This window comes from Triticum aestivum, chromosome 4D, assembly GCF_018294505.1.
Source record: "Triticum aestivum cultivar Chinese Spring chromosome 4D, IWGSC CS RefSeq v2.1, whole genome shotgun sequence".
NCBI classification, from domain to species: domain Eukaryota; kingdom Viridiplantae; phylum Streptophyta; class Magnoliopsida; order Poales; family Poaceae; genus Triticum; species Triticum aestivum.
The window spans coordinates 489,836,743-489,960,124 of record NC_057805.1 but is presented as its reverse complement, the minus strand read 5'-3'; the positions used below and the strand labels follow the sequence as shown (position 1 = coordinate 489,960,124).

At 46.4% G+C, this 123,382-nt stretch overlaps 1 long non-coding RNA gene and 1 pseudogene across 1 annotated transcript; both read left to right on the top strand.

The window, feature by feature from the left end:
* The first annotated feature begins 7,878 nt into the window (after positions 1-7,878).
* LOC123097131 (uncharacterized) lies at positions 7,879-96,208 on the top strand (annotated as a pseudogene).
* A 15-nt stretch (positions 96,209-96,223) lies between these two features.
* LOC123100524 (uncharacterized) lies at positions 96,224-96,886 on the top strand. The gene is made up of 2 exons (XR_006448419.1): positions 96,224-96,453; positions 96,573-96,886. It is a non-coding gene; the product is annotated as an uncharacterized lncRNA (long non-coding RNA).
* Positions 96,887-123,382: the final 26,496 nt, after the last annotated feature.

Genomic DNA, 123,382 nt, shown 5'->3' with positions numbered 1-123,382 from the left:
TGTTCATCCAATCGATCGGCTTCAGTTAGCAGCAGTAGCGAAGGAATCGCTCAATCGGGTTCAGTTAACAGCCATCGATCGATCGCTCGGGTTTAGTAACGCGTAGCCTGCAGTGCAAGCGCTTGGGTTCAGTTAGAGCCCAACGCCTCGCTCGGGTTCAGTTAGAGCCAACGCCTCGCACACACGCGCGTACGTGTACGAGAGAAACGCGCATCGCTCGGCCCCGACCTCCCACCGTAACCGGGAACTCCCCGAAATTTTCCTCCCCCTCGCTTCTACCACGGTTTTTTCCGTCATGGACGACCCAAAGAATGTCATGTAGCTGCGTCTCCGGCCCGCGCAGGACGAAAAGCCCATTTTCTGTCATGATTTTTTGTCATAGAAGTAGGAGCCCACCACATCTATGATGATACCGGGTTTTGTCACAATTATCGTCATAGAAGTGTCATATGTATGACAGAATTTTTTTTCGTTCGGCCCAAAATGTCACGGATGTGTCTTTTTTTTGTAGTGCAGCTTTCGACTGGGAAGGCTGAATTGACTCTACTATTCGGGCTGCTGCAGTGAGATTTTGAATTGGAGTGCGGTATACCTGAGGTTGGGGCGGAAAAAGCTGTCGTCGACTGGATACAGGGATCCGCTGCCGAGCACGCTCGTCGAGTGCGCGCTGGAGGTTATCCAGTCGAGTGCGCTCAGCCAGGTTGGCCAGGCGCGCCTCCTCCAAGGCCTGGGCCTCGGGGGTTTCACCAACGATGGGGGTGTGCAGTGCATCCATATTGCGGCGACGAAGCTCTTCCCTCTGCTGCGAAGAAAGGGGCTCGGGGCGGTACTCCTCGTGAACGCGTGACGGATCGCTGCCACCATCACCGCCGTCGTCGCGGGGGAAGCCAGGGGGACTGCGTGGTCCGTTGACCATCAAGACTTCAGCCGCGGGGTCGCTGCTATCGCACTCGGATGCGGTCTCGACGGAGCCAGTCGACAGGTCGAACATGCCGTAGAGAGTTTCGTCGGGCTCGATTGCCGCGACTTGTGGGGTGACTGTAGGGGAACGTAGTAATTTCAAAAAAAATCCTACGCACACGCAAGATCATGGTGATGCATAGCAACGAGAGGGGAGAGTGTGTCCACGTACCCTCGTAGACCGAAAGCAGAAGCGTTATGACAACGCGGTTGATGTAGTTGTACGTCTTCACGATCCGACCGATCCAAGTACCGAACGTACGGCACCTCTGAGTTCAGCACACGTTCAGCTCGATGACGTCCCACGAACTCTAATCTAGCAGAGCTTTGCGGGAGAGTTCCGTCAGCACGACGGCGTGATGACGGTGTTGATGATGCTGCCATGCAGGGCTTCGCCTAAGCACCGCTACGATATTACCGAGGTGGAATATGGTGGAGGGGGCACCGCACACGGCTAAGAGATCAATGATCAATTGTTGTATCTCCAAGGGGTGCCCTTCTCCCCGTATATAAAGGAGTGGAGGAGGGGGAGGGTCGGCCCTCTCTATGGCGCGCCCTAGGGGAGTCCTACTCCCACCGGGAGTAGGATTCGCCTTTTCCTAGTAGAACTAGGAGCCCTTCCAAGTAGTAGGAGTAGGAGAGAAGGAAAGGCAAAAGAGAAGAGAAGGAAGGAGGGGGCGCCACCTGGACTAAGCCTTGGGGGGGGGGGCGCAGCCTCCCCTCTCTCTTTCCCCTAAAGCCCAATAAGGCCCATATACTCCCCGGTGAATTCCCGTAACTCTCCGGTACTCCAAAAAATACCCGAATCACTCGAAACCTTTCCGAAGACCGAATATAGTCGTCCAATATATCGATCTTTACGTCTCGACCATTTCGAGACTCCTCGTCGTGTCCCCGATCTCATCTAGGACTCCGAACTACCTTCGGTACATCAAAACACATAAACTCATAATACCGATCATCACTGAACTTTAAGCGTGCGGACCCTACGGGTTCGAGAACTATGTAGACATGACCGAGACACGTCTCCGGTCAATAACCAATAGCGGAACCTGGATGCTCATATTGGCTCCTACATATTCTACGAAGATCTTTATCGGTCAAACCGCATAACAACATACGTTGTTCCCTTTGTCATCGGTATGTTACTTGCTCGAGATTCGATCGTCGTTATCTCAATACCTAGTTCAAGCTCGTTACTGGCAAGTCTCTTTACTCGTTACATAATGCATCATCCCGCAACTAACTCATTAGTCACATTGCTTGCAAGGCTTATAGTGATGTGCATTACCGAGAGGGCCCAGAGATACCTCTCCGACAATCAGAGTGACAAATCCTAATCTCGAAATACGCCAACTCAACAAGTACCTTCGGAGACACCTGTAGAGCACCTTTATAATCACCCAGTTACGTTGTGACGTTTGGTAGCACACAAAGTGTTCCTCCGGTATTCGGGAGTTGCATAATCTCATAGTCATAGGAACATATATAAGTCATGAAGAAAGCAATAGCAACATACTAAACGATCAAGTGCTAAGCTAACGGAATGGGTCAAGTCAATCACATCATTCTCTAATGATGTGATCCTGTTAATCAAATGACAACTCATGTCTATGGCTAGGAAACTTAACCATCTTTGATTAAACGAGCTAATCAAGTAGAGGCATACTAGTGACACTCTGTTTTGTCTATGTATTCACACATGTATCAAGTTTCCGGTTAATACAATTCTAGCATGAATAATAAACATCTATCATGAAATAAGGAAATAAATAATAACTTTACTATTGCCTCTAGGGCATATTTCCTTCAGTGACAGACTGACGGGCCACCGCGTGTCTCACCCACCGCTGAAGCCGCGACCGACCGGATCGCTTGCGTCGGCGAACAGCGGGGAGCGCGGACATCATAGGAGCCGACCGATACTGGGTCGACGGTTGCTGGAGAAGGACGGTGCGGACGCACACGCGAAAGTGCGTCGCCCCGCGGACGGGGAGCGCCTCGACGTCGAGTGGAGGCTCTTGAAGCCAGGCGGAGTCGTCGGCGACGAAGACGAGTGCGCCGAGACGGATCTCGTGGCCCCCAGCCAATCCACCGCCGGAAACCATGATGATGGGAATCGGAAAAATCGCAACTTCACCAGAAAGTCGCTAAGACACCTGCCCCACGGTGGGCGCCAACTGTCGTGGTTCTAAGTCTGACAGTAGAATGGAGGGTAGGTATGAGGAGGCAAGATCCTAGCTATGGTGGAGTTGTACACACAAGATTTACGAGTTCAGGCCCTTCACGGTGGAAGTAATAGCCCTACATTTCGGTGCCCGGAGGCGGTCGACTGGATTATATGTGTGTTGAGTTACAGGGGGTGCGAACCCTTGTCCCTGAGGAGGGGGTGGCTTATATAGAGTTCGCCAGACCCCTCCGGCCCTCAGTTACACAGGGTTTAAGGTACATAAAGACAGGGCGTTATTGGTAACACTAATAATAAAGTGACATAAATGATCATTAAGTCTATGGAGCAAACGCCCGACCGTTGCTGTGCAGAGTGACTATAGACCTTCTGTCTGTCGAGTGGTTTCTGTTACGGTCGAGTGACATTGAATCTTCCGAGTAGAACACAACAGGTCGAGTGGATTATGCTATCCTTTGAATGTTTCTGACTTTAGGGTGATGTCCTAGGAGAGGGTGTCTGGGTCAGGTCCATGACCCTACCCTAGTTACATAGCTTCGTCAGTTCCCGCGGCGGAATCAATGCCAAAACTGCCGCGCGCTGCCGCGCCGGTTAGCCCCCTCCATTGATGCCTCACGGGCGCCGCAGTGAAGACGGGACGACGCGCGTCCCACGCCCGCCACGCGTACACACGGCGGCCACGCGTACGCGCGGCGCCTCCGCCTATATAAGCCGCCCCAGACTCTCCACCGCCGACGCCCTCGTTCCTCGACACCCCCGTTCCTCCCTCTTTTCTCGCTGTTTCCAGTTCAACCATGGCCGAGCGCTTTCCAGGCGATGGTGCGGCGGCGAACGGCTTCGGCCGCCGCCACCTTCACGAGGACAAAGCTCGGCTCCTCTATGAGGCTGAGTAGCCGATCCCGCCGGACATGCGGGTGCCCGGGGCGTGGGGGATAAGCGCCGGCGGGTCCCGGTGCCACTACCGCCCACCGGGGCGGCGTGGCGTGCGGAGATCGCGCGTATCCATGCCTCTCTGCCGCAGACGGCGAGGGAAGGTCCGCGGTACGTCCCCGACAGCCCGCTGTGGGAGCCCTACTTCCGTCGCCGCCACGCCGAGCAGCTCGAGGCCACCAACGGCGTCGTGCCCTCCGGAAGGCTCAACTCCGAAGGCCGCCGCCGATGGCGGGGCGTGCCCGGCCGCACGCTGGAGGCCGTCCTCGAGTACATCGAGGGCGGCAACACGCCCAGGCTGGAGTACCCCGCTCCCCCGTCCTTCTCTCGCCGGCGTGGGAGCTCGTGGCCGCCGAGGCGCATGGACCCGGGGGCGTCCCCCTCCTCGTCCGGCTCTCCCTGCCTCCGCCCCGTCAAGCCGGAGCCCCAGGACACGCTGGTCAGCCAGCGCACCCGCAACTCCGGCGTCCGCATCGCCGACTCCTCCCCCACCCCTGGCCGCCTCGTCCTCGTCAGGCCGAAGGCGGAGCCCGGCCTCCCAGCGGAGTACGAGGCCATAGTCCGGCGCGGCTTCTCCGACGAGGACGCCCTAAAGTGGGCGCGGGACGACTACCTCCGCGACGAGATGGTCCGGCAGCGCCGAGCCCTGGAGGAGATAGCCGCCCGCAAGCGTGGGCGTGAGGACGAGAACGGCGTCGTGATCCTCGACAGCGACGAGGACGAGGACGCCACCGGACCATCCAACCCGCCGTGCCAACCTGGGGAGGGGTGCAGCAAGGACGGCGGCTGCGGAGGAGACGACGACGGCGGCGGCGACTACACGCAGTTCTACAGGTTCCTTGTCATGTAGAGCTTCAAGGGCGGCGGGCGGCGAGGAATGGCGAGGGCGACGGCGGGCCTAGTAGCGTTTTTTTTCTTTTATAAAATATTTTAAATATGTATGAACTCGCCGAAGTTTGGTTGAATTTGCGCCTTATTTGTGCCGGATTTTAAGTTTTCAAAAAAAATCGTGGGCGCCGTGACTGGGGCATCACGTCCCCAGCATGCGATTTGCGCCGGGGCGTCCCAAGGTTGTGATTTTTAGCGCTTCCTGGGGGCCAACGCCTGGAGATGCTCTAAGTCGTAGACGGAGCCCAGGATCGTGGGGAGCAAGAAAACAGATCAACAAGACTTGAAGCAGTGTTCTGGCTGCGCATAACCGAACCCCTCGTAGGCGCCCCGGTTTGAATTCTACGATACGACACGGACCCGATCGACTCCACCGGCCGTGACTGGCTGCACTCCGGGGCGGACAGGCTTGCCATGCGCACGCACGCTTGTCTCAGAGAGCCTGATCTCTGCCAAATGAGGATCATGGCCATGTGAGCGTGCACCTACTAATTAGCTCCGCCCCACAAAATGTTGGCCGGTGGCTCTCAAACCTCCACCGATAGGAGGTTGCAATCATGAACGGATCATGCGCGACGAGTGCCCTGGCCATGATACGCAAGCAGTAGCATCAGAGTGCATCGCCAGGTGAAAAAAAAAGAACAAGCCGATGCTACAAACAGTGCTGTAAATGGATCGTGTAGCAGTAGAATTGAACCTCTGGCTGTCCGGCATCAACACCCCGATTTGAAGTGCGCGATACGATCATACGGCACCACGCCTGCGGAACCTGTAGCTTTTCGGCTACGCGCAGCAGCGGCCAGAAATTACGTAAGATGACTGTGCGCGCTGCACGCAGCCGCAGGCATGTCATCGTCGGGCCGCCGGTACAACCGCAAATTATTAACACTACAACACGTACCATGCACGTAGTACGTACGTAGGTTGAATTGGCGTCCTCCCCTACCTGCGGACAGACAGCGCGCAGGGCCGTGGATCCGGCCGGCCAGGCCCCCTCCGGTTTGCACGGACCGACGGTGCCGGCGGCCGTGCCGCGCGTGCGTGGGATCATATCTGTTGGCCCCGCGGTAGCTCCAGTGCTCGACAATGAACGCCCGGGGCCGGGGGCATCCTGCTCCGTGTTGCTTTTTTCTCAGCCGGGCATCCCTGGTTCCATTTAATTGCTCAAATGGAAACATTGCATTGTTGTCGGTGCAGGCAGGCGATGCTAGGCGGCGCGCGCGCTCTCCGGCCGGTCACTCGATTGTACTGCTTCTACCACTCGGCACTAGTACTCGATTATAGTAGTACGCGAGACTTTACCTGATACGGTACGCGGTGTTACTCTGCCACAGTGTGTTTTGAGTGGACCGGCAGGTTTTCTCAGGACGTCCGGGTCGGAAGCATCAATGCCATCATCCAAACAACGTACATATACCTCTTTTTTTACTACTTTTCTCTAGAGACAGTCTATTTGTTTACAGGAGTGAAAGGTGTTCATTAGTATTATATCACGATTCTCTTGCTTTGCTTTGGGGTTAGCGCAAACAATTAAGATTTTTGGTTAAAAATGGTTTTTCTTTTTATGTCTGAGTTGATCCTGTTCCGGCCGATGACCCCATGTTAAAATTCGGACATCGACAGAGAAAGCAAGGTTAGAATCAGCATTCTCGATTATTGTACTTTTTTCAAGTCTACTTGTTTTATCTGAAGTCTCCGTCGACGCTATTACCTTGGACCCAACGCTTTTTGGGCTCCAAGAATTAAAGATGCATCTGTTCTGCAATAGATGGACACAATACTGCATCGTGGTGAGCATATTTCAAAATCATTTCTAGACTTTGAAAATACGTTCGATGGCAGAGCTTGTGCGATGATCTGAATCTTCATCATTTATCCGAGGGTGCGAATAGAAGGCTAGGCTGCCGGCAAAGACTAAAAAGTTCTTCAGCGAGCGGCAAGAAACCGAATCCCTGGTGGGGATCAAGTCTAAGGCTCAATTCTTTTGGCCGAATCTCTAGTGGGGACCAAGTCTAAGGCTCAATTCTTTACAATCCTAACCGTTTACATCCTAACTAGCTAGGATTTAAAAAAAAAGGGTTTAAGATTCTGCGAGAAGCTGGGTGGAAGGTCGATTCTTAAGATTATGAGAAAATCGGCCAAAAAAACTGGCGACGGCAAATGCGCTTGTTGTGGCGATGTTGAAACTTGCGATCAGTTTCTGTTCAGATGCATCAACGCCCGATTCGCTTGGAGCGCGACCAGGGACACCAAAATCCTCATGAAGCTTTTCACCAAAGCCCATCTCTTTCCTTGTCTTGTTCGAAATCAATGGTCGCCAAGTATTACTGTGTTCTCTCCGCTTCCAGCTCCACTGCAGGTTGGTAGGAGGCGACGGAGGAGGAGGAGGAGGAGGAGGAGGAAGGTGGCCTCGCACGCATCAGCTTCGTCCTTCCCATACCAGACTCGCCCACGTTCTGTTGCTGTTGTTGATCCAACGCCCCGGTGCACACAAGGTGTTTGAGGTAATGCCCCTGAATTTTTCTACTTCATTTTACTTTCCTTTTGTGTTTGTGCTAGATGTTCTCTATGAACAATCATTTTGGCACGACATTGTGCAGTTTGACTATTGTTGGAGAAGCATTGAACTGATCAATACATGTAAATTAGTACTATATATAACACTAATTACTGGCACTTGCACCATAAGCTAGCTGTACTCCCAGAAGTAGTGTGCAACAACGACAAGGAACAACCGAAAGTTGATGTGGTATTTTTGCTAGTTAAACTGACACTGCTTCTAGAAATTCCTCTTTGCTTCTGCTCACATTCAAATATTTATTATAGAATTTTTATGTGGCCTCTGCTTTAGTATGTTACATAACTTCTTCTAAGCACCTCATGTTGTAGAACTTGGTTTTGTTCAGTTGAGAATGGATAAGAGTTGGATGCGAGCAACAAGGTCTTCCGCCGAGTATTCTGAAGGAACTAGCAACTTCATAAAATTTGCTTTTCGTACGTCAGCAAAAAAAAAAGGATTCTGTGCCCTTGCAAGATATGTGTAAACTCTCATTGGTTAGGTGAACTTCAAGTCTATGATCATTTGATTTATGATGGATTCATGGCTGGATATACCACATGGATTCATCATGGAGAAAGTATGCGGCCCTCCGAAACAACTTCAGGTCCTAGTTCACAGTTTGAAGAATATGCTGATAGTGATGAGATGGATGAGATGCTACTGGAAGGATTTGGGATGTACGATACTTGTACTTTAGGAGAGGAGCAAGAGTCTGAAGATGACTTGGACGATGATGTTGAAGCATACTATAGATTAGTTAATGATGGACGCCAAGAGATGTACCCAGGTTGCAAAAGATTCTCGAAGCTTCAATTTTTGGTGAGGTTGCTTCACATCAAGAATATGAGGGGAATGAGCAATGTCTGCTTTGATGAGGTATTCACAATAATTAAGGAGGCACTTCCAGAAGGTGAGGCCTTGCCCAAAAATTTTCATGGGGACAAAAAGTTTGTGAGAGCGATTGGTATTGGATATGATAGTATAGATGCATGCAAAAACGATTGCTTTCTATTTAGGAAGGAGCATGCTGATGCCATATCATGTCCAGTATGTGGCACAAGTAGATGGAAGAGCGTAAATACTGGAGTTGATGGAAGGCGTGTCCACAAGGTGCCTCAAAAGGTGGTTCGTCATTTCCCGCTAAAGAAGAGACTCCAAATGTTGTTCGCTTCTACAAAGATGACATCAGATATGAGGTGGCACAGCGAAGGCCGAACAAAGGACGGCTTGATACGACACCCACCTGATTCACCTGCATGGAAACACTTTTATGCTATTCACAAAGACTTCAGTTCAGAAGTTTGCAACGTTAGATTTGGATTGGGAGCTGATGGTTTCAACCCTTTTGGATATATGAATCTCTCATATAACATATGGCCATCTTGATCCCCTACTGACGATGACATGTACCTAGGGTATGGTCATAGGCGACCTAGACGCCCTACCCAAGGACACAGCCCTAGAGTCAAAGACATTTGAAGTACAACATAAGATACCGACTGAAATCACCTTGGAGTGCAATCCACTCGACCATCTATTCCACTCGGATACTCCAATTCCACTCGACCAAGAAAGAGTCACTCGAACATACGAAGAATCACTCGGAGAGATCTAAAGCCACTCCAGGATGGCAACAGACATGCGTTCACTCTGTAGTCTTAAAGGCCATTAATAGTCATTTATAGAGGGCGTTACTAGTAACGCCCCTGTCTTAACTAACATTGAACCCTGTGTAACCGAGGGCTAGAGGGGTCTGGCACACTCTATATAAGCCACCCCCCTCCTCAGGCACAAGGGTTCCAAACCCTGTAACTCGCGTGTACAATCTCACCGTAGCTAGGACCTTGCCTCCTCTTACGTACCCCTATTCTTACTGACAGATTTAGTACCACGACAGTTGGCGCCCACCTTGGGGCAGGCGTCTTAGCGACTTCCGGTGATTTTGCAGTTTTTCCGATCTCCATCAACATGGTTTCCGGCGGTGGTTTGGCCATGGGCCACGAGATCCGTCTTGGCGCACTCGTCTTCGTCGCGGACGACTCCGCCTGGCTCCAAGAGGCCCCCCTCGATGTCGAGGCCCTTCCGGGCCGTGGGGCAGCGCACTTCTGCACGAGTGCCTGCGGCGTCCTCCTACGTCAGCCGTCGACCCAGTATCGGTCGGCTCCCGTGTCATATGCTCCTCCCGCTGTACGCTGATACGTCTCCAACGTATCTATAATTTTTGATTGTTCCATGCTGTTTTATTATCAATCTTGGATGTTTTATAATCATTTTATATTATTTTTTGGTACTAACCTATTGACATAGTGCCAAGTGCCAGTTGCTGTTTTTTCCATGTTTTTTACATCGCAGGAAATCAATATCAAACGGAGTCCAAATGCCACGAAACTTTACGGAGATTTTGTATGGACCAGAAGGAAGATATTGGGCCCTGGTTGCACCTGGGGGAGTCCCAAGGAGGGGACAACCCACCAGGGCGCGCCAGGAGGCCCAGGCGCGCCCTGGTGGTTGTGCCCACCTCGGGTGCCCCCGGACCGCCTCTTTGCTCTATAAATACTCCAAAATTCCCGAAACCCGAGGGGAGTCGACGAAATATTCATCCAGCCGCCGTAGAGCCAGAACCACTAGATCCAGTCTCGACACCATCACGGAGGGGTTCACCACTTCCATTGGTGCCTCTCCGGTGATGCGTGAGTAGTTCTTTGTAGACCTTCGGGTCCGTAGTTAGTAGCTAGATGACTTCCTCTCTCTCGCTGAATTCTCAATACAATGGTCTCTTGGAGATCCATATGATGTAACTCTTTTTGCGGTGTGTTTGTTGGGATCTGATGAACTTCGAGTTTATGATCAGTTATATCTTTTTATATCCCTGAAAGTTATTTGAGTTTCTTTGATCTCTTATATCCATGATCTCTCATAGCCTCGTATTTCTTCTCCGATATTTGGGTTTTGTTTGGCCAATTTGATCTATTTATCTTGCAATGGGAAGATGTGCCCGGTAGTGGGTTCGATCTTACGGTGCTTGATCCCAGTGACAGAAAGGGAACCGACACGTATGTATCGTTGCTATTAAGGATAAAAAGATGGGATCTATATCTACGCAATAGATAAACGGATCTTGTCTACATCATGTCATCGTTCTTATTGCATTACTCCGTTTTTCCATGAACTTAATACACTAGATGCATGCTGGATAGCGGTCGATGTGTGGAGTAATAGTAGTAGATGCAGGCAGGAGTCGGTCTACTAATCTTGGACGTGATGCCTATGTAATGATCATTGCCAGGACATCGTCATAATTATTTGAAGTTCTATCAATTTCCCAACAGTAATTTGTCTACCCATCGTTTGCTATCTTTCTCGAGAGGAACCACTAGTGAAACCTACGGCCCCCGTGTCTTCTTTCTCATATATTTGCCTTGCGATCTACTTTTTCCTTGCGTTTATTTTCGGATCTATTAAACCAAAAAATACAGAAATAACTTGCTGCAATTTATTCTTATTTATTTTATTTGGCGTTCGATCTATCAATCTACTACAAATTTACCTCACGTCCTTTGCCTATCTTGAGGCGCCGTACCCCGAGAGGGATTGACAACCCCTTTAACACGTCGGGTTGCGAGGTGTTGTTATTTGTGTGCATGGGCTGTTTACATTGTGTTGCTTGGTTCTCCTACTGGTTCGATAACCTTGGTTTCATATCTGATGGAAATACCTACCGCCGCTGTGCTGCATCATCCCTTCCTCTTTGGGGAAATACCGACGTAGCTTCAAGCGACATCAAAAGGAATTTCTGGCACCATTGCCGGGGAGGATTTTCAACATAACCAGGTTCTTAATCACAAATCTCATCTCCTCGCAATTTACATTATTTGCCATTTGCCTCTCGTTTTCCTCTCCCCCACTTCACAAAATTTGCCGTTTTATTCGCCTCCGTTCGCCGTTTTCTTGTCAGATATATTCTCTGCTTGCAATCATGAGTGATTTCGGTATGGCACCAACGGATGATGGCCCGACTCCTAAGATTGGACGTACAGGCAATCTGGATGCTAAATTTTTTATCTTGGGGCAAGGGAATGTTATGGGAAAGGAACGTATCCAAGAATTCTTCAACTGTGTTGGAAATCTGAGTCTTGATGATGCTCCTATACTTAAAACTACTAGATCTTATGCGGATGCTATTTCAGCACTAGTTTTGAAACTTGAAAGTATATTTATTCGAACGCATCCTACTTTGCAAAGATTGTTTTTTGAGCTCCCCGATATAAAGAATCCTAGGGCTAAAAATTTAGCCACTCTCGTCCTTATGAATGAGTTTCACTACATAATAAGGGAAGCTAGGGAAATCTTTGATTTTTATGGTATGAATCATGAAAAGCCCGTGATTGATGAAATTGTTTACAATAGTGACTATGCACTAAGGCATTTGATTGGGGATAATAAAATCTTTGATGAGAATCTTAAAAAGGAAGTCCCTGTTCTAGATATAATCCAACAAGTTTTCAACAATGTCAATCAACATTATTCTTGGATTGTTGCGGGAAATCAAAGGGGTTATGATGAAATCCAACTAAGGGTTGCTAAAGTTTCCATGGATAATATGTTTTATGTTGTGTTTACAAGACCCCATGATGAAAATACCTCTAAGAAAACTAAGAAGAAGAAGGATGAAAAAACTTAGATCCTTGCCTTACGCCTAGCTAAGGGCGAAAAACTATAGCGCTTGTTGGGAGGCAACCCAATGAATAAAATTTATTTTTGCTTTTTACTTTCTGTTTTTGTGTGTTCACACAATTATGCCTCTGGTATGATTGTGTTTTTGTGTTTTAATTAGTGTTTGTGCCAAGTAAAGCCTTTAGGATCTTCTTGGGTGATAGTTGTTTGATCTTGCTGAAAAAGACAAAAACTTTGCGCTCATGAAAATAATTTTCATAAAGCGTAGGAAAGAGCTTCTGCCCTGATTCTTTTTGGAGAAGATTAATATACAAATTTCCCTGGTCGTACTAATTTTTCAGAATTTTTGGAGTTCCAGAAGTATTCGGAAGTTCCAGATTACTACAGACTGTTCTGTTTTGGCAGATTCTATTTTCTTTGTGTTGTGTGCTTATTTTGATGGCTCTATGGTTTTCTTTGATGAGTTTTTGCCATAGAAAAGTTCAAATACAGTAGATATAATACAAAAACAAAATATGATTAGGTTTGATACAACACTTATAGTAGTGGTTTGCTTTCTTTTACTAACGGATCTCACAAAGGTTTTGTTGAGTTTTGTGTGATTGAAGTTTTCAAGTTTTGGGTTATCTTACGATGGATGAAAGAAGGATAGAAGAGCCTAAGCTTGGGGATGCCCCGGCATCCCAAGCTATTATCCAAGAATGAGCAACCAACTAAGCTTGGGGATGCCCCCGAGTGGCATCCCCTCTTTCTTCTAACGACCATCGGTATTTTACTCGAGGCTATATTTTTATTTGTCACATGATATGTGTTTTGCTTGGAGCGTCTTGTATAGTATGTGTCTTTGCTTGTTTTATTTTGTGTTTTAAGTCATCAATCCTTGATGGACACACCTATTTGAGAGAGCCAAAATTATATCATGACTTGTTAGAATTGCTCTATGTGCTTCACTTAAATCTTTTATTAGCTAGGACTTGCTCTAGTGCTTCACTTATATCTTTTTGAGCACGGTGTGCTTAGTATTTTTTTAAAGAAATGCTCTCTTGCTTCACTTAGATTTATTTGAGAGTTAGTAAAATTTTACAGAAATTCTCTCTTGCTTCACTTAAATTATTTTGAGAGAAAGAAAATTTGTTATGCTCATGATCTTCACTTATATTTGTTTGAGCTTATGAAAAGCAACACATGAAAATTAGTCCCAAAGTGACGGATATCCAAGAAGGATAAAGTAAAGAAAAATGTCATGAAGATCATTGGACAAAATAAACTTGATTCTTAGTAATAGTTTTGAGATATGATGATGTGATATGTGAGTTATATTGATGAGTAATCTTCTGCAGTGGTCGGGTATTGAGTCTTACTCAACTTCACACCTTGTAACACATGCAAGAACCCTTTCTTTGCTGGATCCATTTTGAACTTCTTCAAAACTTTGTCAAGGTATGTGCTTTGTGAACGTCCAATTAAGCGTCTTGATCTATCTCTATAGATCTTGATGCCCAATATATACGCAGCTTCACCGAGGTCTTTCATTGAAAAACTCTTATTCAAGTATCCCTTTATGCTATTCGGAAATTCTATATCATTTCCAATCAGCAATATGTCATCCACATATAATATTAGAAATGCTACACAGCTCCCACTCACTTTCTTGTAAATACAGGCTTCTCCAAAAGTCTGTACAAGACCAAATCCTTTGATCACACTATCAAAGCGTTTATTCCAACTCCGAGAGGCTTGCACCAGTCCATAAATGGATCGCTGGAGCTTGCACACTTTGTTAGCTCCCTTTGGATCGACAAAACCTTCCGGTTGCATCATATACAACTCTTCTTCCAGAAATCCATTCAGGAATGCAGTTTTGACATCCATTTGCCAAATTTCATAATCATAAAATGCGGCAATTGCTAACATGATTCGGATAGACTTAAGCATCGCTACGGGTGAGAAGGTCTCATCGTAGTCAATCCCTTGAACTTGTCGAAAACCTTTTGCAACAAGTCGAGCTTTATAGACAGTAACATTACCGTCAGCGTCAGTATTCTACTTGAAGATCCATTTATTCTCAATGGCTTGCCGATCATCGGGCAAGTCAACCAAAGTCCACACTTTGTTCTCATACATGGATCCCATCTCAGATTTCATGGCCTCAAGCCATTTTGTGGAATCTGGGCTCACCATCACTTCTTCATAGTTCGTAGGTTCGTCATGGTCTAGTAACATAACCTCCAGAACATGATTACCGTACCACTCTGGTGCGGATCTTACTCTGGTTGGCCTACGAGGTTCAGTAACAACTTGATCTGAAGTTCCATGATCATCATCATTAACTTCCTCACTAATTGGTGTAGGCATCGCAGAAACTGGTTTCTGCGACGAACTACTTTCCAATAAGGGAGCAGGTACAATTACCTCATCAAGTTCTACTTTCCTCCCACTTACTTCTTTCGAGAGAAACTCCTTCTCCAGAAAGATTCCGAATTTAGCAACAAAAGTCTTGCCTTCGGATTTGTGATAGAAGGTGTACCCAATAGTCTCCTTTGGGTATCCTATGAAGACACATTTCTCCGATTTGGGTTCGAGCTTATTAGGTTGAAGTTTTTTCACATAAGCATCACAGCCCCAAACTTTAAGAAACGACAACTTTGGTTTCTTGCCAAACCACAGTTCATAAGGCGTCGTCTCAACGGATTTTGATGGTGCCCTATTTAACGTGAATGCGGCCGTCTCTAAAGCATAACCCCAAAACGATAGCGGTAAATCAGTAAGAGACATCATAGATCACACCATATCTAGTAGAGTACGATTACGACGTTCGGACACACCATTACGCTGTGGTGTTCCGGGTGGCATGAGTTGTGAAACTATTCCGCATTGTTTCAAATGAACACCAAACTCATAACTCAAATATTCTCCTCCACGATCAGATCGTAGAAACTTTATTTTCTTGTTACGATGATTTTCAACTTCACTCTGAAATTCTTTGAACTTTTCAAATGTTTCAGACTTATGTTTCATTAAGTAGATATACCCATATCTGCTTAAATCATCTGTGAAGGTGAGAAAATAACGATATCCGCCACGAGCCTCAACATTCATCGGACCACATACATCTGTATGTATGATTTCCAACAAATCTGTTGCTCTCTCCATAGTTCCGGAGAACGGCGTTTTAGTCATCTTGCCCATGAGGCACGGTTCGCAAGTACCAAGTGATTCATAATCAAGTGGTTCCAAAAGTCTATCAGTATGGAGTTTCTTCATGCGCTTTACACCGATATGACCTAAACGGCAGTGCCACAAATAAGTTGCACTATCATTATCAACTCCGCATCTTTTGGCTTCAATACTATGAATATGTGTATCACTACTTTCGAGATTCAACAAAAATAGACCACTCTTCAAGGGTGCATGACCATAAAAGATATTATTCATATAAATAGAACAACCATTATTCTCTGATTTAAATGAATAACCGTCTCGCATCAAACAAGATCCAGATATAATGTTCATGCTTAACGCTGGCACCAAATAACAATTATTTAGGTCTAAAACTAATCCCGAAGGGAGATGTAGAGGTAGCGTGCCGACCGCGATTACTTCGACTTTGGAACCATTTCCCACGCGCATCGTCACCTCGTCCTTAGCCAATCTTCGCTTAATCCGTAGCCCCTGTTTCGAGTTGCAAATATTAGCAACAGAACCAGTATCAAATACCCAGTTGCTACTGCGAGCATTAGTAAGGTACACATCAATAACATGTATATCACATATACCTTTGTTCACCTTGCCATCCTTCTTATCCGCCAAATACTTGGGGCAGTTCCGCTTCCTGTGACCAGTCTGCTTGCAGTAGAAGCACTCAGTCTCAGGCTTAGGTCCAGACTTGGGTTTCTTCTCCTGAACAGCAACTTGCTTGCTGTTCTTCTTGAAGTTCCCCTTCTTCTTCCCTTTGCCCTTTTTCTTGAAACTGGTGGTCTTATTGACCATCAACATTTCATGCTCCTTTTTTATTTCTACCTCCGCAGCCTTTAGAATTGCGAAGAGCTCGGGAATTGTCTTATCCATCCCTTTCATGTTATAGTTCATCACGAAGCTCTTGTAGCTTGGTGGCAGTGATTGGAGAATTCTGTCAATGACGCTATCATCCGGAAGATTAACTCCCAGTTGAATCAAGTGCTTATTATACCTAGACGTTTTGAGTATATGCTCACTGACAGAACTATTCTCCTCCATCTTGCAGCTGTAGAACTTATTGGAGACTTCATATCTCTCAATTCGGGCATTTGCTTAAAATATTAACTTCAACTCCTGGAACATATCATATGCTCCATGTCGTTAAAAACATCGTTGAAGTCCCGGTTCTAAGCCGTAAGGCATGGCACATTGAACTATCGAGTAGTCATCAGCTTTGCTCTGCCAGACATTCTTAACGTCGTCAGTTGCATCGGCAGCAGGCCTGGCACCCAGCGGTGCTTCCAGGACGCAATTCTTCTGTGCAGCAATGAGGATAATCCTCAAGTTATGGACCCAGTCTGTGTAATTGCTACCATCATCTTTCAACTTTGCTTTCTCAAGGAACACATTAAAATTCAACGGAACAACAGCACGGGCCATCTATCTACAATCAACATAGACAAGCAAGATACTATCAGGTACTAAGTTCATGATAAATTTAAGTTCAATTAATCATATTACTTAAGAACTCCCACTTAGATAGACATCCCTCTAATCCTCTAAGTGATCACATGATCCATATCAACTAAACCATGTCCGATCATCACGTGAGATGGAGTAGTTTCAACGGTGAACATATCTACTATATGATTCATGCTCGACCTTTCGGTCTCCGTGTTCCGAGGCCATATCTGTTATATGCTAGGCTCGTCAAGCTTAACCTGAGTATTCCGCGTGTGCAACTGTTTTGCACCCGTTGTATTTGAACGTAGAGCCTATCACACCCGATCATCACGTGGTGTCTCAGCACGAAGAACTTTCACAACGGTGCATACTCAGGGAGAACACTTATACTTTGATAATTTAGTGAGGGATCATCTTAAAATGCTACCGTCAATGAAAGCAAGATAAGATGCATAAAAGATAAATATCACATGCAATCAATATAAGTGATATGATATGGCCATCATCATCTTGTGCTTGTGATCTCCATCTCCGAAGCACCGTCATGATCACCATCGTCACCGGCGCGACACCTTGATCTTCACCGTAGCATCGTTGTCGTCTCGCCAATCTTATGCTTCTATGACTATCTCTACCGCTTAGTGATAAAGTAAAGCATTACAGGGCCATTGCATTGCATACAATAAAGCGACAACCATATGGCTCCTTCCAGTTGCCGATAACTCAGTTACAAAACATGATCATCTCATACAATAAAATTTAGCATCATGTCTTGACCATATCACATCACAATATGCCCTGCAAAAACAAGTTAGATGTCCTCTACTTTGTTCTTGCAAATTTTACATGGTTGCTACGGGCTTAGTAAGAACCGTTCTTACCTACGCATCAAAACCACAACGATAGTTTGTCAAGTTGGTGCTGTTTTAACCTTCGCAAGGACCGGGCGTAGCCACACTCGGTTCAACTAAAGTTGGAGAAACTGACACCCGCCAGCCACCTGTGTGCAAAGCACGTCGGTAGAACTAGTCTCGCATAAGCGTACGCGTAATGTCGGTCCGGGCCTCTTCATCCAACAATACCGCCGAACCAAAGTATGACATACTGGTAAGCAGTATGACTTATATCGCCCACAACTCACTTATGTTCTACTCGTGCATATAACATCAACGCATAAAACCTGGCTCTGATACCACTGTTGGGGAACGTAGTAATTTCAAAAAAATTCCTACGCACACGCAAGATCATGGTGATGCATAGCAACGAGAGGGGAGAGTGTTGTGCACGTACCCTCATAGACCGAAAGCGGAAGCGTTAGCACAACGCGGTTGATGTAGTCGTACGTCTTCACGATCCGACCGATCAAGTACCGAACGCACGGCACCTCCGAGTTCAGCACACGTTCAGCCCGATGACGTCCCTCGATCTCCGATCCAGCCGAGTGTTGAGGGAGAGTTTCGTCAGCACAACGGCATGGTGACGATGATGATGTTCTACCGACGCAGAGCTTCGCCTAAGCACCGCTACAGTATTATCGAGGTGGACTATGGTGGAGGGGGGCACCGCACACGGCCAAAAGATCAAAAGATCAATTGTTGTATAAAGGGGCAAGGGGGGAGGTGCGGCCGGCCAGGAGGAGGTGCGCCAGGAGGAGTCCTACTCCCACCGGGAGTAGGACTCCCTCCCTTCCTTGTTGGACTAGGAGAGGAGAGAGGGGGAAAGGAAAGGGGGGGCGCCGCCCCCCACCTTGTCCAATTCGGACTTGGGGGGGGGGAGGGACGCGTGGCTGCCCCTTGGCCGCCTCTCATCTTCCACCAATTGGGCCCATGAGGCCCAATAGCCTCCGAGGGGGAGGGTTCCGGTAACCCCCCGGTACTCCAGTATATATCCGATAACCCCCGGAACCATTCCGGTGTCCGAATATAGTCATCCAATATATCAATCTTCATGTCTCGACCATTTTGAGACTCCTCGTCATGTCCGTGATCACATTCGGGACTCTGAACAACCTTCGGTACATCAAAACATATAAACTCATAATATAACTGTCATCGAAACGTTAAGCATGCGGACCCTACGGGTTCGGGAACTATGTAGACATGACCGAGACACGTCTCCGGTCAATAACCAATAGCGGAACCTGGATGCTCATATTGGCTCCCACATATTCTACGAAGATCTTTATCGGTCAGACCGCATAACAACATACGTTATTCCCTTTGTCATCGGTATGTTACTTGCCCGAGATTCGATCGTCGGTATCTCAATACCTAGTTCAATCTCGTTACCGGCAAGTCTCTTTACTCGTTCCGTAATACATCATCCCACAACTAACTCATTAGTTGCAATGCTTGCAAGGCTTAAGTGATGTGCATTACCGAGAGGGCCCAGAGATACCTCTCCGACAATCGGAGTGACAAATCCTAATCTCGAAATACGCCAACCCAACAAGTACCTTTGGAGACACCTGTAGAGCACCTTTATAATCACCCAGTTACGTTGTGACGTTTGGTAGCACACAAAGTGTTCCTCCGGTAAACGGGAGTTGCATAATCTCATAGTCATAGGAACATGTATAAGTCATGAAGAAAGCAATAGCAACATACTAAACGATCGAGTGCTAAGCTAACGGAATGGGTCAAGTTAATCACATCATTCTCCTAATGATGTGATCCCGTTAATCAAATGACAACTCATGTCTATGGCTAGGAAACATAACCATCTTTGATCAACGAGCTAGTCAAGTAGAGGCATACTAGTGACACTCTATTTGTCTATGTATTCACACAAGTATTATGTTTCCGGTTAAGACAATTCTATCATGAATAATAAACATTTATTATGATATAAGGAAATAAATAATAACTTTATTATTGCCTCTAGGGCTTATTTCCTTCACCACCAACCTATTTCTTCAGCCTATATATACTCTTATACCCTAAAAACCTCAGGGAGAGCTACGAAACCACTTTTCCACCACCGCAACCTTCTGTTCCCGTGAGATCCCATCTTGGGGCCTTTTCCGGCGCTCCGCCGGAGGGGGAATCGATCACAGAGGGCTTCTACATCAACACCATATCCTCTCTGATAATGTGTGAGTAGTTTACCACAGACCTTCGGGTCCATAGTTATTAGCTAGATGGCTTCTTCTCTCTCTTTGATTCTTAATACAAAGTTCTCCTCGATGTTCTTGGAGATCTATTCGATGTAATACTTTTTGTGGTCTGTTTGCCGAGATCCGATGAATTGTGGATTTATTATCAAGTTTATCTATGAATAATATTTGGTTCTTCTCTGAATTCTTATAAGCATGATTCGAATTATCGGTTTAGTTTGGCCTACTAGATTGATCTTTCTTGCAATAGGAGAAGTGCTTAGCTTTGGGTTCAATCTTGCGGTGTCCTTTCCCAGTGACAGCAGGGGCAGCAAGGCACGTATTGTATTGTTGCCATCGAGGATAAAAAGATGGGGTTTATATCATATTGCTTGAGTTTATCCCTCTACATCATGTCATCTTGCTTAATGTGTTACTCTGTTCTTATGAACTTAATACTCTAGATGCATGTTGGATAGCGGTTGATGTGTGGAGTAATAGTAGTAGATGCAGAATCGTTTCGGTCTACTTGACACGGACGTGATGCCTATGTTCATGATCATTGCCTAGATATTCTCATAACTATGCGCTTTTCTATCAATTGATCGGCAGTAATTTGTTCACCCACTGTAATGCATGTTATCTTGAGAGAAGCCACTAGTGAAACCTATGGCCCCCGGGTCTATTTTTCATCATACAATCTTCTATTTTTACATCATATTAGTTTCCCGTCAACTTGCCAATTTCTGTCGCCGTTCTTTTATTTTGCAATCTTTACTTTCCAATCTATACAACAAAAATACCAAAAATATTTATCTTATTATCTTTATTAGATCTCACTTTTGTGAGTGGCCGCGAAGGGATTGACAACCCCTTTATCGCATTGGTTGCAAGGTTCTTGATTGTTTGTGCAGGTACTAGGTGATTTGCGTGTTATCTCCTACTGGATTGATACCTTGGTTCTCAAAAACTGAGGGAAATACTTACGCTACTTTGCTGCATCACCCTTTCCTCTTCAAGGGAAAACCAACGCATGCTCAAGAGGTAGCACCATGGAAATTGAAAGTATGGTGGAAAAAGGAATAAACTTTATTTTCTGTTTGGGAACCGCCTATGGCATAATTAGCATGGAAAGTGTTCAGAACTCTAAGTTGTTTTCGTTGGTGGGATGGATACACCTCCCAAAATGTTTTTATCTCTAATTTTTCACTCTGAGCTCTAGCACCTCTACAAATCCCTACTTCCCTCTGTGAAGGGCCTGTCTTTTACTTTATGCAATTTTTATTTTTGAAATTGAGTCTCCATCCTCTCTTATAAAAGCACCAACTAAGAGGTAATATGATCGTACGTAAGTATTGGGTATAGCTAATATTCGAGTGTGTTTCATGAATGGATCAATGTTTGAGCATGATGGGCTAGGGATAACTTGTTTTAGCATTGATATTTTGAAAGACATGGTTGCTTGTTGACATGCTTGAGTATCTAAATTATTATGTCAAGACTAGACTATTGCTTTGAATCACATAAAAGTCCAAATGTCCATGCAATAAAGAAAAGAATATGATATGACATGATAAACAACAATCCACATCAAAAATTCTGTTTTTGTCACTTACCTACTCGAGGACGAGCAGGAGTTAAGCTTGGGGATGCTGATACATCTCCAATGTATCTATCATTTTTGATTGTTCCATGCTGTTTTATTATCAATCTTGGATGTTTTATAATAATTTTATAGTCATTTTATATTATTTTTTGGTACTAACCTATTGACATAGTGCCAAGTGTGAGTTGCTATTTTTTCCATTTTTTTACATCGCAGGAAATCAATATCAAACGGAGTCCAAATGCCACGAAACCTTACGAGATTTTTTATGGACCAGAAGGAAGATATTGGGCCCTGGTTGCACCTGGGGGGAGTCCCGAGGAGGGGACAACCCACCAGGGCGCGTCAGGAGGCCCAGGCACGCCCTGGTGGGTTGTGCCCACCTCGGGTGCCCCTCGGACCGCCTCTTTGCTCTATAAATACCCCAGAAATCCAGAAACCCAAGGGGAGTTGACGAAATATTCATCTAGCCGCCGCAGAGTCCAGAACCACCAGATCCAATCTAGACACCATCACGGAAGGGTTCCCCACTTCCATTGGTGCCTCTCCGATGATGTGTGAGTAGTTCTTTGTGGACCTTCGGGTCCGTAGTTAGTAGCTAGATGGCTTCCTCTCTCTCGCTGCATTCTCAATACAATGGTCTCTTGGAGATCCATATGATGTAACTCTTTTTGCGGTGTGTTTGTTGGGATCTGATGAACTTCGGGTTTATGATCAGCTATATCTTTTTATATCCATGAAAGTTATTTGAGTTTCTTTGATCTCTTATATGCATGATCTCTTATAGCCTCGTATTTCTTCTCCGATATTTGGGTTTTGTTTGGCCAACTTGATCTATTTATCTTGCAATGGGAAGAGGTGCCCGGTAGTGGGTTCGATCTTACGGTGCTTGATCCTAGTGACAGAAAGGGAACCGACACGTATGTATCGTTGCTATTAAGGATAAAAAGATGGGATCTATATCTACGCAATAGATAAACGGATCTTGTCCTCTTTGGGGAAATACCAACGTAGCTTCAAGCGACATCATACGCCGCCGCAAGTGATCCGGGCGGTCGCAGCTTCAGCGGTGGGTGAAGCATGCGGTGGCTCGCCAGTCGGCCACTCCTCAAGTTGCGGCTGTCGAGCCAAACGAATCTCCCTACGGACCATTCGATCTGTCGACTGCTTCCGTGGACACTCTTTCCGAGTGAGGGAGCTGCGACCCTACGGCGGAAGTCCTCATGGTCGACTCGCCTCGCAGCCCGCCTGGGTTCCATCGCGGCGGTGGCGGCGATGGCGGCGGCGGCCCATCGCATGGTCACGACGAATATCATCCCCAAGCCCTCACTTTTGAGCAGAGGGAACAGCTGCATCGTCGCAACGTGGAGGCGCTCCATACCCCCATCATAGGGGAGACCTCCGAGGCTCGGGCCCTGGAGGCTGCGCGCCTAGCCACCTTGGCTGAATGCGTGCGTCTGGAAAATCTCCAACATTCACTCGACGAACGGGCTCGTCGGCAGATCCCCGAATCCAGTCGACGGCCACGACCATTGTTTCCTAATGAACCTCAGGTATACCGCACCCCGGTCCAAAATCTTGTAGCTGCAGCACGCATAGCAGAATCTTTTTAGCTGTCTCGTTCAGAAGCTGGCAGAGGTTTGATGCAGATCCGTGCGTTGCTCCGAGCAGCGGGTGAGCAAAACTCGGCTGTTTCTCAGTCGCGCAACAGAATCCATAGTAGGTCTGTGGTTGCTGACACAGTTCAGTCGACACATAGCCCAAGATCACCTCCCCGGCGTGAAGATCATTGTCACTGCAAGGATTAGTACCTGGGTCGAGGCCACGGGCAGTATGATCCTCGATATCCCCGTGATGACCACCGTCGAGTGCCTACGCCCCCTCCAAGGGGCGGGTCGTACGCGCCCCGGCGATACGATGATAGGCGCCCGTATGGTGACAAGCGGATAGCTCCGGTCGACCCAAGAGAGCCTGGGTTCGATGCGAGGTCGCTACTTGTACAAGGTTTGGCCTACACAGGCCGGGCACATAGAGAAGGATAAGACAGAGACCGTCCGAATGGAAGCAAAGCATTTGTTTCTGGCCCTGAGTGTTTCAGTACAGCCATTCGAGCTGCTGAGATTCCTCCCAACTTCAGGGCGGCGATGGGCGTGAGTAACTTCACCGGTGAGCCGAAGCCCGACACATGGCTAGAAGACTACCGAGTGGCTGTACAGATTGGTGGAGGCAATGATGATGTAGCCCTGAAGCACCTCCCCCTGATGCTTGAGGGTTCGGCCAGGACCTGGTTGAATCAGTTGGCCCCTGGAAGTATTTTCTGTTGCGAAGAGTTAGCCCGAGTGTTTGTCAAAACATTTGAGGGCACCTGGAAGCGACCTGCCGGACTGGCTGAGTTGCAGCACTGCGTTCAGAAGCAGAATGAGACTTTGAGAGACTTTATTCAGAGATGGACTACCCTTCATCATACTGTAGAAAATGTGTCGGAGCACCAGGCAGTGTGCGCCTTCAAAGAGGGTGTTCGTTACAAAGAACTCAGCTTGAAATTCGGTCAGACCGGAGGTATGTCTCTGGCCCGAATGATGGAAATAGACACTCGGTATGCTAATGGTGAAGAAGAAGACCGACTCCGTAGTGGCAAAGGAAAACCAGTCGTCCAGGATACCGGAGGTGGAAATTCCAGTCGGAAAGAGAAGCGTAAAGCCGAACCTACAGGTCCAGCCGAGGCCGCGGTTCTGAATCAAGGAAAATTCAAAGGAAAACCTAAGTGGTCGTGGGTGCCCAAAAAGGTAAAGGATCAGTCCGGCAATGATGTTCTGGATTTACCGTGTCACATACACACGAAGAAAGATGAGGAGGGTAACTTGATTCTGCCCAAGCATACCATTCAACAATGTTGGCTCCTGTTTCAACAGTTCCGAGAGGGTCAGCCCCCAGAGAAGGACTCTGATAAGGAGGAAGAAAAAGAGGAGGATGATGGTTACCCCAATGTGAATGCTACTTTGGTGATTTTTGCTGACTTAGAGAGCAAAAGTTGACTGAAGGTTATTAACAGAGAAGTGAACATGGTTGCTCCGGCAACTACGACGTGTTTGAAGTTGTCGAAAACTCCCATTACATTCGACTAGTCCGATCACCCAGCGCACGTTGCTACCCCCGAGCGGCAAGCGTTGGTGGTCGACCCAGTCGTTGGGGGCACCCGACTGACCAAGGTTCTCATGGATGGTGGCAGTGGATTGAACATTCTGTATCCTGAGACCCTCTGAGGGATGGGCATTCCGATGTCCAAGCTCAGTGAGAGCAACATGCAATTCCACGGAGTCATCCCAGGAAAGAAAGCAGATTCACTCAGTCAGATCACTCTTGACGTGGTTTTCGGTGATTCAAAGAATTACCGCAAGGAAAAGTTGACATTTGAGGTGGTGGATTTTCACAGTGCCTACCGTGCTATTCTGGGCAGGCTCGCATATGCTCGTTTCATGGCTCGACCATGTTACATATACCTCAAGTTGAAGATGCCTGGTCCCAGAGGCGTGATCACAGTCATAGGGAATCAACAAAGAGTGGAAGAGTGCCTCCAGAAGGGCTCAAAGATTGCCGACGAACAAATGGCAGCAATAGAGATGGAAGAATATCAGAAGAATGCAGATCCGAGTGATTTGTTGTGAGATAAGAAGCCTGCTTCACAGTCTGCGTTTAAGTCGGCTGGAGAGACAAAGCCTATACATATTCATCTGACTGATCCCAATACTGCTCCGGACCACATCTCAACAACACTCGACAGCAAATAGAAAGAAGCGCACATCCAGTTCCTCCATGAGAACTGGGACATCTTTGCATGGAATCCATCTGACATGCCGGGTGTACCCAGGGGACTGGCTAATGACCGTTTGCGCGTCGACCCAAAAGCAAAACCTGTCAAGGAACTGAAGGAAATATGCCCTAGAGGCAATAATAAAGTTGTTATTTATATTTCCTTATATCATGATAAATATCTATTATTCATGCTAGAATTGTATTAACCGAAACTTGATACATGTGTGGATACATAGACAAAATAGTGTCCCTAGTAAGCCTCTACTAGACCAGCTCGTTAATCAAAGATGGTTAAGTTTCCTGACCATTGACATGTGTTGTCATTTGATGAACAGATCACATCATTAGGAGAATGATTTGATGGACAAGACCCATCCGTTAGCTTAGCATAATGATCGTTAAGTTTTATTGCAACTTCTTTCTTCATGACTTATACATATTCCTTTGACTATGAAATTATGCAACTCCCAGATACCAGAGGAATACCTTGTGTGCTATCAAACGTCACAACGTAAATGGGTGATTATAAATATGATCTACAGGTGTCTCCGAAGGTGTTTGTTGGGTTGGCATAGATCAAGATTAGGATTTGTCACTCCGACTATCAGAGAGGTATCTCTGGGCCCTCTCGGTAATGCACATCACTATAAGCCTTGCAAGCAATGTGACAAATGAGTTAGTTACGGGATGATGCATTACGGAACAAGTAAAGAGACTTGCCAGTAACGAGATTGAACTAGGTATCATGATACCAACGACCAAATCTCGGGCAAGTTACATACCGATGACAAAGGGAATAACGTATGATGTTATTGCGGTTTGATCGATAAAGATCTTCGTAGAATATGTAGGAGCCAATATGAGCATCCAGGTTCTGCTATTGGTTATTGACCGGAGATGTGTCTCGGTCATGTCTACATAGTTCTCGAACCCGTAGGGTCCGCACGCTTAACGTTCGATGACGATTTGTATTATGAGTTATGTGATTTGATGACCGAAGTTTGTTCGGAGTCCCAGATAAGATCACGGACATGACGAGGAGTCTCGAAATGGTCGAGAGGTAAAGATCGATTTATTGGAAGGTTATATTCGGACACAGGAATGGTTCCGAAGTGTTTCGGGTATTTTCCGGAGTACTTGGAGGTTACCGGAACCCCCCCCCCCCCGAGAGTTATGGGCCTTAATGGGATTTAGGGGAAAGGAGAGAAGGGCCTCAAGGGGTGGCCGCGCGCCCCCCCATGGGCTGGTCCGAATTGGACTAGGAGGGTGCGGCGCCCCCCTCCTTCCTTCTCCCCTCTTCCTCCTTCCCTCCTTCTCCTAGTTGGAATAGGAAAGGGGGGGCCGAATCCTACTTGGACCGGGAGTCCAAGTAGGACTCCCCCCTTGGCGCGCCCCCTCTAGGGCCGGCCTCCTCTTCCCCCCTCCTTTACATACATGGGAGGGTGCTACCTCTTGAGCATTGCGTTGGTTTTCCCTTGAAGAGGAAAGGGTGATGCAGTAAAGTAGCGTAAGTATTTCCCTCAGTTTTGAGAACCAAGGTATCAATCGAGTAGGAGACCACGCGCGAGTCCCACGCACCTACACAAACAAACAAGAACCTCGCAACCAACGCGATAAAGGGGTTGTCAATCCCTTCACGGTCACTTACGAGAGTGAGATCTGATAGATATGATAGGATAATATTTTTGGTATTTTTATGATAAAGATGCAAAGTAAAATAAACGGAAATAGAAATAGCAAAGTGTTGGAAGGTTAATATGATGGAAAATAGACCCGGGGGCCATAGGTTTCACTAGTGGCTTCTCTCAAGATAGCATAAGTATTGCGATGGGTAAACAACTTACTGTCGAGCAATTGATAGAATTGAGCATAGTTATGAGAATATCTAGGTATGATCATGTATATAGGCATCACGTCCGTGATAAGTAGACCGACTCCTGCCTGCATCTACTACTATTACTCCACACATCGACCGCTATCCAGCATGCATCTAGAGTATTAAGTTCATAAGAACGGAGTAACGCTTTAAGAAAGATGACATGATGTAGAGGGATAAACTCATGCAATATGATATAAACCCCATCTTTTTATCCTCGATGGCAACAATACAATACGTGCCTTGCTACCCCTGCTGTCTCTGGGAAAGGGCACCGCAAGATTGAACCAAAGCTAAGCACTTCTCCTATTGCAAGAAAGATAAATCTAGTAGGCCAAACCAAACTGATAATTCGAAGAGACTTGCAAAGATAACCAATCATACATAAAAGAATTCAGAGGAGATTCAAATATTGTTCATAGATAATCTTGATCATAAACCCACAATTCATCGGATCTCGACAAACACACCGCAAAAGAAGATTACATCGAATAGATCTCCAAGAGAAACAAGGAGAACTTTGTATTGAGATCCAAAGAGAGAGAAGAAGCCATCTAGCTAATAACTATGGACCCGAAGGTCTGAGGTAAACTATTCACACATCATCGGAGAGGCTATGGTGTTGATGTAGAAGCCCTCCGTGATCAATGCCCCTCCGGCGGAGCGCCGGAAAAGGCCCCAAGATGGGATCTCACGGGTACAGAAGGTTGCGGCAGTGGAAATATGGTTTTGGCTCTGTCTTTGATGTTTTCCGGGTATATGGGTATATATAGGTGGAAGAAGTACGTCGGTGGAGCAACGAAGGCCCCACAAAGGTGGAGGGCGCGCCCCCTACCTCATGCCTTCCGCGTTGATTGCTTTAAGTAGACTCCAAGTCCTCTGGATCATGTTTGTTCCAAAAATCACGTTCCCGGAGGTTTCATTCCGTTTGGACTCCGTTTGATATTCTTTTTCTGCGAAACACTGAAATAGGCAAAAAAACAGCAATCTGGGCTGGGCCTCCGGTTAATAGGTTAGTCCCAAAATAATATAAAAGTGTATAATAAAGCCCAATAAACATCCAAAACAGAATATAATATAGCATGGAACAATCAAAAATTATAGATACGTTGGAGATGTATCAAGCATCCCCAAGCTTAATTCCTGTTCGTCCTCGAGTTGGTAAATGATAAAACAGAATTTTTGATGTGGAATGCTACTTAGCATAATTTTCAATGTAATTTTCTTATTTGTGGTATGAATATTCAGATCCGAAAGATTCAAGATAAAAGTTTAATATTGACATAAAAATAATAATACTTCAAGCATACTAACTAAGCAATCATGTCTTCTCAAAATAACATGGCTAAAGAAAGTTATCCCTACAAAATCATATAGTCTGGCTATGCTCTATCTTCATCACACAAAATATTTAGATCATGCACAACCCCGGTTTCAGCCAAGAAATTGTTTCATACTTTAGAATTTTTCAAACTTTTTCAACTTTCACGCAATACATGAACGTGAGCCATGGACATAGCACTATATGTGGAATAGAATATGGTGGTTGTGGAGAAGACAAAAAGGAGAAGATAGTCTCACATCAACTAGGCGTATCAACGGGTTATGGAGATGCCCATTAATAGATATCAATGTGAGAGAGTAGGGATTGCCATGCAACGGATGCACTAGATCTATAAGTGTATGAAAGCTCAACAAAAGAAACTAAGTGGGTGTGCGTCCAACTTGCTTGCTCACGAAGACCTAGGGCAATTTGAGGAAGCCCATCATTGGAATATACAAGCCAAGTTCTATAATGAAAACTTCCCACTAGTAAATGAAAGTGACAACATAGGAGACTCTCTATCAAGTAGATCATGGTGCTACTTTGAAGCACAAGTGTGGTAAAAGGATAGTAGCATTGTCCCTTCTCTCTTTTTCTCTCATATTTTTTCTCTTTTTTTTCTTGGGCCTTTTTCTCTTTTTTTTCTTTCTTTGGCCTCTTTTTTTAGTCCGGAATCTCATACCGACTTGTGGGGGAATCATAGTTTCCATCATCCTTTCCTCACATGGGACAATGCTCTAATAATGATGAACATCACACTTTTATTACTTACAACTCAAGAATTACAACTCAATACTTAGAACAAAATATGACTCTATGTGTATGCCTCCGACGGTGTACCGGGATATGCAATGAATCAAGAGTGACATGTATGAAAATAATGAACGGTGGCTTTGCCACAAATACGATGTCAACTACATGATCATGCAAAACAATATGACAATGATGGAGTGTGTCATAATAAACGAAACGGTGGAAAGTTGCATGGCAATATATCTCGTAATGGCTATGGAAATGCTATAATAGGTAGGTATGGTGGCTGTTTTGAGGGAGGTATATGATGGGTGTAATGCACCGGCGAAAGTTACGCGGTACTAGAGAGGCTAGCAATGGTGGAAGGGAGAGAGTGCGTATAATCCATGGACTCAACATTAGTCATAAAGAACTCACATACTTATTGCAAAAATATACAAGTCATCAAAACAAAGTACTACACGCATGCTCCTAGGGGAAGGGTTGGTAGGAGTTAACCATCGTGTGATCCCGACCTCCACACATAAGGTAGACAATCAATAAATATATCATGCTCCAACTTCATCACATAACGGTTCACCATACGTGCATGCTACGGGAATCACAAACTTCAACACAAGTATTTCACAAATTCATAATTTCTCAACTAGCATGACTCTAATATTACCATCCTCATATCTCAAAACAATCATCAAACATCAAACTTCTCATAGTATTCAACACACTCATAATTTTGTTACTAATCTTGGATGCCTATTATATTAGGACTAATTTTCATGATTAAAGCAAATTACCATGCTGTTTTGTAGGACTCTCAAAATAGTATAAGTGAAGCATGAGAGAATAAAAGTTTCTATAAAACAAATCCACCACCGCGCTCTAAAATATTTAAGTGAAGCACTAGAGCAAAAACTATATAGCTCAAAAGATATAAGTGAAGCACATAGAGTATTCTAATAAATTCCGAATCATGTGTGTCTCTCTCAAAAGGTGTGTACAGCAAGGATGATTGTGGTAAACTAAAAAGCAAAGACTCAAATCATACAAGACGCTCCAAGCAAAACACATATCATGTGGTGAATAAAAATATAGCTCCAAGTAAAGTTACCGATAGACGAAGACAAAAGAGGGGATGCCTTCCGGGGCATCCCCAAGCTTAGGCTTTTGGTTGTCCTTGAATTTTACCTTGGGGTGCCATGGGCATCCCCAAGCTTAGGCTCTTGCCACTCTTTGTTCCATAATCCATCAAATCTTTACCCAAAATTTGAAAACTTCACAACACAAAACTCAACAGAAAATCTCATAAGCTCCGTTAGCGAAATAAAACAAACCACCACTTTAAGGTACTGTAATGAACTCATTCTTTATTTATATTGGTGTTAAACCTACTGTATTCCAACTTCTCTATGGTTTATAAACTATTTTACTAGCCATAGATTCATCAAAATAAGCAAACAACACATGAAAAACATAATCTGTCAAAAACAGAACAGTCTGTAGTAATCTGTATCTAACGCAAACTTCTGGAACGTAAAAAATTCCACCAAATTAGGAAGTTCTAGATAATTTGTTTATTGATCTACTGCAAAAAGAATCAACTGAAAATCACGTTCCTGTGATTTATGAAAACTAATCTCGTGCGCACCAAGTTTCTGTTTTCTGCAGCAGAATCAAATAACTATCACCGTAGGTTATCCTAACGGTTTTACTTGGCACAAACACTAATTAAAACACAAAAACGAATCTAACCAGAGGCTAGACAAATTATTTATTCCTAAAGAGAAGCAAAAAGCAAAAAACTAAAATAAAATTGGGTTGCCTCCCAACAAGCGTTATCGTTTAACGCCCCTAGCTAGGCATAAAAGCAAGGATAGATCTAAGTATTGCCATCTTTGGTGAGCAATTCTTCAATAAGACACCTATAACCCCTAGTAGTTTCTTTCTTTTGATTAATTATCAAACTCCTAGGCACCAAATCAAGAAAATCATTTGTAGCAAATGGTTCCTTAATGATAGCAAAAAGATTGGGATAAACACTTAATGATAGCAAAACTGTCTGCCCCCCCCCCAACATATACCTGTTGTGTGGGGGGGGGGAGATACAAACTTGTAACATGGGTAACACCCCTTGATAGTTGAATATATACAAAAACAGTAGGAGCCCCTCCTACTGTCTTCCCCCTAAAAAAACACATTGATTTGAAATCCGCAGTTTCCATACTAGAGGATTCACCCTTATTTTTAGGAACATAAACAAGCTTAGCAATTTTGGTAGAAGGATTTGGAGTATTTTTAACGCAAGAAAAAGCGGACCCTAAGTTGGTAATAATTCCCTCTAGTTTATCGATTCTAGTGGAATCTTGATCTATTCTTTCATTAACTATGGGTTCTTTTTCCTTAAAACTTTTCAGAGTAACTCCCACCTTAGATACATATTGGGTAATTTGGTTGTGGATCTTTTTATCCAAATTCTCAATCAACTCCACAGTAGCAACTTTATTTTCAATAATTTCAAGCCTTTGCATCACATGTTCTAAAGTTAATATAGTTCCATTGAACAAAAGAGGTGGTGAGCCAAACAAATCTATCATAGCATTATAAGAATCAAAAGTATGGCTACCCAAGAAATTCCCTCCGGCAATGGTATCAAGAATATATCTATACCAAGGAGTAGTGCCTACATAAAAATTGCGGAGAAGAACGGAAGTAGATTGCTTCCTGGTAGATCTATTTTGAGGATGGCAAATTCTATACCAAGCGTCTTTTAAATTTTCTCCCTCCCTTTGCTTAAAATTAAGAACTTCATTCTCAGGAGACAAAGGAGTAGATAAAGGACTAGCCATAATGACAAGGCAAGCAAGAAAGCGATGAATGGAAAAGAGAGGGCGAATAAAATGGCAAGGGTGAAGTGGGGGAGAGGAAAACGAGAGGCAAATGGCAAATAATATAATGCGAGGGAGATGAGTTTGTGATGGGTACTTGGTATGTCTTGACTTGTGCGTAGACTCCCCGGCAACGGCGCCAGAAATCCTTCTTGCTACCTCTTGAGCACTGTGTTGGTTTTCCCTTGAAGAGGAAAGGGTGATGCAGTAAAGTAGCGTAAGTATTTCCCTCAGTTTTGAGAACCAAGGTATCAATCCAGTAGGAGACCACGCGCGTGTCCCACGCACCTACACAAACAAACAAGAACCTCGCAACCAACGCGATAAAGGGGTTGTCAATCCCTTCACGGTCACTTACGAGAGTGAGATCTGATAGATATGATAGGATAATATTTTTGGCATTTTTATGATACAGATGAAAAGTAAAATAAACGGAAATAGAAATAGCAAAGTGTTGGAAGATTAATATGATGGAAAATAGACCCGGGGGGGCATAGGATTCACTTGTGGCTTCTCTCAAGATAACATGCATCTAGAGTATTAAGTTCATAAGAACGGAGTAACGCTCTAAGAAAGATGACATGATGTAGAGGGATAAACTCATGCAATATGATATAAACCCCATCTTTTTATCCTCGATGGCAACAATACAATACGTGCCTTGCAGCCCCTGCTGTCACTGGGAAAGGACACCGCCAGATTGAACCCAAAGCTAAGCACTTCTCCTATTGCAAGAAAGATAAATTTAGTAGGCCAAACAAAACTGATATTTCGAAGAGACTTGCAAAGATAACCAATCATACATAAAAGAATTCAGAGGAGATTCAAATATTGTTCATAGATAATCTTGATTATAAACCCACAATTCATCGGACCTCGACAAACACACCGCAAAAGAAGATTACATCGAATAGATCTCGAAGAGAAACAAGGAGAACTTTGTATTGAGATCCAAAGAGAGAGAAGAAGCCATCTAGCTAATAACTATGGACCCGAAGGTCTGAGGTAAACTATTCACACATCATCGGAGAGGCTATGGTGTTGATGTAGAAGCCCTTCGTGACCAATGCCCCCTCCGGCGGAGCGCCGGAAAAGGCCCGAAGATGGCATCTCACGGGTACAGAAGGTTGCGGCGGTGGAAATAGGGTTTTGGCTCTGTCTCTGATGTTTTTCGGGGTCCGTAGGTATATATAGGAGGAAGAAGTACGTCGGTGGAGCAACGAGGGCCCCACGAGGGTGGAGGGCGCGCCTAGGGGGGTAGGCGCGCCCCCCTACCTCGTGCCTTCCTCATTGATTGCTTTACGTAGACTCCAAGTCCTCTGGATCACGTTTGTTCCGAAAATCACGTTCCCGGAGGTTTCATTCAGTTTGGACTCCGTTTGATATTCTTTTTCTGCGAAACACTGAAATAGGCAAAAAAAATAGCAATCTGGGCTGGGCCTCCGGTTAATAGGTTAGTCCCAAAAATAATATAGAAGTGTATAATAAAGCCCAATAAACATCCAAAACAGAATATAATATAGCATGGAACAATAAAAAATTATAGATACGTTGGAGACGTATCAGAGGGGGCACCCCAAAGACACACAAGTTTTCTCTTAGCCGTGTGCGGTGCCTCCTCCACAGTTTACCACCTCGGTCATATCGTCGTAGTTCTTAGGCGAAGCCCTGCGCCGATAACTTCATCATCACCGTCGCCACGCCGTCGTGCTGGCGGAACTCTCCCTCGCCCTCAACTGGATGAAGAGTTTGAGGGACGTCATCGTGCTGAACGTGTGCAGAACACGGAGGTGCCGTACGTTCGGTGCTTGGATCGGTTGGATCGTGAAGACGTTCGACTACATCAACCGCGTTACTAAACGCTTCCGCTTTCGGTCTACGAGGGTACGTGGACACACTCTTCCCACTCGTTGCTATGCTTCTCCTAGATAGATCTTGCGTGATCGTAGGAATTTTTTAATTTACTACGTTCCCCAACAGTGGCATCAGAGCCAGGTCTATGCGTAGATGTTATATGCACGAGTAGAACACAAAGAGTTGTGGGCGATAATAGTCATACTGCTTCCCAGCAACGTCTTACTTTGATTCGACGGTATAGTTGGATGAAGCGGCCCGAACCGACACATGACCGCGTTCATGAGACTGGTTCTACCGACGTGCTTCGCACACAGGTGGCTAGCGGGTGTCAGTTTCTCCAACTTTAGTTGAATCAAGTTTGACTACGCCCAATCCTTGTTGAAGGTTAAAACATCACACTTGACGAAAAATCGTTGTGGTTTTGATGCGTAGGTAAGAACAGTTCTTGCTAGAAGCCTATAGAAACCACGTAAAACTTGCAACAACAATGTAGAGGACGTCTAACTTGTTTTTGCAGCGCATGTTGTGATGTGATGTGGTCAAGACGTGATGAGATATAAATTGTTGTATGAGATGATCATGTTTTATAACCGTTATCGGCAACTGGCAGGAGCCTTATGGTTGTCGCTTTATTGTATGAAATGCAATCGCCATGTAATTGATTTACTTTAGCCTAAGCAGTAGCGATAGTCGTAGAAGCAATAGTTGGCGAGACGACAACGATGCTATGATGGAGATCAAGCACTACAAAAAAAACACTTCTGTGATGATACATGTTTGTCACAGTAGGTCACGTTTTCTATCATGCATGTACATCCATGATGATTTTATGACAGAATCAAGATAGTCCTACTTGTGCTGTCGTAGAAGTGTTCCATGACATTACCAAAATTATCATCACAGAAGTGTCCACTTCCATGACGATAAATCACGCGTCATAGAAGTGCTTTCGTCAAGGGTGACCGACACGTGGCATCCATCGTAACGGAACGCCGTTAAGCTATCGGGTTCGGTTTTGGATCCGATAACCCGTTAACAACCCGGACCAATGGGGATTTTCCACGTGTAAAATACTCATTGGCCGCAGGAAACACGTGTTTGCTCACCGTTAGACAGATGTCATCCACTCATTGGACTGGAGGCGCCTATGATACATCGACATGTGGCACGGCCCAACAGAGGCCCATTCCGGTGAAAAGGCCGGCCCAGCTAAAGGCCCACCATGTTTTTTCAGGCACTACTGGGCTGGCCCGTTAACAGCCTGCGATGTTTTGGGGCAAATTGAGGCCCATACCAGATCAGGCCCGTTCACAGCTTGCCGTGTTTTGGGCCAAATTACGCCCATGTCGGATTTGGCCCGTTAACAGGCCACTGTTCTTTTGGGCCCATTCGAAGATAGGTTTGTATTTCAGCCTGTTAAATGCCCGTTTACCAGTTCGGCCCGATAATAATTTTGGCCTGTTAGCGGCCTGTGGTGCATCTGGGACGTTGTCGGCCCGGTTTAACTTTAGGCCATTTAACGGCCCATGCAGACACTGGGCAATTTCTTGTCCGAAGTAACTTTAGGCCTCTTAATGGCCCGTAGTCTTCATGGATAAATTTCAGCCCAACTGGCCTACCGGCGTGTTAATGGCCCGTTTAACAGTTGGGCCTAATTACAGCTCGCGTTGAATACGGCCTGCTTACAGCCCATCTGATAATGACCCATGACATTTTTAGGCCTATGGCCCGCGTAGATACCGGCCTGCTTAAAGCCCATAATTTTATTGGGCCAAACGGGCCCGGGATATATTTTGGCCTGTTAACTGCTCGTCCTATTTGGGCCAAACATGGGCCTTAGGCAGTTTCGGCCTGTATTGGCCCGTGAATTTTTCGGCTCAACGCTAGCCCAATCTAGGTTTTAGCCTGTTAAAACCCCATTGTATTCTCTGGCCCAGCTGGCCAGAACTTTACTCGGCCTGTTAAAGGCGGGAAACAACCATAAGGTTTGGACCTGCTAATGGCCCAAGATGATTATAGGCCCACGTTTTGGCCCATATGAGTAACAGGCCGCCCTGAAGACCGACAACACTGAGATCCATTGAACCTTCCGACCTAAATTACACCGACCAAGAATAAACCTAGACTATACAACAAAGAAATTACAGCATATTACATCCCCTCGGCATCAAAGTTAGCCGCTAGTGATAATAAAGGGCAACCAGACATCAGATTACATAAACTGTGCAAGTCGCTACCAGTGGAAGTTAACAGGCGGACAAAATAATAGATAGAACCGACAGCACTTCAACACAGTTCAAGAAAGGTTATCCCGGCCCAGCAGCTGCAGCGCAAGCAGCTTAGCAACCTGATGAGACTGCGCTTCTTTGGCGCTCATATCCACCAACTTAAGCTGCATAGCATCAATAAACGTCTTGTACTTACGGTTAATCTTGCATAGAGATTGGAGTTCCCGTCGTATTTGAGCGGAAGCATGTATTTCTGCTTGAATTTCAGACTAAAGAAGTCGAACAGATTCAGGTGGCGACTTCATCGAGCTTGTGTCACTGAGTAAGTTTGACACTACATCAAGATGTGACTTCGTGGTTGTATCCCTACCCTCAATATGTTTTGCCTTCTCCTCTGGAATATGTGTTAAGAGGGACAAACAATGGGTTCGTCTCACTATCATTGTGGCAGTTCTTCCTAGCAGCAGTGTTGTCACCCTGAAAGAGAAACAAGTAGGTAGATAACAGGTTTTGCATGTATAAGCATCAACACTGTCAATTCATCTCATTTCTTTGTCGGAAATAAAGAGACACGGTTTAAAATAGCATTAACATAATAGGCATTGTTCATAGTTAAGACGGCAGGAAATGGCATTGTGCAGGAGCGGCCAGCTTCACCAGACCACTGGATTACAGATCAAGAACACAAGCATATGTATAAGCATGAATGGTGACTGTACTGTTAATTTATACCATTTCAGGTTGGTAAATAAAGAGACACGGTTTAAATAACATTAATATAATATGGCATTGTTCATAGTTGAGACATAGCAGGATATGACATTGTGCTGTTGTTGGTAGTCTCACCACACCACTGGATTATAGATCAACAACACAAGCATACACATAGTGCTAAAGAAGATAACTTGCTATGTTTAGTTTAATTTACATGGTACGAATAAGGAACTAGATTGTACAACTAAAGACTGAAATTGAGAACGACAAACTTATGTTTATGTACTTCTACTTTATAAACTTTGAACAAGCAATTTGATGCAGACGACAAAAATAAATAGCATTTGCACTCATAGCTATCCAAATATAAACAACAAAGTATGAAGGCTCGAGGAGAACAAACTTACACTAGTAGTGAAGACAGACTCTATAAAGGCCTTGTCTATATTGATGGGGGGCAATTCAAAAAGTGTACCTCACACTCTTCTTCAAGAGTATTGCCTTTATTCTACATTTTGTTAAGAGTAAATATAGATGTGAAAATATAGGAACAAATGGCGATTATTCAACTTAAGATGCAGAGTACAAATGTAAATACAGCATACAGGCAGAAGGCACTGACAAGAGCAATGCAGAGCTATACTTCTTCAGTAACATTGGTTTTATTCAATATTTTGGCAAGAGTAAATGTAGATCTGATGTGTAGAAAAATGGAGGACAAGGGAAAATAAGCTGCAAAGTGTACATGAAGAAATAGCTGACAAATATAAGGACAACAGGTACTTGCAAGAACAATGCAGAACTAAATTTCTTCATAGGCATTGGGTTTATTGTACATTAATTTAAGCATTAATATAGATCTGATAATTTGGAGCGAACAGTGGATAAGCAAGCTATAATGCACAATGATGTCACATAATCCACCAGGTATGAATTTAAGGACACGATAGGACAACAGGTACTCACAAGAGCAAAGCAGCGACCAGCATAGTTGCCATATCCTAGGTTTTGCGGTGCTGGTTCTATCGCCAATATACGTCGGGTGCTATGTGATTTCTCCGGTAGCACCACCTTTTCAAGGACTTTGCTTGTACTCCTTCAGGTTCTGCAATCACCCTCTTCCTTTTGGATGTCTGAAACACAAGAACAGCATTTGAATGGAAAAACATGGTATGACGACAAATGGAATAGGTGTTGATAATGGATGGGCATGGCATCTTCACATATATCATGAGTAAACTAAGCAGATGGCGGTGCAACGAAGCAAAAGAAATGTAAGACACCTTATGCAAGATATGTGCAACCAATAAAACCTTGCCAAATTAGAACAGGCACCTTATTGGGTGAACAGGATAGGCCATCTGCCTTTGACTCCTTGAGCTCAAAATAGTCATTAGGATCATATTTTGAATACGAATCTATATGCCGGGAGCATGTGGGTTTCATTGCATCCACAATGGACCTCAATCCCTTGATGCCAAGTTTGTTACCCATTGAACTGTTCCGCAATATTCTTATGATGTGCGCATTCTTATATTCATTGTGATTACGTACAATATCTGTAAAGCATGAAAATACAAATAGTAGTGAGATTATCTTTGTAATGCAGAGGATATTGTAATATAATAGAGGCTCCCTGTAAAACTTGTGTGCTATCACTAGATTCTGATGAGAGAGCCCATGTGTGCTGTAATATGGTGAGTAGATTAATATAATCTGGCACAACTACAAAAAAAAGGCTCCCTGTTGGGGGCCCCAGATGTAAGGATAGTTGGCAGATGATAGGTTCATAATATACCGTATAGAAAGTTTATTGCCAAACCATGATAACGAGAGCGCAGAGCGAGTAGGCAGATCGTAGTGTAGATAATAGGGGTACACCATAACCACCATAAATAAATCGGGAAAGCAGAACTGGTTGGAAAACATAGGGTTTTGCCACTACTAATATGCAGCCTATCGATCACCTACAGGCCAGCTCTATTCATCTGAAGGCGCACAGCTGTTACTATCAGTTTAGTCTATCAAAGACCATGCTGCTCCCACCATTTCCGGGGTATTATGGCAGACCAACTCGAAGTGCGATATCATTTAGCAGAACCGGCCCAATAGAGGTGTCGACTGCAGATGTCCCTGCTCCCCTTCCTGACAAGGAACATACTGTGCTTCCCATATAGAACACCGCACGGGCCGCCGGCCGAACCACCGGCCCCCACCGCTTGTGTTCCTCTGCCACCCCACCCCCGTCCCCACCCACATCGAGTTTTCTTTGTTCAGCGAGGCCCCACCACCGCCCCCACAACCACCGTCCCCACCCGAGCCCCTTCCTTCGCACCGGTGAACTCCGGCGAGCTCTCAAAAATCGACTGACCCAATTTTTAAATTTAGTCTATTCTCATTTAACTAGTGTGGAATGTAAAAGGGAAAAACCATAAGCATTGTGAGTATAGTGTTGAGCGTGCCATGGCGGATCTGAAGGTGCAAACCGGACAAAGGCTACTTCGCAACCAATGTTTGCTTTCAACTAACAAGTGATGGACAAGAAATCAGAGTAAAGCAGTGGCGATCTATTTTCTTGCTGCGATAAATAAGTTGAGCAGATACGAAAGAGTACCGCCTCTGGTGCGGCGCCATGTATGCATCTGCTGAGAATTTGACGGTGCTGCGGTAGCGATGGCTGTCGGCGGCATGGAAGCAGATCTAGGAGGGTAGACGGTGGCGGCGGGGCGCGGTGGAGGAGACGGTCGTGGGAGCGGCACTGACAAGGTGGACGACTGCGGGGATGAAGCGAGAGGACGGGATGCAAGGATCCCTGTCCGAAGCCGTGGATGAGAGAGGTCGATCTCTTGTAATGGCCGGCGACGTCGGGGTATCAGCTCCGGCATGGTGGAGGAGGACGGCGGTGGATGGGGTGGCGGACAGAGGAGGCTAGGGTGGAGAGGGTGTTTTGGCGCCCACGGAGTATGAATGGGGAAATGGAGGGAGAGAGGAAGGGGGAACCATGTCTTTAGGGCGCGCTTGTCTCAAATGCGAGGAAATTTACAAACTTGGCCCCCGTTTAAAATTTCCTACATCACAGCAATGTTAGTCGGTTGGGGATAGGACGGTAATCTCGCATACACCAAATATTTGCCGACGAGAGTTTGTTTTTGGCGCCCACCGTGTATGAATCGGGGAGGGAGTCGATTTCAGCCGAGGAGACACTGTGTTTTGGCGCCCATCATGTATGAATCCGGGTGAGAGGCGGCTATGTCACGTTTGAGTGAAATTACAAACCTACCCCTATCAAAACCTATAGAAATCGAGCCGATAGGCTTTGCATGGCAGGGATAGGCCGTAATTTCCATCTCACAGATTTTGGTTTCGGGCGGTCACTGCGACTTTCCCCGCTTCGTTCAAATTTTTGCAGAGCAAGAGTGCACGTTTACCGTGCAACTCAATTCGAATCCAGTTTGTATTCTATTTTTGTTCGGGCAGGATCCATTTTCGATTGGAATAAAATTCTATATACATCATTTTATATATATATACTTTCAAAAGCACAACAACCTTTATACATAAATATGGTTTACAAATGGCGTGATCTCAGATTCATAAGGCTGTATCCATCTTAATTTGGATTTTCAAATATTTGAAACCACTTTATGTTGAAATCCAATGTATGCATTCCTCGCTAACTGTCTCCAATTATGTGTGTTTCATGCAGGTTTTTACTTTTTTTACTTCTCAAACATGTATAATGTGTTTCACACACGCAACATATAGTGTAATCTCGTTTAGACATTAATTGCATATAAACCATGCATTGTCTCTAATTAAAGAATCTATGGATCACTAATATTGATAAACTATATAACATTACACGTGTCCCCAAATTCAAATGAATATGCATGTTTGATACACCATTTTGCGTTATGATATTATCGATGTCGTGATCTCCAGTTTAAATATTTGAATCCCCTTTAATCCAGATATTCGTCTCATATAGCTATCACTCATGCTTATATAGGAGTATCTCTCTAGACCTATACACGTTCATCGTCTCTCGGGTATCTCTCGTGCTACCTGTATGTCGACAATGATCTTTTTTCTTTGTAACACACTGACGGTACTCTCTCCCTCGACCTCCATCACTCTATCTCTCTCTAAGTATATCTCGCTCCCTGCTATGTGTCTCTAACTATGATTCTCCATGTGAAATCTCTTTCTCTCACACAAACACAAACTTCGTCTCCCGGGGTCTCATTTCTCTCTACTATTCCCCTGTGTGCCACTCGCACACACCCTCTCACACAGAGATGTCTTTCGCTCCTTAGGTATGAGAAGCTACGACTCTTCCTCTTAAATATCTCTTTCTCACACACAAACACAAAGTCTGTCTCCCAGGGTTATCTCTCCACCATTCTCTTGTATGTTGCTCACACACACTCTCTCTCCCTAGAGATATCTTGCGTTCCCTCATATGTCTCTCTAGCTATCACTCTCGTTGTGAAATATCTTTCTCTCTCGCACACACAAAACTCCGTCTCCCGGGATCTCATTTCTCTCTGATATTTGTTTGTATGTGAATCACATGCACCCTTTCTCCATCTCTCTCACACCCACACACATAACTCAGCCTTCTGATCCACTCGACTCCTATCTCTAACACACACTAGATAGCATCTTTATCTTTCTATTTATCTGTTTCTCCATCAACCTTCTTTCTCGCCCTCACTCTTGCTTCCTATCACGCACACTATGTATGTTTCTCTCTACATGCAGTCAAGTGTCCTCTTTTTATCTTTCTCTCACACACACATAACTTCACCCTCTGAACCACCCGACGGTCATCTCCAACACTCAAACTAGCCGATGTCCCTCTAGCTAGCATTTCCATCTCTGTATCTATTTGTAGTTTCTCCGTCAACATTTCTTTCTCGCACGCACTCTTGCTTCCTATCACCCACACTATATATGCCTCTCCATACATGCATTTATAGGTTGATCTCTTTTGCACAATCGTTGTGTTTCACTCCCTCTGCTCGCCATAGATGCATGCTCCAGCCCACGCCACTATCTCTTAAAGACAAAAACACATGCTCAATTGTCGGGCCTTCTTCCATGCACTCTCACATGCATGCATATTGTCATACCGATCCGTCTCTCCCATGTCGTTGATCTTATGACTTATGTCTTCTTTATTTTATCTCGATCATGCGCGTGCTCACACACACACACATCCACGTATACATGTATACCTCTCGCACATGCACGTTCAAGGTCTCCATACATAGTTAATTACCCACAACCCTAACGCCACATCAAATCGTTCTCTTCTTGTGTGCACATAACTTCCGTCTGGATGGGTAAAACACACACTCACACTTAACAATCTCCTTCTAGCTACCCCCCTCTCACTCTTCCCCTATATCCCCGAAACTAATAAGGCCATCCCTTCGTTTAATTCCCGCCTACATGCACCATCGATATATAGTAGTCTTCCTCGGTGTCTCTCGAACAAACACGTTCTCTCGATATGGACTCCTCTCACGCGCACACACCTTCTCTTCCCTCTCTACGGGCCTTTTCTCTCTCACACCCCATCGTTGGTGGCCTCTGCCATACACATCACCTCTCTATGATGAAGCCACACACACTTAAATTACATGCGCCACCGAGGACCCCGCGTCACACACACACACGCGCACGCACCCACCCACCCCCCCACACACACTAAGACTCCATCTCACACACACACACGCACCCACCCACCCACCCCCCCCAGACACACACGCACACACTAAGACTCCATCTCACACACACATGCTCTACCCGTATGATAAACAATCACCTTAATTTACTTGTATAACATGGACAAATTCCACTTTACTTTAGTAGTTAGCAAACTTATCATCTCTACTCTTATAAAAAAACCGAGTTGGTGATGATGGTGTGCCTGCCATCCTGTAATATAGACCGTCCGATCTATATCTGACGGATAGAAAGCAAACTATGATAATTTTACAAAAGATACCCGCACCTCTCTCCACATCCTTATCTCCCACAACCTCATTGCTGAGCAATTAAAAAATGAAGTCTCTGGAAAAAGCTAGCATGGTGGCCGCTGCCTCCTGCCGGCGCCGTCCATACCCATGCCTCCACCCAGTCCGACCACCAATCACCACCACGCTCCACTCCTCCACACCTGATCTCTCGTCTTTCATTTTTTCGATGAAATTCTCGAGATACCAGTTTGTCGATAAAATTCTCGAGATATCATTAGTTTATACACATGGGATTACTCCTGCATGGGTCAATCACAACATGTGTTTTGTAAAAAAACGCACATTGATGTTGCGTGCAATGCACGAGCATCTTGCTTGTAATTATATAACGCAAATCACGAGCAGGAAGTGACATTTTTTTACACAACCACGTTAACATGGCCACATAAATCACTAGCTAAAGTGTAATACCATTATACTTATATCCTGATGCAAAAGGTTGAGTACATGTCCGAAGAGTAGAGTCGCACACACGCACTTTCTCTCTCGAAATCTCACACACACACCAGTTACGTGACACCCACTTAAGCAGACACGTATGTTACAATTTGTGCACCCGCGGGTACATGTGATGGTGCGCATTTATTTAAGCCGGACGGCGAACCCAAACAGTAGCTGCATTCATTCCCCTCCCACCGCCTCTTCTCTGGTCGCCGTCGCCCAGTAGCCATGGCCCAGCCGAAGGTAATGACATACGCCATACTCCCGCCGGAGCGACGCTTTAATCTGGAAATTTTAGTGGTCATGCATGCATCTTTTTGTGCTAGCACTCCTATATAAGGGTTGACCGGTCGCTTCCCGCGGACGTGCGCGGGCGGTGGAAGAGGAAGGAGAAGGGAAGCGGGCTATGGAGTAACGTCTTTTACCACAATTTCTTACTTCCTCTCTTCCTAAATATTTGTCTTTTTAGAGATTTCAACAAGTGACTACATACGAAACAAAACGAATGAATCTACACTCTAAAATATGTCTACATACATCCGTGTGTGGTAGTCCATTTGAAATATCTAAAAAGACAAATATTTAGGAACAGAGGGAGTAGGAAACTGAGTGCAATAATTGAGTAGTTTTGCAAACTACCAGTACTACACCTGAAACGGTTCAAAACCAATACTCCCTTGCCAGCGCGCGCTTCCCGCGTGAAACAGCCAGCGTCGCCCTGGAGCGTCAGTGCCGCATTAATGCCCGGGCAGAGCGGAGGCGACCTCTCACTGGCGCCAGCTTTGAAGCAGCACGACGACCGAGAGAGTGCCGCTTCCCAGTGCACACGACTGCTCCGCGTCGAGGCTGTCCATCGTGGGGAGCCACACTAACTGCGATGATATGGATCGTTCCATCTATGAAGAACACGTGGGACTGGAACTACGAGACGGACATGTACCCAGGAGTGGACGTACAAACCTGAGTAATGTAGCGCAGTAAGTGAAGTAGAAAGGCACAATAGTATGAACATGCGTGGCGTATAGGCATTTGTCTCTTACTACATACCACTAAATGTTGTACGTGCAATGCACGGTGATGTTATGGAGTACGTGCCTAAGTACTCTACTACTACTATATTAATTGGAGGCACATATTAGGTTTTATATTTGTTTACGTGTATGCCCCGAGATCTTCCAACTTGACGTGTCTTTCTCCCCGGGTCGCACTTTGTATCATTCATACCACTAGTACTACTACTACTACGTGTGGTCTCCGACCCAGAAGTGGAAGAAGTGGAGACGCTCTACCACGCTGTTCATGTCCCACTCCTTTCGCTGACGTGTGGGACATCCAGCACGTGCCGTGTTTGGCACTCCTTCATTGTAAGAGTTGAAACGCTAGCATTCATCAGAAAAATAATATAAATCAGCAGTGATACTATAGCACGCGGTTTCCTTGCTCCTCGATATCGGAAAGAATACTTCTGTTCGCCAACATGTGGGATGTCGACCATCCTGGTCCACTTGCCATGCACGTAGAACTCCAAGGGAGAGTCACCCCGGTTGCCGCGCCGCAGTAATAATGACTAATGAGCCGTCAAATCACAGGCCCAACCTTTCCCGCTGTGAAGTTGCTCAGACGAAGGAACCATCATGACTTCATTGAATTCCGCTTCTTGAAGAAAACTATTGTACCAGCAGTACTGCTAGCTACAGTAGTTACTCTAGCAGAGGCCTCCTTTCGTTCATAGGATAGGAATTTTATAGGAAAATGAAAATCATAGGAAGTGAGATGACATGCATCTCAATTCCTATAGAGAATGAGATGCATTTGATGCATAGGATAGGAATTTTTCCATTGAGTCTAGGCTAATGTACTGGTAATTTGCTCTAAAAACCACAGTAGTAAATAGTAGTACTGGTACATGCTCGTACTCAGACACAGACACACACACTAACTACTAGTACAACTACTTCTCACATGCTGGCCAGACGCCGTCGTTCTCCTTCCCGGCTTTATCGGCGACACCCCACCGTGCTTGGATCTCCGCCGACCTTCCGCAGCAGCGCGTGCGTCCTCTTCTTTCTTGTGGCGGCGGGCCTCTCTTTTCTTGAGTGCTTTCTGACTTCTCCGCTCCCTCTGTGCGGCCTTGGCCGCCTCTTGCTCTACCTCCCATTCGGCCTTGGCGGCTTCAAATTCCGCCCACGTAGGTGTGAGGTCGCAAGCGGCAATGAACTCGGCACGACACGATGCCATCGCTTCCCTACCATTTTGTGTGCGGTTGTGGGCGGCGAGGAACTCGGCGCGGCGGGATGCCATCGCTTCCATACCGGTTAGTGTGCGGCGCGGTGGCATGAGCGACGCTTGGTGAGAGCTCTGGGGTGGAGTGTGCTGATAACCATATAGTGCATTGGTTTGTCGAGAGCTCAAGGACAGAAGACGAAGGAAATTTGGATTCCCCTTCAATCCTGGTCATTTATTACCGAGTAAAATGCATTGGCGGTCATCGAACTTGTGCTGATAGCTCACTTTGATCATTATATTATACGTGATGCACACATTAGCGCACACCGTCCATAGAGGCAAGTAGCATGTACGCGTGCAGACACTCACACTCACGCTGTCAAACTATGCTAATGCATGCATGGCGCAACGCAAACGGCGAGCCCGTCACCTGCGCGCCCCGGCGGTGCCTGACATTACTGTTTAGACGTTTGATGGAGGCCTCCGCGAACGCCGACCATGTATTCACCTGGCTCAACACCAACGGTCATACTCGGGACTCGGCACCTTGCTCATGTATATCGTCCATCACAACGACAATATATAAAACAGCCTAGCTAGAGAGGGTACTATGGTACAGAGTATGTACTATCGTGAGCGACCGATCATAGTGCCACTGCACACGAGTGTGTGTCTGATCGATTCGTCCATTATTCGTAAGTTATGCATGGTTGTGTGGTGTCTAATGGTGGTCGTCGAAGGCTAGCTGGCGACAAGACCGGTTGCATGGGCGCCTGGTTGTCAATACGTTCCACATACACTTCAAAGGCTCGTCATCCATGAGTTCACATTTTACCAGCACGCCAGCGTCTCACCGCCCTGGCCTACCGACACCCCTTCCATCGCTAGCGCGCGCTTCCCGCCTGAAACGGTCACCGTCTCTCCAGAACGTCAATGCCGCATTCACCAGACTTAACTCCAGGTGCAGTTGGTGTGTCACTGACATGCGGGCCAGATGCCCATTGGGCCCACATGTCACTGACCCAACGCACCTGCAATTAAGTCACTGAAGCAGCGTTTGCATTCATGCCCGACGAACCTACTCCGGCGCCAACCGTCCATCCGTCTGCCACGGCTCATTGCCATTCGCCCGCTATATTAACTTGAGCCCCAGCTCCCAGCCATAGCCAAAGACCCACACTCATTCTCCTCTGGTCCCTTCCATCTATCGGCACCATTCCAACCATGGCCTCCTGGCGCTCCAAAGCTCTCTTGGACGTACTGTCACAGGAGCAGACGAAGGACATCGGCGGCTCTGCTCCGGGCGCACTCCAAAGCTCTCATTGTAAGTTGGTCGGACGAAGGAACCATTATGACTTTGTTGAATTCCGCTTCTTCAAGAAAACTTACTGTACCCGCAATACTGCTACCACACGCGAAGACTGGACGACACTGTACCACATCATATCACTAAAACCCACTAGGCCAAACTAGCCCACCTAGGATTTGTACTCCCTCTGTTTCAAAGTTAGTAGTACAAAGTTGAGTCATCTATTTTGGAACGGAGGGAGTACGTCTCTGTACTGCTATGATTTTGTGTTGTACGTCTCTGTACTTTTGCTACGATTTTACTACCCTATGAACCAAATGAGGCCTGAATGTATCCGTGTCGACTATTGTCTGATCGATCGCTAAGCCTACAATTTTAGGAGCTTGGGCTATTGGCCGATCAACGGCGGATAAGTATAAGCGTACCACGAGCTCATCAGCCCCAATGTTTCTCTTCGGTGAGTGTTTTGAAAGTACTATAGCTGGCACAGTAGCTAGCCTACTAACACCAGGAATCATCAAACAAGCCCTGCTGATATGATAAACAGTTCGAACTTACATCTAAGCATGCGATATATTACATCAAAAGCTGGTGAGGATACATCTGTTTCCATAACTCGGAGAGGGTTCGCATGATTCACTATCAAACAAAAGTAGCAAGTACCGCCCACACAAGACAGTGCACTAGCCCTAAGATGGTTTGATAACACACATCGTTCTGGTAATTAAACACATGGCAATGCAAACTACCCTGAAGGATTAGCGCGACCAACTATTTCTTGTCATCGATCTCTCGGGCAATGACCACAACACGGACAGCGGCATGTGAATCGATCTCTGGGGCGATGTCCACAAGACTGACCGCGACACCGGAATTGATCTCTGGGGCGATGTCCACAGGATGGACAGTGGCATTGGAATCGATCTCCGGGGCGATGTCAACAGGATGGACCGCGACATCGAAAACGATCTCTGGGGCGTTGTCCACAGGACGGGCCACGACCTCGGAAACATCAAGGACGTCCACCGGCACCTGCACAACACTAACATATTAGCAAGCACATTGCAAATAATCAAAAACCACAATTATGGTAAGCCATTATTTTTTTACCTTGTGCAGCTCACCGGGGGATCCCATCCCTCCAGGGGCCATCTCCTCGTCCTCGATGGGGGCCATCACCTTGCCAGGGGAACACTGCTTCTCAACGGCGACTATCTCCTCAAACTCGGCCTTGAGCCTCGCATAAGTGGCCATTAGAGTTTCTGGGGTAGGCACGGTGGGGCCCTTGCTGTTCTTCCAACTTTCTTTGAGGAGTTCGTCCGCCAACGTCGTCAACTCTTTGGCCAGTGCTTGTTTCTTGGAGTTCTTCGTCTCCATGGGTTGGCCCGCCAACATGGTCAACTCGTTGGTCGGTGCTCGCTTCCTGGAGATCGCTGTCTCAAGTGGGTTGTCCACCGGCAACTCTTTGCCTAGTGCTCCAGGATCCATCAATGAACTGACAAACAAAAAGCAATCGAAAGGAAACCACAATCGCAATGAAAACGGGAAAAGAATAGGTTGTGAGAATTGGTCGGTGCTTCGCAAAAAGAAGATTCTTGGAATGAAAATATAGCAGCATCACTGATTCACCCACCTTTCCTTCGTCGGTACAGAAGAAAAATGGCAGAAGTGAGTAGCCTGGAGTGAGGTTTTCTTCAAGAAAGGGAAGAAAGGGCTTCAACGAGCGTTCCAGTGAAATGATGGTTGCTTCGTCCATTCCTACTTCGAGGGCACTTTACCACTGCTGGTAAAGGTGGGTTTTGTGATATGACGGGTCATGACAGCCACACCGGGGTGACCGGTGAGTCTCGACTGTAGCACCTCGCTTTGATTTGGTGGATGGCACGCAGGCCCGGATGCTTTATGTCCCGCATGTAAATAGAGCGGCTGTCATATAGGAGTGCTCAATATTGTGAACCGCGACCAAGGCAGAGAGGAAAATGAGAGAACTATGTAATTAATGCATGAGTTTAATTAGGGTAGTTTTGTAAAGTACGAGATACATTCCTCCAATCACAAAATGCCTTGGTTGATGAGATTTGAGATTTGAGCCAGTACTCCACCCAGTGTAGTCTAGTCACTTGTTGAAATCTCTAGAAAGGCAAATACTGCTTTCCGGTTTAGAGGGCTATACTAGCAAGTACTACTACAATAGTGGGCTCAAATAGCAATTTTGTCTCATGCAAGAGCCTGGCTATATGCGTGCTCAAAGGCTCCGCACCACGCCCCACCCCTACACAAAGACTGCCACGCGAGAGTTCGCAATTGCCACGTTCGGGTTGCCCTTGGCTCTTCGCCTCTTCGAGAAGACGAACAATGATGTTACTACTAATTCTACAGTATCGAATCCACTGCTGCATGTCCGTCCACCGCGTGCGGGAGGGATAGCCACCGCGCGCATGGACGAGGGAGAAGGCGTATAGTAGTAAAATCAAGCTTGTCCTCGTTGTACGAGTTGACGCGAAACATCATAGCACTGGCCCCACATGGTTGCCTCTAAACTTGGTTGAAAGACCCGCAGTGTACAATACTCCATTTGCTGCAACCTCTAACATTTACCCCACCACAAATTAAAATATATATTCCTGTCTTGACCAGATGAGCGTGCAAACTAGAATCACCAGGATGATAGGTAGGGCCAGAAGATTATTTTAATAAAAAAAGCATGGAGCCGACCCCAACGATTTTAAGCTTACACGGACGGTACACGCTATCCTAAACTACTCTACACATGAAACTGCCACACGAGCGTCCGGGTTGCGCTTGGCTCTTCGCCTCTTCGGGAAGTCGAACAATGATGGAGTACTACTGCAGTGGAGGAGTACTACAGTATGCTTCTGGCCATCTGACACCGATTGAACTGCTGCATGTCCACCGCGTGTGGGAGGGAGAGCGTGTAGCGAATGAAAGCTTCTCCTAGTCCTGCCAGCCACCACGCTCATGGGTGAGGGAGGGACGCAGCCTCATTGACTTACTGCTCCTGCCTTTGCTTCTATGACAGGTGGGCCTAACAGGTGGGTGGCCCACCTGTCATGCAGCCAAAGGCAGGTGCGGTTAAGGCGAGAGGGCGTTGTAGTAATCAAACTTCTCGGTCTTGTACGAGTTGACGCGACACATCAACGCACTGCACTCGATATATTTCAATAATTTGCGTTTACCGTTGCATTAGTTACTCCCTCTGTTCCTAAATATAAGTCTTTTTAGACATTTCAAATGGACTACAACATACGGATGTATGTAGACATATTTTAGAGTGTAGATTCACTCATTTTGCTTCGTATGTAGTCACTTGTTGCAATCTCTAAAAAGACTTATATTTGGAAACGGAGGGAGTACAACGCATGCATGCATGCCGTGACTTTCCTTTTGATACTTGCATGTGTTGATTTGATGCACCTTGCCAAATTTTGACTATAAATTTAACTAACCAAATGTTCATGCATGTCACAAAAAATTACGGGGCTGTTTGGATTGTGACTATGTTTGTCTTATGTTGCCACATTATTTTTGCCACACTTGCCTAACTTGAGTTGCTCAAATTGTTAGACCCACTTTGGCTTGCCTAAGGGAATCTTGCCACACTTTTTGTGTCTATGACATGTGGGGTTCACTGCTAATAAAAAATTCTTGTCTTAGGTGTGGCTAGAACCAAACACCCACCTAACTTGGTCAAATTTGCCTAAGGTGAGGTGGCAAGTGGCAATATGTGGCTGGAAACCAAACAGCCCCTACATCATTGAAAACTATGTTCAAATACGAATCAAACGATATAATTTTTGTTAACATGCACTAACATTTTGTCAGTTAAATCTTTGGTCAAAATTTAGCACCAATTACAAAGGGGCCCAATAAATATTGTACTCTCACATTTTGTTTTGAGGATACTCCCACATACTCCATCCGTTCCCAAATATAAGTCTTTTTAGAGATTCTAACAAGTGACTACATACGGAGCAAAATGAACGAATCCATACTTTAAAATATGTCTACATACATCCGTATGTTGTAGTCCATTTGAAATGTCTAAAAAGACTTATATTTAGGAACGGAGGGAGTAGAAAATATAAATAATAATGCATGTTGGGGCAGCCCACGTTTCCGATAATTTTAGCCGTGGGCTTGTTCACAATTTTTACGAGGGGGTGGTTGTTCATTTAATGGAGGGTCTTGTACCAGACTTGAACGATACAAAGTGCGACCTGGCACACCGTAACACCACTTGGAATAAGCGGGTAGCTATCTCAAAAAACAATCAACAACTAAAAAAAGGCGACCTGGCACGTACACAATTTTAAACGATTGTTTTGATGGAGTGAAAAAGGAAAACTACCCCACTACGTATATATAGGCCGGAGCCTCCGCGCTTGCTTGCTAGGGTTGCTCTATTCACACACTCTCATCCTCTCCAGATCTAAACAAGATAGCGGTGGTAACACTGTCTTTCTCCCTTCAAAAAACACTGTCTTTCTATCCTCACCGCTGGTTACAGATCCGGACGTATCCCCCTCCGCCGGTGAAGGGGAGGAGGGGCAGCGTTTAGGCTGTCGTCGGCAGCGAGGGAGGAGACCCACTGCCGGCCGCACCGTTATATCTAGCCGAGCGCTGGCGCGGGAGGTCCTCCGATCCCTTCGTCGTTGCCCTAGTGTGGGCGGATCCGGCCTCCCGCCGCCCACCTATCCACATCCCGACGACCTTCAGGTATATCTTCCTTCGAAAACCGCCTTAGCTCTACTTCCCCAGCTCGCTACGTCGCTGCATGTGCATCATTTTCTGCCTCTCAGCCCCTCTCGATCGGATGGTCCAACGTCACCTATTTTTTTCTTCTATTGTCAGAGGTAAAGCTACATCATGGAGTCGAATCTTGTACTTGGTTCAAACAAGAAATAAAGTGGGGGTGGGGGAATTTAGTATGTACATCGGACTTGGTACAAACAGGAAGGAAAGGGGGTGAAAGTAGTACAGACTGGTCATCCAACCGGTCTCTTGGTCGAAAAGGGAAATATCGGGGTAACGTTGTACACAGTGGTATGACCAGGACTAGATTTGCTATCCACACATAGGAGTAGGTGGCTAGAGTGAACAAAAATGGGACCAACCCAGATATGTTTCTTGGATGTTTGTTTCTCGGGGCAACAAACTCTGAATCACCACTTTATGCCCCTGTTTAGGTACATGGTGCTGGACTGCTGGTGCACCCACTGTCCCATGCCCTTATACCAAATATTTAGTTGTTCTTAATCTAATGCCCCTGGTAAAATGAAGCCATGCCACTGTTATAAGCCATGACAAGTTTAGCCAAATGTTTTTGCCTGTAATTGTTTGAGACTCTGACTGTTTCCATTGTAGCTTTTTGTGCAAACAGGGATATCCATTTCACCAGGTTGCTGTTGTGACCTTTTGGTGCACTGCACAAAACACTTCTTAAAAGAAGTGACTTTTGTGCTGTTTAACTGGAATGTCAGAATGGAACAGTTGATTCATTTCGGTGGAACTGCACAAAGGGAGATATGTGTTCCAATCCTCATCATCCATATTGGCGCCATAACCTTCCTTTAGGTAAGAATGATATTTAATGCATGTGTTCATTTCTATTTTGCGACTCCCATGAGAAAATAATGCTATTGTTTACTAGTACACTTGTACTACCTCACTGACAAAACCAATTCAGAAATAGAAGGCCAATCATGTACTTGGTTTCACCAACTGGTGAGGAGAAAGATAAACAGAGAATGAAGAGGAAGAAGAAGAAGAATAAACAGTGCCAAGGTGATCTTGCTGAAGCCAGAGGCCTTAGTCGAGGCCATTCAAGGGCTCTGGCAACGTCTACCTTACATGTGAGACGATCGTCCAGGGAGCCTTTCCACTTCTGCTGTCTCTCCTGCAAGGTCACTTAATTAATTAGGAGTACTTAAGTACCACTAATTTATTGCTGCCTAATTTTTCTGTCGGAGTTAAACAAATCTTTAGTAGCACCTTATGCTGAATCATGTACGTGTGTATGTTTGTCTATGGAGGTGAATCATATGGTGGAGCAGGGAGGGAATATTATTAGTGTCATGACATAATAGTGCTATTGTTTTGCATGCCAATTTATTGCCATTGGTTTAATGAGGCAGTGTCTTGCGTATTGTCCATCATGAATTTGATGCTACTGTTAGAGTAATATGCTAATGTCTTTCTATCCTTTCTCACCAAGCTAATGAAGGTTTCACCTTGTTCCTACTTGTGCAAACTGGGATCATGTTGTGCCAATCATACATTTTATGGAACTACACAAGACAATACAATGAACTGTATCCCAGCCAGTGCTTTCACTCTGCTGGAAGTTCTTGATAATCTTTCGATATAATCTCAGCACTGGTAAACAAGAGTGATTTCAACCATACATTTGAAGTGCACAAAAATATACACTATTGAGTGATTCTAGTGAGTGCATTATCATCTCTTTTGGGACTACATGAATAAGCTTTTTTCCTCAAGTTTGTACCGGCCTAAGGACTTCATCCATATTAGTTTGTTGTCATCTCTATTTGTATCGTGCTACTGTCATGAGAAACTCCGTTATTTTTGCACGTTAAAGTTTTGCAACCTATGATACATGGCAATGCTTTGAGTGTTGATCTAATTGGCACTGATTAAATAAACAAATACCTCTCTTTAAGCAAGACTACTATGTTGCTAACTTTACCCATTAAGATAATGAGGGTGCTTCTATTTGTTAGTGTATGTTTCATCAACTAGTCCCACTATTACAGTAATCTCACTCTCTCAATATATGTGCCAACAGGGATGCTCGATTTTGGTGGAACTGCACAAAAACTTTGGGTGCTTCATTGCCTCGACAGCTTCCTTCCTTTCCTGTCAGTCGCTAATCTGGGCTTGCATTCTTCCTTTGCTGTCAGTCGCTTGGCTTATCTCGGCTTCCAGTCAAAGGAAATAGTAATTGATATGCTACCTCACACAGGTTGGTACTGGTCTTTATCCTGATTATTGTGCTTGTCATATGTATTGGTAATTTGGTATTGTGCTACTGTTTGCCGATTTCATAAAGGAGTAACTTGGAGCCTGAACTCGCAGGCAAATCATTACATTGGGTGATTTCAGTAGAACTGCACAAAAAGATCAGATGGACAGGTACTTATGCTGCTGCTATGTACTCCAAAGTTCACTCAGACAAGCATCGATGTTGACAAGAAGAAGTGCCTATATTCATTCGAGTATCAACCAGCGTCAACCAGTTGTCAAACTCCAAGTATTAGGAGAGTGAACGCCAAAAATATTGCTTGGCGCATAGCCCAGAAAAACGCAGTCCAGTCTTTGGTCCCAACTTGTGCCTTTTGGTTATCGACACATATGGTAGCGAACTGTATGGCATGGAGTCTAAAGATTCCAGACAAGTTGGTTGACGCGTATATTCATCTGGCACTTAATCAGTCTGCACGCCAGGGATGCTCCATTTCAGTTGAACTGCACAAAAAATTTGGGTGGTTCATTTTCTCAACCGCCTCCTTTCTTGTCTGCAATGTAGAATTTTGGCGAGCTACAGGACCAAGATGAGCCAGTAAACTAGTTGGATGAAAGTAGTGGCCAAGTTCCTCAAACCTCCCTCAGCACGAGGCCACTATTTGAGGATAAACCTACAAGCAAAGTTCAGATTGTATGTGCTGCCTCTTATGTACTCGAAAGTTTACTCGTACAAGCATTAATTTTAGCAAGAAGTACCTCCGACTGAACACCATTTAACAGTCTGTAGCCTAGGTAATTAAAGTTCGTCCATGGATGATATTGGTTGTGATCTCAATCATTTGGATGCATAAACATACTGAACATGTGTATATCTGAATCTTTTTGTGAATTATCTATGAATATTGTCATGTGATCTATCAATCATTTGGATGCATCGACATGCTGAACTTTTGTATATATGAATCTTTTGAGTTGTTGATTGTGAATGTTGGCTATGAATATGAACGTGTCCTATGAACCTGAGTTTGATACGAATGTTTACCTTTTCTGTTGTACTTGTGTGTGAACTTGTTAGTATGCCTACTGTGGGATTTGTGACGTGTGGGTGTCAACGGCACACCTTCTTCCCGAGAAGAATTGCACCTGCTTTGTTAGGGTAGCAACGGTGCATCAGCTCTTTTTAATCTTTTTGCTCTGTCTTCCCCCCTCGCCCGCTCAACCCCTGTCGTAATGTTTTTGGCCTCAAAACAAACATAGTACTGCGTTGTTTTTGGGGCTTGATGAAAAATCGAGTGCTGGTTTGTGTAGGTTGGCCCACGCAGCAAATGGGATGCTGGTCCACCACGGACTGGGAGGCTAAAAATACAAGTTGTATGGTGCAGGGGCAAGTAAAAAAACGCCATCGAGAGCCATCCACTGAAGAAAAAAAATCGCTCCTGATGTGCTTGTTCAGTCGCGCCGCCGACCCCCTCTTTAATCCAGTTCGCTCGGGGATCTAGCTGGCATAATTTTTTTCTAGAGGGCGAACAAGTATCAGCTAGGCCTAGGTTTTGTTTTTTAACATGCGTAGCCCACGACATACGGAGACAGTGGTTTCAACTTATTTTTTGAGGTCCATACCGGCCTATGGGATTTTTCTTAAAGATCGGCAGCCCAATGTATTTTTCTTAATAAAACGCAGACCTCTGTTCTATTTATCTATATATAAGAATAATAATGTTGTCTCCAATTTATGTTTTCCCTTCTAACCACATTATATATATTTATATTATTACTATTATCGTATATTTTATAGAGAATTATATATACATTATAAAAACATCCCACGTGTTATTAACTTATAAAAGTAAATGTTTAGCAGAAGTTGGGAAGGAAAATCCTGGTTGTTTTTGACTCACAGCCAAGGAAAATCCTGGTGATTGCATACAAAAGCTTGCAAAGATTTTAGGGACCAATGTAATAATAACGCGCTCATTTTAATTTTGAGCAATAACTCGCTAATTTTTAATTTTATATATAAAAAATGTGTCGCTCTGGTTTATATTTTGATATTAATTGCTCCTTCTAACCTAACATTATATATAGAACGAGCCCAACTAATTCGTATATTTCAGGAAAGTGCAAATGGGCTGGGATTTCTTAGAAAATATAAATGGGCCGCATTGGCGCGAAGTTATTTGTTCACCCAACCCAGCAAATGGACAAAACATGGGTTAAATATATGCCACATTTTTGCAGGCTGACATGTGGGCCAATACGTCGAAGCCTACGCAGGGCGTTGTCAACTTGGTCAACAGATGATTATGACATCCACAGCCATTGGATTTATATCCAACGGCCGGCATGCACCTTCAATCTCTCGTCTTCTTCCTCCAGCGTCGCCGGGATCGCCTGGTTCGGCCTCCGGCGGCTAGCGGCTCTGCTTAGCACGCATCACTGCGAAGCGCTACCCCATCGCCGGCCAGGCTATCCCTCCACCCCTCCACACCTCCTGTTATTCTCCACCGACTGCCGCCCCATGCCACACCAGAACTAGTTATAACCCTTCTCCTCGTCTCAATCTCCGGGTCATTCCCGTCCGGGGCCTCGCCGTCGTCCACCGCCTCGCTGCGCTCGGTGCGGCGTGGTCAACAAACGAGAGTCATCGGAAGAGGACTGTACGTGGAGAGTGCTACCTCTTGAGCACAGCGTTGGTTTTCCCTTGAAGAGGAAAGGGTGATGCAGCAAAGTAGCGTAAGAATTTCCCTCAGTTTTTGAGAACCAAGGTATCAATCCAGTAGGAGGCCACGCTCAAGTCCCTCGTACCTACACAAACAAATAAGAACCTTGCAACCAACGCGATAAAGGGGTTGTCAAGCCCTTCACGACCACTTGTAAAAGTGAGATCTGATAGAGATGATAAGATAATATTTTTGGTATTTTTATGATAAAGACTAAAAGTAAAGAAAGCAAAATAAAGTAGATCGGAAACTTATATGATGGAAAATAGACCCGGGGGCCATAGGTTTCACTAGTGGCTTCTCTCAAGATAGCATAAGTATTACGGTGGGTGAACAAATTACTATCGAGCAATTGATAGAATTGAGCACAGTTATGAGAATATCTAGGTATGATCATGTACATAGGCATCACGTCCGCGACAAGTAGACCGACTCCTGCCTGCATCTACTACTATTACTCCACACATCGACCGCTATCCAGCATGAAACTAGAGTATTAAGTTCATAAGAACAGAGTAACGCATTAAGTAAGATGACATGATGTAGAGGGATGAACTCAAGCAATATGATATAAACCCCATCTTTTTATCCTCGATGGCAACAATACAATACGTGTCGTTTCCCTTTCTGTCAGTGGGATCGATCACCGCAAGATTGAACCCAAAGCTAAGCACTTCTCCCATTGCAAGAAAGATCAATCTAGTAGGCCAAACCAAACTGATAATTCGAAGAGACTTGCAAAGATAACCAATCATACATAAAAGAATTCGGAGAAGATTCAAATATTGTTCATAGATAATCTTGATCATAAACCCACAATTCATCGGATCTCGACAAACACACCGCAAAAGAAGATTACATCGAATAGATCTCCAAGAAGATCGAGGAGAACTTTGTATTGAGATCCAAAGAGAGAGAAGAAGCCATCTAGCTAATAACTATGGACCCGAAGGTCTGAGGTAAACTACTCACACATCATCGGAGAGGCTATGGTGTTGATATAGATCGAAGCCCTCCGTGATCAATGCCCCATCCGGTGGAGCACCGGAAAAGGCCCCAAGATGGGATCTCATGAGTACAGAAGGTTGCGGCGGTGGAAATAGGGTTTCGTGGTGCTCCTGGATGTTTTCGGGGTCCGTAGGTATATATAGGAGGAAGAAGTAGGTCGGTGGAGCCACGAGGGGCCCACAAGGGTGGAGGGCGCGCCCAGGGGGGTAGGCGTGCCCCCTGCCTCATGGCCTCCTCGTTGGTTGCTTGACGTCCACTCCAAGTCCTCTGGATCACGTTTGTTCCGAAAATCACGTTCCCGCAGGTTTCATTCCGTTTGGACTCCGTTTGATATTCTTTTTCTGCGAAACACTGAAATAGGCAAAAAACATCAATTTGGCTGGGCCTCCGGTTAATAGGTTAGTCCCAAAAATAATATAAAAGTGTATGATAAAGCCCATTAAACATCCAAAACAGATAATATAATAGCATCGAACAATCAAAAATTATAGATACGTTGGAGATGTATCAGAGAGCCTGACGGCTGGAACCCACGAGGTCCATGGTCGCACGCAAGGAAAGTTCCTCCTTATTAAGCTGAAAAAAAAATGTTTCCTCCCGCTGACAGCTGGGACCCACCGGCTGTATCTTTGCACGGGAGGAAGTGCCTCCGTGTTATGCAAAAAAATTATACCTCCCGTGACAGCTGGGACCTGTCAGATTTGGTGGCTGACTTGTGGGCCTACTAAGCGGACGCGTACGCAGGGCTTTGTCAACTTAATCAACAAATAATTCTAGCAGCTGGACCGTTGGCTGTTAATCCAACAGCCGTGCTCCTTCTTCAACCTCTATTCTTGCTCCTGTCTCCCGTGGGTGGCACCGCGGCAGTGCTGCCGCGCACCCGGACCAGTCAAGTTTCCCACTCGTCTCCATCTGCGACTCCACTGCCGCGTCTTCCCCATCTCCGGGTCATTCCAGACTGGGGCCTCGCCGTCGTCCATCGGCCTTGGTGCGCTCAGCACGGTGTGGTCAACGTGGTCAACAACCAAGAGTCATCGGAAGATGACTGTACATGAGAGGCTGACAGTGGGGACGCACCACGCCCATGGGCGCATGCATGCAACTGCATCCTTTTTACCCTGAAAAATAATGTTTTCTCCCCCTGACTGCTGGAACCCACCAGCTACATCTTCGCACACAAATTAGTGCATCCATATTACGGGCAAAAAAATGATTCGTCCCCTGACTGCTGGGACCCACCAGCTACATCCTCGCACGCAAGGAAGTGCCTGACAGTCGGGACCCACCTAGTCGAAGCGTACGTAGCGTTGTCATTCTGGTCGCGAACGTGTACGTACATACTGGTCGATCGGTCTGTCTGCAGGCTGCAGCGATGAACCGTGGTCGTGCAAGGAAGGGCACATGTCGTAGTAGAGGCGCGCACGTGTCGTAGTAGAGGCGCGCACGTAGCATGTACATGTACATACAGCGGCCAGGGTGCAAGAAAGAAAATACGGCCATGTACGTACATACGGGCGGGGTCTCGAACGCCTAGTCGCGCATACGTACGGCCAGGGCTCGTGTACATGGCTGGGTCGGAACGGAGAAACTGCGTCGTCGTCGTGTTCATGGGGAGGCAACGGAATGCGTCATGTTCATCGGGAGGCAACGGAACGCGTACTGTTCATCGGGAGCCAACCAGCTTGGACGGAACAGCCGATGGAAACGAGGCCTGGCGTTCCGCAGAACGGAGGAAACGGCCTTGTGTTCGACCGGCCACGGTCGAAACGGGATCCTGTTCATCGGGAGGGGTCTGGTGTACGGCAAAACGGAGGAAACGGACTTCTGTTGGACCTCCTACGGTGGAAATGGGGTCCTGTTGATCGGGAGGGGTGTGGCGTACCGCAAAACTGAGGAAACGGACTTGTGTTGGAGCGCTACGGTCGAAACGGGGGTCCTGTTCATCGGGAGGGGTGTGGCGTACCGCAAAACGGGACTCCACAGGATACTATTCATCTCCACCGTCGACCTCCTCCAGCCTCCACGGGCTACTATTCATCCACCGTCGACCTCCTCCAGCCTCCACCAGCGACTGTTCATCCACGGGCTCCTGTTCATGCAGCCTCCACCGCTCCTCCACTAGCTACTATTCAACCAGCCCTCTCCACGGGGTCCTGTTCAACCACCCCTCCACGGGCTACTGTTCATCCAGCCCTCCACCGGCTACTGTTCAACCAGCCCTCCACGGGGTCGTTCTGTTCATCCAGCCCTCCACGGGGTCCTGTTCATCCACGCCTCCACCGGCTCGATCGATCGGGGTACTGTTCACTCAGCGGCAACGGCCTCTACTACCACGGGGTCCTGTTCATCCAACCCCCCACCGGGAACTGTTCATCCAAACCCCCCAACAATGCTCACTGTTCATCCAGAGGTAGCATCGATCGGCTTCAGTTAGCAATAGTAGCGAAGGAATCACTCGGGTTCAGTTAACAACAAGGGATCGATCGATCGCTCGGGTTCAGTAACGCGTAGCCTGCAGTGCAATCGCTTGGGTTCAGTTAGAGCCCAACGCCTCGCTCAGGTTCAGTTAGAGCCCAGTGCCTCGCACACATGCGCGTACGTACGAGAGAAACGCGCATCGCTCGGCCCCCGACCACCCACCGTAACCGGGAACTCCCCGATATTTTCCTCGCCCTCGCTTCTACCACGGTTTTTTCCGTCATGGACGGCCCAAAGAATGTGATGCAGCTGCGTCTCCGGCCCGCCCAGGACGAAAAGTCCATTTTCTATCATGATTTTTTGTCATAGAAGTAGGACCCAACCACATCTATGATGATACCGGGTTTTGTCACAATTATCGTCATAGAAGTGTCATAAGTATGACAAAAAAATCGTTCGGTATAAAATGCCACGGATGTGTCTTTTTTTTGTAGTGAAGGTGTCAAGCCAGTGACGATGGAGATCATGACGGTGCTTTGGAGATGGAGATCAAAGGCACAAGAAGATGATGGCCATATCGTGTCACTTATTTTGATTGCATGTGATGTTTATCTTTTATGCATCTTATTTTACTTAATACGGAGGTAGCATTGTAAGATGATCTCTCGCTAAATTTCAAGGTATAAGTGCTATCCCTGAGTATGCACTATTGCTACAGTTCGCCGTGCTGAGACACCACGTGATGATCGGGTGTGATAAGCTCTACGTTCACATACAACGTGTGCAAGCCAGTTTTGCACACGCAGAATACTCGTGTTAAACTTGACGAGCCTAGCATATGCAGATATGGCCCCGGAACACGGAGACCGAAAGGTCGAACTTGAATCATATTGTAGATACGATCAACATAGTGATGTTCACCATTGAAAGCTACTCCACCTCAAGTGATGATCGGACATGGTTTCGTTGATATGGATCACGTGATCATTTAGATGACTAGAGGGATGTCTATCTAAGTGGGTGTTCTTAAGTAATATGATTAATTGGACTTTAATTTATCATGAGCTTAGTACCTGATAGTTTTTTGCATATCTATGTTGTTGTAGATCAATGGCCCGTGCTACCGTTCCTTTGAATTTTAATGCGTTCCTAGAGAAAGCTAAGTTGAAAGATGATGGTAGCAACTACACGGATTGGGTCCGTAACTAGAGGATTATCCTCATTGCTGCACAGAAGAATTATGTCCTAGAAGCACCGCTAGGTGCAAGACCCGCTGCAGGAGAAACTCCGGACGTTATGAATGTCTGGCAGAGCAAAGCTGATGACTACTCGACAGTTCAGTGTGCCATGCTTTACGGCTTAGAACTGGGACTTCAATGATGTTTTGAACGTCCTGGAGCATATGAGATGTTCCAGGAGTTGAAGTTAATATTTCAAGCAAATGCCCGGATTGAGAGATATGAAGTCTCCAATAAGTTCTATAGCTGCAAGATGGAGGTGAATAGTTCTGTCAGTGAACATATACTCAGAATGTCTGGGTACCACAACCACTTGACTCAACTGGCAGTTAATCTTCCTGATGATAGTGGCATTGATAGAGTTCTTCAATCACTGCCACCAAGCTACAAAAGCTTCGTGATGTACTATAATATGCAAGGGATGAATAAGACAATTCCCGAGCTCTTCGCGATGCTAAAGGCTGCGGAGGAAGAAATCAAGAAGGAGCGTCAAGTGTTGATGGTTAGCAAGACCACTAGTTTCAAGAAAAAGGGCAAAGGGAAGAAGGGGAACTTCAAGAAGAACGGCAAGCAAGTTGCTGCTCAAGTGAAGAAACCCATGTCTGGACCTAAGCCGGAAACTGAGTTCTTCTACTGCAAAGAGACTGCTCACTGGAAGCGGAACTGCCCCAAGTATTTGGCGGATAAGAAGGATGGCAAAGTGAAAGGTATATTTGATATACATGTTATTGATGTGTACCTTACTAATGCTCGTAGTAGCGCCTGGGTATTTGATATTGGTTCTGTTGCTGATATTTGCAACTCGAAACAGGGGCTATGGATTAAACGAAGATTGGCTAAGGACGAGGTGATGATGCGCGTGGGAAATGGTTCCAAAGTCGATGTGATCGCCGTCGGCATGCTACCTCTACATCTACCGCCAGGATTAGTTTTAGACCTGAATAATTGTTATTTGGTGCCAGCGTTGAGCATGAACATTATATCTAGATCTTGTTTGATGCTAGATGGTTATTCATTTAAATCAGAGAATAATGGTTGTTCTATTTATATGAGTAATATCTTTTATGGACATGCACCCTTGAAGAGTGGTCTATTTTTGTTGAACCTCGATTGTAGTGATACACATATTCATAATATTGAAGCCAAAAGATGAAAGGTTAATAATGATAGTGCAACTTATTTGTGGCACTGCCGTTTAGGTCATATTGGTGTAAAGCGCATGAAGAAACTCCATGCTGATGGGCTTTTGGAATCATTTGATTATGAATCTCTTGATGCTTGCGAACCATGCCTCATGGGCAAGATGAGTAAGACTCCATTCTCCAGAACAATGGGGCGAGCAACTGACTTATTGGAAATAATACATACGGATGTATGCGGTCCAATGAGTGTTGAGGCTCGCAGCGGGTATCGTTATTTTCTGACCTTCACAGATGATTTAAGCAGATATGGGTATATCTACTTGATGAAACATAAGTCTGAAACATTTGAAAAGTTCAAAGAATTTCAAAGTGAAGTAGAAAATCATCGTAACAAGAAAACAAAGTTTCTACAATCTGGTCGTGGAGGAGAATATTTGAGTTATGAGTTTGGTCTTCATTTGAAAAAATGCAGAATAGTTTCGCAACTCATGCCACCTAGAACACCACAATGTAATGGTGTGTCCGAACGTCGTAACCATACTTTATTAGATATGGTGCGATCTTATGATGTCTCTTACTGATTTACCACTATCATTTTGGGGTTATGCTTTAGAGACAGCTGCATTCACGTTAAATAGGGCACCATCTAAGTCCGTTGACACGACACCATATGAACTGTGGTTTAGCAAGAAACCCAAGCTGTCGTTTCTTAAAGTTTGGGGTTGTGATGCTTATGTGAAAAAGCTTCAACCTGATAAGCTGGAACCCAAATTGGAGAAATGTGTCTTCATAGGATACCCAAAGGAGACTGTTGGGTACACCTTCTATCACACATCCGAAGGCAAGATATTCGTTGCTAAGAATGGATATTTTCTAGAGAAGGAGTTTCTCTCGAAAGAAGTGAGTGGGAGGAAAGTAGAACTTGATGAGGTAATTGTACCTTCTCCTGAATTGGAAGGTAGTTCATCACAGAAATCAGTTCCAGTGATTCTTACACCAATTAATGAGGAAGTTAATGATGATGATCATGAAACTTCAGATCAAGTTACTACCGAACCTTGTAGGTCAACCAGCGTACGATCCGCACCAGAGTGGTACGGTAATCCTGTTCAGGACATCATGTTACTAGATCATGACAAACCTACGAACTATGAGGAAGCGATGATGAGCCCAGATTCCGCGAAATGGCTTGAGGCCATGAAATCTGAGATGGGATCCATGTATGAGAACAAACTGTGGACTTTGGTTGACTTGCCCGATGATCGGCAAGCCATAGAGAATAAATGGATCTTCAAGAAGAAGACTGACGCTGACGGTAATGTTATTGTCTACAAAGCTTGACTTGTTGCAAAAGGTATTCGACAAGTTCAAGGAGTTGAGTACGATGAGACCTTCTCACCCGTAGTGATGCTTAAGTCTGTCCGAATCATGTTAGCAATTGCCGCATTTTATGATTATGAAATTTGGCAAATGGATGTCATAACTCTATTCCTTAATGGATTTCTTAAAGAAGAGTTGTATATGATGCAACCAGAAGGTTTTGTTGATCCTGAAGGTGCTAACAAAGTGTGCAAGCTCCAGCGATCCATTTATGGACTGGTGCAAGCCTCTCGGAGTTGGAATATACGCTTTGATAGTGTGATCAAAGCATAGGGTTCTATACAGACTTTTGGAGAAGTTGTATTTACAAGAAAGTGAGTGGGAGCTCTGTAGTATTTCTAATATTATATGTGGATGACATATTGTTGATTGAAAATGATACATAATTTTTGGATAGCATAAAAGGATACTTGAATAAGAATTTTTCAATAAAAGACCTCGGTGAAGCTGCTTATATATTGGACATCAAGATCTACAGAGATAGATCAAGACGATTAATTGGACTTTCACAAAGCACATACCTTGATAAAATTTTGAATAAGTTCAAAATGGATCAGTCAAAGAAAGGGTTCTTGCCTGTGTGACAAGGTGTTAAGTTGAGTGAGACTCAATGCCCGACCATTGCGGAAGATAGAGAGAAAATGAAAGTCATTCCCTATGCTTCAGCCATAGGTTCTATCATATATGATATGCTGTGTACCAGACCTATTGTGTACCTCACCATGAGTTTGGCAAGAGGGCACAATAGAGATCCAGGAGTGGATCAATAGATAGCGGTCAAAATTAACCTTAGAGGACTAAGGAAATATTTCTCGATTATGGAGGTGATAAAGAGTTCGTCGTAAAGAGTTACGTCGATGCAAACTTTTACACCGATCCGGATGACTCTGAGTGTTAATCTGGATACATATTGAAAGTGGGAGGAATTAGCTAGAGTAGCTCCATGCAGAGCATCGTAGACATAGAAAATTTGCAAAATACATACGGCTCCGAATGTGACAGACCCGTAGACTAAAACTCCTCTCACAAGCAAAACATGATCACACCTTATTACTCTTGGGTGTTAATCACATAGTGATGTGACCTAGATTATTGACTCTATTAAACCCTTTGAGTGTTGGTCACATGGCGATGTGAACTATGGGTGTTAATCACATAAAGATGTGAACTATTGGTGTTAAATCACATGGCGATGTGAACTAGATTATTGACTCCAGTGCAAGTGGAGACTGAAGAAAATATGCCCTAGAGGCAATAATAAAGTTGTTATTTATATTTCCTTATATCATGATAAATATCTATTATTCATGCTAGAATTGTATTAACCGGCAACTTGACACATGTGTGGATACATAGACAAAACAGTGTCCCTAGTAAGCCTCTACTAGACTAGCTCGTTAATCAAAGATGGTTAACTTTCCTGACCATAGACATGTGTTGTCATTTGATGAACGGGATCACATCATTAGGAGAATGATGTGATGGAAAAGACCCATCCATTAGCTTAGCATAATGATCGTTAAGTTTTATTGCTACTGCTTTCTTCATGACTTATACATATTCCTTTGACTATGAGATTATGTAACTCCCGGATACCGGAGGAATACCTGGTGTGCTATCAAACGTCACAACGTAAATGGGTGATTATAAAGATGCTCTACAGGTGTCTCCGAAGGTGTTTGTTGGGTTGGCATAGATCAAGATTAGGATTTGTCACTCCAAGTATCGGAGAGGTATCTCTGGGCCCTCTCGGTAATGCACATTGAGGGAGTCCTGGACTAAGGGGTCCTCGGGCGTTCGGACTATGTAACGTGGGTCGGACTGATGGGACGTGAAGATACAAGATAGAAGACTCTCTCCCGTGTCCAGATGGGACTCTCCTTGGCGTGGATGGCAAGCTTGGCGTTCGGATATGAAGATTCCTTTCTCTGTAACCGACTTTGTACAACCCTAGTCCCTTCCGGTGTCTATATAAACCAGAGGGTTTAGTTCGTAGGGCCATCATAATCATATAGGTTAGACTTCTAGGGTTTTAGCCATTACGATCTCGTGGTAGATCAACTCTTGTAATACTCATATTCATCAAGATCATTCAAGCAGGAAGTAGGGTATTACCTCCATAGAGAGGGCCCGAACCTGGGTAAACATCGTGTCCCCTGTCTCCTGTTACCATCGACCTTAGACGCACAGTTCGGGACCCCCTACCCGAGATCCGCCGGTTTTGACACCGACATTGGTGCTTTCATTGAGAGTTCCGATGTGTCATCGCTAGAAGGCTCGATGGCTTCGTCAATCATCTACAACGATGCTGCCCCGAGGGAGGTCTTTCTCCCCGGTCAGATCTTCGTATTCGGCTGCTTCGCACTGTGGGCCAACTCGCTTGGCCATCTAGAGCAGATCGACAGCTACGCCCCTGGCCATCAGGTCAGGTTTGGAAGCTTGTATTACGTTGCTAATATTAGCGGAGACTTGATCTTCGATGGATTCGAGCCCACGGCAGCCGCTCCCTGCCACCACGATGAACATGACCTAAATCTGTCATCGGACCATACCCAGGAGATAGCGCCTGTAACTGCTCTGGCCCTAGATCCGAAGCAGGTTGCGCCATCCGAGGACGGGAAGCTCAACCCTGCCACGGAAGCCGCAGACTCAGCAGCGTTAGAGCTGCACACAGACCCAACCTCGAGCGGGATCTGTGTCACTGGAACCTCGGATTCATCTCCGGCCATAGGTTCTGAACCGCGTGCATCCGCGCCCATCGAGCCTGATCAGGCGCCGATCGTTGAATTCAGCTCTGCGGACATCTTCCGGCACTCACCTTTAGGCGATGTGTTAAACTCATTAAAAACCCTCTTCATAGCAGAGGACTCTCAGCCGAATTATATCCGGTTTGAACTGGAGGCTGATGACGGAGAATTTCACTTCCCACCCACCGCCCACTTCATAGCCACTGCCGAAGACTTAACCGACATGCTCGATTATGGCTCCGAAGACATCGACGGTATGGACGACGATGCCGGAGAAGAACAGGCCCAAAACCCGTCGTTTACTGGACGCTGGACGGCCACCTCTTCGTATGACGTGTACATGGTGGATACACCCAAAGAGAATAGCGGCGATGACAATGAAGATCTAGTCGAGGACAAGCCCGCTGAGATACAGCCAAAGCACCGACGTCAGCGGCGCCGCTCTAAGCCACGCCGCGAAAAAGACAACAATACCGGCACAGGAGAAAACAATAGTCGCGACGATGCCGAAGACAATGAAGACCCCCTTAAGCCAACCTCCGAACAGGAAGAACGGGAAGATGGGCGAGTCAGCCCTGATGAACAGGTCGTAAACGAAGACTCGGAGGACAGTAACTACCTTCCGCTCTCCGAGGATGAGGCGAGCCTCGGCAACGAGGATTTTATCGTGCCTGAGGAACCCCTCGAGCAGGAGCGCTTTAAGGGCCAGCTAATAGCCACGGCAAGGAGCCTGAAAAAGAAGCAGCAGCAGCTTCGAGCTGATCAAGATATGCTCAACGATAGATGGACTAATGTCCTGGCAGCCGAGGAATACGGCCTCAAGCGCCCAACCAAAAGTTACCGAAGCGCAAATTGCAACCTCAATTCAACAACGAGGCACTTGGGCCCGTACCGTCAACGCGTAAGGCAGCTGATCGACCACCACATGGCCGGGACAAAGCGGCAACTCAAGGCGAACACCAGCCCGTACTACCTCACCGTAAAGGCAAAGATAAAGCAGCTCGGGGATATATATATGACCTGCGGCAGGACCTGTGCTTACTACCTTACGTTCCGCGATATCAGCTAGGGTAGTAAAGGGAGAACTACTGCGATTGTGTCCTAGTTTATCCGGATGAGCACCTCAGTAGAGAAAGCCGAAAACTGACTGTCATGATGCGGCGCGAGCCGGTCAGCTATTCGGAGGGTACAAATCTTTTGCGATTTTTTCCGCATTATGCGATGAATCGGTCTTTACCCGATCAGGTGTTTACAGCACCCTAGTTCACGAATACTAGGGGCTGCGCCTAAAATTCTATTGCCAAACTCCTATGGCTAAGTGAGGGTGATAAAGCCACATAGTTTGTTGCCTGGTTCATTGCGCTAAACACCTTCTTCAAGGACCAAACCTTTGGATCAAGAGTGTTTAGATTTCATCCCAAACACCCCCGTATTACCTAGGTGGGGGCTGAAGCCGACGACTGGCCAACTATCAGATTTAATAAAAACGGCCGCACATGAGGTAAAATTTCAAATAATAAACAAGCATTATATTACATAAACGGCTTTGTTCCATAATACGGGACAGGATAACATGAATGTATTCATTCAAAAATAATGTCCTTAGCACATTGCTCCGCTACAATGCGGGATCCCTCCAAGACATCATCAAAATACCGCTCGGGCATGCGGTCCTCCTTGCCAGCAGGCGGTCCCTCGGTCGCGAGCTTGACGGCATTCATCTTCGCCCACAGCACCTTGACACGGGCGAAGGCCATCCGCGCACCTTCGATGCAGACCGACCGCTTGATGGCATCAAGCCGGGGGCAGGCATTGACCAGCCGCTTCACAAGCCCGAAGTAGCTGCTGGGTATGGCTTCGGCAGACCATAGCCGGACTATCAAATCCTTCATGGCCAAGTCGGCCACCCTATGCAGTTCGACCAGCTGTTTTAGCTGATCGCAAAAGGGCACCGGATGTTCTGGCGCAAGGTATTGCGACCAGAACAGCTTCTCCGTTGAGCTCCCCTCTTCGGCTCAGAAGAACTCCGCAGCGTCAGAAACACTGCGCGGAAGATCCGCAAACGCCCCTTGAGAACTCCAAATCCAGGTCAGTAAGAAGTACCTTTTCTTCACATACTTGCTTTGCATAATAAAGGCCTTACCCGCCGTGATTTTCTTGGCCGCTTGGATTTCTTGGAGGCTGCCCTGGGCTTCAACCCGGGCATCTTGTGCGCTCTGGTGAGCCTTGGCGAGTTTGGTCTCTTGATCTGCAATGTCGCGCTCCAAGGACTTGCATTTCTTACTGGCGTCCTAGAGCTCCTGCTGGACCTCTTCAACCCTGGCCTCGTGTTTTTCACAGGCGGCTTGCTCCTTTGCCGCTTTCTTTTTGGCCTCGGCCAGCGCCTTTTTAAGGGACTCCACCTCGGTCGCCGCTCCTACAAATATCATGGCACTACGGTCAATACAAATCATCTATCCTTTCTGATATACAGAAGGTCATGGCATACCTTGCTTGTAATCCAGCTGCTTTTTCACACAGCCGAGCTCTTCCTCGGCCCGCTCTAGACTCTGCTTCAGTCCGGAGACTTCGGCAGCATGGGAGGTCGCAGCCAGCAATGACGCCTGCTTATTCACATGGACACATTTGGTTAGTCTCATGCGAAAATTGTTTGATCCTCTGTCCGGCTTTTCTTTCCGAACATCGGACAGAGTCTCAGGGGCTACTGTCTATACCGTGACATTCTTTTTACATAATCACGTTGCTTACCTCAAAGCCTGTTAGAAGGCTTGTGCAGGCTTCGGTCAGTCCGCTCTTCGCGGACTGAATTTTCTCAATCACCGTACCCATGAGGGTACGGTGTCCTCAACAATGGAAGCACTTCGCAGCGCTTCCAGAAGAGTATCCGGTGCCTCTGGTTGGACAGAGGTCACCGGCGGAATGGGTAGATCATCGACCACAACAAATGATCTCGAGGTAGATCAACTCTTGTAACCCTATATTCATCAAGATCAATCAAGCAGGAAGTAGGGTATTACCTCGATAGAGAGGGCCCGAACCTGGGTAAACATCGTGTCCCCTATCTCCTGTTACCCATCGATCCATGACACACAGCTTGGGACCCCCTACCCGAGATCTGCCGGTTTTAACACCGACAATGGTGCTTTCATTGAGAGTTTCGTTGTGTGATCGGCAAAGGATCAATGGCTCGTCTGCAGATTAACTGCGATGTCGGTATCTACGTCACCGGCTCGGCTGGTCACCTTGGTTCGACCAAGGACTGCACTCCGCGTCAGATCGTCATGTTCGGACATTGAACTTCATCAACATCAACTCCGATATCTCTCAAGATCGTGGAGGAATCATCCATGGAGCCCGGGGGTTCCACGTCAACATTGTCCTCGTGTGACCGTGCTGTTTTTCTGGACAGCAAACTTGTATCCGCTGCCACCACCTCCTCGAGCATCTCTTTGATGACTCCTTCAGTGGAGTTGTGCGGAATTAAGTCTACAACAACCATGCAAAATTTCGTCGAGTTTCGATGGAGGAATCTCTGGCAATCTACGATATACCGGAGCCCTGTCAAATCTGGACGGGAATCCGGATGAGTTTAGGGCGTGGTCTCCAGATCCCAGCTCGGAGGTCATTTGGAAGATCCAACCGTTCATCTGCTGCGGAATTCCCATATCTATCACCCCTCAAAATTTCAGCTCGATCCGACGGTTCAAACTCCGGGAACCTTCCGATGAGTGGACCAATTTTCGGATCTGTTTTCTACGCGAATACGAATCCGACCTGAGTTAATCTTTCTTCATGAACGAGATATTGGACAACCTTTTTGGAAGAATCTCATTCTAGGGTATTGTGTTTTGTTTCCGAACACATGCTCACAAATTTTTCTCCTTTTCGGAGGTAATCTTCACCGGCATGCCGGTGTCAAACCAGTCCGGCAATATTGCTTCACGGGTGCCGACCTGCACTAGACACGTCGTCGCTTTGTTGAGTCGAGCTCAACTTCTTCGGATCATCTTCTCGGCGAGCCGAACAAGAGTTCGAAATCGCAAAGGATAAATCATCACCAACATCGCCACCCCACGGATCACACGGAGCGGGCACACCGGCATCGCCGCATGGTCACTTCATCAAGTCGGCATTGACCGCGTCACAAGTTACGACCTGCGTCGGCATGGCCGCATTGTTGCTTCTTCAAGCCGATGTCCATCACGCAGAACTGCTTCAACACCTCGGCTGACACGGCCGCTGCGATGTCTCCTTACAGACCTGCTCCGTCACCTCGGCTGGACCGGGGGCTCCACCACATCTTCATCAAACCTACTCCGGTGACTTCGGCGTCACCAGCCGACCTACTTCGACTCACCGGCTGGATCGGGGACTTTGCTATTTCCTCATCAACATACTCCGGTGACTTCGGCGTCATCAGCCGACCAGCTTCGTCACGTCAGGTGGACCGGGGGCTTTGCCTCGGCGAGCCAATTTTGCCAGCATCGCCATGCCGTCGCTTTATCTCCCATCAGGCAATAGGGGTGCGGATCGAGTCCCAATTTTGGGAGTCACTTTTCTTCGAACTGCTACAACAAATAAACCAGGTGCTATTAATCCCAGCAATTTTTGCTTGTTTGGATTTATTTTTTCCAAGGAATTATTACTCTGGTTTGTTCCATCATCTGTACACAGATCTATCAAATGGTGGCCGCATTTATGACGGTCGTGTGGTGGTTCGGTCAGTTTCCGTCAATAGTTCGGTGAATGCCGCATCCGGAACTCGGACCGACCTGTGAATTTAGGCTTTGCCATGCCTTTACCGCATCACGCCGACGCCCTGCATCGACATTGACTTCGGCGCCAGGCCACATATCTTTAAATAAATTATTTCGCATAAATTAATTACGTGAAGATTTTTATATATTTATATTATTATTGTTGGCCTGCACTATTTTACATGTGCCGGTAATGGACTTCGACTGCGTCATGTGGTCTCTTCGGCAAGCCGGCGCCGTCGTCCCAATCGGCATAAATCGGCTCGCGTGATCACCTTGTTGGTCGTGTTGCCATACCGACATGTTCGGCTGCCTCAGGGACTTTGGCATCGCCGAGAGAGCTCTACCTCATCGAGCGTTCAGCGTACAGGCCATATTTCTTTTATTACTCACTTTGCGTAAATTATTAATTATGCAACAAATTTTTTTTATTACTATTATCTCCGCTTTGCACTATTTTCTGTGCACAGGTAAATGATCCGGGTCGGGCAGTGTTGTTACCTCAGCGTAGTGATATACCACGCCACCTCGGCTGGACTGGGGGCTTTGTCATCACTTCATTAACCCACGTCGGGGACTTCGGCGTCACTCTGCCGGCCTGCATTGGCTGTGCTATGTCACCACTTTGGAGTGCCGAGCTCTTTGCTCCACCACCTTGGGACCGGCTTGGCGGGTGGAACCTTGTCTCGCATCAAGCTCGGACACCTCGAGCTTTGGGGCTGGAACCTCGGCCACGCCGAGGACTGCGAACCTTGTCGGATCTGTCACAGATCAATGGGCATCTTCGTCCCGCCACAAGCCCGAATCGCGTTATCAACACCGAACACATTAACCAGCTAAGTCGCTTTCATGCTCAAAAACTTTTAGTTTTAAATACTTTTTTGGCAAAAATGTGTTTGTGAAAAACTTCCTTGTCAAAACTTTGTTTGTGACACACAAACTCAAATACCCCGTTTACTTGGGGGCTTCCTTGATGAAGCCTTTCCTCTTGCATATGATTATACTTGTATGGCTTCGTTCCTTGTTCGTGTATTACCCCACAATATGCACCATGTTGACTTAAGTGTTCCGCAAGCTGGGTTGACTTGCTCCTGTGTTTACCCCTACGTTCCCGATTGTTCGGCTAGGGAGTAAAGGGAGCACCTCTGCGATTGTCATGATCGGGTCATCCGAGCTCGAACCTCAGACTGGGTGAAGCCGAAAGCTAGCACTCTTATTGTTTTCAATCATGGCCGGCACACAACGGAACTCATGAGTACAAAAAATCTATTGCACAAGTCTCATGGTAACAATGAGCAACCGAAGAAAGGTATCGGTGGGGGTACTATTTTCTTTGAAGATGCTTCTTACACTTCATCAGTAATATAGCATAAGTTCCCTGAGCGCGCTTTGTCTGTTACAGCCTTTGGCCTGATTGCCTGGTTATCGGAAACACCGTTGATATTCTCGACAGGTGGAGTACATAACACTTTTTGGCCCTTGACCGAAGAGGGAGAAGCCGACGGTCGGTTAAGACGCGTTCAAAGTTCGGGTGAACACAGATATGATATAAGTACTTCGGTACATACAATCATTATACATAAAATTCTTTTACCCAAGTCACTCGGGGGCTCTTAAATTAGTATGAGCTGTTTTATAATAAGTGTTTTCTTCTTGGTCGTTGCAAAATCTTTTTCTATCACTCCTTTTTTCGACGCGAGTGTGTGGTCAATAGCCGGGGAGCCTAGTTTCTCTCTCAAAGCCGTTCGAGTTTAGTTCGCTAAACTGGTCTAACAAGCAGTACTCCGCCTTTGGGATAGGAGGTTACAGCCGTGGGCTGACCTGCTTGAGGTCTTGAGATCGGATGTTTCATATTAATGCACGAAAGAAGCACAAATTTTTTAAGACCAATTTTCGGATTGGCACCGAACACTTGACCTAGTTCGGAAGTCAAGTTTTTACTGAAGTTTTTGGTTTTCCAAGCCTATGGCACTTTTAAACTATTTGTGTGTTTCCAGCATAAGTCTCGCAGTGCAACGCCGGACAGCTTTAGAGATTCGGCAAAAACATTCTCGGATATTGCTATATATGCATCAGTTTCGAATTGTGTCTTTGGTCAATAGTTGGGTTGCCCGGCTCCTGTGCTTGCCTCCTACGTTCCACTTTGTTCAGCTAGGTGTGCAAAGGGAGAACCACTGCGATTGTGCTTCCAGCTCGCATGGTTAAGCACCTCAGTGGAGAAAGCCGAAAACTGACTGTCACAATAAGCGTAAACAGGTCAGTGATCCGATGACTGTGTTAAATGACGGGCCATTCATAACATTGGCCGACGTGTTTACGGCTTGACCTCGACTGTCGCCGAACACTAACTGGGGGCTAGTAACTGGCCTCCCAACTTTAAGCTCCTATGACTAAGTGAAAGTTATAAAGCCCGCATATCTGATTGCCTCGTTTCCGCTAACACAACCGCCTTCGGGCACCGAGACGTCGGCTAAGGGTTGTTTTGTTATGGCGAAAACACCCTGCGTAGCATCTACAAGGGGGCGGAAGCCGACGATGGGCCACTTTCAACTGATAAACGGTTGCAACAGAGTCAAAATAAAGATATCATCGGCGTTTGTATTTAATATACAAGGGCTGCTTTCCGTAATCATCATCATAAAGCCATAAATATGCATCAATTTGACTTAAGGTTTTGGCCAAGCTGGGTTGCCTGGCTCCTATGCTTACCCCTACGTTCCCGATTGTTCGGCTAGGCGGTAAAGGGAGCACCTCTGCGATTGTTACTACCGGGTCATCCGAGTTAGTACCTCAGACTGGGTGAAGCCGAAAGCTAGCAATCTTAAAGGATCACATTGGTCGGCAACGATGGAAGTGAAAATTTTGGTTCATTAATACCATAGAGTTCGGGAACTTTCCCCGAACTAAATCCTCAATATTTTCCTCACACATTGATCGGAGGTGAGGTTTCATGATCATGACAACCTAAAGAAAGGAACCGATAGCGGAACTATTTTCTTCGGAAGATGTTTCTTACGTTAAAATGTAATATAACATATCTCTCCGTGTACCTTTGTCTATAAAACCGTATGGCCGGATTGCCTTGTTTTCCATAAATCTTTGCCCCTATAACGGCTTTATAAAGTAGGACAAACACTCCCCAGCTACTGGCCGAGGAGGTTGAAGCCGATGGTCGGTCAACAAAGTTTTGTACAATGCGGATCCGAGCATTACTGATGTAAAGTACTTGGATACATAGAATCATTACACATAATTTGTGATTTTACTCCGGATATCGATCCTTAATTCGGCCACTCATGCCCACATTAAGGCTCGGGGGCTATAGGGCTTCGGGCTCATCATTTACTAATATTAAAGGGGCACATCGATCCCCTGATCTGGTGTTGCCACCCGACCAGTGTCTCGAAGGCTACTACATTGCCTATTCAATGCATAAAATTCAAAGTGCTTAGTGTTCGGCTTGACCGAACTATGGGCAAACGCGTCTTCGGACAACAATAGGTACCATCTGGACCTATCCGGCATCAAGCTATTACGGCAACTTCTCAAGACCCTCTTTCAAGGACCCGTTCGCCGATCACTATTCTCTAATATATTACACTGCGTTTCTATTCCTATGTATGCTACCAAGCTAGGAGTTGATCTTCAGGCCGATTTCACGACCTGAGTCTCAGGAGCTACTAGGATCAGCGGTTTCATATTTTCCTTCAGGTGCACCTCGGATTTTAGGCCGACAGACACCTTGAGGGCTACTGGCAATACATCTCGTTAGCAAATAAACTTACACGCATCGGAAATAAAATCCGCAAACAATCAGCCCATGGCCGAGGTGCTGAACCACCTCGGAAGCAGTTCGGCATATAGCTTGGATGCAAGTGGCTGGCTCCTTAGAGGGCATTTCTGGCATTAATCTCGGCTAAAAATCCTTCAACATTTTTGAGACGAGGTGATCTATGACGCCTCGGATATAGTCCGGCGTTGGAGCCCGGATACTCTCTGGTGTTGGAACTTCGATATAGTCCGGCGTTGGAGCTTGGATATAGTCCGGCGTTGGAGCTCGGATACTAACCGGCGTTGGAGCTCGGTTGCAAAAAGACACCTCTAATGCAATCCGGTGTTGGAGCCTGGATAGAGTCCGGCGTTGGAGCTCGGACGTGACAGGACACCGCCACATAGGAAACACTTCAAACCCGAGGTGTGGCATAAACAAGGCATTGATAAAGGCCGAAGACTTAAAGGGCTCCTCGGATACCCATGTGTAAACTCTTCGGATTCACCTCGGCGATCCTCAAGTTCAAAGATGAGAAGATTTGTTGAACCAGTTTTCAAGACCGACGACTGAAGATGAAGAATAATTCGAAAGAATCGAGGAGCGTCTCCACTTGAAGACCGGTTCAGGGGGCTACAGACGGTGTCCTGGACTAGGGGGTACTCACCACGTCGTCTCCCGATCAGTTGGATTGGGCCGAGGACCCCCATGGCCGTCTACTCATGGGCCAGTTCGGACAGCCGAAGTATAGACGAGGAAGATTCCACAAGACTTGGTGATCAAGACAAGAACTCCTCTCCACCGGCGTATTCGACTAGGACTGTTGTTATCCTAGGCCTCTGTTACATTATATAAGCCGAGGTCAGGCTAGTCGATAGGGATATGCTAGATCATTATGACATTACTCATCATACCCTTAGGTCTTTGACCACAACATATGATCTCAAGGTAGATCAACTCTTGTAACCCTATATTCATCAAGATCAATCAAGCAGGAAGTAGGGTATTACCTCGATAGAGAGGGCCTGAACCTGGGTAAACATCGTGTCCCCTGCCTCCTGTTACCCATCGATCCATGACACACAGCTTGGGACCCCCTACGCGAGATCTGCTAGTTTTGACACCAACTGGAGCCCTTCCCCTTCTTGGATGTCTCTGCCTCCAGATTTGTGGAGGCCGCCCTCTTCTTCCTTCCCCCTCAGGGGGAGAATTGCTTTCCTCCTCCTCGTCGTCATCCTCAGCAGCGGGGGAGTGAGTCTCGGCGTCTTCGAACGTCACGTCCAAAGCGCCCTTGCGGCGGAGACCACTTCTGGTCTCCTTGGCCTTCTTCTCCGGCGCCTGGTAGGGCGTCGGAACCAGCATCTTCGTCAGAAGCGGGATGGCTGGTTCCTCGGGCAGCGGAGCCGGACACTGAATCGGCTCCGCCTTCTTTGTCCAGCGCTAAAAAAATAAACAGGGAGGCTTAGGCCTCTTCCCTGAAGGAGCAAGTAAATGATACACCTTGAAATGCGAAAGACTTACCGGACTGGCGGATGGGCCAGGGCGTGCCCACGGTCCTCGGTCGTCTTCGGCCACATATCGTTGGCCTTGAAGAGCACCTTCCAAATATCTTCATGCGTAGTTCCGAAGAACCGTTGCAATGTCTGGTGCTCGGCAGGATCGAACTCCCATAGATAGCAAGCCCGGCTCTGGCATTGAAGGATCCAGCAAACTAGCATCACCTGGACCACGTTGACGAGCTTGATGTTCTTGTCCACCATGCTCTGGATGCGCGTCTGCAATGCAGTCAGATCGTCTGACGAAGCCCAATTCAGGCCCTTCTCTAGCCAGGAGGTGAGCCGCATTGGGGCTCCGGACTTGAATTCGGGAGCCGCGGCCCAGGTGGCTTCGCGGGGCTCTGTGATATAGAACCACAATTGCTGCCACCCTTTGACGGTCTCCACGAAGGAGCCTTCGAGCCATGTGACGTTGGGCATCTTGCTAACCATGGCGCCTCCGCACTCTGTGTGTTGGCCATCCACCACCTTCGGCTTCACATTGAAGATCTTTAGCCATAATCCGAAGTGGGGTGGGATGCGGAGGAAAGCCTCGCACACGATAATAAATGCCGAGATGCTGAGGAAAGAATTCAGGGCTAGATCATGGAAATCCAGCCCGTAGTAGAACATGAGTCCGTGGACGAATGGGTGGAGAGGAAATCCCAGCCCGCGGACGAAGTGGGGGATGAACACCACCCTCTCATGGGGCTCCGGAGTGGGGATGATCTGCCCCTCGGCCGGGAGCCGATGGGCGATTTCCTTGGCCAATTACCCCGCCTTCCGGAGCTTCACAATGTCCTTCTCCTTGACGGAGGAGACCATCCACTTGCCCTGCGCTCTGGATCCGGACATGGTCGGAGTGCTTTCTTGAGGCGGAAAAGATGAGAACTTGGGGCGCTGGAGCTCGAGAATGGGGGGCAGAGAGAGAGAAGGCATGGGTGAAAGAAAGGAATCCTTATCTCCTTATAAAGGTGGTGAATATCAAGCGCCTCCCCATTCGCCTTAAAACTCGCCTGTTCCCAAGGGCTGTGCAAACGGCACGGTTGGATTACCCATGCCCGTATTGATGAGAATCCCGCAATAAGGGAACACGACCTCTGCTTCGACAAGACGTGCCAATAAAATCTCATCTTGGAACGCGGAGCGGCAGGTTAAAAAACGGTTCGAAATAATGACCGGGTGGTGACGTAATGTCACGCTACAAAAAGTTGTCAGTAGATTGGACTCGTGAAATATTATACTCTCTGCGGTTGTATGTGGTACTTGTTTTGCAGAGCCGAACACTTTTTCTGTGTTCAAAGGCCATTTTGGAGTATTCGGAGGAGGAACCCGCCTTGCAATGCCGAAGACAATTTGCGCGCCGGACACATCGTCATTGAAGCCATGTTCATGGGCTACTGAGGGAGTCCTGGACTAAGGGGTCCTCGGGCGTCCAGACTATGTAACGTGGGCCGGACTGATGTGCTGTGAAGAAGATACAAGACAGAAGACTCTCTCCTGTGTCCGGATGGGACTCTCCTTGGCGTGGATGGCAAGCTTGGCATTCAGATATGAAGATTCCTTTCTCTGTAACTGACTTTGTACAACCCTAGTCCCTTCCGGTGTCTATATAAACCGGAGGGTTTAGTCTGTAGAGGCAATCATAATCATATAGGCTAGACTTCTAGGGTTTTAGCCATTACGATCTCGTGGTAGATCAACTCTTGTAATACTCATATTCATAAAGATCAATCAAGCAGGAAGTAGGGTATTACCTCCATAGACAGGGCCCGAACCTGGGTAAACATCGTGTCCCCTGTCTCCAGTTACCATCGACCTTAGACGCACGGTTCAGGACCCCCTACCCGAGATCCGCCGGTTTTGATACCGACACACATCACTATAAGCCTTGCAAGCAATGTGACTAATGAGTTAGTTACGGGATGATGCATTACGGAACGAGTAAAGAGACTTGCCGGTAACGAGATTGAACTAGGTATGATGATACCCGACGATCGAATCTTGGGCAAGTAACATATCGATGACAAAGGGAATAACGTATGATGTTATTGCGGTTTGACCGATAAAGATCTTCGGAGAATATGTAGGAGCCAATATGAGCATCCAGGTTCCACTATTGGTTATTGACCGAAGATGTGTCTCGGTCATGTCTACATAGTTCTCGAACCCGTAGGGTCCGCACGCTTAACGTTCGATGACGATTTGTATTATGAGTTATGAGATTTGATGACCGAAGTTTGTTCGGAGTCCCAGATAAGATCACAAACATGACGAGGAGTCTTGAAATGGTTGAGAGGTAAAGATCGATATATTGGAAGGTTATATTCGGACACCGGAATGGTTCCGAAGTGTTTCGGGTATTTTCCGGAGTACCGGCAGGTTACCGGAACCCCCCGGGAGAGTAATGCGCCTTAATGGGCTTTAGGGGAAAGGAGAGAAGGGCCTCAAGGGTGGCCGCACGCCCCCCATGGGCTGGTCCGAATTGTACTAGGAGGGGGCGGTGCCCCCCTCCTTCCTTCTCCCCTCTTCCTCCTTCCCTCCTTCTCCTAGTTGGAATAGGAAAGGGGGGCCGAATCCTACTTGGACCAGGAGTCCAAGTAGGACTGCCCCCTTGGCGCGCCCCCTCTAGGGCCGGCCTCCTCTTCGCCCCTCCTTTATATACGTGGGAGGGGGGCACCCCAAAGACACACAAGTTTTCTCTTAGCCGTGTGCGGTGCCCCCCTCCATAGTTTACCACCTCGGTCATATCGTCGTAGTGCTTAGGCGAAGCCCTGCGCCGGTAACTTCATCATCACCGTTGCCACGCCATCATGCTGAAGGAGATCTCCCTCGCCCTCAACTAGATCAAGAGTTCGAGGGACGTCATCTTGCTGAACGTGTGCAGAACACAGAGGTGCCGTACGTTCGGTGCTTGGATCGGTTGGATCGTGAAGGCGTTCGATTACATCAACCGCGTTACTAAACGCTTCCGCTTTTAGTCTACGAGGGTACGTGGACACACTCTCCCCGCTCGTTGCTATGCTTTTCCTAGATAGATCTTGCGTGATTGTAGGAATTTTTTATTTACTATGTTCCCCAACAGGAACACCTCCGTCGGTCCGTCGTGGAGAAGAGGAAGGCAATTGGCGAAGAGGTAGCTCGGCTTCTGGCAGCTGAGTTCGTCCGCGAGATATACCACTCCGAGTGGCTCGCCAATGTTGTCATGGTCCCCAAGAAAGATGATTCACTTTGTATGTGTATGGATTTCAAGCACATCAATCGGGCCTGCCCGAAAGATCACTTCCCTCTCCCCCGCATCGACCAGATTGTCAACTCAATTGTGGGGTGTGAGCGTTTGTCCTTTTTGGACGCATATTTCGGGTACCGTCAGATCCGACTGTATGGACCCGACGAGATAAAAACAGCCTTCATCACCCCATTCGGGTGCTTTTGTTATGTTACCATGCCCTTCGGCATCAAGAATGCTGGTGCCACGTTCATGCGCATGCTTCAGAAGTCCCTGCTCACTCAGATCAGTCAGAACGTGGAAGCATACATGGATGATATCGTGGTCAAGTCACGTAAAGGTTCCACCCTGCTGACTGACCTCGCTAAAACATTTGCCAACTTAAGAAGATATGATATCAAGCTCAATCCGTCGAAATGCACATTCGGAGTCCAAGGCGGAAAATTACTCGGTTTCCTCGTTTCCAAATGAGGGATCGATGCAAAACTAGAAAATATTGGAGCAATTCTCCGAATGAAATGCCCTGTGCGTGTGCATGATGTTCAGAAGCTTACTGGTTGTTTGGCTGCATTGAGTCGACTCATCTCTCGTCTCGGTGAAAAGGCATTGCCTCTTTACCGACTGATGAAGAAGTCTGACCAGTTCGAGTGGACTCCCGAAGCCGAAGCAGCGTTTGTAGAGCTCAAAGCCCTGCTTTCCACCCAACCGGTGCTTGCTGCCCCAGTCAGCATGGAGCCTCTATTGTTGTATATCGCAGCCACTGGACAGGTTGTCAGCACAGTGCTCACAGTCGAGCGGGAGGAAGAAGGTAAAGCCTACAAAGTTCAACGCCCTGTATACTATATTTCTGAAGTCTTGACTCCGTCCAAGCAAAGGTATCCGCATTACCAAAAGCTTGTCTACGGGATCTATCTGACCACGAAGAAAGTTGCACATTACTTCGCAGACCACTCAGTTTCAGTCGTTAGCGATGCTCCATTATCAGAAATCTTGAATAATCGAGATGCGACTGGTCGAGTGGCCAAGTGGGCGATCGAACTCCTCCCTTTTGATATCAAGTTCGAAGCAAAAAAGGCAATTAAGTCTCAAGCAATAGCAGATTTCCTCGTCGAGTGGATTGAACAACAGCAACCGATTCAGGTTCACTCGGAACATTTAACTATGTTCTTTGATGGGTCCAAGATGTTGAACGGTTCTGGTGCTGGAGTGGTCCTGGTATCCCCAAGAGGTGACAAGCTCAGTTATGTCCTTCAGATTCACTTTGACTCCTCAAATAATGAAGCTGAGTATGAGGCACTTCTATATGGGTTGCGTATGGCCATCTCTCTCGGCGTCCATCGCCTGATGGTCTACGGCGACTCAGATTTGGTGGTCAATCGGGTAATGAAGGAGTGGGACATCAGGAGCCCTGCCATGATTGGTTACTGCAATGCAGTGAGAAAGTTAGAGAAGAGGTTTGAAGGGTTGGAGCTCCACCACATACCCCTAATCAAGAATCGAGCGGCTGATGATCTGGCGAAGATAGGTTCCACTCGGAAACCCATTCCCAGTAATGTGTTCTTGGAGCATCTCCACACCCCGTCAGTTCAAGAAGAACCCTTTACGGAGGAGCCCCCACAACCGATAAGTTCAACCAATCCGACTGAGATTGAAATCCCAGTTGTAGTCGACTTGATCATGGAGGTTTTAGTGATCAGTCTCGACTGGACAGTGCCATATATTGCATATCCGCTCAGGCAAGAGCTCCCAGAGGACGAATATGTGGCCCACTAGATCTTCCGCAGATCCAAAGCCTTCACGGTGATAAATGGACAACTTTACAGAGAAAGTGTTACCGGAGTAGCTCAGCGTTGCATCTCTCCAGAAGAAGGCCGACTGATCTTAAATGAGATTCACTCGGGGACATGTGGTCACCACGCGACGTCTCAGACAATCGTGTCCAAAGCATACCGAGCAGGATTTTACTGGCTGCGTGCGAATGAGATGGCTAAAGATATAGTCGACAAGTGCGAAGGCTACTAGTTTTACTCAAACATGTCTCACAAGCCTGCATCTGCCTTGAAGACTATTCCACTCGTCTGGCCATTTGCAGTTTGGGGATTGGACATGGTTGGACCTTTCAAGACTGGCACAATGCCCCCCGAGTGGAACTTTTCTCAGCGGCTGAAGAAAAACAAGCACGCCAGGACGCAGTTGATCTCCTGGAGGAAGAACGAGAGATGGCTCTGATCCGGTCGACCATCTATCAACAAGACCTACGACGATTCCATGCCCAAAATATCAGAGGACGAGCATTTCAGGAAGGAGACCTTGTGCTTCGGGTGCACCAGAAACGGCCTCACAAGCTCGCTCCGGCCTGGGAAGGGCCCTTCATCATCACCAAGGTGCTCCACAACGGGGCGTATCACCTTTACAACATAGCCAAGAAAGAAGACGAGCCACACTCGTGGAATGCGGATCTGCTCCGCCGTTTTTATACCTAAACACTCGGATCGATGAGTTGTAATAAGAATCCTTCAGTTTGCTTATCAAAGACATGATTTTTGCAGTATCTTAATGATTGTTTTCACATAAGCATGTGTGTTCATATCCCCCAGTGGGTGGCTTAGCCGCGAACCCGATTCGCCTAAGTTTCAAAAACACTCCGAGTGAAGAGCAACCCTCTCACTCGGGGGCTTAGCCGCGAAGCAGATTCGCCTAAGTTTCAAAAAAAATACTCCGAGTGAAGAGCAACCCTCTCGCTCGGGGGCTTAGCTGCGATCCCGTACTTGCCTAAGTTTCAAAAACACTCCGAGCGAAGAGCAACCCTCTCACTTGGGGGCTTATCTGCGATCCCGTACTCGCCTAAGTTACAAAAACATACTCCGTGTGAAGAGCAACCCTCTCACTCGGGGGCTTAACTGCGATCCCGTACTCGCCTAAGTTTCAAAAACACTATGAGCGAAGAGCAACCCTCTCACTCGGGGGCTTAGTTGCGATCCCATACTCGCCTAAGTTACAAAAACATACTCCGAGTGAAGAGCAACCCTCTTACTCGGGGGCTTAGCTGCGATCCCGTACTCTCCTAAGTTTCAAAAACACTCCGAGTGAAGAGCAACCCTCTCACTCGGGGTCTTAGTTGCGATCCCGTACTCGCCTAAGTTTCAAAAACACTCCGAGTGAAGAGCAACCCTCTCACTCGAGGGCTTAGCTATGATCCCGTACTCGCCTAAGTTACAAAAACATACTCCGAGTGATGAGCAACCCTGTCACTCGGGGGCTTAGCTGCGATCCCATACTCGCCTAAGTTACAAAAACACTCCGAGCGAAGAGCAACCCTCTCACTCGGGAGCTTAGCTGCGATCCCGTACTCGCCTAAGTTTCAAAAACATTCTGAGTGAAGAGCAACCCTCTCACTCGGGGGCTTAGCTGCGATCCCGTACTCGCCTAAGTTACGAAAACACACTCCGAGTAAAGAGCAACCCTCTCACTCGGGGGCTTAGTTGCGATCCCGTACTCGCCTAAGTTTCAAAACCACTCCGAGTGAAGAGCAACCCTCTCACTCGGGGCCTTAGCTGCGACCTCGTACTTGCCTAAGTTTCAAAAACACTCCGAGTGAAGAGCAACCCTCTCACTCAGGGGCTTAGCTACGATCCCATACTCGCCTAAGTTACAAAAACACACTCTGACTAAAGAGCAACCCTCTCACTCGGGGGCTTAGCTGCGATCCCCGTACCTGCCTAAGTTTCAAAAACACTCCGGGTGAAGAGCAACCCTCTCACTCGGGGGCTAAGCTGCGACCCCGTACTCGCCTAAGTTTCAAAAACACTCCGAGTGAAGAGCAACCCTCTCACTCAGGGGCTTAGCTCCGATCCCGTACACACCTAAGTTTGAAAAACACTCTGAGTGAAGAGCAACCCTCTCACTCGGTGGCTTTGCTGCGATCCCGTACTCGCCTAAGTTTCAAAAACATTCCAAGTGAAGAGCAACCCTCTCACTCGGGGGCTTAGCTGCGATCCCGTACTCGCCTAAGTTAAAAAAACACTCTGAGTGAAGAGGAACCCTCTCACTCGGGGGCTTAGCTGCGATCCCGCACTCGCCTAAGTTACAAAACATAGTCCGAGTTAAGAGCAACCCTCTCACTCGGAAGCTTGGCCGCGCACTCTGAGCTGCGCCACAAGTACAACAAATGGTTGCACTCTGAGCTACGCCACAAATACAACGTATGGTTGCACTCTGAGCTGCGCCACAAGTACAACGTCTACTCCGAGTGGAGAGCAATCCTCTCACTCGGGGACTCGGCTGCGATCTTAGATTCGCCTAAGTCAAAAAACCCGAAGGCAATACAGACAAAGCAACTGCATCCGGATAAAGCAACCAAGTTTGGATAAATCCATGAAGGTTCAGAACCACCAGCGGAAGTGCTCGGGCGTCAAGCCTGAAAGAGTTTAATGATTACAAAATCATTCGGCATTCCGAGGCAAATAAAGTTAAGTTATCAAGTTTTTCACTCGGTAGGAGGACTTGCTGGCTCGACGAAACTGTCCAGGTCGATGCCGTCTGCAATGCGAGTAGCTGCATCGATGAAGGTCTCCATGAAGGATTGGAAGTGAAGTTTCTTGGTGTTGGTGACCTCAGAGCCGCCAGCTTCTCTTCTTTGACTTCCTTGCAATGAAAGCGGACAAGTGACAAAGCGGCGTTAGCACCACAGCGGGCAGCTGACTTCTTCCACGCCTGCACTCGGTCCGGAATGCTGTTGAGTCGAGTCATCAGTGACTCAAGGTCGTTCAGGAGCACATCCTCTGGCCATAATTCCTTGTCGATCCGGGACAGCGCGACCTTCAGTCGAGCAATGTAATCCAAGACACTAGCATGGCGAGATTCCAGTCGCAGCACGTTCATTGCAGCATCGTCCTTGACGGGAGAGTTGATAGGGTCCAGACCTGTCTCGATCCGCCCAGTTTCTTCCTCGAAGTTCTGACAGAATTATGCACACACGAAAGGTGTTGAAGTGACAGTAATATAATGGAAAAGTTCTGTGCAGTCAGTCGGATAAAAGAAAAGTACCTTCAAGCATGAGGAACATCTTCTTGGCAAGACCTCCCAGATAAGTTTCCAGTTCATCTCTCTTACGAGTGAGAACATCAACCTTGTCTGCCAAAGCCACCTTCTCATCCTTCAGCTGCACAACTTCCTTCTTCGCTTCATCAACAACAGTTTTCAACTTGGCGTTCTCTTCTTCCAACTTTCCGACTGAAGCCAGCTTCTTGTCAGCAAGTTCAATCTTCTCCCGCTCTGTCTTCTGCGCCGCTGCAAGATCAAGGTCCTTCTGCTCCAGAGCCTGCTTCATTTTGTCTAAAGAAATAACATTCTTCACTACGCACATCTACTCGAGTGGAATCACTCGGTTCAAAGGATGAAAAGGAAAAGATGACAAGGCGAGCAATCGACAAGTTGTACCTCCCATGACAGTTGCCTCATCCTGGGCTTTCTTCAAGTTCTCCTTGGCTAAACTCTAGGTCAAGATTGAGTTGGATCTGCTTCTTCTCCAAATCAGCGAACTTGGTCCCAATCTCACAAGATTTCTGCAATCAACAACAAGACATGTCAGTCGACAGTTACTTCTGAATGGAAAAGCGCAAGAGCAAATTACACAGCAAAAAGAGTTCTAAGACTGCTGCCGAATCAAACATCCAACAGCAGTCTCGGGGACTACACCCAGTGGGTGCTATCAGCGTGCCCCCACTGGTTACTTTTCCCACTTAGCATGGTCAGCCCAGCTCGAGTAAAAAAAGACAGTTCTAAGACCACCGTCGACTGCCAGCAGTCAACAGCGGTCTCAGGGACTACACTCAGTGGGTGCACTTAGCGCACCCCCACTGGACCAAGAATTCACTCAACACGACCTGTCTAATTCGAGTGAAACGAGCTGAATGCAGCTACATGACACACCCACTGGGTGTACAGATGCAGAAACAGATTGACATCTTACGAATAATAAAGCAGCAGTTTTCAGATAGTATATCCTAATAGAACAAAGGTCAAACTGGAAACCAATCGGAAATCAACTTACAATCCCACTTACTCGGACGTTGGCTTGGAGGGCAGAGCTGGTGTCATAGGCAGCCTTCTTGGTGTCATACACCACCTTCAGTCGGTCCATCATTAAGCCTGCTTGGATCATGGCTTCCTTGGCAGCGCCTACTTGGTCCTCCGGGATGTGGTGAGTAGCAAATAGAGGGGTTGGTGGAACAGACGAGGTGACCAGAGGAGCTGAAGCTTGAAGTTGCACAGTTGGAGCAGGGGCTTCAGCAGTCGATGGCGAAGGCTAGTTAGTGGACAAAGGATCAGCAAAAGAGACAGAAGTCTGAACTGGACCACCAAGTTGCTGAACGACTGGTTCTGATGTTGATGTCGAGTGAGACACGTTGCTGGCAGGTAGCTTCTTGCTCAGAGTCCTGCCCCTTCTCCCTGTGTTCCTTTGTGGCACTTCATCATCATCATCATCATCATCTGGAAGTTGAATAATATTTGTTGGCACTGCCAAACACTCGACCCTAAGAGTTCAGTCGACCATCTGACCAGTTGGCAAAGTAAGAGCATGGCTGGGGAGCCGTACCTGCCCGAGAAGTGGCCGCGTCTACAGTTTCCGCATCGTCCTGCTCCTTGTCAATGTCCATGGACGTTCCAGAAGTAGCAGCACTGAAATTTCTCAACTTCACTCGGTCAAACAAGAAAAAGAAGTTCCCGATCAAAACGAAAACAAATTGAAGAGATACTTATGCTGAAGCAACGGGTACAGCCACCTTGATCTTGGGCAGGGCCTTCCGAGGCTTCGGTGGGACAACCTTGGGCTGCTTGGCGGCCTTCTCCGACGCCTCTGGAGTCGAGGTCCGAGTGTGTTTTGCAACCTTCGTACTTGGCGGAACTGCTTGGCCACGCCCACCCACAGGATCCTGTGACTGCTTGGAACGTCGTTCGGAGCGAGGCGGCGAGTCGACTTCCTCACTGCTTCCAGAATCCTCGCTGTCTTCATCACTATCATCATCAGATTGCCAGTCGGCACTTCCGCCATCACTCTCCACTCCTTCATGGTACTACTCCCCGTTTGGCATCGAGTACATCTAGGTATAAATCTGCACGGCATAAATTAACAAGTATCAGTCGGATTCAAGAGCAAATTGCGGATCGAAAGAAGAAAACACTCGGTATATTGAGCCAGACCACTTCTGGCTCGTGGTCGGCGTCGAATGGCAGAATCCTCCTGGACCCCCTGGGGTTATCCTTGTTCCCAGTGATGCTCCGTAGCCACTGAGCCACTGTCTCCTCGGAAACCTCCTCTGGGTGGATCCGAGCGGTGTCTCCGGGGCCCAAGTACATCCACATCGGATGATCGCGAGCTTGGAGAGGCTGGATGCGTCGACTGAGGAACGCTTCCAATAGATCCATGCCAGTCACACCCTCCCGGACTAAGTTAATGACTGCATTGACTAAAAGGGACACCTCGCCTTTCTCTTCTGGGTTCACAACAAGTGAAGAAGGTTGGCGGAGTCTCCCCACAGTGAAGGGGGGAGGCCGGTCGACTGACCAGGAGTCGGGATGTCTTTGCAGTAGAACCAAGTCGACTGCCATCCTCTGACTGACTCGGAAAGGTCATGGGAGGAAATGTACTTCTACCCCTAATTTGAATCCCTAACCCCCCGCACATTTGGACCACGTGTATCTTTTCGTCAGTCGGGTTAGCCTTCTTCACCGACTGAGAACGGCAAGTAAAGATGTGTTTGAATAGACCCCAGTGCGGTTGGCACCCCAAGAAGTTTTCGCACATTGAGATGAACGCAGCGAGATACGAGATTGTGTTGGGAGGGAAATGGTGAATCTGAGCACCGAAAAAGTTCAAGAAACCCCGAACGAACGGATGCGGGGGAAGGGAAAAACCTCGAGCGATGTGGGTGACAAGGAGGACATGCTCACCCTCGTGTGGTTGGGGCTCGGATTCCCCCTCTGGCAACCTCCAAGACCCAGGAACAATCATGCCGTCGGTGGCAAGCCTCTGCAAATCCTCCTGCTTGACGGTGGAGCGGATCCAGTCCCCCTGGATCCAACCAGGTGGCACACCGGACCGCGACGACGTCCCCCGAGCCGTCTTATTGCCCTTCGCTGCCGCCTTCTTTGCGCGCTCCATGGTTGCAGTCTTCTCCTTCACCATGGCGGTAGAGTGCGAGCAGGGCGGGCGGAAGCGTCGAGGGCAGAGGGAAACGAGGAAGAAAGGCAGAGAAGAAGGAGATCGAATGAGGCGCATTGTACGTTGCATCGGCTTCGACGCCTTTTATGAGGTTGCTTCCGAGTGGCTGACCTGTGGGCCCGAGCAATCTTATCATATCCCGCAACAGTCGCTCACCTGATACGTGACGAAAAAGGCGGTGTAGCAATCGAGGCGCCCCTGTCTACTCGCTCCATTTACTGCGTCACGTTCCGTCCCGCGAGCTTCTCCAATTTTTTTAATCCCGTGAGATCCGGGAACCGCAGAGCAACCGATTGCGCAGAAGATTTCACGCTCCGATCCACTCGAAGATTATCGGCATAATTCACTCGACGACCACAGAATCGATCAAGGCGACTGACGCAAGGTTAAAGTTCCAGTATGATTTCCAGACTCCGATGAAATGCCTCCGAGGCATAGAATCGACTCGGAAACAGCTTCAACCTTACTTCACTCGGACCTCAATCCATTCGGGGGCTAATGACGATGACATGTACCTAGGGTAGGGTCATAGGCCTAACCTAGACGCCCTACCCAAGGACACTGCCCTAGAGTCAAAGACATTTGAAGTACAACAGAAGATACCGACTGAAATCACCTTGGAGTACAATCCACTCGACCATCTATTCCACTCCGATACTCCAATTCCACTCGACCAAGAAATAGTCACTGGAAGATATGAAGAATCACTCGGAGTACAGAAGATCTAAAGCCACTCCAGGATGGCAACGGACAGGCGTTCACTCTGTAGTCTTAAAGGCCATTAATAGTCATTTATAGAGGGCGTTACCAGTAATGCCCCTGTCTTAACTAACATTGAACCCTGTGTAACTGAGGGCTAGAGGGGTCTAGCACACTCTATATAAGCCACCCCCTCCTCAGGCACAAGGGTTCGCACCCCCTGTAACTCACACGCATATTACAGTCGACAAGCCTCGGGGCACCGAGAGGTAGGGCTGTTACCTCCTTCGAGAGGGGCCTGAACTCGTAAACTCGCGTGTAATATCTCACTGTAGCTAGGACCTTGCCTCCTCCTACATACCCCCTATTCTTACTGTCAGACCTAGTACCACGATACCTACAACCTTCCTCCATGGATTTGTATGAAGCAATCAAACATTATCCTCTCTGTCATCATTCCTGGTAAAAAAATCTCTAGGGAAAGACATGGATGTTTACATGCAGCTGACCATAGATAATCTTCAAGAGCTTTGAAATGATGGAGTCTGGACTTATGATGCCTCTCGATCTAAGAAGTTTCTCTTACGCGCCGCACTACTATGGACAATAAGTGATTGGCCTGGGCGTGGATCATTGTCTGGAGAAAATATAGCAGTTTGCTCTCATTGTCTATCAGAGACATGCTCTCTTTGGTTAAAGAATGGACTCAAGAAATGCTATATGGGACATCGCAGATTCTTGGAACCTAATCACGAGTTTCGATTTGATGCTGAGTCATTTGATGGTTTTGAGGAACATCGAGAGCCTCCCGTTCCCCTTTCATCACATGACATTTCAATATTGACAAAGGACATGAAAACTACGTATGGGAAACTGCAGCAGAAGAGCAGCAGGAAGCGACACCATAATCAGGTAGATGAGAATGATACAAACGTGCAGCAAGACACTTCAATATTCAAAAAGAGAAGTTGCTTCTTTCAGCTGCCATACTGGGAAACACTTCGATTGCCTCATAATCTGGATCCTATGCACATAGAGAAGAATGTGTTTGAGAATATTTCCCATACCCTTCTGAATGTTAGCAAAAGATCAAAGGATAATCTGAATGCACGTCTTGACCTACAACAATTGAATATATGCCAAGACCAACATCCAGATTTAACTGGGAGTAAACCATACCTACCTCCTGCATTATACTACTTGGATTCACACGGTGCTAAGATGTTTTGCCAGGTTCTAAAGGATGCTAGGTTTCCTAAGGGCTATGCATCCAACTTGCACAACAAAGTGGATATAGTCAGAAAGAGATTAAATGGACTAAAGAGCAATGACTGTCATATTATAATGCGTGATCTGTTGCCCTCAGCCATTAGGAGAACTTTGCCTGAAGATGTTTGTATTCCATTGATGCGTTTGTGAAACTACTTCAAGCAATTATACTCAAAGGTTATCACTGTGAGTGAGATACAAAAGTTGGAGGATGCGATTCCTGAAATCATGTGCCAATTGGAGAAAGTATTTCCTCCTGCCTTTTTTGACATCATGGAACACTTGACCATTCATCTTGCAACTGAAGTACGGATTGCTGGACCGGTGCATTACCGAAGCATGTGGGTTGTTGAGAGGTTTTTGGGCAAGTTGAAGAGTATGATCCATACGCTAAGTCACCCAGAGGGATCAATAGCAGAGGGATATGTTTTGGATGATACTCTTACATTTTGCTCACGATATTTGCATGGTTGTCCAACCATATTCACTCAAACAGGACGACATAATGATTTTATTGGCCCCAATGACTCGACAAACCATCAGCCATACTTGAGAATAGTCGGTCGTCCTTTATTTGGTCCTTGTGTTGAAGAACAAGACTACACGTCATGGATCCAAGCTCAAAGATATGTGTTGGTCAATTACCCCCACATTGCTCCATATGTCCAGTAAGTTTCTCACCACTTGTTCCACACTCTCCATACTCTCTGAACTAGCAGTAACCCTCTCTCATGTTCATGTAGACAACATCATGATATTCTATCAGCGGGTCGATGATAACCCACAAGAATAGGGGATCGCAACAGTTTTCGAGGGTAGGGTATTCAACCCAAATTTATAGATTCGACACAAGGGGAGCCAAAGAATATTCTCATGTATTAGCAGCTGAGTTCTCAATTCAACCACACCTGAAAGACTTAATATCTACAGCAAAGTATTTAGTAGCAAAATAGTATGGAAGTAACGGTAACAGTGGCAAAAGTAACAGTAGCAGTTCTGTAGTAATCGTAACAGTGGCAACGGAAAAGTAACTTAGCCAGGATAAATATGTGAAAAGCTCGTAGGTAATGGATAATTATGTCGGATGACATTCATCATGCAACAGTTATAACTTAGGGTGACACATAACTAGCTCCAATTTATCAATATAATGTAGGCATGTAGTCTGAATATAGTCATACGTGCTTATGGAAAAGAACTTGCATGACATCTTTTGTCCTGCCCTCCCGTGGCAGCGGGGTCCTATTGGAAACTAAGGGATATTAAGGCCTCCTTCTAATAGAGTACCAAATCAAAGCATTAGCACTTAGTGAATACATGAACTCCTCAAACTACGGTCATCACCGGGAGTGGTCCCGACTATTGTCACTCCGGGGTTGCCGGATCATAACACATAATAGGTGACTATAACTTGCAAGATAGGATCAAGAACACAAATATATTCATGAAAACATAATAGGTTCAGATATGAAAATCATGGCACTCGGGCCCTAGTGACAAGCATTAAGCAAAGCAAAGTCATAGCAACACCAACCTTAGAACATAGTGGACTAGGGATCAAACACTAACAAAACTAACTCGACTACGTGGTAAATCTCATCCAACCCATCATTATCAAGCAAGCCTACAATGGGATTACTCACGCACGGCGGTGAGCATCATGAAATTGGTGATGGTGGATGGTTGATGATGACGATGGTGACAGATTCCCCTCTCCGGAGCCCCGAATGGACTCCAGATCTGCCCTCCCGAGAAAGAACAAGGCTTAGCGGCGGCTCCGTATCGTAAAACACGATGAATCCTTCTCTCTGATTTTTTTCTCCACGAACGTGAATATATGGAGTTGGAGTTGAGGTCGGTGGAGGTCCAGGGGGGCCACAAGGTCGGGTGGCGCGCCCTAGGGGGTGGGCGCGCCCTAGGGGGTGGGCGCACCCCCACCCTTGTGGCCAGGCTATGGGCCCCCTTCACTTGATTCTTTCGCAAATATATTGTATTAATTCCAAAACCTATCTCTGTGAAGTTTCAGGTCATTCCGATAACTTTTTATTCTGCACAAAAATAACACCATGGCAATTCTGCTGAAAACAGCGTCAGTCCGGGTTAGATCCATTCAAATCATGCAAGTTAGAGTCCAAAACAAGGGCAAAATAGTTCGGAAAAGTAGATACGATGGAGACGTATCAGTCGACGCAAAAGAATACGTGATGTAGAACGCTCCCATCACAGTAGTTTCCACACTTGGTTTGCTGACCATGTAAGTGTCTATGATCTCACGCTAAAATTCTTAAAGCGCTTCATGTGGAGATATTGCATTGACTATGTTATGTCTCTAGGTTCAATCATTGATTTCCAATAATGTTAAGATCCCTGAAGAAGTTAAAGTCTTAGCACAAAAGCCATATCGGATGGTGAAAAAGTACAATGCTTACTCTTTAGATGGATGCACTTTCCACACAAGGGGATATGGTGACGGAAAAGAAGCACAATGTGATGGAGTATCTATGATTGCAAAGACATCTAGTTTCTCAAGTGCTAAAGATAAGAATCCAGCATTAGGAGATATTGTTTATTATTGCCGAATCACTGAAATAGTTGAGATGAATTATTCAAACAAAGGTAGCGTGGATTTTTTCAAGTGTGATTGGGTTGACAGTGTTCGCCCTGATGCTGGGGTTCGAAAGGACCCATATGGAATAATTGAGGTGAATTTTAACCATTTGCTAAGCAGTGGCAGCGACATGTTTGATGAGCCATTTATCCTCGTAACTCATGCCACGCAAGTATATTATGTACAAGATTCTATAGAGAAGGAATGGTACATTGTGGTTCATCCACCTACAAGAGACTTCTTTGATATGGATGCTAGAATTGATGGGCATGAAGAATATTAGGCTAGGATTAGGTGAGAGCTATTGATTGTTTTTGAACTAAATTTCAAGTGTCGTTGATTGTTTTTCTCTTAGTTTTGATATTGTCTTTTCTAACTGAGTTTCAAATTGTACATGCCAGGAAATATGATGACTTCGGGATCAAGATCTGATGCATTCAATCAGTCCCATGTGTTTGACCATGAACGAAGATTGAATGAGCTGAATTATAGAGTCGGAGAAGTTAATCTACCACAAATGGAATGCATCAATGTTACCAAACAAATTAAAATAGAAGCTTCAAACAGGGATAATTAAAACACTTCACTATGGTAAGCTCTTAAAATACTTGGTGAGCTCTTGTTTTTATTACTTCTGATGGTCTTGAGGAGCTCAACATGGATAACTTTGAACACTTGTTTTTATTACTCATCTTGTTTTCTTGTATTGATTTTGAAGAATTCCAGAGCTGAAGAAGATGTTGACTTAAGGAGCCATGAGGGAAGTGGTGAGCAAACTGAATCAGAAGATGGAGAAGATGGCGCTGAACATGGTGATGAAACTGAATAGGAAGATGAAGAAGGTGATTCTGGACAAGAAGATGAACATGAACAAGAAGAGGAAGTTCGACAAGAACAGGAGCAAACACATGGTTAGTTCTGAGGGCATAAAAGAATTTACATGTGCTTGTTTTGCATGGGCCTAATGGTAGTTCCTATCTGTTCATATACCAGAAGTTGTAGAGAAGACTAGAAGAGGACCTACTCACATGAGGCGCTTCTGGAAAGAACATGATGTTGATAACAAGATCAATTTGAAGTTCAACAGATTTGGTCAGCCATGTGGTTTGAAGACATGCAAGCTGACAAATTTTATTGGAACCCTAGTGAAAGGAAAAGAAATGTCCTTAGCTGCTCAAAACTGGAGCAAAGCACCAAAGTTAGAGAAAGAAAAGTTGTGGGATTCTGTCCAGGTATGTCAACGCAATCTAAGATATATATCTGCATCTACAAACAAGTCATTTTCTTCTTCAACGAACAAGTTGTCACAACTGTATTTTATAATAGGCTTTTGTCAACATTGATGAGTCATACAAAAGATGGGTGTTGAGATCAGCCAGTAAAAAATGGAAAGACTTCAAGGTTGTTTTAAAGAGGAAATACTACAAAGTTGATTTGTCACGGGCACGGAATATTCTTAATGGTTGTGATAATAGAATCCCAATTGGACAGTGGGAGTGGCTAGTAAAACACTTGAGAACAGAGAAAGCTAAGGTGAGTACTCAATGGTGTAGTTTTGTATCCTATGCTAAATATGTATTCCACATATAAGCTTGTTATGAGTTTCTTCATCATATTTGTGTGTCTAGGAAAAATTTGAGAGAAACAAAGCCACTCGGGCATCGCAACTCGAGGGATGCAACGGGACCCACACGGCTGGGTCACGAAGTTTTGCAGTTGTCCTTGATCAAATGGTAATACGTATTCCTTGTTTTATTTTACCCCATAATATTCATTTGTCATGTTCTTTGTGTCAACGGGACCCACACCGCTATGTCGAGGAAGGCTGACCTTACTTATTCTGCCTCTCATATGTACACAGCTGAATTGTGGACAGATTTGTTGTCTAGATCTGTTGCCTTGGTGTCTTTGTCCTTTTTTTGGGTCTCATATGATTAAATGTATTATTAACTCGTGTAACTAGTGTATCCACATTTCATCTCTGCTTCAGGAGATGGTAGAGGGTAGGGAAATTGGGTGTGCCAAGCTTTACATGGTTACGCATACGAAAAACAATGGATATCCAGTCAACCAACAAAGCGGAGTAAAAATGGTGTGTAGTTCACTTCATAGTGCTCTGTTCTATTATATTCCTAGTTAGCTTTCACTTGATACTGCTTTGTTCAGTGCTTCATAAAATTCATGCTTGCAACCATACTGTTATATGAACCTTTCAGGATGACATTAAAAAAAGGATTCGGGAAGATCCTTCTTTGATTGGTGAGGAGGCCCGTGATGTTGATCTTTATTCATCAATTTTCCCAAAAGAAAAGAAAGGAAGGCCAAGTGGCCTTGGTCTATTAGTAGGTGGAGTCGCTTCGGAGCGCCTTGCTCAAGTTGAAGTTGAACTACATGCTGCTAAACAAGAGAACATGGAGCTTCGGCATGTGGTGCATACTCTGGTGGCAAATCAAACTTCAATAATGGCCAAGAGTAAGAGAATGGAAGAATAGTACAATGAGCTTAAAAGTTTGATCATAGCTTCTAGGGGGTCTGTTGAAATGGGAGGAATTCCAGAAAAGGAGCTTCCAAATAAAGATCCTTCTAAGGTGATTCTTGTTTTCATCTCTTAAATTTAGTCACATTATTTGAGCATTTACTACTAGCTAAATATGAGTTTCCACATACTAGGACTTGGAAACCATGAATGACGAAGAACAAGCAACTTCACTTTCATATACTACCAAGGCATCCGAGATAATGGCTGCTCCAAGGCATCCAGATAAGGTGAAGGCATCCCAACTAGAATAAAAGAAAACAGAATCAGCACTACCAAGTCTTGCGCCTGTGCCGAAAACCAAAGAAGACAAAGACAACTAAACATAAGAAACCAGGAATATTTCAAACACCGCTCCAAAAGGGCCAAAGGTGATTTTTCTATATGTGTCTCAACTTATTAACCAACTAGCAAATTAGAAGGGTTACTTAGTACTATTGCAACTTATAGGACGGATTAGAAGATACCATAAAGTGTGGCATGGAAGTTAGTTTGACGTCGCCAAACAGTGCAAGTGTGGTGGCAATGGGAACCATTCAGAAAACTGATAGAAAAGCTAAAGCTATTGATGGCCAACCACTAGCTGATTGTGTTGAAGTTCTTGTCAACATCGTGCTCAAAAAAACAACTGAGCTGCCTAGTGCACAAGGGAAAATAAACAAGCTAGGAGATGCCCAAGCTAGGTGTATTCCCTGGCCATGCAAAAATGTATGATACATGACACTTTGCTAACTCATTTGCCCTGTTCTTGTATATGCAACTATTCTGAACTCTTTTTTATGCAGATTATGCAAACAGACCGTACTACCGTGCTGCACTCTAAGGTACTATCATAGCTCATAGTTGTTGTTTTGTGCTCATATTATGTATAACTATACATGATTTTTGTTTTTACCCAATTGTAGGTTTCTAGTGTTTGTAGTCAGATGTCTTTCAACAATAGCGAGAATGTGGATCACAACAAAACAACTACTGGAACTCAGGTGACCAACCATGAGACTGGTTGCAGTACTTCAGAAGGTGCAGTGAGTAATACACTGAAGAGAAAGAAGGTTTCTGAAACAACAAGAATGAAAAAAGCTACTCAAGCAATCTCTGCTACAACCGGAAACAACATACTTAGGAATTCGGGCAGGGAAACATGAAAGATGGTCATAGGTGAGTTGTACATGCCTTTTCCTGTAGTGAATTAGAGCATGAGGTTTCCTGGCCCTTTTTCTTGCATGCATGTCTCTGTAACCCTGTTACAGTGCTGAGAACATTCTTTGCTCTTGTAGAAGCCTAGAAATGCTGGTACACTGCTCAAGGTTGAAGTTGAAGGTGACACATCGCTGATTTGGCTTGCCCTTGTGTGTGCCCGTCTAAGATTGGCTTGCTCTTATGCTGGTACACTGCTGATTGGATTGCTCTTGCATCAAGCTGGAACACTTGTTCGTATTGTTGTCACAACATTAGGAAGTGACCTGTGTGTTTCTGATTGATACTTTGATATTGTTTCTGAATTTGTGAAGATGTTCTGATGGTGATGCTTTGCATTATTCGCATGCACGATGATACTTCTAGCCGATGCAAGCTTCTCAATCTTTTTTTCTATTGTATGTGTGTTTTACAGAGCTAGATGCAAATTATTGAGCTTGCTGTAACAGTGGTTTTATCATATTCTTATTATGCATATGTAAAGTTTGTGGCATTCTTATGTGCCCTGGAAACATTTTGGAGGCAATACAAAAGACGCCACATAATGGTTTTGAGGCATTCTTTAGAAAGCCACAAAAATGTCTTGAAGGCAGTATGAGAGATGCCAGGCATAATTTTTAGAGGCATTATGAGAAATGCTATAAATAGTCTTTGGAGGCATTCAGAAAAAAGGCCTTCAATTGAGCTTGTTGGCGTTCTGGAAAAATGCCTGCGTTTAATCTTTTTGAGGCGTCGTGAAAAAATGCCTCAAATTGAGCTTGATGGCGTTTTAAACATGTCTCTGTGTTGACCTTTGGAGGCGTTCTGAAAAAATGCCTTAAAAGACCTTTCCCTTCGTGACCATCTCTAGCATATTTCGAAAATGCCTTCTTTTCTCTAAGCTGGCATTATAGGGCCTTTTTGAGGCATTTTAAAGTGCCTGCAATTGACGTACGTGTTGTAGTGGAGGGCCCAAAGAAATCGACGCTCGGCTCGCGAGGTAGAAGAAACCTGGAGGAGAATACACACGCGCCCGCGGCCCTGGCCTTGCTCGTGGCGGCACACACTGGCGTCCGAATCTCCGTGGAGTCGCCGGTGAAATTATCATACGTGCGTGCTTCCCGACGCAAGGAGACGTGCGGGCATCAGGGGTAGGTTGAATGAACCTGCAACGCCCGTCCATTCCATCCATCCGCGTAGTCACCACGTGCGGCATCGCGTCCTCGATAGTCAGTGGTATCCTTGGGCGCCGCCCATGTCACGGTGTCACCACGTGCACGGCAACGGCGATCGCTCCCATTTTCGGCCCCCCACGCAGGCTGCGGTGGTTTCTTGCGGAACTGGAACTACATCGATCGGTCCATGCCTGAACGCACATCGGTTCTTCAGACTGGTCTGACAAGCCAGGCGATTATCGCATAGAGTAAGGATTTAACAGCAAAGAAGCTCGTTCAAGTCGACCTTCTCATTGACGCTACCTGCGTACGTACACTTGGAGCACCTCTGGACTCACAATCTAAATTTGGCCCATAGTTAAACTGTTTAAGCTTCCCACTTTGCATTTTTTTTTTGTTGATCACCGCGACAGCATGAGCCTGGTACAACAGAAGCACCTTCTCTTACGCAGAAGAGAGTCGGCCGGACGGGAGGTCGACCAGGGCTTTCCCCCATTCCAAGCCATTCCCCACCACCTGGGACACAGCTAGAAAAAAAGCTTGATGAGGTCATATCCATGACAACGGGTCATCTTCTATAAATCAACAATGATTAATACTAAGTTAAGGAAGGATTTAGTAATTTCATTGGGGTCAATTGACCCCAATGCTTACATGCCAGCTCCGTCCCTGCTCACCATGCCCACAGGACGACCGGATCCGCGGCCTGCGATGACAGATGACGCCGAGAAGAAACGCCATGATCCAGATCTGGCGTACCTGCCGGGGCAGAGCCGCCGGTGCCCGTGCTCATCTGCGCCCAAACGAGTTGCGGCGATTCACATACGCCTACCGCCGACATCGGCACTATCCGGAATGGCCCAGCCGGCCGTCGAAACCTCCTCTGTCCCAATGGGGTCGGACGGCGTAATCCGCGTTGGCGCTCGGATGAAAGGGGTGCGGGGTTTCGGGCGCGGCGGGGAAGACAGCTGCTCGAGCATGTCCGCACCTCCGTGCGACGACGCCGCCGCCTCCCTCTCGCTACCGGCATCGCCGCATCTTTCGGACAACGTGCTCCGCCTTGCAAGATGCAGCCGAGGAAGGGACGCCGACAGACGAAGTGGACTACGTCTCTGTCGCGGCGGTCGGGGACGGGCTAGACGACATCTATGGCGGCGGGTCGGGGTCAGTGGTGAGGATGGTGAGCAAGGGTGGCGGACGGCGAGGGCTCGTGCGCGGGAAAGGTTGGAGGGCGGCTGGAGGAGGAGGACTGGTTTGGAGGTTTTGATACAATTTGCAGTGGGATCGGGTTGTCGGGCTGACATGGCGGGCGCGCCCGTGCGCCCACATATTCTCTTCATATTTGGACTGGATATAGGGGATGCCGGTAAGCTCGGACATTTGAGCCCCGTTTAAGGAGCTCATCTGGGCCAAAATTTCGTGACCGGTCGTTGACCGGGCAGCCCATCCAGACGTATGAGGCGGGTTAACCGGGCAGCCCATTCGGATGTATGAGACGGGTCTGAAGCGCCTATAGATGCATGGAGCCAAAACGCAAAGTTTTCATCTAGTCCCATCATCCTAATAGTACGTACTGTTTATCACGGTGCGGCGCGGCGCGGCGCAGATAAGATCCCTGACCTTTTTGCCCTAAACATGACGGTCATTTTGCGTTTTTGGTTGTCCCACGCGGCGCCCCGGCGGACTGCCCTGCCCACGGTGATCCATCCAACTGCAAACGCAGATCCCCGCGGCGCCGAGAAAAGAAAACACAGACGAGACGCATGGAACCATATGCCGGTGGGGATCACGCACGCGAGGGCCCGAACAGATCGACGTAGGCGTCGCAGGTCGGCTCGCCAAGCAAGCAGCAGGATTTACCCGAGGTAGAAACTACCTGGAGTAGAATACACGAACGCCCGAATCTCCGTGGAGTCGCCGGTGCAATTATCATACTGTACTACGTGCGTGCTTCCCGAGGCAAGGAAGGCCTGTTTGGATACTACTGAGTCAGAGGTTAGAGTTAGATTCTAACCCTGAATCAATCATGAACTAACTCTAACCAAATAGGTGTTTGGATGACAGGGTTAGATGGAGCGCGGATATGGCGATGCGTCTTAACGGGCAGTGCGAGATGGAGGGAGGGAGAGGACAAGAAGCTTCGAGAAAGTGAGGAGGGATCTGCTGCGGGAAGAGCGAGAGAAAAAGGTGTTTTTTAATGGTCCCGAGAAGAACTAAGCCAAATAAGCACCTTTTGGGTGGGTTAGATTTCTTTTAAGAACAAAACACAGAGCGGCCCACGGTGCATGATCAGGTATGGGTGGCGGCCATGGCCCCGGCCCTGGATCGAGCAGCTGGCGCGCCTGCCAGTGCCGTTCACTTTGTCTACCGCACGGCCCTACTCGCTCTGAACACTCTTTTGTTAGTTCCAGTTCGCGCCATGTTTAAAAGCAGTCGGCTTTCGCGCCTAAGCCGGCCCCCGTGCGCCTGAAAAGTTGCCATTCTCGGGCTTATTTTGGTGCTACTTCCACCGGCGATGCATGCATGCTAGCCATGCATACCGTAGGGCCGCCCACAGGTCGGGAAAAACGAAAAAGTGTCAGCCTATGCGGGTTTTGTAGTCTACGATCCGTCCTGGTTAATTAGCCCCCCTCATATTTAGTGTCATATTTTGAGATTTTAACTAATAAATTATTGGTTATACATAATAAAAGTAATATTATCAAAAACCATATTCAAATACGAAATCAAGAATATATAACTTTTCGTGACATGCATTAACATTTTCATAATTAAATCTAGTCAAACTTTGACATAAAATACGAAAGGGATCAATAAACCATGACGGACATAGATTACAAAACTCGCATATCCAGCAACCAACCAGATAGCAGCCTCCCCGCGGCTGGATGGAACGTTAATAATCAAGATGTGACATCTCTTAAAAAAAATAAGATGTGGCATCGTCCCGGGTGTAGATAGAGCGCAGCGTGAACCCAGTTGATGTACTCTTTTTTTTTGCGATTAAACCCCAGATATATTAGCAGCACACAACGCTACAAACCCCAAAGAAACCAAAAAATACAATCTGGTCCTTGGAGGCCCAACCCACTTCAACCACTAGCGCAGAACGAGGATGCGCCGCCGCACTCCCTCCGCCGCTCCCTCCTGGAGCCGGCGATGTCAACGAAGACTCAGGCAGGAACCACGCAGACGGGAAGTCATCGATCTCGGACTGCGTACCAGCACGACCGAGGACAAGAGGGGCAGAGCATCGCCGAGTCAAAGCCGTCACCTTTATCGCCTGCCAGCGAGAGAGAAGATCGGAAGCACCTCCTGCACACCTTAGAAGCCCCACGCCGCCGACGGAGGAGACAGCGGCCCGTCGACGCCTGGGCCCAAGGACTGGATCCCCACATCACGCGGCCGTCCGCGTCGCCAAGACGACCACGCAAGGAACCGAAGCCACCATCTTCTCGATGCCGCCAGAAGCACCGCTAAGGTGGGGGGAGACGAGACACCTTTATTCGTCGGAGCTGCGCCGCTACCACCACCGAAGCGACGCCGCCGTGAAACCCTATCCTAACCCTATCTACAACACCAAAACGAACAATCAGGGCCCCCCACCCTCGCACCGCCGGAGCGGACAGAGGGGGAGGGAGCCCATAGCCCCACCGGCAAAGATGGGGGGAACTGGATCCGCACCTGTAGTGTAGTGGAAATGCGATGCTCATGATAAAATGGCGCCCTTGGGCATGACCAGTGTCACAGCCGACCAGTGCCAGTTAGGGTTTTCTCCCGATCTAAATTCCCACCTTCAGCACCATCCACATCGAGGACCGGCAAGACTTGCGGCCCAGATCCGTACGAGGGAGCACACCGAGCGGGGAGGAGTGAAGACACCCGATCCAGATCAGGCACCGCCGAGCAGCTGCCGATCTACCACACAGCTGCAGAGCCAGGTGCATGCTTCAGATAACGGCCGCCCCCGATCCATGTTACATTGAGCACCGGGTGCAACTAGATGCCCGCCACCACCTTCCTCGGCTGCAACTCGGGCATGCCCGATGGCAACCTCTGGTGACGACAGGGAAGGAAAGGGGATGGGGGAGGCTAGGCGGCGGCTGTGTGAGGATCACCTCTGGTGGCGGCGGCAGCTCCACTGTTTACTCGTGTGTTGGTACGTGGTGCCAGGCTATGCCGGATGTCGGTTTATATCTAAAAATGATAGCTCGCACGGTGAAGCTCGGTTCAACGTAGCTAGCGGCAAGGTTCTCGATTCGAACAGTTACACGATCGGACCATCGACACCGTCCAACGACGTTACAAGCCTTGTGCCCACCTAGCAAATCACAGTAACTTGGCAGCCTATCTCAATAACACTTCGGCACTTCGCTATCGTCGTCGTTCGCCACCGTCGCACCTCGAGCCTCTGTGGTTTGTGTCACCACGATCCACGAAGACATTTAAAGTGTAGACACCCATGAAACACACCGCCAAGCCCAGCCTGATGTTGTTATCATTTGTGGGTCGAATGGGGGGCTGGGGGTGGGTGCGGGGCAGGTCCGGGGTGAAAACGATGTGCCTGGGCTATGCTGGGAGCCAGCTATGGCAATGTCGAAATGGTGAACACTTATTCGTGTCAAAAGAAAAAAAAACAACCTCTTCTAAGCCATTCCCTTTGCCTGCAATTTTTGTTCTCTTCGACCAAATACCAATTATAGTGTTTGGTTGGATGTGTTCTTACACAAAGAAAAAAAATCTCCTTTAAAAAAAATGAGACCAACCCAAGGGCTAACCCTCGTTGACATTTTTTTATAGAAGAAACTCCGCGAGCACCGCGTGTCCGAGCCGGGACTTGAACTCGGGTGGGCTGGCAGCAACCCCAGCTGCGCAGCCAACGGGTCGACGCCACGCCCTCAAACTTTCTCCTTTTGAAGCTATGAGCACTTGATAGTGAACCGTTGGTTTCGAGTTTAATCAAAAGAGTAAAGAAAAGCTGAAGCGAAAGGCTGAGCAAATCAAAGCTCCCGCATGCTATGGAAACGCGGACGAAACAAAACACAGAGCGGCCCACGGTGCATGATCAGGCATGGGTGGCGGCCCTAGCCCTGGCCCTGGATCGTGCTGCTGGCGCTCCTGCCTGCCACTGCTGTTGACATTGTCCACTGCCCGGCCCTAGTGTTTTCTGGACACTCCTTTGTTAGGTTCTGCTCGTGCCATGTTTAAAAGTGGTAATCTTTCGCGTCTAAGCCGGTCCCCCGTGCGCGTGAAAAGTTGCCCTTCTCGGCCCTATTTTGGTGGCAGCATTTGACTTCCACCGTTGATGCACGCATGCATGTCAGCATGGGTTGTGTTCTACAGTGGTTGGCCTCTTCGTCTTGGGGGAAACTGCAGGCTGTGTACATGGAATCCCATGCATGCATTTGCGTAGGCAGGCAGCAACCAGCTCAAGTGGCATCCTTTGCCGTCGTAGATCACAACGGTAATGTGCAGGCCAGTTGAAATAGAACAGTGGACATAGCATCGCGAAGCATAGTCGAGTGCCTTCTGGGATAAATACACACACAGGCCACATCAGTGCTTCTGTGCTTGGGACATGTTGCACCATGGGACGCAGCATGCATCATGCATGCATGCATGCATGATGACTGTTCATGATGAGCACGAGCTATTCAGGCAGGTGCGGAGAAATCGTAGAACGCTGCCGGTGTAAAATTTATTTACGCAAGGCGGGGCAGTAGGAGTCAAAAGCACTGCTGCTGCTGCTGCTCGAGTAGAGAAACTCGAGGCAGAGAATCTTCTGCTGCATATTCGGGTCTCCCCTCGGCTCGAACCGCGCAAAGCCCACCCCTTCCCGCCAAAAACTTGGCGCCATGGCTCCGAACAGTCATCCATTCGAATCCATGCATGGCTCTCGGCCGTACGTAGTGGAGTAGCTGCAGCAGCGTTGTGCTCCTACAGAGCAGAACCGGTAGGAAAAAGACAAGTAAATACATACAGACAGTGGCCTGATCAGTAAGTATTCAGTGCTACTAGTATAGCTTTCTGGCTAGGCTGTACGTGCCCTACCATGCACAAATCCACCTCTCTTTCCGGAAAATAGTTACTGCTGTGGGCGTCTAGCGCCTAGAAAGAGCACTGCACACGCTGCACGCTGGAGACGGTACAAACAGAAAATTTTAACACCGAGAGACGTACGCACATACGCGTGCTGAGTTGAACTGGCGCCGTCCCCTACATCCAGACAAGACACCGTGGATCCGGCCGGGCCCACTATTTCAATTCAAGTAATCAAGTTCTGGTCTTGGGGAGTACGTAGTACATGTCTTTCCCCGTACTCGACCGGCGAGCGACACGGCCATTATTTCAATCAAAAGGACACGCTCGCTTCTCCCAGAAAGATGTGTTCAGTTCAATTCGACGCAAAAAAAAAAAGTTCAATTCGACGCAGGCGATCCTCACCGCATCGAGCTTGTCAGGGTACCTGCCTGAAGATGACAGGAGTAATTGGTAGGAGTGCTAGGAATTGTGAACGGAGAAGATCATACGATACGGCGCTTGAGCTGACTCATGTTCCCAAATTCAATCTTAGTGCTTGTTTGTTTGTTTGTTTGTTTGTTTCCGCATTTGCCTTACTTTCCTCTACCAGTGTTGTGCTCACCGCTGCTGTAAAGTGTAGGGTACAGTGAATATTAGAGAGACCGCACAAGTGTGGCAGTACATGTCGTGGGGTATCCCAGTTGAAGGATGAGTTGTTGGCGCTCGATCGGTCAGAGAACCACCCTCTGCACTTGTGTAGCGATATGGAAATGGAATGGAAGAAGAGTGGCCGTGGGGATCTGTGGCTGATTAGAGTAGAGCAATGAAAACCAGCACTTGATTAGTTCTAATCTGTGGAGTAAGTAAACTAATGGCATGCACATGCACGTACGGTGTGTGTGTGTGCTGTGTGCACCGCCCTGCAGCGCGCGCACGTGCATGCGCAACAGGAGCTGGTTAACGGTTTTCACCTACCGTGCACATGCATTGCATACAAAATGCGAAAGTTGCTCTAGGTTTGTCGATCGTGTCGTGTGCCCACCACGTACTGTTGCCCCGACCAGTGGGCAGTGGCCACACGCACGCATACGATCGAGCATATGTCCCCGTGGCCGTGGCCCGTGGGGATCGCGTGCTCGAGGACCAGCCAAACCAGCCGGCGTCGCATGCAGCTTGGGCCAGAGCCACGCTGCAAGATCTACCCGAGTTAGAAATGTATGAGCATAACTGGTTAGATGCCAAAAGTTGGCATTGGCATGCCAATATTTGGCAAATGCCAAATGTTGGCTAGTGATTGGTTGGCTGCCAACTTTTTTTTCAATCTCACAAAAAATTGCCAAATACTGGCAACTTTTGATTTTGCTAAATGTTGGCTTGCCAAATATTGGCAATGCTGAATGTTGGCATCAAACCAATTGTGCTCTATGTCCACGTCCGGGCCCTGGCTTGGTTTGTGGTGGCCCTGCATCTGCATGGCTGGTGGCCGATTCTCCGTGGAGTAGCCGGGCATCTATCATCGAGCCGCGCACGCTTCCCGACGCAAGCAAGGAGACGTGCGTGCCTCAGGAGTTGAATGAACCTTACCTGCCCCGCCCGACCACGTGCGGCATCTTCGTCAGGGCCGGGCATCCAATGAACGGCAATCGTGTCTGGCGGATGTACGTGCACACACGCTCTCGTGGATTTGCGCAAGCCATCCTTTTAGCTGTGTATTATTGTTTTCTTCTTTTTCATTTTACACACATGAGGCGTGCACGGTTTTTTCAGTGTCAAGTCTAGAACGTGCAGTATCTAACTTTTCACAAGGGCTAATTAAGCGAGGATATGATGTTCAATGTCCACTAGTGTTAGTTAACGTACGTGCGCATGCACTTGCATCCCGTGAACAAATCAATTTTAATTTTCAATAATGAGGAGAAGGGTAAATCTAAACTATATAATTTGCACGATACTTTAAATATTTGGAGTTGACTCATTTATAAGCATCACAATCATCTTTCTTCTACTCGCAAAAAAAACATCTTTCTTCTTCTTACTATTGTACACATATTCACAGACAAAAGGAAAAAGATATATTTTTTAAGGTAGAATGAATTGAAGGCATTTGTATCCAAAAAGAAGAAACCAAATGAAGAAGAAAAAAAAATTAAATAGACAAAAGGTAACTATACTTGCACACATATTGCATACAATTTGCACTATCCACAAATTATCCGTAATATGCCAGAACAATCATATAGCAGTGTAACTTTCGGACAACAATATGATTTGCACACTAATTACATTGAATTTGCTTCTATACATCATGGTGTACTCAATATTCAAATAGTAAAACAACAATGTTGGAGATTAATCGACTCTCGACACAACGAAAATAAACTGGATCCCAGGTTGGTGGTGTTGTGTACCCAGTTCATTACACACGCGCGCGCGCGCACACACACACCAACACCACCAATGATTAGGCCGACACATTTGGACGTGGTAACAAGGTAGAGGAAGAAAAGCACAACCTAAGAGGGAGAGGGAAGAATAAGCATGTAGCTGGATGAAGATGACACTAATGCAGAATCAGCCTTTAGTCCCGGTTCGTAAGGGCCTTTAGTGCCGGTTCACCAACCGGCACTATAGGGTGGGGACTAAAGCCCCCCTAGTCCCGGTTCGTCACGGCCCGGGATCAATGGAGGTGAGCTCGAGTAAGACGGGAAGAAAACAGAGAGGAGGGAAAAAACAGAGAGCTTCGGCTCGGGCTGGACGAAGCACTATATATAGTGATATTTTTTGTACCGGTTGGTTATAAAAAGCGGGACTAAAGGTTCACCTCTAGTCCCGGTTTGTGTTACGAACCGGGACTAAATGTGTTCGTGGGGGCTCACGAACACATTTAGTCCTGGTTCGTGACACAAACCGGGACTAGAGGCACGCCACAAACCGGGACTAATGATGCACGCCCCCTAACCGTTGGAACCGGGACTATTGGTCACATTAGTACCGGGCCGTTATCAAACCGGGACTAATGGGGCTCACGTAAAGTCATTTTTCTACTAGTGTGAGTAGACGTGATAGAGGGAGAACAACACGTCGGCGAAGAAGGAGAAAGAAGGACGACTAACGGTGCTCCCATATATGCACATATGTTTCTTTAGACTAGCTGCACAAGCCAAACGACAAGGTCGCCAAAGAAGAAGGATTCAATATTCGGCATAGCGCATCTTGGTCTTCTCATTGACGCTACATACACTTCAACTACTGATGACACAGAATTGTGCTTTGGCTGATAGCTGAAGCTTCCCTTGCATTTTCATCCTTGATTATTGCAACACCATGATCTCGCAACCTGCAATAGATTCGCCAAACTAATTACAAAAATGCCAAGAAAAAACCGAGATTACAATATAACAAGACTGTTATGAAACAAGACACCTCGCTCCCACCTGGGTGCCAACATGGTTTCTGACTCGAGCAACTACACGATCCGATAGTTGACATTGACAAGTAGCGCCATGGATCGACATCACCAACCACTCCCGAATCTAAATAATTCTACTTCACATTAGGAAAACTTCAACTTATCCTCATAACACAAGTCACACCAAAAACCATGTCAACCAAAACAAACAGTCAAATGGCATCAAGGGTAAGGCAACTCCAATTTAAGATCATCTTGCGGGGCAAATTTGCAAGACTTGTGCCAAGGGAGAGCACCTCCACCAAACGTTTAGGCCCAAAAAGTTGCCATCCTCAGGAGAACTGATAGAATTCATCCTTTTCCGAAAGTTCAACCAAAACAATCCTCCTTCAAGATTTGGGCAATATCTTCCGTTTTACATCCGTGAGACGGCAGGTGGGAATTGTGCATGTATTTAGGCTAGATGGACTACTACTACCTAGTCATAATCTTAGCCCTAGACTGGCTACTAGTACTATGCAGGTGAAGATAAGGATGCAGAATAGGTTGCGCCTAAGCTGGAGCCTGAAAACGTATAGACTAGGCAAAAGATCTCCTCACCTCAGCAATACCTCTCTCTCTCTCTCTCTCACTCTCTCTCTCTCTTCTACTTTGTGTGTGTGGGACAAAGGTCGCATTGGGTTCCGTTTTTTAACTCCATACATTTTAACTGACTGCTGCTACTAGCAGTAGCAGGGGAGAGAGAGGGCGAGTAAGACCAAGCCAAACGAATGCGATCGGGTTCCCACGGTACTTTGCTGCTGCTAGGTTGCTTGCGCATGTTCGTGAAGGAAATATGCCCTAGAGGCAATAATAAAGTTATTAAACCTTTCCTCATATCATGATAAATGTTTATTATTCATGCTAGAATTGTATTAACCGGAAACATAATACATGTGTGAATACATAGACAAACATAGTGTCACTAGTATGCCTCTACTTGACTAGCTCGTTGATCAAAGATGGTTGAGTTTCCTAGCCATAGACATGAGTTGTCATTTGATTAAACGGGATCACATCATTAGGAGAATGATGTGATTGACTTGACCCATTTCGTTAGCTTAGCACTTGATCGTTTAGTATGTTGCTATTGCTTACTTCATGACTTATACATGTTCCTATGACTATGAGATTATGCAACTCCCGTTTACCGGAGGAACACTTTGTGTGCTACCAAACGTCACAACGTAACTGGGTGATTATAAAGGTGCTCTACAGGTGTCTCCGAAGGTACTTGTTGAGTTGGCGTATTTCGATATTAGGATTTTTCACTCCGATTGTCGGAGAGGTATCTCTAGGCCCTCTCGGTAATGCACATCACTATAAGCCTTGCAAGCAATGTGACTAATGAGTTAGTTGCGGGATGATGCATTACATAACGAGTAAAGAGACTTGCCGGTAATGAGATTGAACTAGGTATTGAGATACCGACGATCGAATCTCGGGCAAGTAACATACCGATGACAAAGGGAACAACGTATGTTGTTATGCGGTTTGACTGATAAAGATCTTCGTAGAATATGTGGGAGCCAATATGAGCATCCAGGCTCCGCTATTGGTTATTGACCGGAGACGTGTCTCGGTCATGTCTACATAGTTCTCGAACCCGTAGGGTCCGCACGCTTAAAGTTTGGTGACGATCGGTATTATGAGTTTTTGTGTTTTGATGTACCGAAGGTAGTTCGGAGTCCCGGATATGATCACGGACATGACGAGGAGTCTCGAAATGGTCGAGACGTAAAGATCGATATATTGGACGACTATGTTCGGACACCGGAAAGGTTCCGGGAGGTTTCGGACATTTACCGGAGTACCGGGGGGTTACGGGAACCCCCCGGGGAGTTAATTGGGCCTCATGGGCCTGTGGGAGAAGAGGAGGGGCGGCCAGGGCAGCCGCGCGCCCCCTTTTTCCTTCTCCTCCTCTCTCCCTTCCTTCCCTCTCCTACTCCAACAAGGAAAAGGAGGAGTCCTACTCCCGGTGGGAGTAGGACTCCCCCCTTGGCGCGCCCTCCTCCTGGCCGCCCCCCCCCCTTGCTCCTTTATATACAGGGGCAGGGGGCACCTCTAGACACACAAGTTGATCTATTGATCTATTCCAGCCGTGTGCGGTGCCCCCCTCCACCATATTCCACCTCGGTCATATCGTAGCGGTGCTTAGGCGAAGCTCTGCGTCGGTAGCAACATCATCACCGTCATCATGTCATCGTGCTGGCGGAACTCTCTCGTAAAGCTCTGTTGGATCGGAGTTCGCGGGACGTCATCGAGTTGAACGTGTGCTGAACTCGGAGGTGCCGTACGTTCGGCACTTGGATCGGTCGGATCGTGAAGACGTACGACTACATCAACCGCGTTGTGCTGACGCTTCCTCTTTCGGTCTACGAGGGTACGTGGACAACACTCTCCCCTCTCGTTGCTATGCATCACCATGATCTTGCGTGTGCGTAGGAATTTTTTTGAAATTACTACGTTCCCCAACAGTGGCATCCGAGCCAGGTTTATGAGTAGATGTTATATGCACGAGTAGAACACAAGTGAGTTGTGGGCGATACAAGTCATACTGCTTACCAACATGTCATACTTTGGTTCGGCGGTATTGTTGGATGAAGCGGCCCGGACCGACATTACGCGTACGCTTACGCGAGACTGGTTCTACCGACGTGCTTTGCACACAGGTGGCTGGCGGGTGTCAGTTTCTCCAACATCACTAACCGAGTGTGGCTACGACCGGTCCTTGAGAAGGTTAAAACATCACTAACTTGACGAACTATCGTTGTGGTTTTGATGCGTAGGTAAGAACGGTTCTTGCTCAGCCCGTAGCAGCCACGTAAAACTTGCAACAACAAAGTAGATGACGTCTAACTTGTTTTTGCAGGGCATGTTGTGATGTGATATGGTCAAGGCATGATGCTATATTTTGTTGTATGAGATGATCATGTTTTGTAACCGAGTTATCGGCAACTGGCAGGAGCCATATGGTTGTCGCTTTATGGTATGCAATGCAATCGCCCTGCAATTGCTTTACTTTATCACTAAGCGGTAGCGATAGTCGTAGAAGCAATAGTTGGCGAGACGACAACGATACTACGATGGAGATCAAGGTGTCAAGCCGGTGACGATGGTGATCATGACGGTGCTTTGGAGATGGAGATCAAAGGCACAAGATGATGATGGCCATATCATATCACTTAGTTTGAGTGCATGTGATGTTTATCCTTTATGCATCTTATTTTGCTTAGTACGGCGGTAGCATTATAAGATGATCTCTCACTAAATTTCAAGGTACAAGTGTTCTTCCTGAGTATGCACCGTTGCCAAAGTTCATCGTGCCGAGACACCACGTGCTGATCGGGTGTGATAAGCTCTACGTTCATCTACAACAGGTGCAAGCCAGTTTTGCACACGCAGAATACTCGGGTTAAACTTGACGAGCCTAGCATATGCAGATATGGCCTCGGAACACTCAAACCGAAAGGTCGAGCGTGAATCATATAGTAGATATGATCAACATAGTGATGTTCACCATTGAAACTACTCCATCTCACGTGATGATCGGACATGGTTTAGTTGATTTGGATCACGTGATCACTTAGATGATTAGAGGGATGTCTATCTAAGTGGGAGTTCTTAAGTAATATGATTAAATTGAACTTAAATTTATCATGAACTTAGTACCTGATAGTATTTTGCTTGTCTATGTTGTTGTAGATAGATGGCCCGTGCTGTTGTTCCGTTGAATTTTAATGCGTTCCTTGAGAAAGCAAAGTTGAAAGATGATGGTAGCAATTACACCGACTGGGTCCGTAACTTGAGGATTATCCTCATTGCTGCACAGAAGAATTACGTCCTGGAAGCACCGCTGGGTGCCAGGCCTGCTGTAGATGCAACTGACGACGTTAGGAACGTCTGGCAGAGCAAAGCTGATGACTACTCGATAGTTAAGTGTGCCATGCTTTACGACTTAGAACCGGGACTTCAACGACGTTTTGAACATCATGGAGCATATGAGATGTTCCAGGAGTTGAAGTTAATATTTCAAGCAAATGCCCGGATTAAGAGATATGAATTCTCCAATAAGTTCTATAGCTGTAAGATGGAGGAGAATAGTTCTATCAGTGAACATATACTCAAAATGTCTGGGTATAACAATCACTTGATTTAGCTGGGAGTTAATCTTCCGGATGATAGTGTCATTGAAAGAATTCTTCAATCACTGCCACCAAGCTAAAAGAGCTTCGTGATGAACTATAATATGCAAGGGATGGATAAGACAATTCCCGAGCTCTTCGCAATGCTAAAAGCTGCGGAGGTAGAAATCAAGAAGGAGCATCAAGTGTTGATGGTCAACAAGACCACCAGCTTCAAGAAAAAAGGTAAAGGAAAGAAGAAGGGGAACTTCAAGAAGAACAGCAAACAAGTTGCTGCTCAAGAGAAGAAACCCAAATCTGGACCTAAGCCTGAGACTGAGTGCTTCTACTGCAAGCAGACTGGTCACTGGAAGCGGAACTGCCCCGAGTATTTGGTGGATAAGAAGGATGGCAAGGTGAACAAAGGTATATGTGATATACATGTTATTGATGTATACCTTACTAGAGCTCGCAGTAGCACCTGGGTATTTGATACTAGTTCTGTTGCTAATATTTGCAACTCGAAACAGGGACTACGGATTAAGCGAAGACTGACTAAGGACGAGGTGATGATGCGCGTGGGAAATGATTCCAAATTCGATGTGATCGCCGTCGGCATGCTACCTCTACATCTACCTTTGGGATTAGTTTTAGACCTAAATAATTGTTATTTGATGCCAGCGTTGAGCATGAACATTATAGCTGGATCTTATTTGCTGCGAGACGGTTATTCATTTAAGTCTGAGAATAATGGTTGTTCTATTTATATGAGTAATATCTTTTCTGGTCATGCACCCTTGAAGAGTGGTCCATTTTTGTTGAATCTCGATAGTAGTGATACACATATTCATAATGTTGAAGCCAAAAGATGCAGAGTTGATAATGATAGTGCAACTTATTTGTGGCACTGCCGTTTGGGTCATATTGGTGTAAAGCGCATGAAGAAACTCCATACTGATGGACTTTTGGAATCACTTGATTATGAATCACTTGGTACTTGCAAACCATGCCTTATGGGCAAGATGACTAAAACGCCGTTCTCCGGAACAATGGAGCGAGCAACAGATTTAGTGGAAATCATACATACTGATGTATGTGGTCCGATGAATATTGAGGCTCACGGCGGGTATCGTTATTTTCTCACCTTCAGAGATGATTTGAGCAGATATGGGTATATCTACTTAATGAAACATAAGTCTGAAACATTTGAAAAGTTCAAAGAATTTCAGAGTGAAGTGGAAAATCATCGTAACAAGAAAATGAAGTTTCTACGATCTGATCGTGCAGGAGAATATTTGAGTTACGAGTTTGGTGTACATTTGAAACAATGCGGAATAGTTTCGCAACTCACGCCACCCGGAACACCACAATGTAATGGTGGTTTCCGAACGTCGTAATCGTACTTTACTAGATATGGTGCGATCTATGATGTCTCTTACAGATTTACCGCTATCATTTTGGGGTTATGCTTTAGAGACGGCTGCATTCACGTTAAATAGGGCACCATCGAAATCCGTTGAGACGACGCCTTATGAACTGTGGTTTGGCAAGAAACCAAAGTTGTCGTTTCTTAAAGTTTGGGGCTGCGATGCTTATGTGAAAAGCTTCAACCTAATAAGCTCGAACCCAAATCGGAGAAATGTGTCTTCATAGGATACCCAAAGGAAACTGTTGGGTACACCTTCTATCACAGATCCGAAGGCAAGACATTCGTTGCTAAGAATGGATCCTTTCTAGAGAAGGAGTTTCTCTCGAAAGAAGTGAGTGGGAGGAAAGTAGAACTTGATAAGGTAACTGTACCTGCTCCCTTATTGGAAAGTAGTTCATCACAGAAATCGGTTCCTGTGACACCTACACCAATTAGTGAGGAAGCTAATGATATTGGTCATGAAACTTCAGATCAACTTACTACCGAACCTCGTAGGTCAACCAGAGTGAGATCCGCACCAGAGTGGTACAGTAATCCTATTCTGGAGGTCATGTTACTTGACCAAGGCGAACCTATGAACTATGAAGAAGCGATGGTGAGCCCAGATTCCGCAAAATGGCTTGAGGCCATGAAATCTGAGATGGGATCCATGTATGAGAACAAATATGGACTTTGGTTGACTTGCCAGATGATCGGCAAGCCATAGAGAATAAATGGATCTTCAAGAAGAAGACTGACGCTGACGGTAATGTTACTGTCTACAAAGCTCGACTTGTTGCGAAAGGTTTTCGACAAGTTCAAGGAGTTGACTACGATGAGACTTTCTCACCCGTAGCGATGCTTAAGTCTGTCCGAATCATGTTAGCAATTGCCGCATTTTATGATTATGAAATTTGGCAAATGGATGTCAAAACTGCATTCCTGAATGGATTTCTGGAAGAAGAGTTGTATATGATGCAACCGGAAGGTTTTGTTGATCCAAAGGAAGCTAACAAAGTGTGCAAGCTTCAGCGATCCATTTATGGACTAGTGCAAGCCTCTAGGAGTTGGAATAAACGTTTTGATAGTGTGATCAAAGCATATGGTTTTATACCGACTTTTGGAGAAGCCTGTATTTACAAGAAAGTGAGTGGGAGCTCTGTAGCATTTCTGATATTATATGTGGATGACATATTGCTGATTGGAAATGATATAGAATTTATGGATAGCACAAAAGGGTACTTGAATAAGAGTTTTTCAATGAAAGACCTCAGTGAAGCTGCTTACATATTAGTCATCAAGATCTATAGAGATAGATCAAGACGCTTGATAGGACTTTCACAAAGCACATACCTTGACAAAGTTTTGAAAAAGTTCAAAATGGATCAAGCAAAGAAAGGGTTCTTGCCTGTGTTACAAGGTGTGAAGTTGAGTCAGACTCAATGCCCGACCACTGCAGAAGATTGAGAGAAGATGAAAGATGTTCCCTATGCTTCAGCCATAGGCTCTATCATGTATGCAATGCTGTGTACCAGACCTGATGTGTGTCTTGCTATTAGCATAGCAGGGAGGTACCAAAGTAATCCAGGAGTGGATCACTGGACAGCGGTCAAGAACATCCTGAAATATCTGAAAAGGACTAAGGATATGTTTCTCGTTTATGGAGGTAACAAAGAGCTAGTCGTAAATGGTTACGTCGATGCAAGCTTTGACACTGATCCGGACGATTCTAAATCACAAACCGGATATGTGTTTACATTGAAAGGTGGAGCTGTCAGTTGGTGCAGTTCTAAACAAAGCGTCATGGCGGGATCTACGTGTGAAGCGGAGTACATAGCTGCTTCGGAAGTAGCAAAAGAAGTAGTCTGGATGAAGGAGTTCATATCCGATCTATGTGTCATACCTAGTGCATCAAGTCCAATGAAAATCTTTTGTGACAATACTGGTGCAATTGCCTTGGCAAAGGAATCCAGATTTCACAAGAGAACCAAGCACATCAAGAGACACTTCAATATCATCCGGGACCAAGTCCAGGTGGGAGACATAGAGATTTGCAAGATACATACGGATCTGAATGTTGCAGACCCGTTGACTAAGCCTCTTCCAGGAGCAAAACATGATCAGCACCAAGACTCCATGGGTGTTAGAATCATTACTGTGTAATCTAGATTATTGACTCTACTGCAAGTGGGAGACTGAAGGAAATATGCCCTAAAGGCAATAATAAAGTTATTATTTATTTCCTCATATCATGATAAATGTTTATTATTCATGCTAGAATTGTATTAACCGGAAACATAATACATGTGTGAATACATAGACAAACATAGTGTCACTAGTATGCCTCTACTTGACTAGCTCGTTGATCAAAGATGGTTGAGTTTCCTAGCCATAGACATGAGTTGTCATTTGATTAGACGGGATCACATCATTAGGAGAATGATGTGATTGACTTGACCCATTCCGTTAGCTTAGCACTTGATCGTTTAGTATGTTGCTATTGCTTTCTTCATGACTTATACATGTTCCTATGACTATGAGATTATGCAACTCCTGTTTACCGGAGGAACACTTTGTGTGCTACCAAACGTCACAACGTAATTGGGTGATTATAAAGGTGCTCTACAGGTGTCTCCGAAGGTACTTGTTGAGTTGGCGTATTTCGAGATTAGGATTTGTCACTCCGATTGTCGGAGAGGTATCTCTGGGCCCTCTCGGTAATGCACATCACTATAAGCCTTGCAAGCAATGTGACTAATGAGTTAGCTGCGGGATGATGCATTACATAACGAGTAAAGATACTTGCCGGTAACGAGATTGAACTAGGTATTGAGATACCGACGATCGAATCTCGGGCAAGTAACATACTGATGACAAAGGGAACAACGTATGTTGTTATGCGGTTTGACCGATAAAGATCTTCGTAGAATATGTGGGAGCCAATATGAGCATCCAGGTTCCGCTATTGGTTATTGACCGGAGACGTGTCTCGGTCATGTCTACATAGTTCTCGAACCCGTAGGGTCCGCACGCTTAAAGTTTGGTGACGATCGGTATTATGAGTTTTTGTGTTTGATGTACTGAAGGTAGTTAGGAGTCCCGGATATGATCACGGACATGACGAGGAGTCTCGAAATGGTCGAGACGTAAATATCAATATATTGGACGACTATGTTCGGACACCGGAAAGGTTTCGGGAGGTTTCGGACATTTACCGGAGTACCGGGGAGTTACCGGAACCCCCCAGGGAGTTAATTGGGCCTCATGGGCCTTAGTGGGAGAAGAGGAGGGGTGGCCGGGGCAGCCACGTGCCCCCTCCCCCTCTAGTCCGAATTGGACAAGGAGGGGGGGGGGGCAGCGCCCCCCTTTTTCCTTCTCCTCCTCTCTCCCTTCCTTCCCTCTCCTACTCCAACAAGGAAAAGGAGGAGTCCTACTCCCGGTGGGAGTAGGACTCCCCCCTTGGCGCGCCCTCCTCCTGGCCGGCTGCCTCCCCCCTTGCTCCTTTATGGCACCTCTAGACACACAAGTTGATTTGTTGATCTATTCCAGCCGTGTGCGGTGCCCCCCTCCACCATATTCCACCTCGGTCATATCGTAGCGGTGCTTAGGCGAAGCCCTGCGTCGGTAGCAACATCATCACCGTAATCACGCCGTCGTGCTGATGGAACTCTCTCGTGAAGCTATGCTGGATCGGAGTTCGCGGGACGTCATCGAGCTGAACGTGTGCTGAACTCGGAGGTGCCGTACGTTCGATACTTGGATCGGTCGGATCGTGAAGACGTACGACTACATCAACCGCGTTGTGTTAACGCTTCCGCTTTCGGTCTACGAGGGTACGTGGACAACACTCTCCCCTCTCGTTGCTATGCATCACCATGATCTTGCGTGTGCGTAGGATTTTTTTTGAAATTACTGCGTTCCCCAACAGTGGCATCCGAGCCAGGTTTATGCGTAGATGTTATATGCACGAGTAGAACACAAGTGAGTTGTGGGCGATACAAGTCATACTGCTTACCAGCATGTCATACTTTGGTTCGGCGGTATTGTTGGATGAAGCGGCCCGGACCGACATTACGCGTACGCTTACGCGAAACTCGTTCTACCGACGTGCTTTGCACACAGGTGGCTGGCGGGTGTCAGTTTCTCCAACTTTAGTTGAACCGAGTGTGGCTACGCCCAGTCCTTGAGAAGGTTAAAACAACACTAACTTCACGAACTATCGTTGTGGTTTTGATGCGTAGGTAAGAACGGTTCTTGCTCAGCCCGTAGCAGCCACGTAAAACTTGCAACAGCAAAGTAGAGGACGTCTAACTTGTTTTTGCAGAGCATGTTGTGATGTGATATGGTCAAGGCATGATGCTATATTTTTTTGTATGAGATGATCATGTTTTGTAACCGAGTTATCGGCAACTGGCAGGAGCCATATGGTTGTCGCTTTATTGTATGCAATGCAATCGCTCTGTAATTGCTTTACTTTATCACTAAGCGGTAGCGATAGTCGTAGAAGCAATAGTTGGCGAGACGACAACGATGCTACGATGGAGATCAAAGGTGTCGCGCCGGTGACGATGGTGATCATGACGGTGTTTCGGAGATGGAGATCACAAGCACAAGATGATGATGGCCATATCATATCACTTATATTGATTGCATGTGATGTTTATCTTTTATGCATCTTATTTTGCTTTGTTTGACAGTAGCATTATAAGATGATCTCTCACTAAATTTCAAGATAAAAGTGTTCTTCCTGAGTATGCACCGTTGCCAAAGTTCGTCGTGCCGAGACACCACGTGATGATCGGGTGTGATAAGCTCTACGTTCATCTACAACGGGTGCAAGCCAGTTTTGCACATGCAGAATACTCGGGTTAAAATTGACGAGCCTAGCATATGCAGATATGGCCTCAGAACACTGAGACCGAAAGGTCGAGCGTGAATCATATAGTAGATATGATCAACATAGTGATGTTCAGCATTGAAAACTACTCCATCTCACGTGATGATCGGACATGGTTTAGTTGATTTGGATCACGTTATCACTTAGATGATTAGAGGGATGTCTATCTAAGTGGGAGTTCTTAAGTAATATGATTAAATTGAACTTAAATTTATCATGAACTTAGTACCTGATAGTATTTTGCTTGTCTATGTTGTTGTAGATAGATGGCCCGTGCTGTTGTTCTGTTGAATTTTAATGCGTACCTTGAGAAAGCAAAGTTGAAAGATGATGGTAGCAATTACACGGACTGGGTCCGTAACTTGAGGATTATCCTCATTGTTGCACAAAAGAATTACGTCCTGGAAGCACTGCTGGGTGCCAGGCCTGCTGCAGATGCAACTGACGACGTTATGAACATCTGCTAAGAACATTAAGACCGAGAGGACACAACTTACAAGGCTGCGTACGTTGCCGTGGAGGTGGCCAAGGTGGTTGTCGAGGCCGCCAAGAAGACAGCCGACAAGCTCAACAGCGTGGATCGCTGCAATCTAGTCACGTGCGTTGTGGAGGGCGCCCCGCCCATCCTCACAGGCGAGGGATCCCCGCCCCTCCAACTTTGGCTAACGCACGAAACACGTTGGATGAGTTCGTCCATAAGTGAATAAGGCGGAACGCCTGAAGCCCAAGGAAGGTATTGCTTGGCTCAACAAGTGATGGAGAATTGGTGCGCGTTCAACTTCTTTTCGGCTATTTGTGCACATTACGCAGGTTCAGTTTGTGCAGGATTTGCATTTTACTACTCCCTAGAGATACAGAGCAAGTGCGTGAGGAGCTTCGTGACTATCTTTCTGTTCGTGCTCGTTGGAGTTGTATCGACAACCATTCACTGTCTCTTTGGGTATCCTTGACCCAAAATTGATTAGTGTCTAGAGTTTGAAACCTATATAGATTTCTGTAGTTTAGTTAATGTTAGTGCTTCAAAATTGATGCTCGGTGTATGAGGAAAGATCAGTGTTTAGATTACTGTTGTTTGTGCTTCAAAGCTGATGTCCATCTATGGGCAAGATCAGCTTGATTTATGTAAGGGAATGGTACAAAGTTAGTTCAATCAAAAAATGGTTTTATCATTAGAGTAACTTTGATTATTTTCCATTTTACAACCGTGAAATGGAAGAAGGGATTTGTGTATGTAACCAACCACTCCCGAATCTAATTACTTCTACTTCGCCTTCGGAAAACTTCAACTTATGCTTATAAAACAAGTCACACAAAAAACCATATCAACCCAACCAAACAGTCAAATGGCATGAAGGATAAGCAAACTCAAATTTACGATCATCTTGCAGGGCAAAGTTGCAAGACTTGTGCCAAGGAAGAGCACTCCACCAAAGTTTTAGGCCCAAAAAGTTGCCATACTCGGGAGAACCGTGACAATTCATCCTTTTATGAAATTTCAACCAAACAATCCTCCTTCGGGATTTTGGAAATATCTTCCATTTTGCATCCATGAGATGGCAGAAGGGATTTGTGCATGTATTTAGGCTAGCTGGAGTACACTACCTAGTCATAATCATAGCCCTAGACTGGCTACTAGTACTACAGAGGTGAAGATAAGGATGCAAACATAGGCTACGCCTCAGCTGGAGCCTGGAAACATGTAGACCAGGCAAAAGATCTCCTCACCCCAGCAAAACCTCTCCCTCCCTCTCTCTCCTCTCTCTCAAAATGGTGGATAATTGTTACACGTTCAACTTTCTTTTCGGCTGTTTGTGCACATTACACAGGTTCAGTTTGTGCAGGATTTGCATTTTACTACACCGTAGAGATTCAGACCAAGTGTGTGAGGAGCTTCCTGACTATCTTTCTGTTCGTGCTTGTTGGAGTTGTATCGACAACCATTCACTGTCTCTTACATTGGGTATCCTCGATCCAAAACTGATTAGTGTCTAGAGTTTGAAGCCTATTTAGATTTATGTAGGTTAGTGCTTCAAAATTGATTCTCAGTGTATGAGGAAAGATCGGTGTTTAGATTAGTGTTGTTCGTGCTTCAAAGCTAATGCCCGTCTATGAGCAAGATCAGCTAGATTTATGTAACATGAGATTTATGTAAGGGAATGGTTCAAACTTAGTTCAATTGAAAATGGTTTTATGATTGGAGTAACTTTGATTATTTTCTTTTTTACATCAGTGAGATGGCAGAAAGGGATTTGTGCATGTAGCCAACCACTCCTGAATCTAATTACTTCTGTTTCACCTTTGAAAATCCTCAACTTATCCTCATAACACTAGTCACACCAAAAACCATGTCAACCGAATCAAACAATCAAATGGCATCAAGGGTAAGACAACTCAAATTTACGATCATCTTGCAGGGAAATGTTGCAAGACTTGTGCCAAGGGAGAGCACCTCCACCAAAGTTTTAGGCCCAGAAAGTTGCCATTCTTGGGAGAACTATCAGAATTCGTCCTTATACGAAAGTTCAACCAAAACAATCCTCCTTCGGGATTTTGGCAATATCTTCCATTTTACATCCATGAGAGGGCAGAAGGGATTTGTGCATGTATTTAGGCTAGCTGGAATACTACTACCTAGTCATAATCGTAGCCCTAGACTGGCGACTAGTACTATGGAGGCGAAGATAAGGATGCAGACATAGGCTGCGGCTGAGCTAGAGCCTGAAAACATGTAGACAAGGCAAAATATCTCCTCACCTCAGCAAAACCTCTCCCTCCCTCTCTCTCTCTCTCTCTCTCTCTCTCTTCTACTTTGTGTGTGGGAGAGAGGTGGCACTGGGTTCTGTTTTTTACTCTACATGCTTTTAATGTTTGGTGATGCTAGAAGTAGCAGGGGAGAGAGAGGGCGAGTAAGACCAAGCCAAACCAATGCGACCTGGTTCCCACGGTACTTTGTTGCCACTGTGTTGCTTGCGCATGTCTGTTAATCATGTCTTGGTTGGTGGCTTTGTGACTTGGTTGAGTATGAGTAGCAATGTAGCAGTACCATCCTGGTGTGTGTCTCCTCGACGCCTATATAAACGCTCATAGTATAGTCCAACTCATCACCACAAGCCAACAACCTAGAACAATGGAGAATACATTCGGTCACATCTTTCCTTAAAGCCGCTGAAATCATTCGCTGGTTCGCTGGCATGTTTGTCGTAGTGCTAGCTCTCATCATTTTTGCCTCCAGTTCCACTCATTCATCTCCTTGGGCACCCCTGCTAGTCCCGCCTCCTATCATACCACCTGCAATGAAGATGAGTTGCATAAACTCATCGCAACTTACATGCGCTATGTAGTTTACGCTATGGTCATCGCCATGCTGTTGATGATTTTTGTTCGGAAGGTTGCAGATGGGGCAGCCAAGGACCACAAGCGGGTCACCGCCTCCGAGGATGTAGCTTACAAGGCTGCGTACAATGCCGCAGACATCACCAAGGTAGCTGTCGACGCCGCCAAGAAGACCTTCGACAAGCTTAATGGTGTGGATCGTTGCAATCTAGCCGCGGGCGCTGTGGAGGGTGCCCCGCACGTCCGCCCCGATGAGGGATCCTCACCCCCTCCAACTTTGGCTCAAGCACGGAACACGCTGGATGAGCTCATCCAGAAGTGGAGGCTCGCCATGGATAAGTTGGAACGCCTAAAGCCCAAGGAAGGTATTTCTTGCCTTAACAAACGGCGAAGAATTGTTGCGCGTTCAGCTTTCTTTTCTACTGTTTGTGCACATTACACATGTTCGGTTTGTGCAGGATTTGCATTTTACTACTCCATAGAGATACAGACCAAGTGGGTGAGGAGCTTCCTGACTATCTTCATGTTCGTGCTCGTTGGAGTTGTACCGACATCCGTTCACCGTCTCTTACTTTGGCTATCCTCGACCCAAAACTGATTAGTGTCTAGAGTTTGAAACCTATTTAAATTTTTGTAGTTTAGTTAAGGTTAATGCTTCAAAAATAATGCTTAGTGTATGTGGAAAGATCAGTGTTTAGATTAGTGTTGTTCCTGCTTCAAAGCTGATGCCTGTCTATGGGCAAGATCAGCTAGATTTACGTAACTTCATATTTATGTAAGGGAATGGTTCAAACTTAGTTCAATCGAAAAATGGTTTTATCATTAGAGTAACGTTGATTATTTTCCATTTTACATCCGTGAGATGGCAGAAGGTATTTGTGCATGTAACCGACCACTCCCGACTCTAGTTACTTCTACTCCACCTTCGGAAAACCTCAACTTATCCTCATTACACAAGTCACACCGAAAACCATGTCAACCAAACCAAACAGTCAAATGGCATCATGGGTAAGGCAAATCCAATTTATGATCATCCTGTGGGGCAAAGTTGCAAGACTTCTGCCATGGGAGAGCACCTCCACCAGACTTTTAGGCCCAAAACTTGCCATTCTCGGGCGAACTGGCAGAACTCATCCTTTTTCGAAAGTTCAACCAAAACAATCCTCCTTTGGGATTTTGGCAATATCTTCCATTTTAGATCCATGAGATGGCAGAAGGGATTGTGCATGTATTTAGGCTAGATGGAGTACTGATACGTCTCCAAGGTATCTATAATTTTTTATTGTTCCATGCTATTATATTATCTATCTTGGATGTTTTATATGCAGTTATATGCTATTTTATATGATTTTTGGGACTAACCTATTAACCTAGAGCCTAATGCCAATTTCTGTTTTTTCCTTGTTTTTGAGTTTGGCAGGAAAGGAATATCAAATGGAGTTGACCTGAAACTTTACGATGATTCGTTATGGACCAAAAGAAGCCCACGGAGTACCGGAGATGCACCAGAGGAGTCCCGAGGCCACCACAAGGGTGGGGCCCCCCCTCCTAGGGCGCGCCCCCTACCTTGTGGGCCCCTCATGGACTCCCCTGACTTGTTCTCGACGCCAACACCTCTTATATATCCCCAAACCTCCAGAACTGAACCGAGATCGGGAGTTCCGTCGCCGCAAGCCTCTGCTGCCACCAAAAACCAATCGGGACCCTGTTCCGACACCCTGCCGGAGGGGGAAATCATCACCGATGGCCATCTTCATCATCCCGGCGCTCTCCATGACAAGGAGGGAGTAGTTCACCCTCGAGGCTGAGGGTATGTACCAGTAGCTATGTGTTTGATCTCTCTCTCTCTCTCTCTCTCTCTCTCTCGTGTTCTTGATTTGGCACGATCTTGATGTACCGCGAGCTTTGCTATTATAGTTGGATCTTATGACGTTTCTCCCCCTCTATCTTCTTGTGATGAATTGAGTTTTACCTTTGAGGTTTCACTATTATTGGATTGAATACTATTATGGATTTGAGAACACTTGATGTATGTCTTGCGTGGGATACCCGTGGTGACAATGGGGTGTTCTATTGATTCACTTGATGTATGTTTTGGCACTCAACTCGCGGATTCCCAAGGTGACATTGGGGTAATCTATGCATAGGGGTTGATGCACGTTTTCGTCCTTGTTTCTCCGGTAGAAATCTTGTGGCACTCTTTGATGTTCTTTGTGTTGGATTGAATATTATGAATCTGAAGTTGTTTGATGCATACCTCCCGAATATAATTACTTCTACTTCACCTTTGGAAACATCAACTTATCCTCATAACACAAGTCACGTCAAAAACCATGTCAACCGAACCAAGCAGTCAAATTCCATCAAGGGTAAGGCAACTCCAATTTACGATCATCTTGCGGGGAAAAGTTGCAAGACTTGTGCCAAGGGAGAGCACCTCCACCAAACTTTTACAACCCACAAAATTCATCCTTTCCCAAAAGTTCAACCAAAACAATCCTTTTT